The sequence below is a fragment of the Coffea eugenioides genome, chromosome 2 (genome assembly GCF_003713205.1).
Source record: "Coffea eugenioides isolate CCC68of chromosome 2, Ceug_1.0, whole genome shotgun sequence".
Taxonomy (NCBI): domain Eukaryota; kingdom Viridiplantae; phylum Streptophyta; class Magnoliopsida; order Gentianales; family Rubiaceae; genus Coffea; species Coffea eugenioides.
Window position 1 is genome coordinate 24,184,060 of NC_040036.1, and position 120,239 is coordinate 24,304,298.

At 36.0% G+C, this 120,239-nt stretch overlaps 11 protein-coding genes across 19 annotated transcripts in view; 5 read left to right on the forward strand and 6 right to left on the reverse strand.

The window, feature by feature from the left end:
* LOC113753987 (protein EI24 homolog) overlaps window positions 1-3,797 on the reverse strand; it is a 7,658-nt gene extending 3,861 nt beyond the window's left edge. For 2 of the 5 annotated variants that reach the window (XR_003465118.1, XR_003465117.1), the window contains exons 1-4: window positions 3,394-3,796; window positions 3,237-3,302; window positions 1,178-1,328; window positions 866-918 (exon numbers count right to left, since the gene is read on the reverse strand). Coding sequence is in view for 2 of the 5 variants with exons in the window: in XM_027298288.1 (XP_027154089.1) it covers window positions 866-918; window positions 1,178-1,328; window positions 3,237-3,302; window positions 3,394-3,515 (392 nt within the window). In the remaining 3 variants the exon portion in view is untranslated. Of the gene's footprint in view, window positions 1-865; window positions 919-1,177; window positions 1,329-3,236; window positions 3,303-3,393 lie in introns of all 5 variants that reach the window. The other 3 variants (XR_003465120.1, XM_027298288.1, XM_027298303.1) reach the window with 3 other exon arrangements.
* A 960-nt stretch (window positions 3,798-4,757) lies between these two features.
* LOC113762626 (probable magnesium transporter NIPA4) lies at window positions 4,758-11,009 on the reverse strand. Its single transcript, XM_027306159.1, has 9 exons — window positions 10,387-11,009; window positions 9,080-9,136; window positions 6,993-7,083; window positions 6,755-6,915; window positions 6,501-6,628; window positions 6,268-6,405; window positions 5,704-5,796; window positions 5,448-5,553; window positions 4,758-5,287 (listed from the first exon to the last, which is right to left on the reverse strand). Exons 1-9 carry the CDS (start codon window positions 10,574-10,576, stop codon window positions 5,184-5,186), a joined length of 1,068 nt encoding a protein of 355 aa, XP_027161960.1. The 5' UTR covers window positions 10,577-11,009; the 3' UTR covers window positions 4,758-5,183.
* Window positions 11,010-22,722: 11,713 nt separating this feature from the next.
* Window positions 22,723-27,794, forward strand: LOC113760909 (ATP phosphoribosyltransferase 2, chloroplastic). Its single transcript, XM_027303660.1, has 11 exons — window positions 22,723-23,102; window positions 23,196-23,255; window positions 23,468-23,581; window positions 24,484-24,549; window positions 24,650-24,757; window positions 24,849-24,932; window positions 25,700-25,801; window positions 25,924-26,037; window positions 26,117-26,197; window positions 26,335-26,451; window positions 27,317-27,794. The coding sequence occupies exons 1-11, from the start codon at window positions 22,881-22,883 to the stop codon at window positions 27,410-27,412; spliced, it is 1,164 nt and encodes a 387-aa protein (XP_027159461.1). The 5' UTR covers window positions 22,723-22,880; the 3' UTR covers window positions 27,413-27,794.
* Window positions 27,795-29,000: 1,206 nt separating this feature from the next.
* On the reverse strand, window positions 29,001-32,913 carry LOC113761335 (nifU-like protein 2, chloroplastic). The gene is made up of 4 exons (XM_027304284.1): window positions 32,570-32,913; window positions 32,365-32,476; window positions 31,422-31,732; window positions 29,001-29,515 (listed from the first exon to the last, which is right to left on the reverse strand). Exons 1-4 carry the CDS (start codon window positions 32,696-32,698, stop codon window positions 29,324-29,326), a joined length of 744 nt encoding a protein of 247 aa, XP_027160085.1. The 5' UTR covers window positions 32,699-32,913; the 3' UTR covers window positions 29,001-29,323.
* Window positions 32,914-34,305: 1,392 nt separating this feature from the next.
* On the reverse strand, window positions 34,306-35,657 carry LOC113761334 (WEB family protein At3g51220). Its single transcript, XM_027304283.1, has one exon. It carries the CDS (start codon window positions 35,306-35,308, stop codon window positions 34,547-34,549), a length of 762 nt encoding a protein of 253 aa, XP_027160084.1. The 5' UTR covers window positions 35,309-35,657; the 3' UTR covers window positions 34,306-34,546.
* A 2,887-nt stretch (window positions 35,658-38,544) lies between these two features.
* Window positions 38,545-74,461, forward strand: LOC113760989 (DExH-box ATP-dependent RNA helicase DExH7, chloroplastic). Its single transcript, XM_027303772.1, has 34 exons — window positions 38,545-38,867; window positions 39,271-39,376; window positions 39,504-39,694; window positions 40,173-40,226; window positions 40,832-40,985; window positions 41,069-41,484; window positions 41,761-41,979; window positions 42,263-42,374; window positions 42,564-42,752; window positions 43,095-43,174; window positions 49,340-49,462; window positions 49,690-49,776; window positions 55,157-55,257; window positions 55,714-55,771; window positions 55,927-55,992; window positions 56,786-56,868; window positions 56,983-57,166; window positions 58,339-58,485; window positions 58,579-58,680; window positions 58,861-59,013; window positions 60,191-60,295; window positions 61,678-61,818; window positions 61,930-62,019; window positions 62,150-62,206; window positions 63,651-63,734; window positions 64,862-64,960; window positions 65,040-65,180; window positions 66,060-66,130; window positions 66,476-66,545; window positions 67,266-67,358; window positions 68,509-68,724; window positions 69,143-69,235; window positions 70,160-70,282; window positions 73,972-74,461. The coding sequence occupies exons 1-34, from the start codon at window positions 38,562-38,564 to the stop codon at window positions 74,047-74,049; spliced, it is 4,392 nt and encodes a 1,463-aa protein (XP_027159573.1). The 5' UTR covers window positions 38,545-38,561; the 3' UTR covers window positions 74,050-74,461.
* Window positions 74,462-75,364: 903 nt separating this feature from the next.
* On the forward strand, window positions 75,365-79,064 carry LOC113763525 (uncharacterized protein At5g49945). Its single transcript, XM_027307358.1, has 3 exons — window positions 75,365-76,732; window positions 78,141-78,344; window positions 78,425-79,064. The coding sequence occupies exons 1-3, from the start codon at window positions 75,590-75,592 to the stop codon at window positions 78,650-78,652; spliced, it is 1,575 nt and encodes a 524-aa protein (XP_027163159.1). The 5' UTR covers window positions 75,365-75,589; the 3' UTR covers window positions 78,653-79,064.
* A 310-nt stretch (window positions 79,065-79,374) lies between these two features.
* Window positions 79,375-87,978, reverse strand: LOC113763524 (phospholipase ABHD3). The gene is made up of 14 exons (XM_027307357.1): window positions 87,605-87,978; window positions 87,385-87,474; window positions 87,008-87,069; window positions 85,909-86,009; window positions 85,415-85,504; window positions 84,341-84,463; window positions 84,103-84,180; window positions 83,384-83,469; window positions 83,063-83,111; window positions 82,386-82,442; window positions 82,185-82,315; window positions 81,397-81,480; window positions 80,922-80,991; window positions 79,375-80,218 (listed from the first exon to the last, which is right to left on the reverse strand). Exons 1-14 carry the CDS (start codon window positions 87,862-87,864, stop codon window positions 79,700-79,702), a joined length of 1,800 nt encoding a protein of 599 aa, XP_027163158.1. The 5' UTR covers window positions 87,865-87,978; the 3' UTR covers window positions 79,375-79,699.
* A 1,235-nt stretch (window positions 87,979-89,213) lies between these two features.
* LOC113760689 (protein WHAT'S THIS FACTOR 9, mitochondrial) lies at window positions 89,214-92,795 on the forward strand. 3 transcript variants are annotated; one of them, XM_027303367.1, is made up of 3 exons: window positions 89,214-90,670; window positions 91,046-91,132; window positions 92,165-92,795. In XM_027303367.1, exon 1 carries the CDS (start codon window positions 89,315-89,317, stop codon window positions 90,539-90,541), a length of 1,227 nt encoding a protein of 408 aa, XP_027159168.1. In that variant the 5' UTR covers window positions 89,214-89,314; the 3' UTR covers window positions 90,542-90,670; window positions 91,046-91,132; window positions 92,165-92,795. The 3 variants fall into 3 exon arrangements, with proteins under 3 accessions (XP_027159168.1, XP_027159167.1, XP_027159169.1); XM_027303366.1 differs by having other exon boundaries at window positions 92,168-92,795; XM_027303368.1 differs by lacking the exon at window positions 92,165-92,795 and adding an exon at window positions 91,270-91,777.
* A 9,696-nt stretch (window positions 92,796-102,491) lies between these two features.
* LOC113761545 lies at window positions 102,492-104,739 on the forward strand. The gene is made up of 3 exons (XM_027304589.1): window positions 102,492-102,914; window positions 103,811-104,145; window positions 104,320-104,739. Exons 1-3 carry the CDS (start codon window positions 102,631-102,633, stop codon window positions 104,412-104,414), a joined length of 714 nt encoding a protein of 237 aa, XP_027160390.1. The 5' UTR covers window positions 102,492-102,630; the 3' UTR covers window positions 104,415-104,739.
* A 3,183-nt stretch (window positions 104,740-107,922) lies between these two features.
* Window positions 107,923-118,324, reverse strand: LOC113762569 (ion channel DMI1). Of its 3 annotated transcripts, none has more exons than XM_027306073.1 (12): window positions 117,425-118,321; window positions 117,184-117,252; window positions 116,449-117,078; window positions 115,774-115,956; window positions 115,635-115,694; window positions 115,342-115,545; window positions 114,210-114,458; window positions 113,088-113,186; window positions 111,653-111,847; window positions 111,348-111,440; window positions 110,622-110,888; window positions 107,923-109,054 (listed from the first exon to the last, which is right to left on the reverse strand). In XM_027306073.1, exons 1-12 carry the CDS (start codon window positions 118,115-118,117, stop codon window positions 108,836-108,838), a joined length of 2,961 nt encoding a protein of 986 aa, XP_027161874.1. In that variant the 5' UTR covers window positions 118,118-118,321; the 3' UTR covers window positions 107,923-108,835. The 3 variants fall into 3 exon arrangements, with proteins under 3 accessions (XP_027161874.1, XP_027161873.1, XP_027161875.1); XM_027306072.1 differs by having other exon boundaries at window positions 113,082-113,186; XM_027306074.1 differs by lacking the exon at window positions 107,923-109,054 and having other exon boundaries at window positions 110,754-110,888; window positions 111,348-111,424; window positions 113,082-113,186; window positions 117,425-118,324.
* Window positions 118,325-120,239: the final 1,915 nt, after the last annotated feature.

Sequence of the window (120,239 nt, forward strand, 5' to 3'; positions counted from 1 at the left end):
TCTCTAATACGATACAAAATAAACATTACAAGAATAACTTTGTCTATGCAATACATGATAAGTTTGAGAAACACCCAAGGAATATGCAGTACAAAAAATGGATATAAGAGTCACACATATTACTGTCCACCTATAAAGACTAAATACTCGCATATAATGATTAAGCCAAGAACTTAGATAACTAAAAGAGATATACAAGATCTTGGTTTGGCATTACAAGGTTACGAAAGTAAATTAATTTGTTCCATGTTGCTTTCAACAGAAAATCTGATCCAAACTTTCGAAATTGCATAAAGCCTGTCTAAAAGATTTGTTCTTTCACATCGGTTTCAAATTTCTGAGGCCAACAAGAGAACAGAAAATGATTAAATTCCTTTAAACAAATCCAACTAACTACATCAATAGTTGGTCGTCACATTATGATAACATCACTTGGTAGTATTTACAAATTATATACCACAGAATTAATCACACTCTTGAGAACTGGATCATTAACGAACTTACTTTTGCTTCAGCTTAATCTCTAAAAATTGAGATTTGGATACATGAGCTAATCCTCAGGATCAAAAGAGCCCTCAGAAAATTTAAAAGCTTTCTGGAAATGTAACAGACTTTGAGAACCTAATCCTTATCCATGATTTAAACAATAAAAAGGTGCACCTACTGATATTTTTAATGACAGAAATAGACATTGTTTCACTCTTCTGAACCGTATTTTGTCCCTCAAGGCCCATAGTACAAGTAGCTCATCCAAAAAAACTACCTTTTGAAATAGGAAAAAGGTGCTATATCCATGATTTCATATTCAGGAATTAAAAGTGGAAGGAGATAATCCTGAAAGAGTCGTCAGAGAATAAGGCAATACCATAGGGTGCTAAGAATATAACTTAGTATATACAGGGGGTAGAACCAGAATACCTGCAAAGAATCATCATATCGAGTTATTCATTTATAAAATATCAACTGATAAAACTCGTCCAAAACTATAGTACAGATATTATCTGGATTTTCATTTTCCAGCAAAAAGAGCAAATAAAATTTTGAAAATTTTATTGAAACACTTGCAAGCAATGTTATAACATTATATTATAACCATATATAGAATTTGAAGCTAATATCAAGGTACACAAGTTGAAAATTCGCCAAAGTATTGAAGTTCAACAATAGGGTTACTTACATAGAAGAACTGTACAAGTCCTAGGCGTAAGAAGGAATAAAATCTCAAAGTACCCCCAAATGGGCATGATTCTAGAGAATGTTTGTCTGGGCACTGATTGGGTAGTATCCATTGCAGCACTGGGATTATCACTGCTTTTAGTGTTAATATACTGCACATCAAGAATGCTTGCTCAATGTCATTCAAACAGAGTATTAAAGTACAGCTGACAGACCAAATAAAGGGAGAGCACAAAACTCTACCACTAGATCATTACACATAAAGTAGAAATGAAAATTGAGTATCAACTGAAAAGTACAATCCGAAACATAGTTTCAAAATCAAGTTACAACAGTGTAAAATGGAAAAAGTATGTGCATTTCATAGAGCTAGTAACCCGCATTTGTTCTGCAAGGCAATATTTACTCTAGCTTAAGTAAGACAAAACTGATTGTAAATCTCTAGCACAGTTCTGGTATGCCTTAAAGCAATTGTGCACTTTTTCTCTTTGCTCTTCAGTCATAACACTTAAAAGAAGTATCTAAGTGGATAATTCAGATTCTTGAGCTGTTAATCCAGAGCCACAATTATGTACTTGTTAGTAAGACATCAGACTTCGTTTTCCTGCTAACTCATTGCTTATTCCTCTTCGGTACCAAGAAATTAAGAGTTATTATAGCCCTTTCCTCCTCCTATATCATATTATGCTAAATGATTTAGTGGAACAGGTAACTTTGTAAACAAATAATGCGAGGTTCACTTGTCCTCTCAGGAGCTTACTGTTCGCTCATGGGGAGATGGCAGGGTTTGGGCATTGTGGGTCCATGTCAGTTAGATTGCAAATACAATGATACCTCAAGGAAGGTAGAAAACAACAGGCTGACTAAATCGGTAAACATAGGAGGCACTGAGTATGATCTCCCACAGCCTGCAATGCTCCTCTGATTTCAAAATAGGAGTATTTGCATCCATTAATTTTGAGAAACTCTTAAAATATGGAGTGAACAAAGTTGTTTTGTTGATGCCGTGCCTTATGTCAGTGGCGGATCTACTTGAAGGTCAATGGGGACATGTGGGCCCATCGATGCCCCCCATTGACCAGAGGGAAATTTCATTTCTAACCATTGGATTTTAAAAATATTTTATTTTTGCCCTACTACTTTATGAATGTGCCCCCACTGGCCACAGGAAAAATGTACATTTGAACATTGGGTTGTCAAAAAAAAATTGTTTTCACCTTTATATTTGGTACAAATTCAACATAAAAATGTGTCCATGAGTGATTAGGTAATAATTTTTAATAAAAAATCACATACCAGACATAATTCATCACTTGATTATGATTACATGTCCAAACTCAATACTATAATGTGTTTAATATAGTGTCGACCTTTTATGTACACCAAAAATTCGTACGATAGCTAGTTGTAGAACATTAGTTAGTTCCTCATGTCCTCTGGTCTTCTTATTGGTTATATAGGCTCTTACATGATACTATTGAGACTGTGTATATTATTATTGCCGAATAATAATTGCAAAATTTTAAAAAAATTATATTAATTGTGCCCCCACAGAAAATTTTTTCTGGCTCCGCCACCGGCAGTGGCATATGTGCAACCATTTAATGTGTCAAAAAAATAACAAAATTCAACCTCAATATCATTACTAAACTTCAACTCCAAAAAAGGATAGATTAACCTTCCAATTTTTCACCAAAAAATCAAAATTGCAGTTTGTTCTATCCACCTTGAAATTCACAAGAGGCTTAGTCATTACTGGTAACACATCTTTGATTCAATGTTTAGAACATTACACCATCCTCAGACTACATATAAAAAACGCCTTTTTCAACAAAGAGAAGCTCTCTCTCTCTCTCTTAATTTAGAAAAAAAAACGCCATTATTGTCAATCCTTCCAAATACACCACAAGACATTTCCTCTAAGCATACAGTAGCTAGAAGAAAAAAAAAGTTCCAAAAAATCCTCAAAAAAAAAAGCTCTTTCAACTAATTGGGGACAATGACAATCATCAATTAATAAATGAAAAGTGACAGAGCAAGAGAGATATGGATGGGAGTACCTTCCTAGAAAGATGAAGCCATTTAAGAGAAAACACTGGCCAGTACGGATCGTAAGCTCCCTCGACCTGCAATTCAACAGCAAAAATATTCATGAGAGGAGCAGCAATTGGAAGAACGGAAGCAGATGAAATATTTGATCAGCAAAGGAGAGAAGACCTAAGACAGTAGATTACGACACGGTGAAGACAGCAGGCTTCTCGGAGACCTTCCAGCCATAGCAGCGACGCCTGCTTCGATTTTGCTCTGAGAGTGGCCATCGGAGGGCCGAGGCTTTCCATGTCGGAAATTTGCCCAGAAATTAAATCAGAGGCTAATGATTGGGTCGTTTGAAGTGGGGGTGCGTTGTATACTACTTTTGCTCCCACGATTACGAACAAGGCAATAAACTCCTCAGCTCAGCTACGACTACAGTAAAGACACAGAAGGCCAATGCGGTCGCTAAACTGCTTGGAGTAGTTCTGGCTTCCAAGAAACCAACGCCAAGTGGGAAATATGCTTGTACTGTATTCTGTGCTTCTTTTTAGCCCTTTGTGACACGGAAGAAAAGGAAATAAAAATACCAATGATGTAAGCTTGACAGGGAAAATTGAATTTAGGCCAAAGCAAGGTAGATTCTAATAATATGCCACCAGCCCTATGGCACGGTGGTCACTGCCAGGCATTTTAAGTGTTGGGAGGTCGAGGAATTCAACCCTTGTCCCTCACTAAATTATCATTATATGTATATGTGGTTGTTTTCGATGGAGTTTCTAGTCCGATCGGCTTTATCTTTTTATAGATTAAGATAGATTAAATTACAGAAATGTTACCGTTGCAATCAAAAAAAAAAAGATAGATGCTAATAATACAATCTTGACACTAAATTAATAAACATGTGCATCAAGACATCAATACGGAAATTTATAAACATATTTATCACTTGTTAAAAATTTATATGTCAAAAATTTAATCCCAACTGCTCAAATTCAAGATTATCCATGTCCCACCATAAACTAGTGATCGTAGAGAATTTAGATTAACGAAAATTATAATTTGGACCATAGCAATACAACGTAACTCACAACTCTAAACAATTGTTCTTTTGCTTCAGAATAAAAGACTACTTGCCTTTCTTGAAAAATAAAGCATACACATTAAACAAATACAACAACTATACACATGTTAAATCGCTGTGTTTTTTGAAGGGGGTATATGTAACTATAAAAGTTTAAGAGAGCTACATAAATTTAGCACAAACTTTGTGAATTTATGCTTCCTTTTCTCCTTTTCCTCTATATTTTTTTGATGTAGGTGAAGCTGCACCATCATCTGCTTTGCGACCATCTTTTGTGTACATTTAGGACCATTTATCCTATGAATTCGATAGATTGGAGAAACTGTTTTCCTTTGCCTCTAAAATACAATACATGCTAGTCCACTCATGCATTTATTTAATTTCTGTTCCAATTGTCTGGCCAAAAAATACATACATGAGGCTACTAATGCAGTACATATTTTTTCAATAATTGGCATATTCTCTCTTAAAGTAAGATATTCGAGTCCACGTCCTTGAGATGCAAACTGAGAGGAACCATTTTGATTTGTATGGACAATCTACTCAAATATTACATTACCGTCCAGTCTTCCAAGTGAGTGCCACAGTTCTAAGAGGCAAGTATCTATTCGGCCTTCTTTTCTTTCTTTCTATCTTCCCTTTTCTTTTTGGTGTTGTTTTGTGGAAAAAAGGAAAAAAGAGCCAACAACAGTAAAGTATGAGTGAAGGAGAGGGAGAGATACAACAGGTGGGGGGGCAAAAACTCTTCCTTTCCTCCCGATTGTATACAAAAGATCGCATTTGGAGGCTCTGACAAAATACAATTTCACATTGGTGTGGTCTCTTCTCCGAAGAAGCAGGACTCTGAAGAATGACGGCTGAATATTATAAAAGGAAAAATCCCAAAAAATAATTATGTTCTGAGTGAATCCTGCCGCCTCAGAGGGATGCCTTCTTGGCCAAAACCATCCTCCTCATCAGTGTGCTTGGAAAGCCGCAACGATGAAGGTGTAGAACCTAAACAATGCATGAACAAATGCAACATCACATATAATTATCATTGCTACATGGATTCACCCCCAAAGAGATGAAACTAGTAGTAGACACATGGATTCAAAAGTTCTTGAAAATCATCAGTTCGATAAAAAGATTCAGCAAAAGAGAGCATGGAGCATACTGTCCGCCATGTCTTTTGTTTTATGAAGAAGAAAGGTCCCAGAAAGAATTGTAACAAATCCACACATCTCTGTCACTATTTGAGTTGGATTCTGCCTATCCCAATCCTGTTAACAAAACGAAATTAACAACATATCCGAAAAGGGTGCTGTTTCAGAAATTACATATTAAAGCTGATCCTCGTAATATAGCATAATGGGTAACCAATCCCAATCAAGCAGAAAGGCGATGCTGTTCTGAAAAGGTAAGAGGATTACCTTGAACATGATCACGCTAGCCAATATAGTAAAGGATGTAAACATAACGTAATAGATAGGCGAAACAACAGCCGTGTTGAATGTGTCAAGTGCCTGCATTCAACATTATGCATACATAAATTAGTAGAAGAGGAAAAGAACAGAATAAGGAAGCTCTTTGGTATGAAAAAAAAAATTGATTTTTTCTTTAAAGCTGCTGCTCTCTCTCTCTTTCTCTCAGTGAATTTGTGCAAGGGCAGACCAAACCTGGCACCTGGGAAGTAATCATCTGATTCTCAAAATTTTATCGCCTTCCCATAGGAAAGCAATATGTTTCACAATTGAAGTTTCAACAAGAAGACCTAGCTTTTGATCCATAGGGGCAGTGATTTTGTGATATATGTGGGGAAGAATCATTGTTTAAAATCCCCCCGGTGCTTCTTATCTTGAAACAAAGATGCTTCTTATCTAGAAAGAAACACTCACCAATTGATATCTTTTAACCAATTGATATCTTAACTATTATTTCATGGAATTCAAAAGATCAAAGGAAGATAGCACAGTCAAAGAACGAAAAGCTATTACCTTATTCAAATAGTTCATTTGGGTAATGACACAAACCATCACCACCAAAGTAAAGAACCACGTCTGTGGATATACAAGTTGATTCATTCCTGATAGCGTTAGCTTCAGAGCAATTCCGAGTGCTTTGACACTCATGACCTGTCACAGAGTATCTCCTTAATTGATTTATTCTGTGTGAAGATCATGAAAGGATTATTTTTTTCCCTCTCAGAAAAGAATAAAAGTATGCATACCGATAAAGATCCAACTAGCGAACACACTCCGATATAAAACAGTATGTGAGTCTGTCCATATTCAGGGATATAATGAAATATAAGGATCAGGACAGCTATTATAACCACAGCTGCATAGAAGAGAAAGGCTGCAAGAAAAATTTGCACTGACTTAGAAGGACATGAAGAAAAAGAAGCAAGCGAAAGAAATGACCACCAAACTTTCACCATTGCTCAAGAGACCAATCAAAAGGTCGGTGATATTAGAATTTCACCTGGTTCAGTAGCTAGCTGCCATACTTCTGCAACAGATTCAATTGCACGTTCCTGAGGAGCATGGAGTACAATTGTTGTGGAACCCACAACGCACAAGGCACAACCAAGAATTCCAAAAGTATGTAGCTTCTCTCGTAAAATTATGTGCGCAAGCACAGCACTGCAAGACAACTATTTAGTCAGTAAATGAAGCAGTGAAAATTACATCAAACCAACCAATGCGAGTTCATATCATACCTGATAATAATACTAAGTGCACCAAGGGGAGTCACTAAAATAGCAGGTGCAAATGCATAAGCTGCAAAATTAGCAATCTCTCCTACAATCACTGTTGCGACAGAGACAACCCATCAGATATATAATTGCATTTTCAGCTGTATCAGCCAACAAACAGTTCATGTAACTAATTTGCAGCAAAGTAAAAAGTTTAATAGAGAATCTTTCATCACTTCATGATGAAATAAAGAAACGGACAAATGGAATAACAGGAGAAAGAAAAGACAACGAGTAATCAAAAAAACACAAGTTCCAACAAGCAAGCTAATAAAAGATCTTCTTCACAAAGTTTACTTGCTTTATAGAAAAAGGCATGCCAACCATCACAAAGAAATCAAGATGAAAGAAAAGGAGCTTCATATTTTACAAAGCAAAAGTTGGAGACTATGCTCTGAAAATAATGTATATTAGAGCACTCCATCCTCTACACCAGACAGATAGACAATAATAAGATGAAAAGTGGAGTGCATCTCAAACTCCGGGATACAAGTCATAGGCCTCCAAGTTCTTTACTCTTGCAGGTAAACAAATTAATTTTTGACTCTTCTTTCCACCAGATTGGGAAAAAGAACAAAGATCGGATTCAAGGTTGATATATTTTCCCTCCCCACAGAACTACATGTGGATAAGTTGTTTTAGCCTATAATACAAGAACACTTTAGAAGCATTTGCTTACAAATAACAATTCTCTTCAGAGAAAGAGAAGTTCATCAATATATAGGCTAAGTGAAGATCTAGAGAAATGCAATCCTCAAAAAATGTTAAAACCTTCCTACAGTTTCTATTCCATTGACATCCTTTAGATTTCTTACATGAAGTCAGTCATCATGTTTGAAAACAGGTTTCAGTATAAATCCAACTCAAAGTGTTAATTCATACTTGTTCCAAAATCACATAGGTCCCATCAATAAAGAATGCAAACAGAATAATCAAGAAAAATCTTCATGAAATCATGCAGAATTAAAATGTTGATTCAGTTTCCAGAGTATTAACATGAAGCTCAGAAGTCGAATAACGGGACTTGAACTCTTTAGGCTATTACTTTCAGACCCTGTCTGAAATTTGAACTCGTACTTGTCTATGCTCTTAATTTCAACTACAAAGTTGCAAATTAGATTCTAAAGGATCGCACCTTCAATCAACGACTTCTAACTCGTACAAATCCTGGTTTTCAGTAGAAAGCTTAAGAATCTTATTAAACCATCATAGCTGAACACCTGTGGCCTAAGGAAACAATAATACAGCCATAATCCACCTTACTGCACCTAAAATCAAGTAGCCTGATGTGTCTCTAATCCACATCATTACATGACCCACTTTAGATCAATTTTAGCCAACAATTCTAGATGCATCATAGTACGAAATGTTAATGGTTTAATATTTCAAAAGATTAAGTTTACCAGATACAAATTCTTTAATTAACAGTCTTTAGACAATAAATCTGATCACAGAGCATCTTAAATATTATGGTCTGTCTCAAAATAGCGGTTCAATGTTTCCTTCCAATGTGCCATGATAGTTGTATACAGTATACAAAATGATTTACTAGATGCATGCGTGAGTAAGGGATACGCGTTATTTTTGTCTTATGTCCGTCTTGCAACATGCAGCCTTTCAAGTGCTGTTTGTGCACTGAAGCAACAGTTAATCCCAGCATTTTATTACATCAGATCAAAGCCAAGGAGCTATTCTTCAACACAACTCTAGTTTTCTCTCACCATTAATCTGCATAGATTGTCCATGCTGTCAATTTCCACTATACTTCTGCAACAGGATGTCAAAATGGTTAGACCAATTAATCGGTTAAACAAATTTTGGTTATCCACAAACTCCAACTCTGGACAGAGCCATTCAAAACCATTCACCTATCGTCTCAAGGAAAACAAAGTAGCATATGAACCATGAGTAAGTTCATTCGTTTTTCTAATTGGTAACTCTGCATGCATTTAGACGAATTTCCTTCTAAAAGGTAAAGAAGCAGACAAATAAGATCTCATGACCCAAGCTTAACATCATACATGGCAAAGGAATATGAATAGACAACTCACTTGTTATCATGCCCACCCACCAAAGTGGTTCATATAGGTACGAATATCCTCCAACTCCTGAAATGGAAAAAAGAAAGAGCATTATAAACTGAAATGGTGAACAAGAACGCAAGGTAGAAAAGAAGTTCAAGCACAATGCATTCAGTAAATTAGTGGACCCTTTTAGTCCCAGTAAGTAATCACAATATTAGCAGTCCCACAACACAAGAGGTGCAATCTCCTTGACAAATGCTATTTATCAACTGACTTTCCGACATGATAGTGTAGTCTCAAGGGGCTTCTGCAATTCAATAGGAGCATATTTTCCAGACTGTGGCCCTGTTTGATAACCCAATTCAGCATTTTAACTTAATGGGTTCAGATCTTAACATATTCAGACGCATTTGATAACCAAAAATAAAACATCTTAATAAATAAGTGGTACTGAATTCTCTAGGCCAAACTTACTCCAAACAATAAGTGATAAGTAAATAGCTTAATGCCAAAAAAAAATAGCTTAATGCAAAATATGTTCAAATATTAAGATTTTAATACTTAATAATTTAGTAACTTAATATATTCAAACTTCAGATTTCAGATTTCAATTTTATCAAAAGTTCGCAAGATATTGTATGAAAGAAAAACGTCAGTGTTATAACCTTATAAGCATAAGGTACTTGCAGAGTCTTTCAAGTGAACAACATGATCCTCAAACTCACTCTCCAACATCCTACGCTGTGGAGACAATGGCTAATAGCATTTTTAGAGCTGACGACGACCATGTGGAAGATAAGCTTCAAGCTAAATTTTGGAACCATCTCTTTTTCACCCTGTTATTTTGTGTGCTTTGCATTTTTGAGTTTCTCAAACAAGTCACCACTTCTACCCTAGTTTAGGTAGCTATGTCGGCAGGAAGCACAAAATGCTGGCCTGGTGCGAAAAAGTGAAATGTCACCAAGTTTTAAATTAATTGCGCCATTGATCTAGTTCCAACACCAATGATGTAACCAAACATAAGCATACATAATGAATCAAGTCAAAATACAACGTATTCCAGTCTTCCTCCGCACCACAAATGTGAACGCAGTCCATAAAGACCTGAAGTACACTACATCTGCTTATAAAAACCTCAAAGATCTCAACTTCCAAAACTCAAAACCATCCCAAATACAAAATTACTAGTAGTTCATTCCGACAAATAAACATCGACTTCCGCAAGAGCATAACCACCCATAGGAAGTATACATCCAACTAAATGCATCAATTTGAAGTCAACCGAAGAAATAAGAAGCGCAACAAAATAATGAGCAAAAATGAGATAAAATTACCAGCCCTGATGCCGGAAGCCCCAGCTTTCTTTAAACCCTTTTTCTTAACGATGAAGCTAGCACCAATAAAGAGACTGGAAGACAATGCAAGAACTAGCCCTTTAATATTATCGGAGGACATGCCCTTGTACGAGTCTGTCAAGCTGCGCGAAGCCGCATCAGCAGCAGCAGACACCCCTTCTGCTGCCATTTCGTCCAAACAACCAAATAAACCCTAGCCCTTATCACAATCTCATTTCTAAAATCAATTCCACAGCAACAACTCCAAAGCCAAATTTGAACTTTTTCTGGTGGGTACCTGGGTATTTAAGTGGATCTTAACTTAAATTAGGAAAAATTGAAAAATTTCACAAATTCAGGGGAATTGTACGAGTTTGATTAGGGGGGTGGGGGGTTTGAAGATCTGAATTGAGAAGAGTAGCGGGTTGGGCTTGTAGGAAGGAGAGTGTACAGCTAAGACGGGTGTTATCTTTGCTGGGATTTGCTCAGATCGGAAGGCAAAGCACATGAAGTACTGAAGAGGGTTAGAATTTGTTGAGTAATTAGTTTTACCAGTACTAGGACTCCTCTCCGACTTCGTGTTGATGAAGACTACCCGCTAGCTTGCAGCTACTACCCGCTCCCTCAATCTCCACCGTTATTCTGCTTCGGTAAAACCCACTTTTTGCCGCTCTCTTTTTCACCTTTTCCTTTCGGATGTATTTTCTGATTTTCCGCATCACAGATTAATACTAGTAAGTAGTACTAATTGTTATAAATGGTGATTAACTCTTTTTCTTTTTCTAATTTTTCATGATTATGGGTATTAGAAGAACTAAATATAAATCTATATTAAATCAATTTCCCATTGCCAAGTTGATGTCATTTTCTTACGAAGAGAAGATAGAGAAGGACGAGATTTGAAAAAAAAAATGGCAAAATGCAGTCGTGGAAAATTATAAATTAGAATAGAACTTTTATTTCATGACCATATCATGTTGATTATTGAATTGGATTATGTTGAAAGCTTTAAATTGATAGATTTCAAAGATTTAAGAATGATATTATAGTTGATCTATTATAATTAAACAAAAGGGAATTTATTATTTTTTATCCGTAAGTAAATCCTAATTATAAACTTAAAAGAAACTTATTTACATACAACTATACTATGGAGAACTGGATTAAGCAATAAGACGAAAGGAATTGTAAATAGAAAATTATGAATTCAGTACATCCCACTTACTAAAAAAATACAAAAGAGGGAGAAACATTGGACTTGACTATTGACACTATACAATGAAAGGGAATTCCTACATTTTTGGTATAATACAATTTTAAAAATATTGTGACTCAATCAACAGAGTGTACAAGACATATCTGTCACAAATTCAAGGAGGCTAGTATATGAATTAGAATAATTACTAATGTCAATTGCGCCACACAATAAATGTGGTAGCACAATAATTATATATACATTAATACGATACATATAAACATTGGAATGATAATGTACAAAGAACATATAAAATTTTTGGCTCTGTTTGGATTTTTCATTTTTTGGAAAACAAGTTTTTCATAGATAATATTACAGTAATACACAAAAAAAAAACTCAAAAAATGCCATATCCATACAATATATTAAAAATAACTCCAAATACACCAAAAATTAAAAAAATAAAGTCTACAGTATTTTCTTCTTTCATCTATCACCACTACTACCACCACCCTCACCCACCATCTTCCTCCTCATTCCTCTCCCTCCCTCTTCCTTCTCCTTCTCTATCTTCCTCTTCTCTTCCCTTCCCCTTCCTTTCTCTTTTCCTGCCACATCTCACCTCCTCCCTCTAGCCTTAACCAGATCGAGACCTTTGGTTGTGACCAAAGGCCACGATCTAATCTCAATGAGGCAAGATCAGGGAGGGGAAGGAAGGGGAGGGGCGAGGTGTGGCGAGAAATGGGATGGAAGGGGAAGGGTGGGAGGGGAGCGAGGGAGGAAGAGGAAGAGGGATGGGGAGAAGAGAGCATGAGCGAGAGAGGGGATGGTGGGGGTGGTAGGTGGAGTATTAATTTTTAAAAATTATCTTAAAAATTTTTAAACTTTAAAAACACCTTAAATATATCCTAAAAACACCACTAAAATCATTTACAGTAAAATATTTCAAAAATAGCTAATCCAAACGGAGCATTTGTCATTATGCATTCGAATTTAAACGCCGACAATTGTATGCTATTTGTATTGGATACACACCATTTCTATGCCCTCTCGTTAATCGGTTTTGAAGACGTGCCTTTTAGACTACAAAGAATAAGAAATCTCGTTCATTTTGTTAATCTTTGTGCCTTTCGTTTTTCGAGAATATATATGGGAAATAAGCATTAGTTGGTCAAATTCCTTATCATCCAAATGAATTAGCTCGTCAACTTCTTATTATTCAAATGATAGAGGTTGTAAATCATTTTTTCTTTTTCTTTTTTTTAGGCTTGGCCAATTGTAGTTTGAGAACAAGTAAGGCATGGAAATGAAAAATGCAACAAGTCAAGAGCTACGCGAACAAATATGATAAATGATAGTAAAATTTATATATTTTTTTACGTATATTATTGTTCATTGAGGATGCGTTTGATAAAACTGAAATTTGAAAACTAAAATTTGAATCCATTAAGTTATTGAATTGTTAAGTATTAAATTAAATACATTTAATTGTATATAACATTCAATAATAAGTGAATAACTTATCACTTATTTTTAAGAGTAAGTTTTGTTTAAAAATTTCAGAGGCTTCGTTTTTTGTTATCAACCGTGTCTAAATATATTAAGATATGAATCCATTAAATTTAAGTGCTAAATTGCATTATCAAATAGGATATGAGTTAACCCATCATTCATTTTGTGCTGTCTATGGGTGAGTGTGATAAAATTGAAATTTGAAAACTTAAATCTAAAATTTGAAGCTTGAATCTATTAATTTATTAAATTGTTAAGTACTAAATCTAATATATTTGAGTATATATCACGTTAAATAATAAATGAATAATTTATCACTTATTTTTTGAAGCAATTTTTGTTTAGAAATTTCAGTGCCATTTATTTAATTCAGATGTTCAATTTTTTGTTACCAAACTCGTATAAACATATTAAGATTTGAATTTATTAAATTTAAGTGTTGACATGGGTTATCAAATATAGTCCAAGTTTAAAGTGATATTTTGCTTAAAAAGAAAAAAATAATAATAGTTAGAAGATAAAAGATCAAAGCTCAAGAATGCGCCACAATTTGGTGTTTTGAAGGTTTCCAAAAGTGTGGAAATTAAACTATAGTGACATGGGTAGCTAGCTATTCACACAACATATATTTGTGGATTAATCTTTACTACACTGATAGAATATATACTATCAGTATTAAATGAGTGATAACTATGTAAAATTTGAATTTAAAATTCAAAATTTTCACATATATCATGAATGAAATAGTAATGCTGACAGGTTATACACTATCAGCGTTATACAAAAATTGAATTTGAAAATTCAACTTTTGCACATATATCACGAATCCAATGGTCTATATCTATATGTATTGCAGAAGAGATTTTTAGCAGAGACCCTCTCAATGGCTTCCAAAATTCTCATTCTTTTTCCTAGATTTTTGTATTTATTTTAATACGTAAAAAGTAGTTGGTTATAACCAACCTTATCACCAATCAAATTTAAAATTTAAAACATTCCCACTATCTATTTCATAAACCATTTATAGTTTGTTATTTATACTTTAAATTCTTTTTACTCCTTAATTAAAGACAAATGCTCATTCGTATTCTATTTTAATACAATGTTACATTTTTATAATTAAGAAATATTTGCCATCACACTAACCCTATAACCACCCCTACAAATGAGTTTTGTAAATTACAATCATGTTTCAAAAAAATCACAAATGTATAACTAAATGTAAAGTTGAGAGGATAAAGTGTAGCTAAATATAAATTTAAGGGGTTTACTATATTTAACCCTAAAAAAATTTCAAAAACAAAACAAGTAGTGGGTTATAGATTTTTGTCTAGATTTTTGTATTTATTTTAATACTTAAAAAGTAGTGAGTTATAACCAACCCTATCACCAGTCAAATTTAAAATTTTCTCATAATCTACTTCATAAACCGTTTTTGGTTTGTTATTTATACTTTAAATCCTTTTTACTCATTCATTAAAGACAAATGCTCATTCACATGCTATTTTAATACAATTTTAATTCGCAAGCATACAATTTGATCAAGAAACAGCAGAACCAATTAAGACCAGATTTTGACAAAAAAAAATTAGGCCTGGATGCCACTGGCACGTTGCTGTAACTTGCGATGCCAATTAGGACTATTTAGCTTTTTTTTTTTTTTTGCAAGAAGTTAGGACACTGTAAAGTTTATTTAGGCAAACTTTGCCTCATCGGTGATTTGAGTATCAAATTATTGAATATATTACAAATCATATAATATCAGTCTGCTATAAAAATTAATATTTTATTAGCTTGTGGTATTTGCGTACGAAATTTCAGAGATAAATCAAATGCTTTTACTTATACTCTATATAATTTGAATAGTTTTTTAGCGAATATAACCATACTATGCAGTACAATCACTTTGTACAATTGGAGCTAGCAAATTGTATATTAATTACAATTTAGATTTTACTCGATACCTGCGCATTTGGTGAATTCCATCAGTAACACTACATCAAACTTTTAATGTTGTTTCATACTCTTATCAACATGTATTTCAAAAAATTGTAGATTTGAAAATGATACATGTACTCGAAAGTTAGTTACGTGATTGAGGTCAAGCAATTTTACAACATCACAAGCATTGTTGATAGCAAATTCGAAAAGAATATGGATATCCGAATATACAATCATGCATACGGTAAACTTACTCTATTTAATTTAATTACTGCACAAATTTTTTTAATTTATAATAATAACCTATACCTTATTTCATTCTTATAGGTTAAATATTTTCGAATACTTGCTTACATTCAGAGCATTAACATAGAAACCATGTTCTATGAGCCATGCAAAAATTGTGGACAACTATGTGAAGGTCATTTTCAAAAATAACATGTATGCATTGTAACGATGTGGTCGACACTGTTGTTAGGTAATTAATTTCATGTACCTTTAATTTCAACAAATTTTTCTGTATTATATATAACATTTTATTTGTCAAACATGTATAATGTTAACATACAAATCAAAGATTCCAGTGGTAACACGTATCTTAATCTCCAGGACAGACATGCACGATTCGTATTTGGTTGTGATGTTTCTTATCTCAAAGAATTACAAGGAATGTAGAATTTCTTGATATATGTTTATTTTTTATAATGCTATTTATAAACTATGTAAAAAAAATACTAATTTTGAATTTCGCACGTACTTAATTCTCAGGACAATGGTGATAGGTTGTTCAACCAACGAATCAATTCATGCAAAGATCGTGCATTTTCATTTGTAGTACGCATTCCACAAAATATAATATAATTAATTAAATCACCAATTTTTGACTTTCGTACTAAAAGTTGATTGGTGTGAAAAGTCTTCGCACCTTCATGCAAAATTATCAAATCGAATGCATAATATTTGTAAGTATTTTATTTTAACAACATTTAATTACATTCATTTTTATTCATATATCATTCATTTTCTAATATAAATTTCTATTATTTTTTCAGGATCTATCTTCTGAAAAAGGTAATTTTTGAATAATATACACATTCTATCATATTTCAAACTATTGTTAGACAGATATTATATTTTAATTGTGTTGTTACAATTTTTTAATCTTTTTTAATTCACCCTTTTATTTACATTTTTTTCAATAATGTCAACACCGTGCGTAGCACGGGTATTCACACTAGTTCTTAGCGTATTCAGGAGTTAAAAAACCAGAAAAGCCAGCATACAAAGCAGCCAAATCTTTTCACTGCACGGGACCTAGAAAATTTCAAATGGAAAACTCAAAGTATAATGACCTTCCAAGTTCCACCATAAATAGCAAATAATGAATCAAAAACTAGGAAATGAAATCTTTCACTTTTTAAATAGTGTTACAAGATCATTGAAATTTTGTTATAATATACCCCAGATACCTATAAATTTCTATCATAAGAATACCACATCCGAAAAAAAAAACATCCGAAAAACAACTTTACTTTTATATCTTAGAAAGACTACCATATCCTGTTTCTTTTTTTTTTTTTTTCAATACAGAGAGTATTCCAATTTTGTCAGACTAATCTCCCAATGCCTGTGCACCTCGCCCCCAAAGATACACAAGCGGTAGAGAGGTGACTCGAATACACAATCTCGGGACCTAATTAGGTTATCCCAAAATCATCCGAGCCAACCCCAAGGGACTTTTAATTACACAGGGGTATCCCAAATTTGTCAAACTAATCTCCCTACGCCTGTGCACCCCGTCCCCCAATGATACACAAGCGGTAGAGAGGTAACTCGAATACACGATTTCGGGATCTAACTAGACTACTCCGAAACCATATGAGTCAACCCAAGGCGCATATCCTATTTCTTTACTTACCATAAGAAATTGTGAACTGGGCACAAGTGCATGGGCTTGATTCACCAGTTGATTTACCCTTCCATGTCTCAATTCCATTACTATTGCAAAAGAGAATATATTCGTTAATCAAATACAACAAAGTTTTCTAGTTTATAAAAAATATTTTTTTTCATTTTCGTTGCTAATTTGCCTGGCGACACTTCTCATCCTCAACCCAACACAATTGTTTTTCTTGGCATTTGTTTTAATCACCACCTTAGTTTTACCTTTTCAACCACTAAATTTGCCCCCTTTCGATGTTGTTCCAAAACCTCTTTTGTTCCTCATTCGACCCATTCCCATCTCTTTTATCATATTTATCTTTTGAAACACCCACACCCATAGTTGATCTCAGACCTTTCTCTAGACAAGTCCAAGTGAGATCCTAAACACAAGTTTTTTCCTTATCTTCCCAATGTCATCCTGCCCCCAGTGGGTGCTCCATGAACTTTTAAATTCAAACATTTCTATTTCATCCTATATATGCAAATCTATTAACAAAACAATGTCATCCTACCCCCAGTGGTGCCCCATGAATTTTTAAATTCAAACATTTCTATTCCATCATCTACATGCAAATCTGTCAACAAGACTGCATGTGTGCCTCTTTTCTCATCTTTATCTTTTGAAACACCCATACCCATAGTTGATCTCAAACCTTTCTCTTATCTTCACTGTTGAATGGGTAATCCCAATCCAGACAAATTCCCACAGCTACCGCATATAGAAATACTCGATTGACAGTAAATGTAGTATCTTTTTTAGCATCAGCTACCTCTTGTTCAAGTACCAACTTTTTGCACAATTAACAACTTGTTGTTTGGGTAGTGGCAAATGATCTTCGTCTGCATGCAATGCCTTGTATTGTGAGGATATTGCCTCTGGAGCCACGTAAGCCCAATATATGTCTTGACACAGCGTAAAAACGAATTATGCAAATTAATATTCTCTTCGAGTACAGAAAAATAAGAAAAATAAGAAAATCATGAATTTACATATATTACCATGAGGACCTTGATCAGCTACGGGTAGAACAACCCTTGGCACCTTCAACCATGAATGGCTAGCCTGTTAATAAGGAAGTAGGATGAATGACTTAAAAAAAAATCCATTACAGGGGCAGACAGGCAGTCAAGAGTAAAAATGGAGGAAAATAAAAAAAAGGTGTCATTTAGCTATGTATCACATTTAATTTCTAATTTGAGTCAAAAACTGTGTATGACTTCTTTTTTTTTTTTTTTTTTTAAGAGATGCTTTGGTTACAATGAACCAACAAATGAGGTAGATATTGTAATGCTTTAACGTAATAAGCATCAACCTTTCTGTTATGCAATAACCATATATATAACTTGCTCTATTTTAGAAATGTCCAGGAAAGGAAAGAAAAATTAGAAGACAAAGTATTAATTTTTTGCTAAAAATCCAAGTTTTAGAGTAAAGATACAATTTTAATCGACATTATGAGAACGGAAATGCGATTTTTGCAAGTGAAACAAAGCAAAAATTTGCTTTCTTTACCCTTGACGTCAAGAAGACTAAAGCAAAGGCACTCGGATACCTGATCAACCTTGGAGGAAACTGCTAAGAACGAGACGAGGAAGCAAATACTACTGTGGGTAAGATGGTGCGAGTGAGGAAAATGATGTTGTCTAAGAGAAAGGGACGGAGAGGGTTTTAGACTAACCTAGAGACAAAATGTTCAGAGATGCTTGTTTTTTCCCTCCGGTACTAGAAGGATGTTTATTATTATTATTATTATTATTATTATTATTGCAGAAAAGATTTTTAACAGAGACCCTCTCAATGGCTTCCAAACTTCTCATTCTTTTTACTAGATTATTGTATTTATTTTAATACGTAAAAAGTAGTGGGTTATAACCAACCTTATCACCAATCAAATTTAAAATTTAAAACATTCCCACTATCTACTTCATAAATTATTTGTAGTTTGTTATTTATACTTTAAATTCTTTTTACTCTTTAATTAAAGACAAATGCTCATTCGTATGCTATTTTAATACAATGTTACATTTTTATAATTAAGAAATATTTATCATCACACTAACTCTATAACCACCCCTACAAATGAGTTTTGCAAATTACAATCATGTTTCAAAAAAATCACAAATGTATAACTAAATGTAAAGTTGAGAGGATAAAGTGCAGTTAAATGTAAAGTTAAGAGGTTTACTATATTTAACCCTAAAAAAATCTCAAGAACGAAACAAGTAGTGAGTTATAGATTTTTGTATTTATTTTAATACTTAAAAAGTAGTGAGTTATAACCAACCCTATCAGCAGTCAAATTTAAAATTTTCCCATAATCTATTTCATAAATCGTTTTTAGTTTGTTATTTATACTTTAAATCCTTTTTACTCTTTCATTAAAGACAAATGTTCATTCACATGCTATTTTAATACAATTTTAATTCGGAAGCATACAATATGATCAAGAAACAGCAGAACCAATTAGGATCAGATTTTGACAAAAAAAAAAAATTTAGGCCTGGATGCCACTGGCACGTTGCTGTAACTTGCGATGCCAATTAGGACTATTTAGCATTTTTTTTTTTACAAGAAGTTAGGACATTGTAAAGCTTATTTAGGCAAACTTTGCCTCATCGGTGATTTGAGTATCAAATTATTGAATATACTACAAATCCTATAATATCAGTCTGCTATAAAAATTAATATTTTACTAGCATGTGGTATTTGCGTACGAAATTTCAGAGATAAATCAAATGCTTTTACTTATACTCTATATAATTTGAATAGTTTTTTAGCGAATATAACCATACTATACAGGACCATCACTTTGTACAATTGGAACTAGCAAATTGTATATCAATTACAATTTAGATTTTGCTCGATACCTGCGCATTTGGTGAGTTTCATCAGTAACACTACATCAAACTTTTAATGTTGTTTCATACTCTTATCAACATGTATTTCAAAAAATTGTAGATTTGAAAATGATACATGTACTCGAAAGTTAGTTACGTGATTGAGATCAAGCAATTTTACAACATCACAAGCATTGTTGATAGCAAATTCGAAGAGAATATGGATATCCGAATATACAATCATGCATACGGTAAACTTACTCTATTTAATTTAATTACTGCACAAATTTTTTAAATTTATAATAATACGTATTTGGTTGTGATGTTTCTTATCTTCCAGTGGTAACACGTATCTTAATCTCCAGGACAGACATGCACGATTCGTATTTGGTTGTGATGTTTCTTATCTCAAAGAATTACAAGGAAGGTAGAATTTCTTGATATATGTTTATTTTTTATAATGCTATTTATAAACTATGTAAAAAAAATACTAATTTTGAATTTCGCACATACTTAATTCTCAGGACAATGGTGATAGGTTGTTCAACCAACGAATCAATTCATGCAAAGATCGTGCATTTTCATTTGTAGTATGCATTTCACAAAATATAATATAATTAATTAAATCACCAATTTTTGGCTTTCGTACTAAAAGTTGATTGGTGTGAAGAGTCTTCGCACCTTCATGCAAAATTATCAAATCGAATGCATAATATTTGTAAGTATTTTATTTTAACAACATTTAATTACATTCATTTTTATTCATATATCATTCATTTTCTAATATAAATTTCTATTATTTTTTCAGGATCTATCTTCTGAAAAAGGTAATTTTTGAATAATATACACATTTTATCATATTTTAAACTATTGTTAGACAGATATTATATTTTAATTGTGTTGTTACAATTTTTTAATCTTTTTTAATTCACCCTTTTATTTTCATTTTTTTCAATAATGTCAACACCGTGCGTAGCACGGGTATTCACACTAGTAATAATGTATACACTATGAGTGTATATAAAAATAACTCTATATTTATATATCAAATGTTACACTTTAGTCTCAAGAGTTTCATTTTCGGTCTATTTTTAAACTAAATGATTTGTTTGGATTACTTGTTTTGCTAAGAGTCTGTTCTGCTGGCTTGTTTCTGTTCTGTTTTTTTTTAAAAAAAAAAAATCATTCAAAACACCACATGTAGTATTGATTAAAAAAAAAAACACCACATGTAGTATAAAACACTCATAAACTTTAAAAATATGCAAAATAAAACACTCATAAACTTTAAAAATATCCATAATAGGGCATTGGTGCTGGAGGTTATTAGATGATGGATGGTGGAGGATATTTTAAACAAATACCAACATTTTATCTAAAACATTTACAATAAGTTACAATAAAATTTTAACAAATACCTAAAAAATTACACAATTTAGATGGACCCAAAAATTTTCCAATATACATCTACACTAAAGTACTAAACCCTTTCCAAAATATAAAAAAATACACAAGAAAATACCAACAACACCTTCTTATCTTCTTGTCCTTTTTTCGGCCCTTTGTTAATTATCTCATTTCTCTTTCTTCCCTCTTATCCCATTCTCCCCACTCTTTTCCACCTCAATCTCCTTCTAGCCTCAATGCCTTAATCCAGATTAAGGCTGGATCCTAGAGAGGAATTGAGATGAAAGGATGGGAAGGGGGAAAGAAAAAGAAATGAGAGGAAGAGGAACATATTTGGTCTAGATTAGGAAAAGAGGGAAGGAGATTTTGGGTAGAAGAAGGAAGGAAATGGAAAGAAAGAAAATAAATAGAAAGAAAAGGAGAGAGGAGGAGGCAGCTAAAAAGAATGAACCAAGAGAGAGAGAGGTAGACAACAATGGGTGGAGAATGGAGGGGGGAAGCTAGTTACCGAAAAGAAAAGGAAATGAGAGAGAGCATGATGGTGAGCAAAAGGCATAAAAATAATTCTTTATTATTTTTAAAATATAATCTAAAAACACATTAAAAAACTCTTAAAACACTTTAACTAAAGTTCAATTAAAACAGCATTTATAGTTTGAATTTAATAAAAATGCCCAAAAGCACCTATATGTAAACAAACTGAAAAAACTGCACATAGGCAAAAGTTACTATTGAGTAGATTTAAATTTTAACTTTTTTGGCTTGGTGAAAAATCTAATACATAGGCAAATGAGAAAGAATCAAAAACTTAAATCACGTGAAATAATGAAATGAAAACAATCCCAAAATAGGATTAACTTCTTGTGACGTAGTAGTAAGAGCAGAGCACCATTTATAGCACATGCCTCCCTTTTTTTGTGGGAAAATTTCGTTGTTTCCTCATGGATTATTTCAAGTAAAAATTAGACCTGGCGTAGGATGAGTTGTATGGTTCAGAGAATGAGAGGAAGTGTAACGAGAAGTATTAGAGTTCAATCCTTCATACTTACACAAAAAAAAAAAGTAAAATTTATATACACTATTATGATTGGATACATGACACATGAATAAAATTTAGATTTTAATTTTCAATTCAGATAACTTGTTATGTATCTAATGGTAACGATATATATATTGTTAGTGTATAAAATATTAATTAAAAAAAGAGTAAAAATTGGGTCAATGCAAAGGATTAAAATGCCTCGTGTCAATATGTAATGGACTAGTTGTGCGATTTTCTCTGATCAAAACATCGCTCGAAGGCACATTCCTGGATTACCGATTACAGAAAACGCGACGGCTTATGAACCAAACTAACACGTTTTATCCGAACAAAACCCAACAGCAACCTGTAAAACGTGCCCCATATGTGTCCAAATTTCTTTACAGAAGAATCTAAAATTTTATTCACCGAATCTACCCCATACCCTGAGGCCCATGTATCCGCTCACTGCCACTTCTAACTCATCCCCGCGGCGGTGATTAGTTTCTTCCCTAGAATCCCTACCAAAGCCGCCTGTCTCCTCCTCCTGTCGCGTCCCTCATTTCTTTTCTATTGCAATATATTTTTTTTGCTGGTGAGAGATAGAGGAAAGCAAATTCGAAAATTTTCAAAACTATGTCAGCTATCCAATCACTATCTCCGCAGTTTCTTTATTCTTCAGCTTCTGTTACTGTTAAATTTTCAGTAAAATTTACCGTCTCGCGTTGTTCATTGGCGCCTTCACCAGTTACTGTGGCAAATGAAAATGCCGAGAAAAGGCCGCAGGAAAGAAATGAAATTCGCCTCGGCGTGCCGAGTAAAGGTCGTATGGCCGCCGACACTCTCGATCTTCTCAAGGTAATTCATGCTAGCACTATTTTTTTTTAATTGTTCGCGGTTTATTCTTCCATTCTCATATGTAATAATCCGTGTTTTCATTTGATATTTAAGGATTGTCAATTGTCGGTGAAGCAAGTAAATCCACGGCAGTATGTCGCGGAAATTCCTCAGGTATGTAGCAGTATGGCTTTTAAAAATTGTCATTAGTCTATTTTTCACACTTAATTATTCCGTAAGCTTGCGTTTAATTCTACCGGTTGGTAATTAATGCTTAATGTGTTGTGTTGTGAAAGCCTTACAACACTCCTATGTAATGATAAAACGAGAAATATTTTTTTTGCCTTTGTTTAACTGATATTGACCTTTCTTAATCTCTCTTACAGATCCCGAACTTAGAAGTTTGGTTTCAGCGGCCAAAAGATGTTGTAAGAAAATTAGTGTCTGGAGACCTTGACCTTGGTATGGTTGGTCTTGATACAGTTCATGAATATGGTCAGGTAAGCGTCTGAAGCCCATAATGCTGATTTTCTATTGAATCAAGAAGCAGTTTTTTTTTTTTTTACTGCACGCTAGGATTCACCAAAAGATTGTAACAGAAGCTAATGGCACATTGCCTTATCATGGATATGTTAGTCATTGCCCGCCTGCATGAGTGTTTTTACGCCGCATTCTATTGCTCTAATCTCATCATATTCAAGTTACAGTTAGTGATTGCTTCTAAAATATTGATGTTGGCCATAGTCTCTCCAGATTGCAAACTCCTTTTGCCTTGTCAGTTAGCTTCTGATGTTTCAGTCTCTCTATGAAATTCTAACTCTGTTGGAAGCTTTTGGAAGCATAGGGGATCTTTAGCATGTCATTCTGTTTGCATAAGCTTCTGCTAAGTATCCTCTTGGATTCTTCTCAGTCCTTCGTGTTGCTTTCAAAGTCAATGCAAAGAAGGCAATGTGTGTAATATTAAGGATCGATGTTTTACAGATTAAATAGCTAGTTGATTTGTCCTTTAGATCAAATAAATTGGATATTTAACGTAAAAGAGTAGTGACTATCACATGTGGAGCTTGGTGTAGCTTCTATGTTCATAAATTTAGCTATACTAGAAGAAATTTACTTCAATTTTGGGCTTATGTTCTCTGCAAGCTAAATGCTTTATAGTTGCTTGGCTTGTTTGTGAACTAGATAATTGAAGTAGGATGTATGACATTTACTGTGAAAGTTAATTTTCTCCAGTTAGCGAACCTTGTAAGGAAACTGATAGGAATGTAAAATTGGTTAAATTCTTGTTTAAGTTTGTCTATGTACTTGAAGTTCTAAAGTTTTTACTGCAATTTATGTTTACCATTTTAGCTCTTGCCCCTATCCAATCATAAGGATGTGACTGATTGATTTCTTTTATTAGGGGGATGAAGATCTCATCATCATTCACGATGCTCTAGATTTTGGAGATTGCCGTCTATCCCTAGCTGTAGGTCGTCAGTTTTACAATCTTAATATTATTGAGAAAAACATTGTTCTTCCATTATTCCACTGATACAGGTAATTCCATACACTTTTTTTTTGGTCAGATACCCAAGTATGGGATTTTTGAAAATGTGAATTCCATAAAGGATCTTGCACAAATGCCACAATGGACACCTGAGAGACCCTTGAGAGTTGCCACTGGCTTCACCTATGTATGTTTTGAAGATTTGCATCTATTGTTTAATTTTTTTCCCGTTACTTGATTGTGTCTTACTATTCACTTGGACATGATGCTTTATTCAGATGGGTCCTAAATTTATGAAAGAGGTTGGATTAAAGTATGTAACCTTTTCAACAGCTGATGGAGCCCTAGAAGCAGCTCCTGCAGTAAGTCTACTTTTGCATATGTTATGTTCATTTAGTCATGGTTAAATGCATTAGTGCAAAATGAACTATAGCTTCCATTACTTCTTCTTGTCTGTTTGTTGTGGGCCTCAAATCTGCAAAAGAACTAAAGAAAAATGGAAAATTTGAGGGTGACAGAAAAGATGAAAGGAAGTAGAAAGGAGAGGTTAGGGTCTGATGAGAAATCAGTTGCTGAAATATTACGGCTAGCTTCTTATCAACTGTACCAGCAAGGCATAAAATGTTGGATTCTTCCTTAAGAAACATGAAGTTACTAATCATTTTGATATCCATCAGCAAGTATTCAAGAATTATGAGTTGTTGAGTCTTGCTGGAATTTTTCTTATGAAGCATAACCTAAATTATTGTGTTCTGAATTTTGAGCTCTCACTGAAATTGTCTAGAAATTCTATTTTTTTAGCAGTATTACATAACTGCTCAATTGCATTGGACATCTGTCCTATTTAAATGAGCTAGTGTGCTGCTAACCTCTATTTTTCTCTTGTTTGACTTTCCTTTTTCAAGTCATGAATTCAAATGTATAATTTGGAGAAAATTTCTCTCTCTGTTTCACTTGGAACTTTAAAGCATGTGCTCTGGCAAATTATTACCTGAACAAGTTGTTTTGTGCTCTAAACATTGTTTTGGATCTTTGTATCTTAGAAGATTATGACGCTATGATGTTTCTCTACATTTTGGTTGCTGTTGCTTCATCATGTTTCTTTGCTTACTTTTTCTTTCAAACTTAGATGGGGATCGCTGATGCTATAGTGGATCTTGTAAGCAGTGGAACTACTTTGAGAGAAAACAATTTGAAAGAAATTGAAGGCGGAGTTATTTTGGAAAGTCAGGTGATCACTCTTTTCTTAGTATATACGTTGAAAGGTTCACAGCTTGATAAGACTGTGAAATATATGGAGAGGAGCTTCTAACTAATGCATTCTCACTATTTGACTTTAATTTACTGCTTTAGGCTGTTCTCGTTGCTAGCAGAAAGTCATTGGTCCAGAGAAAAGGCGTGCTTGATGTAACTCATGAAATGCTTGAAAGATTTGAGGCACACTTGAGGGCTAGCGGTCAGTTCACGGTATGCTTAATTTCCCTCTTAAATTGTTTATGCGACTGTTTGTTGTCATGTCTATGTTCTCATATTGTTCACCATGCAGGTAACTGCCAATATGAGGGGAAGTAGTGCAGAGGAAGTAGCTGATCGAGTACTAAGCCAACCATCATTATCTGGTTTGCAGGTGAAACAAATCGATCCTGCGTAAAGACAAAAGAAATACAAAGAAAATATTGAACATAAACTTGGGAACTATGACCATCGTATTCTCTTGTTTGCAAGAGGTTTATTAACATTCTTTGAGTTTTTGTTTATCATCAGGGACCCACTGTAAGTCCAGTTTTCAGCAAAGGCGGGGGGGTACTGCCTGATTATTATGCTATGGTTATATGTGTACCAAAGAGAGCACTATACAAGTCCGTTCAACAGCTGAGGGCGGTGAGATTAGTAAACTCTTTATAGCTTATATAGTGGCGATTTGAATACCAATCTCTCCCATCTTTCACCACCAACCTCCACCTTTTTCTTCTGACAATAATAACAACAGATTAATGGGGGTGAGAATTGTGGGATTTGTTGAAGTGGATTGCCCTAGTTGGTAATTTATTTTATGTTTGCCTACGTTTTGTACACTTTCATCACTTGTAATTTTTGAAACTGCTAAATTTCTAATGGCTTTGTAATTGGCTGGACTGCCATCATGGTCCATCTGTTGTTATCTTGCTTATTCTGTTCTTGATCTTCTAATCAGTTCAAGAAGTGTTGAAAAGATTGCTTTTTAGGCTTGAACTATCTCAAACAAAAGTTTTCTTGTATTAAATGCATGATTCAGTTTTTGTTGGAACCAGTAACATGGAAAATAGATAAAGCAAATCAAATCCTAACCAATACTGAGTGGAAATTTTGTAAGGCATCAAGAGTTAAGACGATTTGAAAATTGTGGAGGTTCTTTTTCTTGCACTGTAAGAATGTGCTTTGAAAGAACCTTGATTCAAGTGACTTTATTTGCTCTTGTTCCTTCCTACCTTCGTTTACATGCACCCCACGGACCTTTTAAGTTTGAGCGAGTCTTGGATGCTAAATTATCATCCAACGCATCCTGCCTGCCCATCTTGTCCTATTGGTAGTCTTTTGCTCTATTGGTGGTCTTTTGCTTTTCCAAGGTCTTTTATTAAGCTATGTCTGTACCCTATTTTTTTCTCGTCCAGCCACGTTGATTTTCTTTTGTAGTTCTTTAAATTCATTCCATGTTTGTGATGAGCTATATCAACGTTGCTTATGTTCTATGCTTTGTCTGGTGCAGATTGGAGGCAGTGGTGTCTTGGTTTCTCCCCTGACCTATATCTTTGATGAGGAGACTCCCAGATGGCGCGAGCTTCTTTCAAAATTGGGGCTTTAGTCACTTTATTTCACGTTTGATGTTCAACAATCTCCGGCATATCTGGAGGTCAATGCAAGTCTCGAGCTTACCAGCAAACTTGGAGATATGAAGCTCTGATGGTGTGTGTTCAAGTTTTGTTTGCAAAAATTTTCTTCATAATTTCTGTATCGGTTTTCTGTAATCTGTGATGGCAGTATATTCTTTGTTGGTGCGGATGAGCTCGGCTAGGTTAGCCTAGAAGTGTAGTTGTTACACTGGCACAATTGGCTTGACTTTTTTGCTGAATTGCTAGGGTGTTTGCAGATAAATTACATCACTTCTTGGTATGAGAAAAATTATGTGTGTTTGGATAGGATATTATTTAAAATATTATGGTATAATTCTTGTAGCATTTTTATAATGTGTTGTGTGCTGAGATTAAAAAAAAAGTAATTAAAAATATAAAAGAAAAAAGTAGTTGGAAAAGCATGTTTATGATGCAAGTAAAATAATATTTACGGTAGTGGTAGCACTTTTAATTGTTTCTGGTTGTTTTATGGTAATTTCCTTTCTCCCAATATCCTATTTGTAAATAAGTGGTTAGTTTGAGTGGTTGACACCAATCAAAACTATAGATGTCATATTGTCTATGTCTCTTGACCTTTTTTAAACAGAAGTCTAGAAATTCGATTTTTATAAATCTAATCCCAGAAGAAATCTCAAAAGCCGGCAACTCTTGAGGTCCTCCTGAGATGCCATATTGTCTGTGCCATAGACATTTAGGACTTTTAGGACTTTTACTGCATGAGGCGGAACAGACAACTTCTTACCGACAAAAAAAAAAAAAAAAAAAAAAAAACTTAGTGAAAATGCGCAACAACTTTTGTAACAAATGGCGGAAGGCATTTGATGAAGTTTCACATAATATCAAAATCACAATTAATATGACTTGGACGAAAATTTGCATTATAACTAACTTCCAAAAGCAACAAGCAGTTGGTAGAAAATAATATTTACATCTACCTTCAAAAATAGATTTCTGGTAACATAAAAACAAATTTGCAAAGTGCATTTTGTTTTAGTTTACTTGAAAGAATAACAATCAGGTTAGGTTCTTTTGTCTAAAGGGCAATTTAAAATTTATTCCGACGAGGTTATAATTTTCAATATGTAAACCATCCATTATATTTTCTAAAAAGAAGAAGAAGGAAGAGAAAAAACGAAAGAGTTACAAACAAAATATTTTTCTGTTGATTTCCAATTAAATTTGTTTACGTTAAAGTGCAATTATTTTACTCAGAAGGTTCATTTAAAGAAAATTTTTCTCGAAAAGAAAAGATTTATGCACGAAAACATGGAAAATATTTATGCAACTCCTATTGACGATGCAAATAGATTAGCCGTCCTTCTTCATGTTTTTCCTTTTATATTATATTATTATTGGAACGCACTATCTAGTCTACGTCGTCGTTTCTACGATTTTGCAAACTCCTCGGGTTTATCATAAAAGCATAGAAATGTATAAGATACGATACGCACCCTTAACACACGTACAGTTTTTACCGTAAAGCAAAAAGCTAAATACGTAGATACACCAGGAGGAGATAATCGAAATGGAACCTCCTAGTAAACGAACTCAAGTTTGTAATACAACACGTAAAATGATCACAAATCTCCTCAAATAAATTTCTGTATATTCAATTACTTGAAACTGTTGCTAAAAGTAAACATTGCGATCTAATAAGGTCGGGGCTGTACAGAACGTAGTAGTTTCCCAGGGCGGCGCAAATGTCAAAGCATCCGTATAGATCATGCTAGTCTTTTTAATACTTATAATAATTCAACATTTCATACTTTGGCTGTCCAACAACATTCGACTCTGGGAGCACAAAAAGCGTTCAAGTTTTGATGAATAAACCTCTCATGTAGCTGTATAATAAACGTAAACATCTACTGCAATAGCTGTACGGCTGCAATGGCTGGGATTTTTTCTCGTAGTTTCTGAGTCACTGCAACACGAACAGTCATCACACCTGCCGCAGGACCAGTTATCCGGACCTTCGCTATCGGCTCCTCAATTCTGACTAGTTCCAAACTTCCACCAGCAGCACCAACAAGGTAGGGTCTTATTTCTTCGAGGACCTACAAAAATACCGACTTGATTAATTACACACTCGAAAATGAATACAAAAACAAAAATGTAATGCAAACATTTTTGAGGTTAAAATTCAATCCCCCCCCCCCCCATAAGAAAGATATAGCATGCAGACATGTGCAAACACAAGTGAGTATGTACAAAAAAGGGAGCATGTGTAGCGTGACAGAATCATTATATAATTACCGGAAATGTAATTATCCATGGTAACTTATCAAGGAAATGATGAGAAGACTCCTCAGGGTAGTCTTTGTGTTATTTACAAGAAGATCCTAACGCTGTAAGCAGCCAGATGACAGGCTTGCTTAAAAGCAAAGCAGTGTGCAGACTCAGACGAAATTGCTGCAGAGGAATTGAAAACGTGACTTTCTACCAGGAGATTAGAGTGCAAGGAGAATCCATTGGAATTTGTAAAATATTCGCCTGATGCCCATTTTATGAAGCTTTTAGCGTTTCTTTAAAAGAACACTGATATCTAACTGAAGCTAGGATTAAAGAGTCCGAGAGCAATAATAGATGTTTAATATTTTTAAATCTAAAGGGGAAAGAATAGGAGAAATCTCGATCTTAATTATGCAGTCAAACTGATTCTGAGTACCCAGATAATTCAAATTACCAAAAAAAAAAAAAAAACTCAAAAAGATTCCTGATCTCTCTGCAAATTTTATCCAAATTAATTTCCAATTTGATTTACAACTGAAAGTCTGAGATGCTACATTGGGATTCTAGCTCGTCGATATCAAGTCCTGAAAATTTTGCATGAAGACATTATAAACAACTCCAATAGAGCTACAATCTATTATTATGCAGAAGTTTATACAGAACACTCAGAGAGAGCTAATTTATTTTGTTATTGTCATTGTTGACTTGTGTGATGCAATTTATACAGAGGTTCGACTGAAAAATTGAAATTCAGAGAAAAATGTATAACTGTTAAACCACAGCAAAATCTTTTACTTCCCTTTTGGCACTCTAAAACACTTGGTAGCTTCTATAGTTGGTGACTAAGGTGGAAACCAGAAAGACTTCGATTAATGTAAAAGTCCCTAAATCAATTTAAAACTCAACTGTAAGAAATTAGCAATTAGCAGAGTTATGCACATGACTTTGTAGCTACGCATCATTATCAATGGCAACACTTTCACACTTGCTGATTGAAAAACAATACATCTATAGGATATATTACTTCAAAATCTTTGTTGAATAAAATACCTTATCTCTCAGGGCTTTCAGCCAAGTTGGGACACCAAATCATTGTAGAGCACTTCAAAACTTTCTTTTTTCTTTCGCCCCCCCCCCCCCCTTTAATTACCATCTATTTCTGACATACCAATCCTACAGATCCACTTTTCAGAAAGATGTTCGCCATCATTCTCTAATTTGCTCGAGTTCAACTAAGGCCCATGCATGCTCAATCTTAATGCAGTCAGCATCTCACCATTTTATATTTGATTAAGTGGAAGTATGTAAACCATAATCACGCATCCGAAAAAAGGATCCCTTAAGTGAATCATGAAATAATCAATAGCCATAATATCCCTTCATTTGCTGTTCAGGTTGCTAACAGTGCAAATGTAGACAAAATTGGTTGCCAATAATAGTTAAATTTGCTCATCACAAGAGATCCCATCTTTGCAGTTAGTGTGGACCAAAACTCACAGACAATCTGAGACAATAGAAGAACCCCTTATGAGGAAAGCACCTAACATTTTGAGCATATCTGCATAGATACTATCTATATGTAGCAATGAAAACATGAACCATTTCTATGCTATTGTGCTTTGAAAAAATTAAGAAAGCCAGTTTCCAACAGTTGCTTAAATAAATGGACAAGATAGAAAATGAGTAGGTTTTTCCCAGCCTTTCAGTAAAAAGTTGAAAATAATGGTTTACCTTTTCTACATTTTCTTCGTTCAACTCAAGGCCTGTTTCCTCATCTGGTATTGATTCAACAGCAACAACTTCAGGGATCTTTTCCATTAGTCGACGTTCAATGCCCATTTTCATTGTCATTACAGAGCTTGGACAAGAACCGCATGCTCCCTGTAGCTTGAGCTTGACAACATTGCCATCAATCTCATGTAATGCCACATTACCCCCATCTGCAATTAGGTAGGGACGGATTTCATCCAACACGCTCTCAACATTTTCAGCGGTGAGGGGCAATTCAATAGCTGAATCCGGAGTAGCAACAGCTTTTACAACTGAAAAATTTTAAACATCATTAATCATTTACAATCCAATAAAGAACAAGGAAAACTTCACAAGGATAAAAAGACACCATAAACCCGATCCAGTGTAGCAAATACAGCTCATTTTCCACGAGGTAAAAGGTCTTGGCACACTATCAGCAATGGTAAGAGTAAGCACAGAATATTGAAAGCCATGTGTATTGCTAATAAACAAAAGCTTCGGTGAGAATGAATGGTAGCCTTCAGCAAAACTTTGTTGAGTTATCGTGAGCCTGGAAAAACAGAGACTTGCATTTAATCCTACATAAATTCCTAAAATAAGTTCGGTTCTGATCAATCCTGTGACTATTACTTATGAGTAAGTAAAAACAAAGACCAGTGCCAAATTTCAAACACTCGATACAAATAATCATGGCAGATGTATTAAATACTGAGCAGACTAATTTCCCATAGGAAAATCATGTGAAATGGGCAATAGTAATATGAGAGTAAAAGAGATAAAAGAAAAAAGGATTGTCTTTGACAGATTAAAATAAGCATACGTCAATCACTTTTGTTAGAAACTAAAATAGCCAACACAAAACAAAAAAGCTCAGAACTTCAACGATAACAGAAATCAATTAGAAGTAAAAATACAAGGTTACCTGGTTTTCGGGAATCATGGGGCGAATTAATCTGAACAGAACGCCACGTGCTGCCCCCCAACTGATTCTGCCTTCTTGACGACCATAGCCCACCGTTCAAGAAACTAGAAACCTGCAATGTTTCCAGCTGATAAAAATTACTCACAAAAAGAAAAAAGCGAACCCGCTATGAAAACTTCAAAATCGTTTAGAACCCAGCTGAGACCTTGATATGAGGAGGTGGAGGATAGGAAGATGAGCAGGAGGAGGGTTCTAGGGTTCGCTGCTGGTGTTGTTGTTGGCAAGTATAGCATGAATATGTCGGGGAATTCAACACCGCGCAACTCGCTTGCATCTTTTCTCTTCTTCGATTCCTTCCTCGATAGAGCCCAGAGCAAACCCAGCTAGTTAGCTACAAAAATTGGATCTTTTCTCAAAACGAAGGGACGATTCTTTCTTTTCTTGGCAATAATTTTGTTTGGCACTAGCTCCTTCAGTCTTGACAAATGGACTGGCAACCTGGATCCTTGAGAAATTTGTGGGGGTTATAAAACGCAAAATACCCTTGCGTCTTTTTGATTAAAAACTCGGGTCAAATTAGAGCTTGTTACTCTATTTAACCACAAGTTTTTTAGTTTTTTTTCTTTTTTATTTTCCTACTTATAAAGATGAAACAAATAATTCTAAACTAGTAACTCTTGAAATTTAATCTCAACAATATGTTCATTAAGCATATTAAAGAATTTTTTTTTATAAAAGGCGTAAACAACATGGAATAAAATAAATAAATATTTGCATGGTTATTTACACAATCTCTAAATGTATCTATATTAAATTTTTTGTATACATCTTTAATATTTTGGGGGTGTATTTAATAAGGTTAATACACACCTGCATTCCGAGGAAATAATTGAATTTGTCGTATAGCATATTTTTTCACTCTTTTTTCTAGTGAATCATAAAAAATATTTTTTCGATTACCTCTGTATTTTAAGTATATTGTATCATAAAATAATTACTCTTAAAATAATTTTGTATACAAACATACTCCCCCCCTTTCGGAGCGCGTAAAAAAAAATCAAACCTACCAAATAGAGATTTGATACTAGATTGTGTTTTTTCGTAACCAATTTTTTACGTTTTTTGAGAATATTTTTTTTAAATATATTAAATCATAATAATATATTTTTTAACAAAATAGTAATCCAAATGGCTGCTAAAACCGTTACTCCTTTTTATTGCTTATCATTCTCTTGCTCTTATGTTTCAAATATTTTGTGCATTTTTGTTGGTGAAGGTGAATATAATTATCTACCAATTGCAGCCGCCGGCCAGCCGCCAGCGTGGTGGTTGGTACTCTAGCGTTGGAATATCCGTGTAGAATTTTCCCTTTTCCCCTTTACAAGTTTGGACGGTGACAATATGGACGTTTGGCGTTTTTAGCAGCATAAAAAATCTGAGAATATTGGTGTCCACGCACGTAGCTTCCAATTTTAAGGCTCTGTTTGCTTCTCATTGGGAACAAATTACGATTTTCTTTGTCTACCAGATAAAAGGATGATATATGAAGCTTGCTCGATTGTCAAGACAAATTGTACCATATTCTCATGAAACTACAATAATGTATTTACAAGACTAAATCATCGTATTATTGACAACAGTGATTTTGAACTTTTCAAGTAGGGAGCAAAACGCCAGCAGCCCAAAGACATCTTTAAGTTTTGGTGGAGGTGGATCCTTGCCTCCCACCGGCCACTATTTGTGGCTTTCCTCTCCCCTGTTTCTAGATTATATTAGAATAGATTATACAAATAATTACCGTTGCTGACAAAAAAAGAAAAAGAAAGAGTAGGGGAGCAAAACAAAGCATTGCATGCCGATGATAAAACGGGACAAAAAGTTTAAGACAATGATTTAAAGCAATCATTGAAGTTAATTAAAAGACAAAGAACCTAACAAATGATGCCACACATTTACAGAATACAACAGTTTTCTCACAATAATAATCCATAAGAATGAACAAGTATGCTTTCTTTTTTTTTTCCATGATGCAAATGAAACATCCTTTCCATTCCCTTTTTCTGTTTTCCCCTGCATTTTCATCATGAATAATGCATATGTTTTGAAGATCCTCTAATTTCACCAGACTTATAACATGCACTTTTTAAGTTATTGCATAAAACTTCATGTGGTATGTTTCCTATCAGTTCAGATTCACATGAGAAGATGCACACAGAGGATTAATCATTGAAGTAGAAGATCCCTTTTTCCTTGAGAACAAATCTCCCACCAGAGGAATGATGGGCTTCTTTTTAATCGTCTTTTTCTCCTTGTACCTTCCTCCAAACAAACCTTCCTTTTCTGCAGCAGTATCCAACATTTGTGCCAAAGTTGGTGAAGTCTCCAGCCTCACAAGCAAATCCTTTCTCCTCTCCTCGTCTGTAACTGTAAGGCCATCTCGTTGATCGTCATCTCGTTTTCGATCAGGAATCGCTGATCTTGAAGCCATCGTGGCCTTTGCAGCAGCAGCTGCCTCAGCTTGAGCTAGTCTAGACATGTTCTTGTGAAGCTCAGCATTGAGAGAAGCTAGCGCTACTTCAGTCTCTGATTCTTTTTCTTTCAGCACTTTCAGCTCCATCTTTGTCTCCTCGAGCTCAGCTTCGAGCTTCTTGAGAAACTCTGCAAGATTTGGATCGTTGCTGTCAACTGATTTCCATGACTCGAGTTCTTGAGACTTTTTGGGGCTCGGTGAGGGTGTGTAGAAGCATGGTGTTTCTTGTTTTGGAAATGAGAATGCCTTCGGAGCATATATTTCTCCAGCCAGGAATCTTTCCCCAAAGATGGCTACAGCTTCTTTGACAGAACGAAAAGGGCGCGAAGTGTCAACTTTGGATCCGTAATCTGAGGCTGCTGGTGGCGAAATAGGTTTCTCATCATGATCATGAAGACTAGTTTGGATTTCCATTTTTTTTTTTTGGTGTGTAGTCAAAATGGGAATTGATGAAGGGGTTGAAACGTGGAGAATGAGATGAGACAATATTTGATGATAGGTTTGGTTTGAGATTCCTTAGCTTTTACTCCAAAAGTTCAGAAAGATGGAAGAAAGAGGGTGAGACTGAAATTGGCTAGCTAGCTGGTAAGGATTGAGATACTGTGATTTGAAGGTTAAGCCATATGAGATTTTGGAAGTTGGAGAAGGAAGCAGACAACTCAACTGCCAAGCAAAGAAGCCTAGGCAATTTGTCGTGCGTTTTCGTTGCCATCAAGTGAAATTCTTGAATTAGCTCAATCTGGATTCTGGACTTCTGGTTAACATGAAGTGTCATTTGTCCATCAATATGATAACCCTTTTTTAACTTTCCCCTTAATGTTTGTCTAATTCCTTTAACATTGGAAGACGTCACACTTTATCATCATCCTCGTAAAGTTTAATAAACATATAATAAATAATGCAAAAAAGGTTTCTTTTCTTTTGAGGACATGAAAACTACTGTCTCATTCGCTTTTAACAGTAAGTGTCTTCTCTGTTGATTCATGTTTGTTGGATTGAAAAAAAGGATGATGAGAGGGACCATATGAAGTAAGGCGTAGCTTTGAAACTTGTACATTTTTATGTAGCGCTCTCCATCCATTTTCCCTAGTGCCAGAAAACATCAAAAACAAAACGGAAATACATGCAACTCCTCATCGTTGGATTATTTTTTTTTTGGTGAGACGAACTGGACTCAATCTCAGAATAGAAAGGAATTTGCTTCCGTATTAAGATCAGAATTAGTGGTAAAATTGCCGTTGTTAAGGTGGGCAGGAACAATTTTTTGCGCATAATTGGTTCGGCCGTTTAGATGTAAATCCATATGCGGATACTGAAGGTAACAATGTGCACATTTAATTGGCCAAATGTGTGACTAAACACAAAATATGTCACGTCAATTATTTGTGTACATATATACGATTAATTTCGAAATTGAGATACAAAAGAGGTCGTCCCTCCAAGGTAGGTTGGGGCCTGAAGTGGGACCAGGCCCTTTTTTGAACAAAAAAAAAAAAAAGATACAAAAGAGGTCGAAAAAGCATGAGATAGTTTTACGAGAAATAACCAAGAAATAAAATAAAAAGAAATAAAATAAAAAGGTGACTGTCTTTTACTTTGCTTTTATCCTATAGACTAGGGGAAAGGCCGCGCAACGTGCGGGAATTTAGTGCCTATAATTAAAGATGGTTAATAATTATTATTTGGCATTTTCTAGTATAACGATTGAAGTATGACAATTTTTATTATGTGATATTAAATAAAAAAAATCATAAGTTACATATTGAGTTAAAAAATATAATATACAATAAAATATAATTATAAGATATGATCAACTACTTTGCATCTAACCTAGTATAATAAAAGATATATTTATATCTGCTCATGCACTTTAGGGATATTAAAATTTGTTATTTAGTTTGAATTTGATCTTGATATGAGGGTAATCCACCACATTATCTTGTCATATAAGTGAGATTTGAACAATTAGCATACTTGAAGAAATCATTGCTAGTGGAATTTCGGTTCTTGCAAGCCAAATTTTTGAATTTATATTAATTCCAAGGATATATCATCACGAGGCCTTCAAATGAGCAAGCAATTAATTATAAGTTATTGTATGATTAAGGACATATAGCAAAGCATCTTCTTCTTGATAAGGGTTACAATCACGAAATATCAGTTTTGTGTTAGTTGCAAAAACAACTAACATGCTAATTTAGAGGAATAATTACCTCAAAAAAGTACCAAAGCATCTTAATCCACTCAATTCAAGAAAAACAATTAAAAGTAATGAGGTACATACTTAAGAGTTGTAGCCAAATAGTTTTAAGTAGATAGTTAAACATATTAGCAAATCATATGAAATGAAAAATTGTCTAAATGGAATAGTCAATAAAGTAGCAAACGATTTGAAAATTACCCTAACCAATAGTTAAAACAACAAAAGAAGTAGATGCAATCTATAAATGGGAAAATTTATGATGATAAACTTATTTTAAACCATAAATAACAATTAACAAATGTGGTCTCTTCCTTATCAAGCTTATCTAACATGGAAAATTGAATTAAAATGCTAAAAAATTATTACACATACAACTTGCAATATTACATATTTTTTACAACCAAAAAGTAGATTGGTTAAAGAAAACATACCTATTGAGAAAGGTGTTGCAAAATGGGGAAGAGGAGTAGCTAATGTAGCAACATCTAAATTCAATATGCTGCATAATTGTAGTGGAACAAAACCTATAAGTAAATTAAATGAATTTGAATAGATGGGGGTTACTATGGTAACGGCCAAGATACCAGACTTCTCTACTAATTGACATTAATTGTGTCTTAATATCTATATATCATAACTTTGCAAATAACTGGGAAAGGCTTTAAGAAATTAAAAGACTTAGATGTTAATACAATTAAATGATTAGAAGGGCTTTTATGTAATTTCACTAAAACACAAGCTGAATTCAGTTGTACCCAATGTTTAATCGGATATCAAACACTGTCACATATCAAACTTACCCCTAGCTTTAAATGTTTAAAAGGACATTCAAGTAATTACAACAAAACTAAATTAGTTATAATGACCCATATTCAATACTCTAATTGCACTTCAAATACTCTCACATTTTCAAAAAAGCCCCACCCTTGCGGTTGAAATTCAAGCCCTAAACTCATTCTTATATAGTATAAGGATTCATGTCACGTCACGCGTGTTGTGTAGATTCTATAGAATAGTATTCTTTTTATTTTTAACTTTTGATTAAGTGTAATTTTCAAGTAATCCATCGAAACCTTCAATCCATTGGACCAGTTATTGTAGTTTTCACCACAATCCGTTACGAGTCTTTTAGCATTTGCAGATTGGTTTGATCCTGAACAGCCCATATACTACGGTCTGCTCCAACTTCACGCCATTCTTCCATCTTCATTTATTCTCTAGTCTATAGACTATATACTACGGCCCAAAAAACAGTGAGTCATTCTTGTTTGGGCTTTGTCAACCCAATCTCCCAGTCCAGTAAAAATCCGATTGTTACCTCCGGCCACCGTCGTCAGCTTTCCGTCCTTCCATCTCCTTTTTTCTTTCGTTTCATCTTTCTCACGCACCAAAAAAGACGCTCAAAACTCTCACACACTGCACATGTGAAGACGCACAGACATTATTAGTTAAACTTGTGCATTAATGGCTCCAAAGAAGAAACAGCAAAAGCAGAAGACGACGTCGTCATCGTCCTCTAAGTCAGGTTCGAAAGGAAAAGCTTCAACGTCGGCGTCGGTTACTAAACTTCAGATATCCGCGGAAAACGAGAACCGGCTCCGGCGACTCTTGCTCAACTCCGGTCAGTCTGCGCCACCTCCGGCTTCCACTGCCACTGACGATGCTTTTACTAAGGAGCAGAAGGCCAAAAAGCTTCGTTCTGTTTATGAGAAGCTCTCCTGCGAAGGCTTCACTGATGAACAAATTGAACGCGCTCTCTCCGCTCTCAAGGTTAGATAAGGAATTCGAAATTGTCTTACTCAAGAAATTAAAACATAAAGGAATCATTGATTGGAAAAAAAGGTATAGAGTATACACGTACGAACATTTGATTTTCTTCAGTAATAATTTCTGGAATTTAAAGTTAAATGGTTTTATGGTTACCTTACCTGCATATTGCTTTACTTATGGTTGCAACCATGATTTGTCACCTTTAAGTCAGCTACATATCTGGTTTTTTAAGTAATTTAACTGGCTGTATTGATTAGAAAAACTGTGCTTGACATGGACTATGGAGGGTGCTGCTGGTTTGATTGTGTTTCTACTTTCTGTGTTGTCTGTAGATTGTAAATGTCCTTAGCTTGTTTTTCTAATTCGAAATAATTATGTTCTTTGTTTTCCTTGTTATGAGAAGGAAACTGCGACCACCGAGAGTGCCTTAGATTGGTTATGCTTAAATTTGCCTGGTATTGAGCTCCCGCTGAAGTTTGCTAGTGGTACCTCTGAACACACAAATGGAGGTACAACATACTTTGATTCCGATTATAACTTATTGAAGTTATGCGAGGGATAGGCAGAAGCATTTTTTATGAAATTAGCTTTGGTCTGCTAAACCCTGTGACTACTAATGATGTACGCTGCCTTCAGGCTCTGTTGGTGTTGTGTCAATTGCAAGGGAAGATTGGGTACCTACAATGGATTCTTCTCCAGACGAAAGCAAGGATGAATTGCTGAATTTTTCTGTTAAAGTTAAGGGGCAGCGGGATGATGAAACTTTAGAATCCTCTCAGTTATCTCAAGCGGACTGGGTACGCAAATATATGGAACAACAGGAAGAGGTAAATTTGAAATTTGTAGATTCTACTAAATAGTCTTCCTTCCTTTGTCTTTCTCTTTGTATTGTATCATATTGGCTGGCTACTATAGTCAAAATTTTGGTTCTTAATTTCATCATGCAAATAGATTTAGTTTTCTTTTTAGCTGCCTGCCCAGGGATCTGAAAATAGTTTCTTCAAGAATTGTTAGGTAACATATTAACTGGTTGTCTTTGATTACACACTTATTGTCATTTTAGGTTTGCCCGACAACAAGAAAAACTTAGGTATTCTTTGCCATATCATCTGTAAGAAATGATATGGTTCAATTTAGGAAAAACTTTGTATTTGCTTCATGTCAAGGTCGATGTTGAGTTTCACTCATGCTGTTTCTGATGTGGTCTGCTTGCATTTTATATGCTTTGCTTTCACTGTATGTGGCATAGAAATTTTGCCGAATGTTTCTGTTATTTGAATAAGCTTTTCTTGTTGTAATGTGCAGGATGAGTCTGAAACATGGGAATCAGATCTGATTGAGTATGATGCTGAGAGAAAGGTACTCTCACTTTATGCTGTAAAGATTATTAAATTCAGTACACACACATATAATATATAACCAGCTCGTATTATCACTCTTTCTTATACAATATATGGAGCATCATTATGGGCTACCACATGCAATTTTTTTGTATCATTGTTAGACACACACTATCAGCAAAATGAGCCTTGAATAACAACCTCATGATGTAAAGTAATCTTGACATGCTACATTTCTATTACATATCCTGCAGCTCTTTGCAATCTTATTCATTTTTTTGGGTTGTACAAGGGGGTGCAGAGGGGAACTACCAAGGATGGGTGTTGAACTCTTGACCTTGGCAGGAGGAGGGACCTTTTAGGCCCCTCCTTGGCCAAGCCCCACCTTTTGTACAAATAGGACTATGACTCTTCCAGATTTCCAAATTCCTGTATTATTAGTGATAGTTTTTTCATAAAAATTATTTGTATTCTTGCATATGTATTTGGAGATAAATTTTATTGAACATCTTCAGTAATTTCCTACCAAATTCTTTTTCTGATCTCAGAAGAATTAGAAAATGTGAAGTATTTTTGGTTACGACATCCTTTCTAATTGATTTTGTCTGAATTTTGCCTTAATAGGTCCTAGAAACAAAGTTTGATGTTGGTACTATTTTGAGAGACTATCACAGTGCAATGTCAGAAGCAGTTGGTGCCAAAGAGAGAGGGGACAAGGAAACCCAGAAGAAAGCTGGGCAGATGATTCGCAAGATTGTGCAGCAGGCATCTGCCTTAGGTGACTTTTATAATAGCAACCTCTTGTTTCCTTTCTCCTCTATGTGGTGTTTTTTTCTGCGTGTAATGTAGATTATTGATCAGGATTATCAGCTGATGTCTTGGCCTCTGATTATGAGCGTTCTTCCACTGCTTCCTTGAAGGATTCATGTTCTGTTTCCACGCCTGACGAGAACATTAATGCTGAAGATGCTACTTCATACATCATGGAACGTGGTACAGAATTAGCTCAGTCGGAACTGGAGGTTGACCAAAACTTGGTAAACGGCAACAGCTCGATTGAGTTCTTCAGTGAAGGAAACCTTTCAAGTTGCCCTGTAAAAGATGAAGATGCTTTAGAAGGGGAATCGGAAGATGTAGAGCTTGGTAATTTCTTGTTTGAAGATGCCCCAGCTGGTGACGTTTTTCCAGATGAGGTAGTGGATCTACAAAAGAAAGAAAGACTAAGGGAATTATACAGTGAGAAAACTTTTGAGAAACTAGAAGGCATTTGGAAGAAGGTAATTTGCAATGTTAGATTATTCTTAAGTTGAACATCAAAATTTCTTGCTGATTTTTCTAGCAACAGCTGTAAATATTTTTTCGGAACTGATGACTAATTTGGCACTCTGAATTTTCTTCTTTGTATTTGGCTCTGTCTGCTTTGATGTTTTTCATCTCGCCCTCTTGTTATTTATTAAGACCTCTGATATCCTTGTCTTATTCTTCAAAAGTTTGTGCTTTCTTAGATATTATATATTATAGTTATTTATATTGTGTCATCTGAATAAATGCAGGGAGATCCAAAAAAGATTCCCAAGGCTTTTCTTCACCAACTTTGTCAGCGAGAAGGGTGGGAGGCACCAAGATATAGTAAAATGCTTGACAGCGGAAATAATCCCAGTTACACTGTTAGCGTATTGCGTAAAGCTAGCGGGAGGGGTAAAAGCAGAAAAGCTGGAGGACTAATTTCTGTTGAGCTTCCATCTCAAGATTTGTTTTCTAGTGATGCTGAGGTGCAGTCTTGGCCCCATTTTTCCATCCGTCTCTTCTTTTTCTTTCGCTGACAATCCCGGTTCCTTTGCATACTATGTTTATATATGTAAAATAAGTTCATTGCATCTAGATGTTTTGGTAGATGGTGCTTTCTTATTTTCTAGTACCAATTGCTTTCATTGGCTATATGTCTTACTTGTTTAGTATGTTCTGTTCCTGGGATATGTTACCAAAAAGTTCATTGCATCTAGATGTTTTGTTTTCAATCTAGATCTGCTGATTTGATTGTACTTTGTGACACAGGATGCACAGAACAGAGTAGCGGCATATGCACTCAATCTCCTATTTCCTGACCTTCCTGTTCACCTGCCAATTGTGGAGCCATATGCTTCACTTATTATACACTGGAAGGAAGGTAAACTTTAATATCTGGTTCACCTCGCATGTAAGTTAAGGTATTTCAGAAATTGCTAGCACAGATTTGGCTCTTATGCACTCTCTGGCATAAGGTTGGAAATTCTGATCTTCTTAACCTCTCTTAAATCTCTTTAATCTTATGATCGTTTTAATGAGGACTAACAACCATTTGCCTCTAATCTCATAGGGCACTTGTCAAAAGACATTGAAGCTAGCATTAAAAATCGCAGAGCTGGATTCGTGGACTCATTGCTAAATGCTGCTGGGCCTGATCATAAAGATACTGCAGATATCACCAGTAGTTCTCTGGATAATGAGTTTGAAATGCCTGATGCAAAAGAGACTACAAATGCTTCTGTAAAGTTGAAAGGTCGAGGTAGGTTATGATACTTAATGGTTTCCTGGATTAGTGGAGTTCTATAGTCATTTTTGGATGTGTGAGGTGGACTTTGAAGCATTATCCTATGTCAATTCACTGTGATTCATCTGTTAGTAGTCCTACTTTTCAATATTGCATCAAAAGTAGATTTTAGCTTTTGTTTACAGAAAGTTGAATATTGTCATCCAAATACATAAACAGTTGAGCCACATGGATGGAATTGCAAGACCTTATAGGTCTTAAGCACAGTAAAGTTTCATTTCTTTGTTGAAAATTGCCAGAGAAAGTACAATTTAAATTCTGTCTTTCTCTTAATTTCTTTTCTTTATTATTTTGCAGCTGCAAAATATAAAAAGGAAGCAGAGAGCTCTTTTCTAAAGACTGAACAAGAAAAAAGAAAGAAACTGCAGAAGTACCAGGTTTGTTCTTTCCTCTGTCACCACTCTGACATAATAGGGACAGTAGGACCTTACCAATTTAATTTCCTTGATGATTCCTGCAATCCCTTGGTTTGGATGTTCACTATTTGTTTGAATATCCAGTGAAATTTGCTTAAGAATTTGAGTTGCGTAATTGCAGTTACATTAGTATTTTCAAGATTCTTGGGAAGGTTGTATATATTTTTATAGAACCTTGAAATTCATTCATTTTTTTTGGAATCCAATGAATAATTTCGCTACTTTCTTTATAGAAATGTAAATTAGAGGTGCATAATCTTGTTACTTTTATCTGAAGCAGAAGGTACATGGAAATCACAATTTTAGAATAGTCTGTAGATAGAGGTTAAACTGAATTTTTTAATTTATTTGAGAAGTAGGAAAATAAATTCTGTTGTATTCTATTCTTCTGGTACGCTTATACATCATAATTGGTTGAATTGTTCAGAAGTTATAGTATTAATATGGAATCCTGTTCATTTCATTTGTAATTCTTTCTAGTAGATCATTTAATTAATTACCATCTAAGACGTGTGTTGAAGATATGTGATCTGATATTATGGAAAGATTTGATAATATAAATATTAGGAAAGATTTGATTATAGTATCATATATTAATTAGGTATCATATGATTATAGTATCATATATTAATTAGGTAATAGTATGATTATAGTATCCACTTGTGTATATATATATTTGTATATTGTGTAGTCCAAAGTGAAATAGAAGAAAAGTATTTTTTTCTCTCCATTTTTCTTAGTTTACATGGTATCAGAGCCCGTCTAGGGTTCTGGGAAAAATACCACCTTTGCTTCTTGTCAATTCCAGCCTTAATTGCTGGTTCCTTTGTTATTCTCTCCAGCCTTCATTGCTGTTCCTGTTACTATACATTTTTTTTCCCCCCCCTCCTATTCAATCATGGCGGATGCTACATCCTCAACGCGGCAATTGTCTTCAACTATGGAAGAAGAACAAAGTACACGGAACACAACAGAGCTTCAAAACATCCAGGCAGCATATAGACTAAATGGAAAAAATTATTTGAAGTGGTCTCAATTGGTTCGAACATTCCTGAAAGGAAAAGGAAAGTTGAGTCATCTATTGGAAATAGCACCGGATAGTGAAACGGCGGGGTTTGAAGCATGGGAACAAGAGGATTCAATGATCATGTCTTGGTTATGGAATTCCATGATTCCTGAAATCAGCGATACATGTATGTTTCTTCCTACAGCAAAGGCAATTTGGGATGCCCTTCATCAGACATATTCCAAGGTTAATGATGCAGCTCTTATCTATGACATCAAGACAAAGACAACTGGAGCAAAACAAGGGACAAAAACAGTGACGGAGTATGCCAATTTTCTGCAAAACCAGTGGCAGGAACTGGATTATTACAGGGCACTTGATTTGAACTGTAGCAAATGTGCAGTGTTTATCAAGAAGTTCATAGAAAGGGATCGAGTTTATGATTTTTTGGCTGGCCTAAACTCTGAATTCGATCTTGTACGAATTCAAATTCTGGGCAGGCCAGAGTTTCCTTCTTTAACAGAAGCAATATCCCAAGTACGTGGAGAAGAAAGTCGCAGGGGTATTATGTTAGAGCTACCTTCAATAGAAAATTCAGCCCTTTTAAGTTCCAAATCTCAGCGGTTGGTACTGAACAAGGTTGCTGCGGACAAGACCAATCAAACAAGTGGGCAAAAGAATCGCGAGGAGTTGTGGTGCACATACTGCAAGAAACCACGACACACCATAGATCAATGCTGGAAACTACATGGGAAACCACCCACTCGTGAATGGGGACAAAAAGGTGGCCAGCAAAGGCAGGCTCATATGTCGGTTCAAGATCCAACTCAAGTGATTGGAGGGTTTAGTATGGAGGAAATTGAGAAGCTTAAAAGTATGTTAGAGACAGTTGACAAACCAGCAACTAACAATTCTCAATCAAGGAATCCGGGTATGTGTTCATTAACACTTTCAGGTAAGGCTCTAGTCTCTTTTGCATTTAGTGTTTTAGGCAATGAGCTTAGGAATGTCTGGATTCTTGACTCTGGTGCTACGGACCATATGACTCATATTTCAAATAAATTCAAAACCTATAATCCCTGTCCTAGCAATAGAAAGATTGTTGTTGCAGATGGTACTACAACCACTGTGGCAGGTATCGGAGATGTCCAAGTTACTCCAAATTTGATTCTTAAAAATGTTCTTCATGTTCCTCGATTATCTACAAATTTGGTTTCTGTAAAAAAACTTGCCAAGGATCTAGCTGGCTCTGTTATATTTGATGAATCCTGTTGTGACTTTCAGGACCGGGGCTCGGGAAAGAGGATTGGACTAGCTAAGGAGCATGATGGACTCTATTACTTGGATACATCAAGTCAACCAGAATTTAGTAAATCTGCCCTGTCCACATTGTCTTCACCCTCCAATAAAGATGTCATCTGGTTACATCATAGACGTCTAGGTCATGTGTCTTTTTCTGCATTAAAAATAATGTTTCCTTCCTTGTTCAAGGGATTTGATGTTCAGTCTTTTCATTGTGATATTTGCGAGTATGCTAAACATACTCGTGTCCCATTTCCTATCAGTAATAAACGATCGTCTTCTCCTTTCTTTTTAATCCATAGTGATATTTGGGGGCCATCAACTATTCCAAACATCTCAGGGTCTAAGTGGTTTGTCACATTTATCGATGACTGCACAAGAGTCTCTTGGATCTATTTACTCAAAAATAAGTCTGATTTGAGTTATATTTTCCCTGTTTTTCATGCAATGATTCAAAATCAATTTGGCACCAAGGTAAAACACTTTCGTTCAGATAATGCTCGTGATTATTTCAATCAAACCTTGAGTCAGTTTTTTCAAAAAGAAGGAATCATACATGAATCCTCCTGTATTGCCACTCCACAACAAAATGGAGTGGCAGAACGGAAAAACCGACATCTTCTTGAGTGCACTAGAGCCTTACTATTTGAACAAAGTGTGCCAAAAGCATATTGGGGAGAAGCTGTACTCACATCAGCTTATGTCATAAATAGAATTCCTTCCAAGGTCTTGGGGTTTCAAAGTCCACTAGAGAACCTATCCAAATTTTACCCCGATATTCGATCTTCCTTTAATCTCACTCGAGTTTTTGGATGTACTTCCTTTGTTCATGTCCATAGTCATAACCGTGGGAAGTTAGATCCTCGTGCTCTTAAGTGTGTCTTCGTGGGGTACTCATCTACTCAAAAGGGTTACAAATGTTATCATCCACCTACTAGAAAACTCTATGTCTCGGCAGATGTTACATTTGTTGAAAATAAGCCCTATTTCATCACTCCTTATCTTCAGGGGGAGTTAGATACACTTGAAGATAAGGAGTTAAAATTTCCCTCCTTAGAGTTGACCACATCTGAGTCATCCAAATCTGAATTCCAAGAGTCAATTCTTCAATCTGATGTGGTAGAAGAAAAAAAGGAAGACCGTAAAATCTATGACTGGTTCCGGTTTGACCAAGTGTATACAAGGAAAGGAGATCCCATCGTGGTTACAAGGCAAGAACAATCCTCTAAACCAAGCTCCGGGAATGAGGTAACAATGAGTGAATCAAATCTGAATTCTACACCACCGACCGACCATTCTTCCAGCTCTAAATCACCTTGTCCTGAGCCTCTTAGCCCTGACCAGGACCTACATCTACCTATTGCTGTAAGGAAAAAACCCCGAGAATGCACCAAAAGACCCCTATATCCATTGTCTCACTTTGTGTCTTTTGAGAAGTTTTCCCCGAGCCATCAAAGCTTCCTTTCCACCTTAAATACAGTCTCTATTCCTAGCTCATTGTCTGAAGCATTATCAAAGAAAGAATGGAGACTTGCTATGGAAGTAGAAATGGATGCATTAGAGAAGAATGGGACCTGGGAATTAGTTGATTTACCAAAGAACAAGAAAGTAGTGGGCTGTAAATGGGTGTATGCAGTAAAGTTTAAAGCAGATGGGTCCCTAGAACGCTACAAGGCAAGGTTAGTCGCGAAAGGATACACACAGACATATGGAGTAGATTATCGGGAAACATTTGCTCCAGTAGCAAAGATGAATACAGTGAGAATTCTGCTATCCTTGGCTGTTAATTTTGATTGGGAATTACAGCAATACGATGTGAAGAATGCTTTTCTTCATGGAGAGTTAGAAGAGGAGATTTATATGAGCATTCCACCGGGATTCAGTGGGGTTGACAAGAACAAGGTTTGTCGGTTAAAAAAGGCATTATATGGGCTGAAACAATCCCCACGTGCTTGGTTTGGACGATTTGCCAAGGTAATGATAGCTAATGGTTACAAGCAAAGTCAAGGAGATCATACCCTGTTCATCAAGCATTCAGCCTTGGGGGGAGTTACTGTTTTGATTGTATACGTAGATGACATCATAGTGACAGGAAACGATGAAGTAGAGAAGAAAACTTTGAAGTGGTGCCTAGCCAAGGAATTTGAAATAAAGGATTTAGGAAAATTGAAGTATTTTCTGGGAATTGAAGTGGCTCGATCAAGGCAGGGAATTTTTATTTCTGAACAGAAGTATGTTATGGACCTGCTCAAGGAAACAGGCATGACAGCAAGCAAACCAGTTGGAACTCCCATTGAGCAGAATCACAAATTAAGTGAGGCTCATGGAGATACAGCTGTGGACAGAGAGATGTACCAAAGACTTGTTGGGAAACTCATTTATCTCGCACATACTAGGCCAGATATAGCTTACTCAGTCAGTGTTATTAGTCAGTTTATGCATGATCCTAGAGCAGTTCATCTACAAGCAGTTTATTGAGTGCTTCATTACTTAAAGGCACATCCAGGGAAGGGAATTTTATTCAAAAAGGGTCCTGAAATTGATCTGGCAGTTTACACAGATGCAGACTTTGCAGGGTCTCCAGTTGACAGGCGATCAACTTCAGGATATTGTACATTTCTTGGAGGAAACTTAATATCCTGGAGAAGCAAGAAACAAAGTGTGGTAGCAAGGTCAAGTGCTGAAGCAGAGTTCAGGGCTATGGCAGCAGGGGTGTGTGAATTATTGTGGGTTAAAATTATCCTAGAAGACTTGAGGATTCAATGGAGCAAACCGATGAAGCTATATTGTGATAACAAATCTGCTATAAGTATAGCTCACAACCCAGTGCAACATGATCGGACGAAGCACATAGAGATAGACAGGCACTTTATTAAAGAGAAGCTAGAAAGTGGACTGATTTGTACTCCATATGTTCCGACAGGACTTCAACTTGCAGATGTAATGACAAAGGGACTGTGTAGCAACATGTTTCATGAAAGTGTTGTCAAGCTGGGAATGGAAGATCTATATTCACCAGCTTGAGGGGGAGTGTTGAAGATATGTGATCTGATATTATGGAAAGATTTGATAATATAAATATTAGGAAAGATTTGATTATAGTATCATATATTAATTAGGTATCATATGATTATAGTATCATATATTAATTAGGTAATAGTATGATTATAGTATCCACTTGTGTATATATATATTTGTATATTGTGTAGTCCAAAGTGAAATAGAAGAAAAGTATTTTTTTCTCTCCATTTTTCTTAGTTTACAACGTGTCTTGATCAAGTTCAAAAAATTTAGTTTGTCTTCTAATTATTTTGACTGAGAATTGTAAATTTGTTCCATATGGTGAATTATTGATTGAGTATGGTTTATCTTTTTAGCTTTGCTCTTTTGGATGTTTGCTGTCAGGCATATATTTGGGTTGAATGACTATTTCTAAATAGGCCGTGAGTGCTTCCTTTTTCTGGGCATTCATTTTATTTCCTGCCTATCAGATACGGAAGCCTTTATTTGTTTATGATAGATATGGAAGTCTGCACATGAATTTTACCTGGGAAACAATTCTTTAGGTCTTTTTTTGGTTCAATGGATATTCATGTTCTTCATGGTAATTTTCTGTTTGTGTATATGGACTTAGATTACAGAGCCACAAAATTATGGGTAAAATGTTGACCTTGGGTTCATATTTAAGTTCTTCTTAACCTTGTTATTGCTGGAGTATGTAGTCATTGCAATTTCTTTTGATTGAGGTTTCTAATGATTCCCAACATGCTCCTTTGCATAGATTTTCTTTGATCTACATATCGTATGCTTCTAACCAGGGAATGTTGGAGTCTAGAGCTGCCCTCCCTATTTCTCAGTTAAAAGAAGATATCTTACAGTTGCTAGAAGATAATAATGTTTTGGTTGTTTGTGGCGAAACTGGATCTGGGAAAACTACTCAGGTGAATTTTTGATACATTTGTTAGTTTACACAAATATATGTTTTGTATATGTTTTTCACATCAAATGAAATTTCTTTCTTTCCTTGTTTTTTATTTTCCTTTTATCTACAGATTCATGAATACTTTCAAAGGTTTCTTGTGATATTTTATGGGTTTTCCCCTTATCTTGGCAAGTTATTTGTTTTGGTTTTGGTTTAAGTTTGAATCCTATTTAATGGTTTACATAGGTGCCACAACTTATACTGGATCACATGATCGAAGCAGGACAGGGCGGGGACTGCAACATTATATGCACACAACCAAGGAGGATTGCTGTTAGTACATTACTTTGACTGCTCTTCTACACATAAACAATCTTTCCATTGTGTAGCATTTGGGGGGAGGTTTGTGGTTTTCACTTCTGTTGATAGATGTCATCATTTTGTGATTTTGGCTGGTCTCAGTTCTTCGTTTGTATGAACACAAGTCTTTATAGCTGAATAGGTATTGTGCAAGTTATACAATCTAGCTAACATGGGATGAAATATAAATGCTCATTAGTGTCAAGAGAATATAAGTATTCTTGTAGATAATAAATTAGTAAGGGTATTCTTGTAAATAGTTTGTTAGGTTTGTACTCCTATAAATACTAGTTGGTCACTCATAATACGGTGACTAGATGTTTTCCTCCCAAAATACCAGTTGACATGGTATCAGAGCAAAAGTCCTAGGGTTAGGGTTAAACATCTAGCAAAAGTCTTGACGCGATACTGTTCATCGCGCACTGTTCACGCGGTACTGTTCACGCGGTACTGTTCATCGCAATACTGTTCACCCGGTCCTATTCACGCGCACTGTTCACGGCGCACTGTTTATAGCGAATTTTGATTGCTGTTTTGTTTGAAGTGCTATTCGCTATGGTTGAAAGTTTTGCTAATGGGGTTACCACTGATCAAGTTAAATCAAGTTCTTCAGCACATAGGTCCCAGAAAACTGTTACTATATCCGAGGAAGATTATGTTAAATTCTTACAGTACCAAGCTACAAGTCACGCATCTCTTCCCTCTGCTTCTTTAGCACAAAAAGGTAATGACTCATGGATTATTGACTCCGGGGCTACTGATCATATGTCAGGTACCTCTAAAATTTTTTCTAATTTTCAAGAGTCTACTCCCTTTCCTCATGTTACTTTAGCTGATGGATCTACCACTAAAGTTAAAGGACTAGGCACTGTAGAAATTAATCCATCACTTCCGCTGTCTTCTGTTCTTTACGTACCCAATTTACCATTTAATCTAATGTCTGTTAGTAAGCTCACTAAATTTCTACAGTGTACAGTTACTTTTTCTCCTGATTCCGTTGTCATTCAGGATTTGAAGACAAAGAGGACGATTGGTGGAGGGCATGAGCATAATGGTTTTTACTTTCTCAACTTTAATGGTCCGATAGCATGTCCTGCTACTGTTTCTCCTCTTGAAATTCACTGTCGTTTAGGTCATCCGTCTTTACAAAATTTGAAAAAGTTGGTTCCTACTTTGAATCAATTATCTTCGTTAGAATGTGAGTCTTGTCAGTTAGGAAAGCATCATCGTGTTTCTTTTGCTCCTAAAGTCAATAAACGGGTTTCTGAACCCTTTTTGTTAGTTCATTCTGATGTTTGGGGTCCTAGTCGAGTCACTTCAAAGTTAGGTTTTAAATATTTTGTAGTCTTTGTTGATGATTTTTCCAGAGTTACATGGTTTTATTTAATGAAAGATCGTTCAGAATTATATTCCATTTTTTGTGCATTTGTTACAGAAATAAAGAATCAATTTGGTGTGCCTGTGCGTATACTTCGCAGTGATAATGCGAAAGAATATTTTTCCACTCCTTTTAATACCTTTATGACTAAGTCTGGTATTATTCATCAGTCCTCTTGTCCTCACACTCCACAACAGAATGGAGTTGCTGAAAGGAAAATTGGACATTTAATCGAAATTGCTCGAACACTGTTGTTGCACATGAATGTGCCCAAACAATTTTGGAGTGATGCAGTTCTAACTGCATGTTATTTAATTAATCGCATGCCATCTAATATTCTTGAAGGTCAATTACCTCACTCCATTCTTTTTCCTCATGAACCTGTGTTTAAATTGCCTCCTCGTATTTTTGGATGTGTCTGCTTTGTTCATCAGCTTGCTCCCGGGGTGGATAAATTAGATTCTCGTGCTATTAAGTGTATTTTCTTAGGATATGCACGAGCGCAAAAAGGGTATAGATGTTACAGTCCAGTTTTAAATCGATTTTTTACTTGTGCTGATGTTACTTTCTTTGAATCCACTCCGTATTTTATCAAACAAAGTATGTCTTGTGAGTTAGACCAGTGTCCCTCTTTTTCCTCTCCTGTTTTACCAGTCCCTTCCCCTTTATTACCTGAGTTATCTAGTCCACCAGATTCCATAGCTCGATTATCTCGTCCTCATCTTCAAGTTTACTCTCGTCGTTCCATGGTTGAAAAAGTTCCTGATATGCCACGCACTTCACCAATTAATTCTCAATCTTCCAATCCAGGTATGACGCCCTCCTCTGAGTTAGATCTTCCCATTGCTTTACGCAAAGGTAAGAGACATTGTACTTCCCATCCTATTTCTAATTTTGTTTCTTATTCTCGTCTCTCTATGTCATATTCTTCTTTTGTTGCTTCCCTTGATTCTATCTCCATTCCTAAGTCTATTACCTATGCTCTTAATCATCCTGGTTGGAGATTAGCTATGCAAGAAGAGATGTCTGCTTTGGAACAAAATGGTACTTGGGATCTTGTCCCTCGTCCTTCAGGTAAGCCTGTTGTTGGTTGTAAATGGGTGTACACTATAAAAGTGCAGCCTAATGGTTCTATTGATAGATTGAAGGCTCGGCTGGTAGCTAGAGGATTTACTCAGGTGTATGGAGTAGATTACTTAGAAACTTTTTCTCCTGTTGCAAAGATTACCTCTGTTCGTCTTCTTATCTCTTTGGCAGCCACTTATAATTGGCCATTGCATCAGTTGGATGTGAAAAATGCATTTCTGCATGGAGATTTGAAAGAAGAGGTATATATGGAACAACCTCCTGGATTTGTTGTTCAGGGGGAGAATCCGCGGTTGGTTTGTCGTTTGAAAAAATCCTTATATGGATTGAAACAGTCTCCGAGGGCTTGGTTTGGCCGGTTTAGTAGTGTTGTCATGGAGTTCGGTCTGACAAGATGTGGAGTAGATCACTCTGTATTTTATCGGCATTCTAATGCTGGTAAAATTTTATTAGTTGTTTATGTGGATGACATTGTGATTACAGGTGATGATGTTGTGGGGATTCAGAAACTTAAATCCAATCTGCAGGCAAACTTTCAGACAAAGGATTTAGGTCATCTACAGTATTTTCTGGGTATTGAGGTAGTTCGGTCTAAATATGGGATTTATTTATGTCAAAGAAAATATGTACTCGATATGTTGAGTGAAGTTGGGATGTTAGGTTGCCGACCTGTGGATACTCCTATGGATCCCAATGTGAAATTAGCAGGAGATCAAGGTGCATTACTTGATGATCCTAAGCAATATCGAAGACTTGTGGGTAAATTAAATTATCTCACTGTAACGAGACCTGACATTTCGTTTGCAGTTAGTGTTGTGAGTCAATTTCTTGATACCCCTCGTACTAGTCATTGGGATGCTGTTATACGGATTCTCAGATATCTTAAGAGTGCTCCTGGAAAAGGGTTGCTGTATCAAAATCATGGACACACTGATATTGAAGGATATAGTGATGCAGATTGGGCTGGTTCTGCCTCAGATCGAAGATCGACTACAGGATATTGTGTGTTTGTTGGTGGTAATTTAGTGTCGTGGAAGAGTAAGAAGCAAACAGTTGTATCCAGATCAAGTGCAGAATCTGAATACCGCGCTATGGCTCACACTGTGTGTGAGTTGGTTTGGTTGAAGAGCATATTACTGGAACTTGGGTTTGAGCATAAACAGCCTATGAATTTAGTGTGTGATAATCAGGCGGCTGTTCATATTGCGTCTAATCCAGTGTTTCATGAAAGGACAAAACATATTGAAGTTGATTGTCATTTCATTCGAGAGAAATTGCTTGACGGGGTCATCAAGACATCTCATGTACCGTCTGTAGATCAATTGGCTGATGTGTTTACCAAGAGTTTAGGGGGTTCTAGGGTGAAATACATTTGTAACAAGTTGGGTGCTTATGATATATATGCTCCAACTTGAGGGGGAGTGTCAAGAGAATATAAGTATTCTTGTAGATAATAAATTAGTAAGGGTATTCTTGTAAATAGTTTGTTAGGTTTGTACTCCTATAAATACTAGTTGGTCACTCATAATACGGTGACTAGATGTTTTCCTCCCAAAATACCAGTTGACAATTAGGAATAATCAACTATAAAAGCTGTTTTGAGAGTTCAAATGCATTTGCTACATTCTTTTGCAGGCTTGGAGTTTAAAAGTGTTTTTATTTTCCAATGTTTCAAAAACTGAATGAGTAGTCTAGAAAGTATTTCAACACAAGAATGAACTTGGACATGTTAATTTTTTTGTTAGGAAGTTTCCCAATCTGTCTAATATTTGGGTTGGATTGAATTCTTTCGATTTTTCTGAAACATGGGTAGCTGCTTTTGTTCCGTCATCTTTTCTATATAAACTGTAATTCTTGATGCATGTAAAAGCCTCAGCCAGCAATTCATAGAAAGCTTGCTATGATGCTAGAATCAGTGAGGAAGGATGACAAAGAGCAAAGGAAGCTGAATATTAACGAGGGGTTGCTGTACTAGTTGCCTCAGGAAGATGTAAAAGGCTGTGTTGATATTGGTTTCTTTTTGATATAAATAAAAGAAAATTTCCAACTCTATTGTTGCATGTTGCCATGTTTGAAAAGCAAGAAAGTTATTTTTGAAAATTTTCACGAGAAAATGGGGTGAGTGTCTTTTTTTGTTGTTTGACAAGAAAAAATTAGTATGCGCTCAAAGCTTTTGAGGAATCCTGCAAGTTTGCAGGATAGTAGATGAGGAAAGTTTTGACTGCATGGAAATTAGTCCAAGCTTGCACAGGTTTAGGGGAAAAGGAAATTTTCTTGGCTGGACTTGTGCTATCTTTTTCAAAGACTGCCTAGAGTTTTATCTATTGACACATCACACGAGGTATCTATCATGAATACTTCGGGATGTGAGAGTGAGAGAGAGAGAGAGAGAGATGCAAAAATGAATTACCAGTCACATATGCATTGCATATTGCTAAAGATAACATTTTGAAACTAGCATCTAGCAACTCTAATGGGCCATGGCTAGATTTGGGGTGCTATGTACACAATTGGCACTGTCAGTCTGGACTGCTCTGTAAATGGAATGAATGAACTGGGGCAGTGGATAAATGCAATGACAATGGCCTCTTAAACTGTTACCATTCACAAAGTAGAGAATAATTAGTGTTGGAAAAAGATAGAGAGTTTGACTCTTACAGAAATTCCATGTGATCATGAGGTCATGCCAATGGTGCCATGTAAGCCATTTTTGATATATTATTGCTTCAGAAAATGTTAATACATGTTGCTTCTCCTAGACGCCTCAAGTCTGTAAATGTGTGTCTGCAGATGTGCTATATTGAACCGTGCTAATGCATGGATTGCTTGTCATAAGATGCTAAATTACAACCTGGTGCATATAGCTGATGACATTATTTTGGTGTTTAGGCTGTTTCTGTTGCTGAAAGAGTTGCAGATGAGCGTTGTGAACCTTCTCCTGGTTCAAAGGATTCTTTAGTTGGTTATCATGTTCGTCTGGATAGTGCAAGGTGACCATGTTTATCTTCCTCCTAATCTTTGTTCAATAAGGGTGCTGAAAAATTATTTTCTTGTAACATGTTTTTGGTTAGGCTCTGAAGAAGTTAAAATTTCCTTTCATTTGTTGTTTGTGTTTATTCTTTTCTATATTCTTCATTTCATAACTTTACCTATCTCAGAGCTTATCGTTACAGTTTTGCTTCTGGTTCTTCTTGTCACAGTTTCAATTATTTGGTTGCTATCATGTTACGACTACCGTGTCTAGTATATCAGTTTGCTTTGTCCATATTCCTGATTTGATATTTCTTGCATGCAGTGTGGTCCATGTTTAGATACTTCAGATATGGATTTGGGACTTAATTACCAATGTCATTCATCTGTTGATATAGCGTAGCTTTAGTTTTTCATAAGTTTCCACTTCTTAGTACTGAGCTCGTTGGTTTTTCATCCATTCTTTGCTGTTCTAGGAATGCAAAGACAAAGCTTCTTTTCTGTACCACTGGGATTCTTCTGAGGATGGTGTTGGTAGGTGAAATTTTTTTTTTGTACCTAGAAAAAAAATTATGTTTTTCTTTTTTCCCCCAGTGTGCATGTGTATAGGAAGAGCCTTTCAGATGGAGATGAAGGCAAAGCTCTCTACAATGGCTTCTTTAAACTTTTTAACGGAAATCCAATTTCAGGGTAACAAAAATTTGGCTGGTGTTAGTCATGTCATTGTTGATGAAGTGCATGAACGTTCTCTCTTGGTAAGCTACTTATATTTAAGATTGAGCATATCTTTGGATTGCCTAGAGTGATAGATATTTGTGTAGTAGTATGTTGATGTGAATCTTTAAACAGATCATCACTTGTTTCATAATTTCCTTCATCAATATGTGATGCTTTCTGGTGTTTTGTAGTAGTTCAAATGAGTTCATTTGTCAGTGGATAGACCAATATTGGGATTTTATATTGAGAATTTTTGCCCAAGGAAAATTTCTTTTACTGTAAAGGTATCTCCAATGATGTGGGATTTAAATTTATCTTATTTATCTAAATTTATTTTTTCTGGCTTCATTCATTTTTTTTTGTCTCAGAATATAGCTTCTTATCATCAGTACTGCATACTTATTTCAGAAAAACACAGGGGTTTGTGTGTGTATGCGTGCATAGACAGGTGTATATATCTATGGAAGTTTCCTAGGTTACTGCTGCCTCCATTAGCATGTAATCCTTTATCAAAAAGTTTTCTCTAGCTGTCTTTGATTTTCTTACAAAATTTTCAACAGGATAAGTTTTTATTGCATATGCCTGGTGCTTATGCCCTGACAGGATATTTGATTGATTAGTCGAAAGTCTTTTTGAATATGTTAAGATCTGGTTATCTTTGTCTGTAGCATTTTCGTTGGCAGTGAAATGTCTTGTCTGATCTGTATTAATCAATTACAGTTCCCTAGAAAACTTAGAACCATTGATGAAAATGTCTTGTCTGATCTGTGCTAAGATGGAACATTTGGGGCTCTATTTTACAAGCTTGACGAGTCACTTTTTGTTTAACAGGGTGATTTCCTACTCATTGTTTTGAAGAATCTGATTGAGAAGCAATCTGCTCACAGCACAACGAAGTTGAAAGTTATTCTTATGTATGGTTGCATCTATGCAATTTACTTATGTTACGCTGTTTAATTGCTTTTTGCTATGTTCCTATTTGCTAAACTGATTTAACACTTACCTTGTTTATTTTCATTTGTGGTTAGGTCTGCAACAGTTGATTCACATCTCTTTTCACATTATTTTGGTGATTGCCCTGTAATTACTGCAAAAGGCCGGACACATCCTGTGTCAACTTATTTTCTTGAGGATATTTATGAACGGATTGACTATCGTCTCGCTTCAGATTCTCCTGCGTACATAAATGCTGAAACATTCTCAAAAGAGAAGGTACAGTATTAATTAAAAGCTTTCTAGCTTTTAGAACTTCCTTTTAATTGCTTTACAGAAACTTGCCAACTGCTAAGCTGTCTTAAAGAACTCCCAAATCTCAATTTATTTGCTGGTTGCTGTTGGATTGTTTGCATCATAGGCAAACTGAGCAAAACTTGATCGCATTTTGCTTGAAATGAATTTGTTCCTATCTGAATTTTTGACAGAATTTATTATGCTAACTCAGTTAGTTGCTAAACTGCCAGAAAAGAATCAGCTGAAACCCACATCAGAGTGATTACTTAAAGGCCGTATGACACTTTCAGTGAGTTAGGCTGTCATTCAAAAAATAATGAGCAATCATTTGGAAAAAAAGAATAGTTTACTACTCCAAAATACTTATCTTCCACAGATTTTTCATATAAACCTTTCAACAGTTTAAGCACAGTTGTAAACAACAATAAAAGCAGTCATTCTTTCTCAATTTCCAGTCCCAACTTTTCACTTGTTAGAGCCATTTTGTCACTGTATGAATCTCACCTCCTGTTTAGGTTATGCTGTGTAGTTTTAGTAATTATCCTTCTTGTAGGTAGTTTTATGTTCTAGTGGTTCTCCTTGTCGTTATTTCGACTTAGCCATTGTCAACTTTGCGTTATGTTCTTTGCGCTTTAGATTTCATTGGATCATTTATCATGTTTATTTTAATTCAGGACAGGCATTTGGTTGACTGAGTTGTTTGTGATGAATGGAAAACTGTTGCCACTGGTGGGCTAAAGGCTGTGCATCTCTCGAAGAAATCATTTATTTGTAGCGTCATTGTTTGGCTTCCAGAACTGTTAGGAATTATATTGCAACGAAGTATCATGGAATTCTTTCAAAATCTGGAATGAGTTTTTGCTGATTGAAATGGCACTTTGTTTTCCCTCTCAGATGTTCATGTCTGCAGTATTTGCTGATGTGTTATTGTCATTTTAATTGGGTTTCAATTTTTGTTCTTAAAGTTGTTCTCAAGTCACAGGTTTTAGTCACTGTTGTTCACTGTATGCTGTTTTGCGATTTTGATATTGCTAGGTGGTTGATGCTTAGAATGTTGGACTTCTTCTTCCCCTCCCTATGTATATTGAATTTGCATATGGTCTTTGGAGTCTGTTGCATCATAAGCGCTTTCACAACTTAATTCTTTGTTTCAGAGGGCTGCTGTTGGTCATCACAGAGGCAAGAGAAATCTTGTTTTATCTGCATGGGGTGATGAAACTTTGTTGTCTGAAGACTTGATCAACCCATATTATGTTCCCATTCATTATCAATCACATAGCGAGCAAACTCAACAGAATTTGGTACCTTTCCTCTGATCTTTATCCCAGTGTTGATAGCCTGCTGTTCAGATTTATTAATCTGGCCACATGTTGACAATTTTGGTATGTTTTTAGAGAAAATTGAATGAAGACATAATTGATTATGATCTCCTTGAGGACCTGGTCTGCTACATAGATGAAACTCACCCAGAGGGTGCTATACTTGTCTTTCTGCCGGTAATAGCTTCTCTCAGAGTTTATTGGCTTCTTTGCTAAGCTTAATAAATATCTGAAGCTATACACATTCTTGGATCTTTTAACTAAGGGTTTTACTTCACCATAGAGTGAATCACATCCTGCTTCTTATATATACTTCGCCACTTGCATAAGTTCTTAACATTTGGTGATGTATGCCAGGGAGTTGCTGAAATTGAGATGTTGCTTGATAAACTATCTGCTTCTTACCGTTTTGGTGGACCATCTTCAGAATGGTTACTTCCTTTACATTCATCTATAGCATCTGAGGATCAGAGAAAGGTCTTTTTAAGGCCTCCTGATAACATCCGCAAGGTAAACCCTGCAACTCTTATTTCTTGTCATCATGTATTTGACAGGACTGGCTTTGTTTTTTAGTTCTATACTTTGCATATGCTCTTATTGAACTAAACTTGTATTTCCATCTCTTCCATTATATGCTGTTATCATTCTAACATGCTTTGCTTAATCTTTTCTTTTAAGTGTCTCAGGAAATGATGCTTGCATTAGAATATAACATATGATTAGGTTAGTAATACTGTTGTCATGTTTCTGGAGTGCATTAGCTTTTTTGTGTTGTTTACCCTTAAGTGCTAGCTTCCTTTTTTTACTATAAGATGGACAAAAATCAGCAGATTTATCCACCTCCTGATTGGCATCTATATTCTCTGCCATGCGAATATGACCATGGAAAACAACTCTGTATTTTCTTCAACCTTTTTGCTCCCCAAGGTCTGGTTCTTATTTCTGGATGACGGATTTTTAATGAGAACATTTTAGCCTTAGGTTCAAATTGTTGTATATGCTAAGTGTTATAATGGGGATTCTACTATGATTGCTTGTGAACTTGACCTGACCTTTTCTGTGCATGTTCGGACGTATGCTCATAATGATTGTTAAAGAAGAAGAACATTAACTTCTACTAATGATTTGCCATGCAACTCTAGCTAATGAAGCATATACAGGGCGAAAAACATTATTGAGTTCTAATTAGCATGTCAGATTAACTTCTACTAGTTTGATGCTGAAATAACAAACTTTCATTCTTTGTCAAGGAGTAGCCCAATGGCTGAAAGTTTAAGGGAATTTAAACTTGAAAGTCTATTCCTTGATATTTAATTCAATCTATTGAATTTCTTCTTAAATTTAACATCTTTTAGTCCTCCAAATTTATGTCTACAAAATATTATGGACCATGTGAAAGTAGATGTGGTCATGGACTGCAGTACTGTAGGACTTATAAATGATTCATCATGGTGAATTATGTATGCTTTCTTTATTGACTCTATCAGAATCAAATAATCTTCTTCTGAAGGGAACAATTGGTTGAAGAGACCTTGGTGCTCTTTTTTTTCGAGCAAACAGAAAATAAGTCTTCTAACTTGTCTGCTTAACCTTTGCTATTAAGGTTGTGTGGTAAAGATGAAGGTGCTCTACTTTGTTTATCAATTATCTTGATAAGTTTATATTTCCTATCCTTTACATGTTCCAGGTCATAATTGCCACAAACATTGCAGAGACTAGTATAACAATTGATGATGTTGTGTACGTGGTAGATGCTGGAAAGCATAAGGAGAACCGTTATGATCCACAGAAGGTCTCTATTTCTCTAAAGAACTTCCTTTGCTAAGATTGTAATGTTATGATTAAGTAAGGATGTTGCTTGTATTATACTTTTGTTATTTTGTCTATGTAGATGTTAAAGATAGCATATTAGTATACTTCCTTCGTTTGTTTAATTGTAAAAAGGAATTCATATCCTATGCAGCAACCTTCCAGATCTGACAGGATAAATTCAACTCTGTTCTGACTAAAGAGTCTTGCCGTGACAAATTTTTCATGCTGCTAGTTTTTAACTTCGACTAGGAGAAATTGTAGAGCATGTGTCTATGTTGTATAGAGTTTTGAAGGAAACAACTAAAATATCACAAGGGCATATTTTTTAGCTACAAAAGAAACTTGAAGAACATCAACTGTTGTGATGTAGAATTATGTGCAGGAATGTATCATTAAGTTGTTCATTAATTTGTATTGATCTTTAGCATATCATGTCTGAATCCGAGTTACTTCTTCTCATTCAATCCAAGTTGCTCCGCCTTAATGTATCAATCGTGTAGTTAATTTATTAACAAGAACGGGGAAATAATTACTGTATTACTTGTTTGTTTCTTAAGCAAAAAAATTTGCTGACTCAAGTCTCTGGTTGGAGATTTCTGTTCTTAATTTATTGAGACTGGATTGAACATTTTTATTATTTTTTAAAATTTTGCTGCTTCTGATTTTACATTCAGCAATGGAAGGTTTAAAAGCATTTTCTTTATTTGAAAAGTAGTTGGAACGGAATAGCTGAATAGAGAATGGAAAGAATAAAGTTTGAACTATAGTACTTAAAGATGTGTGGTTCTTTAATATCAATTTCAATTTTTTTCACATTTTCTCATACGCTAATTTGTATCTTTTTTGTGGAGAATGCTACAACTTACTGAGTTATATTACTAAATTAGACAACAGATGGGTATCTGGAACTTGATACCATATGGAAGAAAAGCTTGTGCTGTCCTTGTGCCTGTCAGCATCTTGACATTGCGAAATTAGAGCACATATAGTACTAAATGACATAATTGTCAGTTTCACTAATGATGCAACTTGACACTGGTTTCTTTCTATGACATTTGTCACTGCTTAGCTAATAAAACAGCTTCTTTTTGCTATTAGCATTGCTAAATGTAAGCTCTGTAGTAGGTTTGCTGTTTGACTCTGATAATGACTTTCTGGTATCAGGATGAAATCTAGTGGGGAAGACTTGTTGTATTTTAGCTCTAATGATGTGAGAGAAGAGGGAAAAGTGAATGTTAGGATGTCTAAAATATCCATGTGGTTACCTAAACTGTCATCAAATTTTATTTTCTGAGGTTAGTCATAAAGTAATGTTCTTTCTTCTGATCCTTTCATTCCTTTTCCTTTACAATTTACCATTAGAAACTATCAAGCATGGTTGAGGATTGGATATCTCAAGCAAATGCAAGGCAGCGGCAAGGAAGAGCTGGTCGTGTAAAACCAGGAATCTGCTTTTGTTTGTATACACGCCACAGATATAAAAATCTGATGCGCCCATATCAGGTACTGAATTATTCTTCTACTGTAATTGGGCCATGGCATGTTGGCCAAGGTTTACACTTGTTTCAATGGATATGTAACTGTTTCTTCTCATGCACTCCTATTTTTGCGAAGATACCAGAGATGCTGCGCATGCCATTGGTCGAATTATGTCTGCAGATCAAGTTACTTTCGCTTGGTAGCATAAAGCCATTTTTATTAAAGGTTTTGGTGAAATTGTTTATAGCAGTATATGATTTTGTTCTGCGGTTCATTGTGTGAATTCAGAATCATATTTCCTTTTTATGCACTATATTTAGTCATGATTTCCTTCACAATTATGTTGCTGTGTCAGGCTTTAGAACCACCAAGTGAAGAGGCTATCAGATCAGCAATTTCTTTGTTATATGAGGTATTACGTTTTTCCTTTTACTGGACTGATAGTGTGGTAAAGCTGAGCTAGGTGAGGTTGAATCGTCTGAAGTTTTCTCATTTGGTTCAAAAGGCTTAGGCTCAAAATGAATCTGAGAATTTTCAACCTCCAAAAATATGAAGGCCAATACCTGTAAATCTGAAGTATATTACTAAAGTGCTTATCTTTTTAAGCCATGCTTATACTACCACCTTCCTTGTCTCACTTTTTCTCTGCAGCTCATGTTTTGTTGTGGATTGATCATGTTTTTGCTCTTTGTGTCCAATTCACAGTATAATTATTCAGAAGGAGAAGTATTAAATGCATATATTTTGGATGGATGTAAGAGTTTATAGGAGATAGGGCTAGAAAAGTGCCGGTGCACACAATGATTACAGTAGTTACTCGGTGATGATAGTGGGATTTTGTGAGATGGTCTATACATAATCATAATAGATGAATGAACTTTGCTAGAAAGCATGATTCATCGGGCCAATCCTTGAAGTTGTAAAAATTCTTTATTGTAGTTTGGTTGCATAAAAATTTTCAAATGAATATTTTATCATGTTTCTTGTGGTGTCGTTCAGAGCAACATTTTGAACCTCAGAGGAGGAGGTAACCATGAGTCAAACTTCTAGATACTGCACTATGCAGCAGGCTTGTACATGTTAATCCCTGTGATCTCTTCCTTCATTATTAGCATTTTCTTTTTGTGTTTTTGATGCTATATTCTGCATTTCTGCTAGTGACAAGTAGCTCAAAACTTTACCCTGTGATATCAAGAGTATTAGGGGACAGGAGTTCTATTCCGCCTATCATACATAGAGAACCATATAATATGTCCATTTTTTTAACTGCTAGAAGAGTTTGCTAGAGGGATATGATATGCAGTTAGTTATGTACACACACATATGATTGACAGCTAGTAGGCAATGACTATTGACCTCATATGTAGACACACATATGTAGTAGGAAATGACTATTGATCAGGTCAGACTGCAAAGCAGCAACTGACCTCATCACTAGCATCAATGCACAGGATGGGTACATAGCAACCATTCTGGAAGACATTGACGACCTTGCAAAAGGTTTTGAGCTTGGCACATTCCTTTTTGTACCTAGATCAGCTAATGTAGGAAGTCATACGCTAGCACATTTTGCAACAAAGCTAGTTGATGACATAACATGGGAAAATAACTTCCCAGTTTGGCTAACAGAAGCTGCAGAAAATGATAGGAGGGCTGAGGCCCTTTTTTGTAATTAACTCTTGTACTTTCAAGTGTTAATATATATATATATATATATATGTATGTATATATATGCCAATATTGATGTTTGTTGAAAAAAAGTAGGAAATGACTGTTGGTTTGCAAGATACTTATTTACATTTTTGCTTTGAAGTTTGACATCGTTTGCTATGCTTCATACTGAATTTCACATTTAGGTGGGTGCCATTCAAGGAAATGAAGAGTTGACACCTCTTGGGTATCATTTGGCAAAGCTGCCAGTGGATGTTTTAATTGGAAAGGTGTGTATAAATTAGCATTTCATTTGCCTCGTCTGGGAATTTTTGCACTTGGATTTTAGGCATTCAATATACTGTTGTTATTGAATTGAGTCTTCTGCTGATGATGCATAACATAGACTATAATTGATATATCTGTTTATTGGTGGTATCTTGGGAACATTCTTCAATACATTACCATAATCTCTACTTTTAGTTGAAAATTTCTTAAAAGCTCTGTCCATGAGCAATATGATATGGTGGCATCAGTACAGAAGCAGTTTTAGGGAGAACCTGTGTAAGCGTGACTAGCTTGGCTTCTGATACAAGTTATCTCATCTGCGTGTGCTCCCTGGCCCTTGGAGTATTGGATCTTGAAAATTGCATGTCAGTCTCGCAATATCTCTTCCACTAGTGCAGTTATGGCTGTTCTGTGGATGAAGGGGTCACTTTTTTGGCGGTTTGGAGCAACGGAAAATTTGGTGTTATGTTAAAACTTCTTCATGCAGTAGATAAGATAAAAAAAATTCTGTGGCCCATCATGATGCTCTTTTAACTGCCTGTACCCTTAGAAGATCTTTTCAAGCATGTAAATAGTTTTACATGAAGCTAGCCTAGTTCTTCGTATATCTTATATATGACACTTGTAGTCTCTGTTCCTTGATTATGTATAGAACACTGACTAGAAACATGTTTCAATCCAGGGTCATTGTTGGTGCCCTTTTGTTTCGCATTTACCTTTTGGTAGTGAACTACAACTGAAGTTAGACATCTGTATTCTGGGCTTTCTTGCGTTCTGCTTCTTCTAAGTAATACATATGCCCCAATTTTCTCGTGTGACACTTGATCTATACCTCAATTGAGAACAAACTACCAGAGTCTCCATAAATATTTTATCTACCATCCTTATTCCATCAGGAATGATCTCAATTTAAATTTTTCTAACCAGAGTCAAAATTCTGATTCGAGTTGTGGTTTCCTGACTCATGCATGCACTTCTTTATGTGGCTTGTGAAGAAATACCTGGCTATCTTTTTGTATTTTATGCTGTGTAAGCTTCCTTGTTTGGATCTTTGTTCTGCATGGAAATAAATGATGCAGTTCTTGATTTGTTTCAATGGTTGCTGAAACCGTGTTGATTGAATTTGCAGATGCTAATATATGGTGGAATATTTGGATGCTTGTCACCAATCCTGTCTATTTCAGCATTTTTGAGTTACAAATCACCATTCATATACCCAAAGGATGAGGTTCTTTCGTAAAACCTACTTTATTGTTGTATTGAGGCTTTATGGAGAATGATATTACATCGTCATATGCTTTATGCAGAAACAGAATGTTGACAGAGCAAAATTAGCGTTGTTGACCAATAAGATTGGTGGTGAAAATGATTCAAATGATGGGAATGGCCAGTCTGACCACCTATTGGTGATGGTTGCATATAGGAAATGGGAGAAGATTCTACATGAGGTTAGTAGTTAGTTTCACCGTTGCCTGAAATTGATACGGTAAATCATGTATTCTTTGGGTGGCAACCACGGACACATGTTTTGTCATATTTTAGTTACTAAGATTATAACTTACTGTTGGAGTCAATTACTCCTAGTGAAAGTCTGGCAGGTTAATTACACTGTAAAATTATTCATTGATGTCAAAAGGGAATTTACAGTGTTTTTTACTACGTAATTCTATTCATGTTGTTGAAACCAGTGTAATGTGTGAATTTGTTTATGGCATAATCCCCAGTCTCCTTCTGCAGCATGTTCTACAAGTAGTATTTCGGAGTGTTAATATAAGATGGATATTTCCACCACTTTCTGCGTAGTTATCCATGGATCTATTGAATAGGAAGTAGAAGTTTGCTAGACATGCTGACCTTCTAATGGAGAAGCATGAGGCGCTGCACCTCAAAGAGAGTGCTGAAGTTGGCTCAAAGGACAGATGGCTTCATTTTGCCTAGTATTCGATATATGTATACGTTGATATTCTTTGTTTAGTGGATTAAAGGGGTTTCACTAAAAAATATACGATTTGGCTGCTAACATTTATTCTTTCTATTGGGAGCTCATTTAAAGCTTCAAGCTAGTGAGAGGAGTGTGATTTATATGTGAATCATGACATACTTGAATGGCCTCTCATGTGTTGGTGGGTCAAGCATGTTTACTTTTAGCTGTGGGTGGGAAAGATTGAAGTTGGGCCTCTATTTCTTTTTGGGTTTAACTGTTAATGTGTCTTATAAACAAAATCCAGAAATTAAACTTATATAAGTAAGATGCCATTTGGCTTTTTAGTTATTTTTCTTTGGGTAACTCTCATGATGGTACTAATGCAGCTCAAAAATTCTTGCAGAATGGAGTCAAGGCTGCACAACAATTTTGCACCTCTTACTTTTTGAGCAGCTCTGTAATGTACATGATAAGGTTGGATTTCTTCTGATTTATAGCATTGTGTTCACAGGGCTGTGAACTGCATGCACACATTTTCTGTATTTGTGGAGATTAAACGCATGGATGCCAAATACATGATACCTTAGAGGCTTCCATAAATTTGTTTATCTTTTGTGTATGAATGGATGGGACAATATGTCATCTGGTTTTATTCAACATAACTCTGGGATTTGTAACTTGACAGATTGATTCTGAGAAGTACAGTGCATCGATTTTTACTATATATCCTGATTGTTCTCAAAAAATTTCAATACTGCATCTTCCTTTCCCTGCCTTCTATTCTTTTTTTACAAATAATTTTTTTGTATAATGTGCCAGAGACATGAGAATACAGTTTGCAACATTACTGGCAGACATTGGACTGATTAGCATCCCAACGAGCTACCAGGTATTGCTTCATTCTTGCAGAGAAGTTATTAGTTGAAATTTATTCCTCGTTTGGATCTTTTTTTTTTTTAACTGCTATCAAATTAGTGCTGCTCTTACTTTTATATTGTTCAAATTCAATCATAAAAGTTTACATCTTCAAAGACTTCCAATGCATTTTACTTCCTGATTGATGGACGCTAGAACTGTCAACAGCTAAAATATCAGTTGTCTTAAGAGTTAATGGTGAAACATGTAATCTCCAGCTCTGACAAGCCGTTTGTGCAAGTCTAACATTCAAAACTGTTGATATTTCTTATTAAAAACCATTGCTCAAGTATAATATAAGTGTACTTGAAAGGTGCTTGTGTTGAGCCGTGAGGCTATAGATTGTCAAATAGCTTGGACAAACTAATGTTCTGTGAATGCTATGACTGGTACTTTTACAATAATGTTTTAAGAGTCACTAATTTCAAAATTTTGTCAAAAGCCTACCTAAACTAGATTACCTTTAAAAATGGGTAAGCTTCCACTAGATGCAGTTCTCTGCCAAGTGCCAGGACTTCTCTTTAAATTCTTTGATTTTACTGTCTCTTCATTTACCGATAAGTCATCCTTAGATCTTGTTCTGGACCTTGGATTGATAGTCACGTGTTTGTTCTTGTCTTTTGAGGTTGTGTATGCTCTTGGAATTATATATTTGAGTGTTGAAAACTAACGACTGGTTATGACTTTGAATCAGATTACAAGGAGAAAGCAAGACAAGCTTGACAGCTGGCTTTCAGATGCATCACGAATGTTCAATATGTACTCAAACCATTCTGCAATAGTTAAGGTAATAGCTTCATGCAATCCCTAGACATATTTGTTAAAGATGACTTCTTCTACAGTCTTGCTTCTTCTTGAGTCTTCTGAATTACTTCAAGCAATTTGTGATGGTTATATCATATGTTTATGTGCTTTCTTTCTTTTGCTCCATTTTGCACTACACATTAGTTGATATATCTGATCTTAGGGAAATTTGGTGGAGGAATTGTGATTTGAGGCATACCAACTGCGAAGCTTTTGATGAATTTACTTGTCAAATTTTCTAACTAATAAGTAAAAGTTTTCATCCATTGCACTTTGTGTAACTGTGCTGTCTCACTGCAGAACATGTCAGATAGGTGAAGTTTGAATCTGTGACTTTAGATTTAGAAGGATTTTGAATAAATGAATTTGAAATCCTTGTTAGTCAAAATACATGGTTTGGTCCATCGTATGGAAATACGGGATTTGCAATGAGGGATTTGAAATACACTGTATAATGACTGAGAGTTTGGAATTTTCTTGTTTTAACATCTTAAATCCCTCCCCAACTGGTGGGATGGAATTGAAATCCAAGTCTTTGTTTTGCTAACCAAACAACCAAGGGTGTTCGGTTCAGGATTGCAAATCCAAATGTGCCTAATCCATCAGAGACCCATAAGGAACTTTAAATTATGATGATGTGACTTGTGCGACTTTTGTTGATGAGATTTTTGAAGCTTTCTAAGAAGGGAGAGAGAGAGAGAGAGAGAGAGAGAGAGAGAGATTGAGATTGTCATGACACTTGGATGGGCCTTGATATTTGGGAGGAAACTAAGTGGCTTGTTAAGAGATAACAAAGTCATCTTTCGTAGGTAAGGACCTTAAAATATTCCACGGCTACAGTACACTGCTTTGAAGTAGTCGCTACAGTACACTGCTACAGTGCTTCGTGAAGTATACTAGAGTGTTAGGCTTGAACTACTGATGAGTATGGAACATTTTGACCTGCTATTATGTGACAAAATTCTAATAGTTAAAGTTGGTTTCACTAAAACAGTTGATCAATCGCTTTGTTGCAGTTTAGTATATGAAGAGGTTGAACACATGCTACTGATTTAAATGCATTCTTCTGTTACACCCATCTGGATTTGATTGCATTTGAGCTTTGCTAGATATTTATCCTTTTTTGGATGTAGGCAATTGTATGTGCAGGGCTGTATCCCAATGTGGCCACAAGTGAAGAGGGCATTGTTGGATCAGCTCTTGGCACCCTTAAACGAAATGCAGGTTCTCCATCTAAGGGTCAACCTGTTGTGTGGTATGATGGGAGAAGAGAAGTTCACATACACCGGTCCTCTGTCAACAGTGGTTTAAAGACCTTTCAATACCCATTTCTTGTCTTTCTTGAAAAGGTTTGGTTTCTTGTCAAACTCCAAAATTTCTGTGATCTCAATTGTTTAAATCTTTGTTCTACAGCACGTCATTTTTATATGAAAGTATTTGGTAATTTGAAATTGTGAATCTTGCTTTAGGGAGGAATGCCCTGACTATTGTATTTAAGCAAAACTAGAAAGGCTTTGATAGTGAATTGAATTGGTTTTACTAGCTCAAGGATTTTGTAGTGGATTTGTAATCCATTAGCTACATCCGACAGATGTTTTGCCTGTACTTTTTGCGGAGTATTTCAGTTTTCGCATTGCTTGTTCTGATTTTTCCATTTGGACTATAATGTACAGTAGTTATGTGCCAACATCTCTTATTGGGTATCATTTTCTCTTCGTTCTCAATGCGGTAGGTGTACAATGTTATTCTCACATATTGGCTCTTCAGGTTGAAACAAATAAGGTATACCTGCGTGACACTACAATTATCTCTCCCTACTCTATTTTGCTGTTTGGTGGCTCAATTAACGTGCAGCATCAGGTACTTTCTACCTTCCCTTGGTGGAATTGCTGTAGTTTTGCAGAAGTGCTGTGTAACGCCTGTAACTGAATTTTGTGTTGACTTGGTCATCAGTCTTGTTGAGATGAAAATGCAGACACTATGGCAGTTCATTATCTTCACAAAATGCTTCTTCTGCAGTATTTGTCAATATATAGCGTTGCACAACCATAAGGTTTATGGGTATTAATGAATTCATACCATAGATTCCCTTTTCCTCGTGTAATCAAACTGCTTGTGGGAGAAGCTAGAGCAGAAAGAAAAGCTTTATGGTTTTGTTTGTCCTTTAATAGCAGTAACAGTGACAAACAAGGAGGGGCATGAAATGGTGAAGGGAAAAAGAGATAGCATCTACTAAATCTTTTCAATTTTTTACTTCTTTTCATAAGTTTCCGTAGTGTTTTATTCTGAAAGTTTGACTTCTTGAAAAGTATAAGGTTTTTGATTGAAAAATTATCAGATGAAAGATAGGTGATGGATTTGGCCTAAGGTGAAACTTTAGATCTAGTTTGTCAACTCTTTTGTCTGTAACATGGCTCTTTCTGTTGTAAAACGTAATAGATCATTAAAAGAATATGAGCAGGATGATGTAATCCATCATAAAGATCAAAGAAAAGATAGAGGTCTGAGAAAAAGAGAAATGTTTTCAGGCTGACTGACAATGCATTCCCAACTGACATGGACGTAAACATATAGTGCTTTTGAGCAGAATGACATAATACTGGAAAAGCATTATCATGTGCATTTTTTCTTTTTCTTCATAGTAAAGAAAAAGGCTTTCAAAAGTAGGAATTAGTTGTTCAGGCTGATTAAGGAACGCTTTTCTAATGCATATGGTGGCATTGGATTACCACTCCGTTCATTAATCCTCTAATCGAACAATGCTTACTGGTGATGTTACTGCAGACTGGACTGGTCTTTGTGGATGATTGGTTAAAAATGGCAGCACCAGCACAGACTGGTGTGCTCTTTAAACAACTTCGCTTGACTCTGCATTCTATCCTCAAGGGACTGATAAGCAAGCCTCAGGTACCTTTATGGTTTTGTTTTCCCACATGGTATTATTGCGTGACCAATAGTCTAGCTTCAACCACCAACATGATTCTGTTGCTTGCCAGAATCACAAGTTAACTAACAACTCTCCTTCTTCTTCTTCTTCTTCTTTTCTTTGTATGAAATTTATGTTTGAGGTGCATTTATTTTTATTGTTTTCCTACGCAATGCACAGGTGATATGACAAGACATTAATGTTTTAAATCCTTTCTTAATTTCTTAGTTGGACTGAAAACTATGCAAAACATTAGCAGTTTATTGGGTAAGCAACTGCTAGATAGAGGTGGCAAACTGGATATTTTGGATCATAATTGGTTTCATATTTTTGGTTCATAGATTATATGATCCTATCCACTTAAATCCATATAATAAATGGTGGTGTGTGGATTGGATCTAAATGGATGATGGATATCCAATTATCCATTTAAAAGCCATTTAACTAATCCGCACTGTATATCATAACCACATGTACATGGATTACTTAGAAATGTATGTTTTGGCCTGCAACAGAAAAAGGCCTCGGATACATTGAGAACTTCATTTTTGTCCTTTTGTATACTAACTTTTCTTTTTAATCAAATGGACTGCTCCTAATGAGTCCCTTAATTCTGATTTGGATTCAAATTCACCATATAGCAAAACAAATGTAAATATTTGCAAAAAATCTGAAGATCACACTTCTCAGACTTCAATATCCCCAAAGAACCTTTGATAGTACAATATGCATTTTACAAATTTATCAAAACTTGGAAGATGGCCTTTCCAAAGTGCATGTCACACAATTGAACACAGAATAGTACTTAAAAAGTCGAATTTCCTTTATGAAAGCAATTACTCTTTTATATCAACTCTGTATCTTTTTTCAGGATTTGACATACTTTGGTAAGAAATCAGGCAAATAAGTGAATAACATCACTTCAAAAATTTTTTTATAGGGTAAAATAGAAAATAACTCCTTGTGATTTTGTAAATACACACATTGACCCCTTATGGTTTAGAACCTTACATTTTAACTGCTTTTTTTTGGAATTACATTTTAACCCCTTATGTTTTAGACTAATGTGATCTGTTAGAGTTAACAGTCAAATGGTGTTAGTCATACTTTTTATTACGGAACAGTGATTAAATTACTCAATTAACTTTAGAATAGAGGTTAAAATGAATTTACAGAGAAACTTTGAGGTCGAAATGAAATTTCTGTTATTGTTTTCTCCTTCCCCAGCTAAGCAACAAGAGTGGTGGTAGATCTATTCCTCTCCATGGCCCTATGAATTCCAGCCACTGTTCACAAAATCCATTGAAGCCTCCCCACCATCTCCGTCCACTTTGAATGCAGATTATTACTATGACAATAATTTATCCAAACCCGTTAAAGCCTATCCAAACAACAAAAATCATTTTTACTTTTTTCATCAATTTCAACAGAGACGGCCAAGCACTTCCTCGTTCAGCCCAAACCTGCATTTTGATTTTTAAAACCCGCCAAGAAAATTCAACAAAGGTGGTTGTGGTCTCGGTGAATCTATGACAGCTGTGTGTTTTTCTTTTCTTTGAGCTGTCGTTGCGCTTGAGCGGCCTAGACTATTGAGAGAAAGAAAACTGAGTTTTGGATTTTTTTAAAGACTAATTAGTTACAGGAATTAACTTTTGGGATCAATTTTGTTTGATGAGAATGAGGGTGGCTGATGAATGATAGTGATGGGTCTGATGACTACCAAGCTTCTTCTTCTTTGGGAGAAGATAAACATGGGACCTGCCTGCTGGGGAGGGAACGGAAAGAGATAGACAAGTTAGATTATATTTTTCTTCCTTTTTCCTGATAATTGGATAAATATGGATAAAATGGTTTATCCATTTAAATCCACCAATTTAATTGGTTTTAAATGGTTATCCATTTGAAGTCATTAGATTTATTTTAGTCATCCAAATCCATATAATAGTGGTTTACACGGATGGATAAGTGGATTTCAATCCAGTTTGCCGCCTCTACTGCTAGATTTATTTGGCTTATAGGTATTGGATCCCACGTGCTGCTTCTTATAGTCTGTATTTGGTATGGAACAGTTTCCAGAATTGATAAGGAAATTAATGTCGATCATTAGAAGGAAGAACTTGTTCATGACTTACTGCAGTGCTGCCCCTCCCTCTTTCTTTCTGGTTTGTTGCTGTTGAATTTGATAATTTAGCCAAGTCGTAATTTTTTGAAAAAAGTATAAGACACTTTCATCTAATGCTGTCCCAATTGAGTCCATTGATGTTAAGTCAATCTTAGTCCTTCCAATATACCCTACATAGTTTTATTTGTATACGAACCCATCATTTTATCTGACTTTAGCTAAATGAAGGCATAATAGGTATAGCTTAAGATCTATTCATGGGGTAAGGTTGGGGCAAGAGACGGTTGGAGAGTGTGGTTTAGAAATGAGGGACGACAGGAAAGAGAGGTATAGAGACAGTGCGAGACAGAACCAAAGGGGGAATGCAAGAGAGATTGAATTTTGCCAGTACTACACCCTTGCCTCATAGTTTTCTTCGTTTACCATGGATAATGCAGTTTGTTTTGGACCTTTGAACATATATGGAGTTAAATGCTTTCACTTGGACTCAACATGGAAATGATTTTATATCCACCATCTGGGTAGCTGGAGACGGGACAAAGATGTGCAAGGGGTTTAGAGAAGCAATGGAAGGACCTCCCATGTTGAGTTCATTGTTGTTAACTTAATATTAATCTTCTAATTTATCCTATAAAAGGTTTAATTGTATGCAAACCCATCATTTTCCTGATCTCGCCCAAATGATGGCATAGTAGGTAAAGCTTAAGATCTATTGGGTGGGGTTGGGTTGGGGCAGGAGACAACTGGGAGAGTAGGGTTCAGGACAGGCAAGAGGTATGGAGACAGGGTGAGACAGAACCGAGGAGGTAGTGCCAGAAAAATTGAACTTTTCCAGTATTACACCGTGCCTCGTGATTTTCTTCATTCAGGATGGATAATGGGCTGAATGTATAAATTGTTTTGATATCCGCCAGCTGGGCTAGCTTGAGACTGGAAGGAGACGTGCAATGGAAGGTGGGGGATGTTGAAGGTCTGGAAATAAGTAGGGTAACATCTTACATGTCAGCTTTTCATTATTTTTTCTTCTTGGCTGCTATTTTAGATGTGGTTCATTCTTAGTTAATAACCATAAAGAAAGAAAACACAAATTTGGGAGATCATGGATCATAAAAGTTACATATGAGGGGGAGGTTTGGAGAGCTAGAAGGGTTGTTCTATTGAAGAGGTCGCAGATGTCTTTGTTTACAAAAAATGTGGTCATATTACTTGTTTAGAGAACATAATGATTTTCTTGATTCTGAGATTGGCTAATAATTGAATGGAGTACTTGGGCTGATCCAATTAAAGTTCTTCAACGTATGTGGTTGGATTGATCTCAGGTTAGGATTGCTAAACCCAAAATATTAGGACTTCTCTCTCTTTGGATTTATTCTTGCTTTTCCCCCGGCTTTCATACCAAACATTTGTTACACGTACTTAACAGGTGCTGATATAATAATGTTGCCTGAGTCATATATGCTTGTTACCCTTTCTGTCTCTTGTTGATATATTATATTTCACTCCTTGCACTTTGATGTAATGAATGAATTTCCTTTACCGGCTTTTCAGGCTGTATCAGTCACAAGTAATGAAGTTCTTAGGTCTATAATCAATTTGTTTCTGGAAGAAGACAAAGCCGTGAAGTAACTCGTTCAATCTTGGGCTGAGGCATGTTCAATGCTCTGCCTGTCCCTTGAAAAAGAAGTAGCGCCGCGCCCTGAACCATTTAGATTGCTGCTTATGATTACCGTCTATGGTCACCGTGCCATGTAACAAGCTTGTCGACATCTGAGATTTGGAGAAAATGGTTACTTCATGCTTACCCTAATTATTCGGCAAGGGAGAAGCTCCATGTAAATAGTCGTTCAAGGTGCTCAGATTCGTCCAATCACATGCTTCAAGTGTAACTTTTGTTCCATCTTGATGGCACTGTAAAGATCTCATGTCAAGCCCCTAGAAGAACATCTAGGGTTGACTAAGTTACATATGATCTATATTCAAAATGTAGAGATGTTCAAGTGCGATACCGTAATGTGATGCCTGCCGTTTTGTCTTCTCATTTTCCTCGTCCTGCTATTCTTTAGTGAAATGTGGCCCCCGGCCCCGCCCCGGGGCGGCGGCTTTACTTGCGTGCTGTCCGCAATCAATAATGAAGTTTTTCGGTTAACCATTGCCTGATGTTTGAGCCTAAAAGAAAAATGAACAAACTAGAAGTAGCAGCGGTATACTTTGTGGAACTTCTCTCAGTTGAAAAGCTACTAGAATTCCACTATATCTGATCCTAATCGTGTTCCTTTTAGCATGGTTGCTACAGAAGCATTTAACCGTGATCTCATTCCTGACAGTTCCATGGTTCAAAGTCTTGGCCGAGTCATTACTGTCTCGAGTCTCTCCGATCCGACTTTTTGATTCGACACAGGGACGATACGATTCCGAGATACTCGACTTGCCGAGGTGTCATCGTGAAGGATTGAAACGGTCGAATAACATCGAATCATTCCGAATCAATTCGAATTTTTATTATTTTTACTAATTTTTTAATTATTTTTGTTTATCATATTTTTTATAATTTTTAGAATATTAAATATTTCAAAAATTCGCGTCTCGCCGAGATCGCGACTGATGTGTCGAGATTGATGTGGAACGGTCCAGACCGACTTTGAACCATGGACAGTTCTTGCGTGTGTCCATTTGAATTTGTCAAGATAGAACACTTGATTAATTTCCTTTGTCATTCCTTTACAAAATTTGATTTTGTTGAACCCAATTCACAAAATTAACGATGAATTAAGCTACTCGAGAACAAGAATTAGTTAAACTAACATTATTGTAACCAATTTAAGCTCTTTATATATGTATGTGTGTGTGTATGTAATTTCTATTCAATTTAGTTGTCTTATTTTTTCTTTTCTTGACAAAACAGACCAAACAGATGCAGGCAAATACAAAGTACCGTTTCCACCGTTGGCTGTGAAAAGTCACGGTCGCCTAACAGAAAAGGGAAAAATAGCAATCCATCTTCTCTCTGTCTTCTGATTTCTGGGGGGAGTGGGATCTCTCTTCTGAGTTTCTCTATTCCTATCTCTCTCCGCTGTATACATATATAGAATTGGAATAGAATCAAAATCCCAGAGAATAATAAAATTGGTGAGGGTGGGAAGTGGAACCCAACTCAACTGGAAACTGAATGGTGATGGCGAAGAAGCCCCAGAGCCACTCCCACTCGCTGATGATGATTTCTTCCCCACTCTCCCTTTTCTTCCCAAGAGGCGGAGACAGCCGTCTTTACTTCATCGCCCTCCTCTCTCTCCTCTCTCTTCTCCTCCACCGTCTGTCTATCTCAGCCGCCGCCTCCGCCTCCTCTTCCTCTCAACCCCACTTCGAAGGCTTCGACGCCGATGAGGATGACGACGAGCAGCTCTCGCTCGCTACCGACCTCCCTCTTCGCTCCCCTCCTCCTCCCACCACCCTCTCTTCTCCCTCTGACCCCACTGAATCCCACCATGGACCTCCCTCTCCGGATCCCAAACCCAAGTCCTCCGACGACTCTTCTCCCAGCTCGGATTTGAAACAGCCTGCTCCTCAAACCACCACCTCGTTTGAGTATTACTGGGATGAAGATGAATTCGAAGGGTTCCCCCAACATTTCCCTTCTGAAATACCTGATGAATCTAAGGACTCAGCCTCCGCCGCTGCCGGCTCCGATCACAAACCGGATTCCGGTTCACCCGAATCCGAACCCAACGCCACTGTCACTCCTTCGAGATCAATCAAGTCATTTACGGTTGAAATTGTATGTGGGTCGTTTTTAATTGTGTTTATTGTTAACTACTTTACTGGGAAAAAGGAGAATGAGAATATAGCTCTATCTTGGGTGATGAAATTTGCGTCCAAGGATTCTATTTTCGATAAGAATTTTAGCTTGTTAGGCATTGGGGAGGCCGATGATTCGCCTTTGCTGCTTAAAGAAGGGCAGAGTGTGTTTAAATTTTACGCGAGCGGCAGGAGATTTTGCCAGGGAATGTTGGCGACGTTGGAGTTGAAGAGCAGGCATGATTTGATATCGAGGTTGTATAACATGGTGGTGCCTTGTAAAGATGAAATCACTTTTGAGGTGTATATGAATGATGATGCCATGGATCAAGTGGTGTTTGCTGTAGCGAGGAAGAAGCTGGCAAAAACAATGCAAAAGGAGGATAGGGATTTGCAGAGGTTTGCGGGTTTGGTGGCACCTCCTAGCGGGAGGAAGTGGCTGGTTGAGGAGTTGGCTGTTGTATCGGAGTCTAAGGAGGTTGCTGGGGATTTGATCACCGAGGCCGCCCTTGATCAGGTACTGTTTTTGGTTAAAAAATACCCATGCAGGCAGGTGTTCATTGGTTCCAGAAACTTTCTTTGAATGTTATATGGCTTCATTTTTACCTTTTTTCTGCATATACATTTGCATCTTGCATTGTTAGCTATTTAGCCTAGTTGGGTCCTCCTTGGTGCTGAATATAAATCTCCACCAGGTTGGTAGTGAATGTTTTGCTGGTCTTCTTATTGAGTTCTGAGTATTCTAGGAAGATTGTGCAGGTCTTCCCTTTGTCATTTTGAGCTCCGTTGTATAGTGTATTGTTGAGTAGTTGATATGGTTGTCAAGATATTGACAATGTGAAGGGGCAAAGCAATCATATGTTTGTGGTCTTTGCATGAAGTTGTGCAAAATTGCAAATTAAAAGTTGTGCAAAATTGCAAATTAATGATGGTTATGTATTCTGTTACAGATCCAAGGTCTGAAGGAATTCTTTGTGTTTTATCTGGCTTGGGTGAGGTTAGGGAGCTATATTTCCTTATCACAGTGATGCGGAAACTCGACAAAGTTATGAAATGCTCTAGTTAATTTGGATGTTAGATGCTGTGGAGGAAGTGGGAGGCGTAGATAGATAGGTGTCAACTTTAAAAGCTGTATAGAAGTCCTAAGACATTGAAAGTGAACCTTAACTCTGGAGGCTGGTGGTTCATTTCTACCCTCCTTGTTAACTTTCCCAGCAACAAACTTCCCCCCCTCCCCCCACCCCACCCCAAACCAAAAAAAAATGTAGTGTAGATCTTCATGCAGTTGAGATATTTCAGCATTGAGCTTTTTCATCAGAATGAAATTTTCATTGGTTACTTCAGACTTTGAAAGAAACTATTGAAGATAGTGGCAGAGAATTCAATAGTAGAAATAGCTCTCAGATGATTGTGTTTTTGGCTTTTTGGTCCTTTATCAACTATTTGTACTATGAGTTGAGAAATATAGGATTAAAAATTTAGCAGTGTTATTAGTCTAAGTTGGATAGGTAACAATGATCCAGAAAAAGCTGATTACTTCAGGTGGAATGGTTGAGATTGTGTTTTGAGCATGTAATTCTTCATGCATTTCTAGTGGCATAGAGATTTCAATCATATAAGTGTATTGTCTGTTTTTCCTTTTCATACGTGCTTTGTGTGGATTGTGTGAACATTGAACAATGATGGTTTACACTTTTAGATACACCGCTCATTTAAGCCCCCTTCACACCCCCCACCCCCCCAAAAAAAAAACCCTGGCCAAAAATATTATATAAAGAATGAGAAAGTGGTTCTTCTTATTCCTTCCTCTTTCCCTTAATTGTTCAACCAATAATAAAGGGCTCTGATGGTAAGTTATGGAACGAATTTCTATTAGTTGCTTCTCTGGAAAGTTATGTAAAATGAGTTCATTTGACTTCTTAAAGGTATTTGGTGAAAAAGCTTTTGACAAGTTTGGGAAGGGTTTCATCTCACTGCATTTCTCCGACCAACATTTGGGTTCACACAAGAAGATGCTGGTGTTCAAGTTTGCTTTGCCTGATGCCAAAAAGATGGCTGACATGTCCCGATTGGTGGCTCTTGTGCCTTATTACATCGACTTAATTGGCCGGTACAAACTAAGCTCACATGTAAGTTACCGGTAGCATTAGTCTGGTGCATTTAACTTCAAGGATTTTCACTTGTGCTAACTGTGAGGTGTTTATTTTAGGCTCGCTCAAAAACTGAAGCAGCCAGGTTAAAGGTGGCTCAAGAGATATACAAGGAACTTCAGAATACCCGACAAGAAGCCTTGCAGAAAAAGAAAGCTGATCAGAGGAAGAAGATGGAGGAGGCTGAAGCCAAGCTTAGTGCTGAGGCTCTTCGCAAGAAAGAGGCGAAAGAGCGGGCTCGTCAGATGAAAAAGGCCATGCCAAAAATGAAGATGACCAGGGCTTAGCCGTATGTTTGTAAGTTGCATCTGTTGGCCAGGACGTCTGGAAATCTTTGGGTCCTGTCAACGTTCTTTGTTTCGGATTATGTTAGTTGCATTGACTCCTATTTCCAAGGGGAGGACAATAGTAGATTGAATGATACTACTCCACGGTTCTGTACTTCGGTTTAGATAGTGCGCAAAACTACCACACCTTTGTGGCCTTTACCGTAGCGTTGGTTTTGATAAAGAAATTGATTAATTGCTTCAAGGGACAAGACAATTTTGCAATTAATCTGAAGATCAGTTCCATTGAGACGGTTTTTTGGTGGTTACCGGTTAGGGAGTTGGCATGTTTTTATATGTATAATAGCCAATAGGTTGTGTAATAGGTTTATACAATGGTAATAAGAAGCTTCATGACAATCCTCCTCGATTAGTCGTAAGCCTGGTTTACTGGACGGGATTCAGAAATGAAATGGTATCGTAGGAGCCTTGATAATCCATTTAGAAGATTAATAACAATAGATAGTGGTTTATTTGTAAAAATTTTTTTATTACATCATAAACATGTTTTCCAACAATATTTTGATCTTCTTAATCATTTTCTTAATGTCGCATCTATTACATCAAAAGAAAAAAAGTACTGTCATTGCTGGTTGTTTGGAATTTATTAATAAGTACAAAAAAAAAAAAAACACCTATTCATCCATCATCACATCATTACCCCCGGCATCCACAGAGTCAGATTTTTCTTCAAGGCTTCAAGCAGATACAGGCGACTTAACATCAACGGAAGTTTACATTGTATTGTGTGCATGTATTACAGACACGATTCTTGTCAGTCCAAGATTATCAACTTATGAACCGACATCAATTCAAAGATGATGTGAAGCTCAAGCTTCCCAACAGATTTTGAACTCCTTTTTTTATCATCTTCTTAATGATATATTCCCCTCACCAAAACTATCCAAACTCTGAATATCATATCCCTGGCAACATGAGAAATGATATACAGAGCCAGAAAACAAATACTTAGAATAAGATCCAGAATAATTAATCCGCGATATAACTTCATTTCCCAAGTGAAGTTCGTGAAAACACAGTGCGGAACTTCTTCTTGAAGAACAGGAGAAGAGCAGAACCCACAACTGGCCAGGTGGTTATAATTGCTATGTATGCCAACAACCACATTGATTTCCTACTGTGACGTGATAGCTTATCTACACACCTTTTAACTGGAGCAATTATGTCACTAGCATTTCGTCCTGAAGCTAAAGCATGACCAGCTGCCACATTTGGCGTTTCTCCATTTTTTCCAGTATCAGATAATTTATCCTCAGCCTTGTCATGTTGGATACAATTATCATTTTCAAGAGACCTTACTTGAGTTGTTTGCCCATTTCCAATTGCAGCTACAGCAGAAACTGCATCCTCAGCCTTGTCATGTGAAGCCATATTATCATTGTTTAGATGCCCCATATCAGCTAACTGCCCATTGCCAATTGCAGTTACCATTCCATCTTCCACAACATTTACATATGGCGCCTGATCAATTGAAATTTCTTCAGGACTGGGGGATGCCACTTGCATCTGCATTACGTGACATGGTCAAACGATAAAATTTTCAGTACAAGTGCATTTACATAGAATACAATTCACTACATTTTCTAGCAATTTTTGCAGATCGAACACTGACCTGGCCCAAATAATTTTTGCACTGCAGAAAATTGTGTAGACTCATTGAAGAGAATAGTTGGGAATTAACTTAAATGACATTGTGTTTGGATTTGAAATAATTACTGTAGCACTTTTTGTGATGCGATGTATGTGAGATAAAAAGGTGGTTGGAAATTGTGTTTATGATGTAAGCAAAACAAAATTTGAAATTTTTTTTGGCAAATCTGGCTAACCAAACGTAAGAGTTTACAATATGATGTGTCGAGTAATGAAGAAATTAATAGGTGCAGATCAATTTTTCAGTGGAACCCATATGTTCTCCCAACTTTATTGTGCCATTTCCTTTTAAGATCACTTTATTCATTTTGCCAATGCCAAAACTTATATTTCAGGTATCTTATGCAAGTTACAGTGCCACCTTGTCTCCTTAATAGGTACTCAAAGTACATTATTTTGCAAACCGCACATTTGAAATCTCAGTCTGAAGTCATATTACGCAATTTAGTGTTCCTTTACTCAAGGAAACAGCTGAATTTAGAAGGCATGATGACCATCCTGGGTGACATGCAAACTTATAAATGAACAAGGAGAATGAAAATTAGTGAGTTCTATGCACCTCTTTACTTGTGTGAATCAATGGGTTGGAGTTCAGAATAGAGAAGAATTCATCAACAGCCCTTACCCACCTGCAAGGAGGAAACTTCACTTTCAACAGTATGACCAGAAATTGTCAACCAAATCCAAAGAAACTACTAATGTACGCACATTTTTGTTTTCCAGGAAATGCACACAACACAGGTCTTCTAAACAACAGTGTCTTGGTTAAGAAAGGCCTCTTTTCATCCATAGGCATGTATGTGGTCACATTTACGCTTAAAGGCACATATGACAAAGACCGTCAAGGTGTATAACTCAATTGGAGAATTGCCTTATCTGTAACCCAATAATTGCATTCATTCATCACTAATTTTCTTTCAGAAATCTAAAATGTAGCCACTGGACAAGTATCTTTTCATCTCACCATTATGATTGAATAGATATTATTGGTTAAGAGTCAATAGACAGACAGTAAAGAAACGATGAGAACTAACCAGACACTTTTTGCAGTTATCCCTTCAAAATATGCTAGGTGTCCTCCGTGCTGTGTGGTAGCCAAAATGATGTTTTTATTTGCCCTACAAGAGAAAAATGCTGTTTGTTTTAGCAGATTAAACAGGTACTACATAAAGCAAATAAAGGAGACTAATAGAATATTTAATTGGGATGGGAAGTAGAGAAGAACAAGGAGATAGGTAACCTTACTTTCAAGAAGTGGATATTTCGAAAAGTCAAAGCTCTATGTTTAAGTTTGAGGACGTCAAACAGAATTTATACACACAGTTTACATTACAGAGTTTGATTCCTTAATGTTTAAGGTCTTCTATCAGCCGACTGCAGAAACAAAGAACCCCCAACTAAAAACCAACTTCATTCTGGCACAATAGTTACACAAATGCTGAACACTTCTAGGTCAGAGGTCCACAAAGAACTTTCTTTGAAGCTGGAGCCTTTATTGGCTGCTTTAACAGATCATTGTACTATTTTCCAGCTTAGCATCCTTTTGCTTGTTTGATTACCAAATCAAAGTGAAGTATTAATAGTAGAAAAGACATCTATGATATGAATCTGCCATCTCCTTTACACTCTCTTCAGTGCAAGACATTTCATAGTCCATCAAAATGGTGATTATTTCAAGGTTATAGATTCCATTTTCTGCTCAGTCTCTTGACACCATCTTTTATGTTTGGTCGCACTTATAATGACAAGATGGCTGGAAATAAAGTGCACTTCAAAGGTTGTTTAGGCAAATCAAAAGACGCAAAATGATATATATACGCACCGACACTCATCCCATGGAATTGCTTCCCTTGTACACACTGGATCATCTATAGCACTGATGCATAGAAGAGGGACCATAACATTACCAACATAACCAGCACTGCTGCAACGCCTGTAGTATGTGTCCACAGTCTGGAAGAAAAAAGCAAGCATAGTCAGGAGGAAACAACAAAAAATACAATAATAAGCCAAAAGGTTTTACCTCATACTTTCCAACAAGACGAGTAGCATAATTGTCAAAGTCCCGGACAGAACGTGACTGCAAGAAAGAAAACCAAAAATCATATTGACAACACTAGCAAACTCCAGTTATTGAACTCCATTCAACTATAGACAGATGAAAACACATGAAACAGAACTGCATTAAACTCAGAATTTCAACTGCGTTTTGTTTTAAGATGTTTTATGACTAGGGGAGCACAGCAATAGACATTTTGTCATTTCCTATAGGCTTCTAGTATGCTATTGCTTAGTATTGCCACCTTGTTGGAACCAAGCTATTTGTAGTCCTACTAGATGCAGGACACTTGTGCTCTTTCTCCTCGTTGTGTATCTAAGCTAGAAAGGAAAACAGAAGCAATTGAAAATGAAAAGAAGTCCACTGGTCATCAGGTTTCTTTTCTCTTTATTGATTTGCTTGCAAGAAATATTTATACCAAACTATGGTTCAGTGACATTGGTATCAACAAACATAGTCTAGAAGATGCTTCCCTAAACCTCCGCATATCAAAACAAAAGAAAAAAAAAGAAAAGGGAAAACAGAAGGAAGAGGAAAATGGAAAAAATTGGCAATGCAAGGTCAATATGGTTTCCTCATATTCAAGCAGGGTTGCCTTCAGAGAAGGCAAAGCCAAAAGTAATAAAGATATCGTAATTGACCTTTGTAATGCCTTCCCAATCTGCAAGACGAGAGAGAACACTCTGGTGTCTACCAAAACAAAAGAATTAGTGTGGTAAAATAAAAGCATAAAATTTTCATAGCTTAACACGAGTTAGAACAAATATGTAGAAACAGAAAGTTTTTATGCTTGTTTGGGAGACAAGTCTTGAATGTAGAATATTGTAGTATTTTACAATAAAAAAAAGTTGGGAGGACATTGTTAATAATGGATTGCCCAGAGAAATGGGTAAAAGAATTCACAGGAAAAGATCAATTTGGATAAGATCTAAGATAGAATCGCCAAGTGATGGGAGACATACAATTGGGCAAAACCTTTTAAGCCAAATGTTAAGGCTTTGTCATAGAACCTCTGCACAAGCCTGCGGCTAATAAATCTGTCACATATCTGCAGCAAATGAGAAGCAGTGATCGAGTTAGAGAAGAATTTATTGGAGAAAATGAAAAGAGCTGATCCAGTTGGAGAAGAATTTATAAGAATGGATTGATGCATCAAAGAAGCATAGTAGCACAAGCCACTACACTCGAATCTTGTTCTTAGTGACAACCAAACTAAAAGAATCCAGTATCACAAACATGATATAAAAGAAAAGACTTTTGAGATAAACAACTTTATCAAAAGAAAGAAAACTGAATGTCACAAATTTACTTTTTTCCATATCCTTTTATTCTCGTTAACAAATATCACTTGGAGGCCGAAGAATCATATGCATAGCCATTCATGTAATATAATCATTGCATAAACTCAGAAACGGAGCACATCATGATATAGAGATTTCATTCACTTCTGGAGAAAATGAAAAGGGCAATTAAAATACACTTTTTGGAAGTAGTCATAGCCCAGTGGTATGCTTGAGCACACAGAAAAAATAATGTTACTTAAATCTGTCAAGTAGCACATAAATGTCGACTAATTGCATTAAAGCTGGAAAGAATAAAGCAGAGCACCAATCTTGACCAAAAGTCAAAAACAACAATTGGTATCAAAAATAGTGGTGAAACGCATGGTCCTTTAACTAACCAGAAGGTCCCAAGGAGAACAGATAGCTGCAGCCCCAATGATGGGAGTTTTAAGCCCTTCTTCACCAAGATACTTTACCTGAAAATATATGAACCTCATGACAAAAAAGCAATAGAAGGAGTTCAAGGGATGACCCTAACACAAAGTTCTGCTACAGAACACTATCGCATTATATTGAACACTTCTTTGGCATCAGATTCCTTGTCTAGAACAACTAAGACAGAAGTTGAGATTATACCAGTATATTAGCCCCAATGCTAGTTCCAACAGTGAAAAGAGGAGCTTCAGGGTGTTGACAGTGAATATGTTCGATGACTTTGCGAATATCTTGTGTCCATCCAGCATTATAGAAGCAATCAGACTGCCATATCAATACATGGGGGATTCATCAATAAAAGCTCAAGAAAATGAAATGAGAAAAATACTTCGTTCTGACACATTTGGAAGCTCAAGCAACATCCCAGTAGAAAAACAAAATGGTTATGCATGCTAACATATATGTCCATGCTGCTCTTCTACTTTTTTCAAGGCCTTGACAATGATTGCTTAGATCAGCTACTTGTAGCCTGCTTTTCAACTAAAAAGGGTCTTCTAAGATGCTCTCAATTTTTCTTGACTTCTGCTTTTAGCTTATATTAAGTTAATCAAAAGCTGATTATGAAATGTTGGCATTGAGTTGCTTTTGGAAAAGAAACTTTTGGGTTTACAAAATGTTTTAAATGGAGAAATGATTTATCTGTTAAAAAGTTTTCTATAATAATTACTTCTCTATAGTTTGAATTAAAAAGCTGAAGCATTGAACAGGCCCTTAGGATCAAAGGAAGAGATTCTGATAATGTTCAAGGAGAATGGCAATGAGTTAAAAGGTAATAGAGTTCAAAGTTTCTACTCATAAATGGCACTCTACCTCTACTCTTATAATTTCTAAAGTTCATAAACAAAGACATTATTTCTCTACATGACGTCGCTTGAGCACAACTATGCATTTATGCATAAGGGAGAAAAATTAAGTCCAGGTCGCAGAAAAAACAAGTAAATTTAATGAATACTCTGACTCTATACAGTTGATCTTTGACCTAAATTAATCCTAAAATTTGTCCCTATCTTAGATATAATGTGTGAAAAAAAAGCAAATATCCTCCACTTGAGGATACAAAAGGCTTTCATTTTTTTTAACCATCATAATGATAAAAGTTCAAAATCCAGCTCTTTTACACACTAGCATCTTGAGAAAGGAAGTCAAATATCCAACAGAGTTCAGTATCTCAATTAAAAGGAATTAAGCGCATGGGTCAATGTAACAAGCACTTACAGTTAATGAAACTCCCCCAAGCCCCCGATGATTGCTCACAACTACATTCCATCCGCATTTTGCCATCTTGAAAGTCAAGTGCCTCACATACTGTTGAATAGATATGTTAAGGCAGAAGCGAGTTTAGAAAGAGACAAAACAAGCAAGCAATTTGCAAAACAGGTTGTTAATGTCAACTAGCCCATAAACTGAGGTTCAGTCAGCAATTATGTAATGCCACAAGAGTGTTGTTCTTTTCATCTACATTTACCAAATGGCAAATAACAATAAGATCAGCACTGCCAGATTATTAGAACCTCCTTGTCAGATCCCAAAGCTAAGATATGCCAAATCTCTAAGGATGAGCCGATAAAGTTACATGGCTCTACTTTTAAATGATGTAAAATCAGGAGAAACAACTCTTACACAAGGAAAAACAAGGAAAAGCCGTAAGAAATGTGAGAAAATGATGACAGCAGGCAAATAGTCCAGAAGGAAGAGCCAAGCAAGCTTACAGCAGCATCGGAGTCACTAGTCAAGCCAGGTATGACTATCATGATAGGAATTTTTCCATCAGGGATAATTGCACCATTTTCTTGAACACCTGGTTTCATTACTTCAGCCAGAATAGAAAAAGTTAAGGAACCTTTGTCTCTCAATCAATAATACAATCAGCGCCAAAAGAGCTGCTAATTTAAGACAAGGAAGGAAACTACATCTTTTCAAAAAGAAAAAAAAAAAAGATAATTTCACTAAAATACTAGGAGATCCAGCTAGCAAGGTTATCAGAAGTCCGCATTTTAAACAAAGGAATTCATGCGAACCAGCCACAAAATTTCAAATGCCAACATAACTAACAAGAACTGTTGATATATGTTAGCACCTTAATTTACTTGGCAGCATTTGGTAATGGTTCTTAGGTGTTGTCTGAAGGAGGTTTATAACCTACCTCTAGCTCATGTTTTTGAAAATATTAAAAACTAGAACTTTCCAATCTTTCAAATCTCAAAAGCAATTAAAGTTAACTACTGATCTTCCAGAAAAGTTACACTTCAACATAAACAGTTCAAAGAATTTTAATGAATTTGGCTTTCTACTTCCTGGGTTAATACCCCAAAAGAACATCCAGCCCTGCTTCCAATGGCCCAAAAATTTGCAACGAATCCTAGTTGTTAGCTACACTGTGGTTTTGTTTCCTTCTTCTTTGCTTATTTGGAAATACCAAACAACAAGAAAACACAGTAAGGCCATAGAGTTCAGAAGAAGCTAAGAACTAAGTATCTCAATGTGATTTTTTTTTCCTTTTATTGTTTTTAGATTTGTGATCAGTGAGCCTCAAAAATAGTTGTTAATTAAGATATACGAAAGTAATTTTCTGGATTACCTCCAACGTGAGTCCTTCAGATTTACTAGAAAACACAGCTCAATTTTGCCAGTAATTTCTAGAAAATCAACTCATGGCTAATACAAACTTTTTACCCATTTAGAACATAATATCATTAAGCTCTCTAGAATGAGGTTTGGATGGTGAATATGAATGAATGGGTAGCAAGGAGAATGACACCATTTCAAGTGAAAGGCAGTCCAAGAACGATGCAGGAAGGAGGTGTTTACCATCAGTATGCATCAACCAGTCCAAAGCTATCGTCCCACCATCAGCCAACTTAAACAGCTCTCTGGATACAGGGAGATGCATTATTCACCAGGAAAATAAGTAAAACAACTACTATTTCATAGGTAACGCAGACAAATGATTAGGCTTTAATTGCATGCAAATGCATCGATTGCAACCGTCCCATTAAAGCATAATAAACCATTTAAAGAAGGAAATAAAAGTAACAGAGAAATGAAAAAGAAAATAAAGATGAAACCGCTGCTAAACAAACATATAAAACTTGTATCTTTATCGAGGAAACATGCCAAGTCAAACTGTTAACACTAGTACTTATTTCATAAAGAAGAGAAATTCAATGAAAAGAAAAAAGAATCACCTTGTGTAGTTATAAGCAGGAGGCCTTCCAAAGAAGGTTAAGAAAGCAGTCTGCAGGTGAGGACTGCAAAGCCAAGGTGTCGACAAATATCTGCCAAACTCCCCAAAAGAAAAAAGGAGGGAAAATGGACACCAAAAAGTGGGGGAAATTAAGAACAAACAAATCCACCCCATTTAAGAAGAACAACTAAAAAAGTGATGAAAATGTAACAGCCGAATACCTGGAATGGAGAATTTTACATTTGGAAGCGACGAAGTGGTAGACGGGAGAAGAAGAATGGAAGGTCAAGGACACGGGTTGCCCAGCGAATCCAGTGAGTAAATCCCGGAAAAAATGGATTTCAAGAAAATGGCAGAAACAGAGGAGAAAAATGAAGAAAGCTCCGAAGAAATAGTGGGAGATCGGAATGCTGAAGGCAGCTTTAAGCAGCAGCTCGTACGACGGAACCGATTCAAAGGAGCTGGAAAAGCAATCCATCATGGCGATCTTCTTCTTCTTCTTCTTGGAAAGGCCAAAACAAAAAAGGGAAATTGAGCGTTGAGATGTTCAAAAAGCTCTAATGTGTTGGCCACAGTCCCATCGTGGAACCGAACGGTGGCCGGTGTAACAATAGTCATATTTATGGGAAGGAAAATGTTTTATGCGTGCGTGTGGGCTGCAAATTCCTCTTCGGAGTTTCAGTTTCCGCATTGTTGTGTTGGTGGTCCCTACTCCCAATAAGACTATAAGAGTAGTTTTTTTGGTAAGAAGAAGTTAGAAGTTGGTGCGTGTATTATTAGGAAGGAATATTAGTACAAATCTTGTTTGGATTGATTATCTTTTGAAAAATAAATTTTTCATATACAATATTATAATAATATATAAATAAAAATAATTTTAAAAATATCAAAAATATAAAAAAAAATAATTTTAAAAATATAAAAAATAACCTCATTTACAATAAAAGTTTTGCCCCTACGTTATTATAGTAAAATATTTCAAAAGCACCCAAAAAAACAGTCAATCTAAACGGAGCTAGTAGATGACTTTAGCAATATTGATAGAAATATTAGTTACCCCAAAAAAAATATATTGATAGAAATATTAGGGGCCGCTTGGTTTGAGGGGTTTGGCATGTGGAATGACAATAATTCCAATATTTAGTGCTTGGTACACTGTAATGACAATTAAAATATTGGAATCATGCCCAATTCATGATTCCTGACTAAATTGGGAGGAATCACTCAAAACCTTCAACTCATTTCCAACGGTGAATAAATTCAGAGACCACTTGGATTGCAACCTCCTGCAAGAAGGCTGGTGGCCATAGGTGGATTGCAGTTGTGCTTGCAAACGCATTTCAAAGGATGGGATGGAATTCACCATTTCATTTTGGAATTGTTTAATTAAAGTTCCATTTGCCAATTTCAGAACAACGAAAAATAAAAAGACACCATGTGCCAAATCTTCTATTTCAGACATGGATTTTTGATTGATAATTGCAAAACGAAGCACAAAAGAAGAAGTTTTGATTGGTCTGGTAAAGTTAGCGGTGGGGAGGCATCGAGCCAAGAAGACAAAAAGTCCAAAGGAGAAAAAAAAGAAGCAAAAATAAATTTTAAGACCCAGCCCACACCAAGCATTGCCTGTGGGAATGATAGCACCAATTCAAACCCATACTGATTTTCTATCCATTATTCCATTTCCCTTTCCGATTTCTAAACATGAACCAAGCGGCCCCTTAGTACACTTTAGTAAATAAATTCCTTTTTTTTCCCGCTTCAATCCAAATGAACTGAGGCACCAATATGTCACTGCCAAGTGGTATTTTAAATCTATCACGCCTTCAGGTGCGTAACCTCAGAAGGCGTAGGCTGAATAGTCGATACCAGTAGCGTTTTCATTCTTCCGATGTTAGCGATCAGCCTAACGGAGCCCCCCTCTGCAAATCATGGCCGTCCTCCCCCTCCTCCTCTGTATCGGCCGCCGCCACCAGTGCCTCCACCACCAAATTCGCACTTTTATAAATGCCAAAGTGAAATGGGTACGCGACCCCTACCTCGACAAAGCCGTTGAGAATGAGAAAAATCTTAAACCCTTGCTCTCACTCAAAAATCTAATCATGTCTCAACCCTCCGAAACCTTACCCCTCTCCTCCATCTCCCCGCTAAAACCCCACCTCAATCTCCCCACCACCGCCTCCAAATTCGCCCGAAATTACCCCTTAATTTTCAAAATATTCAATCCCCCGACCAAGAGGCCCATGACCGCGTCCCATCCTCATGTTAAGCTCACCTCTAAAGCCATCTCTCTTCACAACGATGAAACCCTAATCTTGAACCTCTCGCATTATAAGAAAGATGTTGCAGAAAGGCTTGCGAAGCTTTTGATGCTCACAAGAGCTAAAAGACTCCCTTTTTATGTGATTGACAAGTTTCAGTTTGATTTGGGATTGCCCCATGATTACAAATTAAGCTTCTTGCCCGATTTTCCTGATTATTTTAGTATTTGTGAGATGGGTTTTAAGGATTTTAATGGGTACGAGGCGTTTGGGTTGGAACTGGTGAGGTGGAGGGACGATTTGGCGGCGTCATTGGTGGAAAAGTTGGCTAGAAATGAGGGTATAATGGGAAGTGAGTTACAGTTTTCGATGAATTTTCCTAGGGGTTTTGATTTGGAGAAGAGGGTGAAGGACTGGGTTGAGGAATGGCAGAATTTGCCCTACATTTCGCCTTATGAGGATGCTTTTCAGTTGGCTCCAAATAGTGATCAGGCAGAGAAATGGGCGGTAGGGGTGATTCATGAGTTGCTTTCTTTAATGGTGTCAAAGAAGATGGAGAGGGACAATGTGTATCTGCTGGGGGATTATTTAGGGTTCGGCTTAAGGTTTAAGAGGGCTTTAGTACGTTATCCAGGGATCTTTTATGTGTCCAACAAGATTAGTACACAAACTGTGGTTTTAAGGGAGGCATATAGGAAGAATTTCTTGATTGAAAAGCATCCATTGATGAAAATGAGGTACAAGTACATCAAACTCATGAATACTGTGATGAGAAGAGGTAGACCGATGCCAGATAGTGTTATGCAGCGCAGGAAGCGATCAGCCAATGCTGCTAAAGGAGGTAAAAGAAAAGAAAAGGGGGATAAATGGACAGAACAAATGTCAAAGATTGCATGACCCCCGTTGTCAACCACGTTACTGGAACAGGAAAGATTGAAGACCAAATGGCAGCATTGGTGTTGCTGTGCAGAGTTGCAAGTCAATGATTGCTGAGAGCAACATCAGTGATTAGGACAATGACAACAGGTAATGGTAATAACAGCATGTACTTCCAAGGATAGGACTGCAGTCATGTATGGGCTTATGCACTGATTATACTTTACAAGTATATGGATGGTTACCAACAAAAAAGTACATGCTTGAGCTTTATTGGTACTAAAATTTATATGGCTGCTTATAGGGCATGATGTTTCTATTGCAAATAGTTCAATTTAAGAGAAGTTGTGCAATCATGCTTGATCATCTCTGCAATCCAATTAGAACCGGTTCCGTATACACTGATGTCGAATCAGGGATTGTGGTTTTTAAGTCCTATGAAGTTTAGAAATTTAACACTTTGCTTTCTGTAGAGTTTTTCATTTTGTAAATCTCATACTTTAGAGCCATACATCTAATTTGCAGTACTACGGCACTAGTAGACTCCTCCAGAACTGAGAACATGTAAAAGGAGGAAGCAGGCGTATGGAGCTTCTGCATCAGCTAAACAAGGTTGACATTTCCTTGTATACTTTTCTGCAGATAATTAGGATCCTTGTTTTGTTTTATGATTGCTTCTCTTTGATTTCTAATGTATCCTTAGCATGTCCTGCTTGCCCTATGGTACTAAGGCCTTTTTTCATAACTAGGCACAGAGTTCATCAACTTTGATTTGATTGGCCATCTACAGTCATTTAACTCTGAGAGAGAGAGAGAGTGAGAGAGAGACAAAGACTGAAGAGCAAAGAGTGGGAAGAAGCGTTCTTATAAGTTGTGGGGGAAGCAATATCACCTTTTTAGTAATGTGATGGTTTTTATGAGTAATTCTTATGTAATGGTAGAAAAGATAACAAGTGGCAAGCCATTGTATTAGGTGCAGTATAAGTCACTCAGATTTCCTATGCTATCAACACTTCAATGACGGGAACATCTCCTGGAAGAAGACTTGGGCTATGAGACGAGTGATTTTGGAGGATAAGCAATGATCGACCGGGGATTTCATTTTCTCCATCTTACTGTTTTGCGGATGTTTAATTTGTACTTTACTTTGATCTTCATGGTGTCAAATATGTTTCCTATGTACATGATTATTCGTATGTTTGTGACATAGATGTTATATACATGTAGAATGGATCACTTACAACTGTTGTCTACTGATATTTGTGTTTGTGTGTCTCAGAGAGAGAGAGAGAGAAAGAGAGAGAGATAATATACATATATTGGGTTTCTTTGCACTCAAAAAAAAAAAAGGTTTCTTTGCATTTGCATGTATGGATGTGCGTTTATGCGTCTACATGCACAGAGATGCACGAAAGCAGGAGGAAGGAGAAAAGGGTTTGATTTCTTGCACTACCTGCAGTGGGCTTATTGTGGTTTGGCTATATAGGAATATGGTACAGGAGAATGGCAATTTCTTAAAATTCAACACTTATGCTGTATAAATGTGGTAGAGGGCCTTGGAGTCATTTTATGATTTGTATCCGGACAACATATTTTTTATTACACTGCAAAGGATCATTTTATAGCAATACTTTTTGTTCGCAGCAGTAATTTCTCAGGTAAAAGAGCCAAGTTACTGTTTCCTTGAGGCTTGAGGAGAGTTGAGAATCAATGAAAGAAGGTGGAACATGGGTATATCCTACATGAAGCAATCTGAGAATGGAGCAGTTCTTTATAAACCATAGGATGCTGTTCAGATTGAAGACCGAGGAACTTAAATGATGAGGTCTCTCCAAATATGTGTTCAAGCAACGGAAAAAATTTAGACAAGAAGCGATTTGTGGGTATTAAAATGGTCAGATGCATATGCAAAAACAGTACGATAGAGGCCATTCACTTAGGACGACAAAAGCAGTACATTGGTAATATATGAAAAGAAACCCTTCTACTGGTGACAGTATGTGGATTCGTAGACTCTTTTAATAAGTTTAGAAAGGAACGATTCTAGCCTACTAAGGGCAACCATTTCCATTGGATGCCTTGATATGTAGGTGTTCCCCTCTATACTTTTCTAAGTACTTGCTCGATTAGCATGAGCAATGGCTAAAAAGTATTCAGCAGCTCTAGAAATATTTAACTTCTAAGAGCACCATATGTAAGGTTTTTTCTAATTGTAACGTGCCTCGATTTCCATGACCTTTTCTAAAAATTGATGTGGAGCCCTTGAACTTTTAAATTCTTAATTTGAGTCCTTGATCTGTGAATGTTGAATCATTTCATACTTGATGTTTGTTTAGCATTAGTGTAGACATCAAAATTTTACTATTTTTCTTCATTTTTATTCCTATTTTTGTTCATTTTAATTAAATTCTATTTATTTTAATTTATTTTGTTTCATTTCTATTTCTTGATAAAAATCGCTTTTTTTTAGAAAAATCGGAAGAAGAAAAGGAAAGGAAAAAGCTAAAAAGAAAAGAAAAAATCAAATACAGCTGAAGTACAGCGCGTCTTCTTCTCCAGCTGAAGTACAGAAGCAAGCTACAGTACAGAAATTGCAGCATCCATTTTGATCCATTTTCACTAGTTTTTTTTTTTTTCCCTTTTTTCCTCCATTCGATCATGCCAGTACCAGGCCACTTGGCATTGATTCAAAACATCAAGAAATTTAGGATTAAAAGCCATCTAATGGATTAAAATGGCCACAAAAAATGCAGCTCCAATCTCCTTCCTTAGTTCTAGGTTTTGGGGGGATTTTGTAGCTATAAAAGGCTATAAAACGCAGCCATGATGAGGGATTGAGAGGGGCGGCGAAAAAAAAAGAAAAACAGAGAAAAAGGATGGAAAAGAGAAAAAAAGAGAGAAAAGAGAAAAACATAAATTTATGGAAAATAAGGTGACCAGGTTGAGCCGTCAGCCCGCTTCATCACTAAATTCCGATCTTTTTGTGAGTTCTTGAAGCAGATTCTCTGTTTCTAAGCTTTCTTGGGAGGGATCTAAACAACTTTTATTCAGAAACTGTTTGGAAAAAACGTCTTCAAATCAGTTGAATCGGGGTTCCAAGTTTCAGGTTCACCGTCGCTGAAATTCCTATGGCAAAAGCCTGAGTTTCGTTTCCAAAACCAGCGCGATTTCTTGGGGGCATTTCACGTCCATTTCACTTCACCAGGGTTCTAAGGTAACCATAGTTTCTCCTCTTGTTGCTTTAACACGATCTTTCATGAAAATTCAAGCCTGTTAGACATGAATCTGGAGTTATTTTGCTGCTGAGCTTTGCTTCATATTTCAACCGTGCTCATTTTTAGATTATTTGCTTGGTCATGGCTCTTTTCTGTTTGAGTTTAGCTTTGGGATTGTGAAATAAAGTTCATAAGATTTCGTTTGTTTGGATTTTGGCTCGTGCGGTTTCTGGGTAATGAAGAACCCAGAGTTGCAGAAGAAGAAGAAGAAAGCTTCTTTCGTACCAGGCTGCATGTTCTTTTTAAAAATTACAGTTTCACCTCCCAACTTTCACCTAATTCTACTATGGCTCAAAAACTGCTGCAATAAATCAATTTTTCCCCATTTTAAATTATAATTCTTTTTTACATATTTTAGGTAGATTTTTGGACAAATTAATTCTGGATTTTGGGATGAAATAAGACCTTAACAATTTTTAGTTGGCTTATTAATTTGTTGGGTTTTGGTAAATAGAGGAGAATTGGATTTGGTTATTTTGTTTGGGTTTTTAGAAGTGGGTTATAGTTATTTCTGATTGGGTTTGTCTTGCGTTGGAGACCAAAGCCCATGCATTTTTGGGTTGGAGTTGAGTGATAAAAGATGGGCTGGCCTGCTTGTTTTCTTTCATCTTTTGGTTGGGCTAAGTGGCTTCTGGCTTAAGAAAATAAAAGAATGACCCAATGACCTGTTAGCTTAAGAAAATCTGACGCCATAAATTGCACTTTAGTCCCTATACTTTTGTATAATTTTAATTTGGCCTTATCACTTTGGTTTTCTTTCAATTAGGTGCAATTTGATCCCTAAACTTTATTTTTCTTTGATTTTGACCCCTTTTTAATAATTGTAATTTGACCTCAAAAACTTTCTTAATTTTTATAATTAGGTCCCTAATAGTTTTGGTTTCTTAAATATAAGTTGCTTTTCTTCTTTAATTGCTAATTATGCTCCATTAAATGCTTTAATTGGTAGATTTCATGATTATTTCCAGTTTTTTATAATTAAATTGGTGTCTTGACCATTTTGTTGATTTTGGAGTATAAATAGGGTAAATTTCACCCATTTAACTACAACTTCAAGGGAGTTAACTTCTTTTATTATTTTAAATTCTTTTATATGCTCCAATGTATTTTTTATGTGTTATTGCATGTTTTGAGTGCTTTTTCTTTAATTATTCATTTTTATTCATGTTAAGTTTCATTTATGTTATGTAATTTTGATGATTATTTGTGAGACATTTAAATACCAAATTGCAATAGATAGGTGTTCAAGACATGTATTTAACTAACTTATGTAATAGATAGGTTTAATTTTTGCTAAAAATATATTTAGTTAGGAAAATGTAATAGTTAGGTTATTATTTTTAGATTTCCCCCCTTAGATTGTAATTAAGGTTCTGAATGTAATAGTTAGGCTTTTATTTGCATTTATTTGCTTGTGTGTTTGCATGCTTTTGTGTTTATGTGTTTATTCGCTTTCATTAGGGTTTTACATCTAGAAATTATGCTTATGTGTTATGTGTTTTATAGATTAGATTAAGAAAATTTTCGACTAAATCACACGACTAGTTTTGGCTAGGTTGAAAGGGTGCCTTAGATCAAATCTTTGTCTTCCCTTTCTTCAACCGTGACTCCCGAACTCTTTTCTTTTATTTTTCAAAGATTTGGAGTCGTCTAAAAAGGGTTTTATTTATTTTTATTGTTAAAAAAATATTTTTGGATGATTTGGTACACCTTAACTCAATACCAAGTGGCGACTCTTATTTTTCCTAAAAACTCTTTTTAGACTATTATTTTGGATCAAAACTATCGCACTTCTCAAGTCCTATTTTAGACCCTCTTTTTCTTTTATTTTTCAAAGACTCATTTTTCAATTCACTCAAAATTAATCAAAAATTCATTTTTTATAACTCATAATTTTTATTTCAAAAAAGGGGCGCGACAATTAGATAAATCATTCTACCAAAAGAGCGAATGCACTTTGATTTATGTCTGTCGTAGAAATATTCAATGTACCGGATAACCATTGCAAGAAGTATGATACATCCACAAAGTGATTAAAGAATTTGAACACTTAAGCATTTAAGGAACACTGCTGCTGTTTCAGTGATAAAAGCTGCTTTGCTATTTTGTTGTTAACAGAAGGTTTGGACTTTGCAGTAGTGGGCTTCCGAATGATTTTATTTCGATTAAGCAAGGACTTCAGTTAATCTTCTGCACCTACTAGGCTTGTATGTATATATATATATATATTGCCCCTTGAAATTGCTGAGTCTATTAGCGAAACAAGGCAGTAGTTTGCTCTCAAACCAAAGCGTCACATTTTGTAATTGAAGGCAGGCTGGCGACCATATCAATCTGACTGATTAAGTTTGAGGACTTCATACTGTGATATTTGGTAGGACAGAAATGGTTGCTTCTTCAAGAGGAAGCAGAAGAACGTTTTCCTCCTTAAACTCGTGGGTTAAGTGTCAATCATGGTTCGCCAACTCGGCCGAGTCCGAGACGACTCGGCCGAGTCGTAACCGGAACGGTCCCTACCGTTCCGATACCGATACCCGAAACGCGGATATCACCATATCCGTGATGACTCGCTCTGACTCAACCGATATTGACCGATTCGAATCCGTGATGCATGATATCGGCCGATATACCCGAGTCAACTCGGAGTCGACTCCGATATTTTTTTAAATTATGTCTTTTTTAGTATTTTCTAATTTTAATAATTTTTCAAAATTTTTGGAAACTTTAATGTGTTATAATGTTCGTATCACCCGATATTCAACCGATATGTCGCGACGGATGTGGAACAATCGAGACCGCGACGCGACCGCGACCCGCGATGGCGAACCATGGTGTCAATCATTCTTAATGTGAAACTGCAATTTGCCTGATAAATTGTCGGTGCAGATATTATCCGTCTAAAACAGTAGTGCATCTGTGCCCGACAACAGCTTTTTCTAGGCCTGAAGTCTCTGTTATAAGTATAATGAGCGGTGCTGGAAAAGCGTGTGCGTGGAGGCTTTAGGACCACACTCATGTCCAAAGTCGCATGTTTTTCTTATGCAGTGGAAACGAATATCTGGATGCATCGCATGGATTGGGGACTAAAGCAGAGAAACGTGAAATTCGTTTTGCTGAATTTTGACCAATGCTGCTAAAGAATAGTCTGGACAACAAAGTGGGCTTCGATCGCAATACGCGGATGGGATGGGACTGTAAAATTTTAGGTGCCTTTGGAACCTATTATTGTTAGTATGTTGCATACACTAACTTAACTACTGCTGTATTGTATTGTATTGATGCCGGTTGTTTAGCAGTAGTTGGAAGCACTTTAGTTTTCAAGAATTTTGGTGGGTGTTTTGTGGTGGTGGGGGGGGCGCCATTTGTACTGGATGTTACGGCAATGAGGAAGTCACTATCCTAATCCTGGGTGTCAGTTGTATTGTCATTTGAATAGTATTATAAAAAGGTGATAGGTAAGCTGTCTGAAATGCTGAACTGGATATCTTAGCTAAATCTGACTCGGCTTCTCCCTCCAGGAACAGGAATTGATGTTTGACAAGCTGGTGTGTGGTTGGTTTGAAGTCGTGCGTGTTGATGGCAGTAGTAGTATACGTTGATAAGCTGGCCTGCGTTTTTCGTTCTACCAATTGCTGTCTGCGTATTACTTAAATGTATAGTACAATGATAGTTGTGCACATTTATACATGGGGTGGATGGATGGATGGCTAGGGGGAAGCACGGGCTGAGCGCGAAGTTTTAACCTATGTAGTAAAATATTTATTCAAATAAATTTTATAAAAAAAAATATAAGTAGAATTAGAACTGCATGGTAATTGATTTAATTGAATCGGTTGAAGTGCACGAAATTACAAGTAAATTGGCCAAATCAACAAACATATAAAGGAAAACAAATTTATAAGTAAAAAAAAAACAGGATTGTAGTAGATGATCATACCGTACCACAACAACAGTAGCAAAAGTATCATTACTTTTGTTACTATACTATTATAACATAATTATAGCCATATCCAATCAACAATTAAACGACAATTGTGTCTGATTACTGACCACTACTATTTCTTAACAAGTAATCATTCCAATTAATTGATCCTATCGTTCCAGCGATGCTCATTGGATTCTAAGGCTGCATCACGAACATGTTGATTAATTTGTACTGATGTTGAAAAAGGGGAAGAAAAAGGGGTAGATGGTATGCTTGTTTGATTAATTATTGTTGGTGGTAGACACCGAGTATGATGCGCAAAATTGAAAATTCTCCAAAACCGAAACCCACAAGAAACAAATTGGTAAAAAAAAAAAAAAAAACCCCCCAAATATGAAGAAAGAGGGGTCCTGACTCCTGAGTTGTTGCAGGGTCTTGATCACTCCCTTGAGTGCACGGCTGTGTTATTTCTCTATGCTGTCAAGTCAAGGGAGCCTTCAACCACCCCTCCTTTCTCAGTTTCATTGATTTTTCTTCTTCTCTTTATTTGCTTCTCTAATGAGGCTTAGCTTAGCTTTTAATAAACCTATGCTCTTAGGCATTGCAACGCTTTGAAGATGTCAGAGGAAAACTGGAGAATATGAAGATGTCAGAGCTACTATGATTCTTTGATGTTTTTGGCCGACAGAATCAAAACAATGTTCTGCAACCCCAACCTCCGCACTGATTGGATTTGTTAGCTGCTGGTTCATATTAATGCCATTTTTCTTTCTTAATATAGGAATACAAAGATGACCATTCTATAATAGAAATATTCAATTAACTTAGAGTCGCATTTATGTATGTATCATGTACGTAAAGTACTGTGAAATAATAATAATTTAAGTGATGATCAGTGAGTGGGACATACAACAAACTTGGTTATTGATATAAATTAAGCCAGGAGCGGCAGACCGCTAAAGGAAATCGACGAAGAGTCGCATTTGACTCTTTCGTAAGTATTATCTTTCCGTACACTTATCTTTTGATGATTCAAACTCTGTCTTATCCTATCAATTACACGGGAAGATTCAAACTCTGTCTCCTATCAATTACGTCGTGAAATATTTTACTATCTCAATTGCGTCTTATTGTCATATTCCTCTATATTATTGGGGAAACGAGCTACTCTATATCATATTCAAATAATAAAACGTCATAACTCGACTCAAATAGAATGCGTAAAATCTTAACTTAGACTAAAGCGCTGCTAAATGATAATATAGAAATTTCTGCTTTTGAACCTTCATTTAATATGCCACCACAAGTGTATACATCAACCGATTGATCTTTTTCCTTAAAGCCATTTGCATTTGCATGCCTATGTAGAAAGAGAATTTATCCAAGAGCTCATACTCTTTTGAACAGTACGTTTCAAACGTTTGGTACGTTTATCAGATATGTATTCATTAACTACTGTACCTAATGAGTGCCAAAATTTTGAAAAGTCTGATTCATGAAAATTGGCAAATTTCATTCATTTGTCTCACACTCTCATGTTTAATGCGAAGTTTGATATCTTTAGCTTTCGTTACAGAGACTAGTCACATTTTGTAAAGGAGTCAGTTGTCTTTGAACTTTCATTAGATACAGTTGTTCCAAAATGAAAATCTCCAAGGATCTTGATTACGAAAAGAATATGAAACGTGAACGCCGACAAGATTGTATGCATTTTTTTTTTCCCTTTTGGTTTGAATGGAGCCTGGAAATTATAGTAATTCACATGGGCAAAGAATGGCCTCGTGGCTTTTTATTTATTGTTGCGTACGGGTAATAATCGAAATAGAGTAGTATTATAAACTCTGTTGACTTTTCCAAGCAAATGAAATGATTGAAGGGATTCGGTCAAGTATCAATCTTTGATTAATTTCCCACAGTTAAGGCCTTGTTTGGATTGCCGTTTTTCGTCGGAAAATTACGTCGTTTTCCGTGATCACATTTCCCTATTATCTTTTTTCCTCACATACATCAAATCGCTACAGTATTTTTTCCATGAAAAATCATGAAAAATGCAATCCAAACACAAAGTCTTCCATCTGCAATTTGGAAGACGTTCTAGCTTTGAATGATTCCAAGGGAGCCCTTTTTTCCTTCTTTTTTTTTTTTGGGGGAACCTTTATTGGGTGAAGGAGTGGGAAGTTGAACTTTTGAAGGTGCAATTAAAGCACAATATGAAGATTTCCAATTCCGCCGTTCATGGAGTTTGTCATGATACAACTGTGTATTACATGCAAAACACATATAGAAAGATGGAATGTCTGACTGTTAATCGTTTATTACAACTGGGACATCTATCTGTATCTACAATATATATATATATATGTATATGTATATGTGGAAAGATGGAATGTCGACTGTTAATTGTTTATGCCAATTCGGACATCTATCTGTATCTAGTCATCTTTCTTTGGTTTTGAAATGTTTTACCAACCACCTCCTGTCTCATTTGAGGGTTCAAAAGTTACATTTAGCTGCATACAATACACCGGCCGACCTTCTCTTGGCTTTCTCCCTCTATAGAATGTCAACAAAGACGATAGTTTAAAAGAAAAAAACTACTTACTAATTAGCAATATGCTTAACTACGGATAATGATCATTAGGCAAGGTGACAAATTTTGAGTTTATTGATTCGGAAAACAACAATCATCAAGAAAGAGGTCCACCACATAATCATTACTCATTGCTATTACTTGTATAAAAAGTAGACTTTTGGTATTTTAGAGCGTAAGCGTAAGCATTCTTGTGCTTTTAGTTTTTGTTATTCCAATTATGTCCTTACTTACTATTTGATGATTGAAGTTTCATATTATACTCTTTTTAATTTATTATGATGATTAAAATTCATTATATCTATTGATTTAGAAGAAAACAATAATTGATGGGAAGACAAAATATTAAGCACTAGAAACTACGCAGGATCTGTTCTATTTATCCAAAATACCCTTCTCCCTAATAATTAGATTTATTGTATTTTAATAATAGCAATGATTGTAGTGGTTAGGGAAAAAGCGGTAACTTTAATTGAATTTGAATTATAAAGACAATAAACAAAATATAACACTCTAAACTAATGTGTTTCTTTGCATTCTATTTTAATTTTTTATTTCCATTAAAAACTTTTTATCAATCACAACCTAATTAAATTTTCAAATTTTTAAAAATATTACTACTATTGATACCAAAACAACGTGTTCTTAAGACGATAGAATTATCGTTGTTTGTACTTTATATTAGATTCAATCCAAAAAATAAAAAATAAAAACTCAAGTATATATCTCTACTAATGAGGTTTCAATTCTCAAAAAATGAATAGTTAGATGGACAAAATTTAGATGTGGTTAATCATCTGTATTCCATTGTTAACAGAAATAATACACAAAATAATACAAAGAGTTCAATTTCAAAGGCTATACATATCTTCATTTTTTAGAAAACGGTGCATATAAGTTCATGTTTGAGGAATTTCATTAAGCTACTAATAGATTCAACTTACGTAACATGAAAAATAATAATGGTAGAGCATGCAACCGATATTTATGCAAACAATTATTTTTATTTTATTTTATTTTACTTTTACTCTTCTACCCCTTCCCATGCCCTTTCTATCCCTAGTTGTTAAACACGGTATTTGAAGAGAACTCTAAGAGCCCTACCTTGACCACTGAGCGAAGCAAACAATAAACTTTTGCTTAGTGTGTAAATTTAGGTCATCCAACTCTAAAAGAAAAATAAAAAAATTGTTCATATATTTAAGTAAAAATCAAACAATTTTAGTGGTATTATCATAATTTGTTTGCCATGGGAAAAAAAGAAGTAATTAGAAGTATCAATATTATGCATACTATTCAAAATATTGATACTTTTGTCAAATCATTTCATATTTGGTCAAATCTTTAATTTTTTTAAAATGTTAATATTTCATCTTCTTTAATCAAGTATTCTTAAAACTATTATTTTAAATTGAAAGAGGCTGAAGGTATCCTCATTTATTAAAAATTCTCTAGAGATTTTATACAAATTCGTCGATATAACATGTTGTGAACTTTTTTTTTTTTGCTTTTAAAATAATGGTTTTAAGAATAATTAATTAAAGAAGATAAAAAATTAAATAAAAATAGAAAAGATGCAAACATTAAATTTGTAAAAATATTTTTTACAAATAAAATTTAATGTATAAGAAATTTTATATTTTATGATATTATGTTTATTACTGACTTTCGCTATTGATTGTGCGGTTAATTCCTCTCCTTCCCCCAACCAACCAAAACCAACAATTTGACCCCTTAACCTTATACGATGCAAATTGATATAAGCCATATGCATAAAATGACAAAGTAGCCGGAAACCAACAAAAATCACACGGTCCAAAGGTAATCTTAGAACTGCAAAATTGATGAGCAAAAAAAAAAAAAAAGAGACATCTGCGTAAGAAAATCTGAGACTCAGGGCTCAGACGTGCTGATAATTGATAAGAGCACTGGTGGAAATTAGGCCGGTGGTGCAAATTTTTCTCTCCGAAAAGTCTTAAGCAGTACGGTTCCATGCAGCGTCTTTCAGCGGATAAGATCGTCATAAATTATGAAGATGTTGTACGCATCACATGGGTTTGTGACGTAGGATTGAGATGGAATTTGCCCACAGCCGCCCCACCCCCCACCCACCTCTGTCCCTCTTCGATCGTTCTCTCCAACTCTTAGCTAATTCTAATTCTGCACTATAAGTACTGCAAGACTTGCACCAAAATAATGCCATCCCAGACTTGCGTGATTGCATCTTGTCCATGCAAATTACTTCATATTCATATAAAGAGAACAGTCTTATCATTAATTAAGCCGCAGATATCCAATAAGTGAAGGTAACTAGCTAGCTATGGAGACAGGAATAATGGAGGAGATGTTGTTGAGTCGTTCATCTTCATCATCATCAATACATTCTTTTCCATCATCATCATCATCATATTCTGCTTCTTCTTCTTCTTCTGCTGCTGCTGCAGCTGAGGAAGCAAACCAGGCCGCACAACAACTGCCCTTGTTGTCGTTGAACCATGTCTCATTTGTTTGCAAATCTGTCAGCAGATCGGTGAGGTTCTATGAGGAAGTACTAGGATTTGTGCTCATTAAAAGGCCTTCTTCTTTCGACTTTGAAGGAGCTTGGTATGTTCCACCATTTCATCTCTTACATGTCATCTTTGCTTAATCTTTTTATTCAGTCCAATAAAGTTGTTCCTCGATCAGTTCCTTATTTTTAATTATTTGAGTCAAAACCAAGCCAAACAAATGAATAGGGTTAATGTATGAGAGATGAATGGCTACTAATCAATTGCATGATGTTGCCCAAAGAGAAGTGGAATCTATATGAAAACTAATTCCACACGATGGATGAGAACTTGGTTAATGCTGATAGACCCCTCCGTGCAATATTAGGGGCCCATGTCGAAGTAATTAGAAGGCAGTAGTGACATTAAGAGCTATCAATAATTGAGGGCCCTAGAAAACTTTTGACTTTGTAAGCTTCACAGCTCACACACATTTATTTCCTGTGCAAAACAGCTTTGCTCATTGTTTGGTCTCTTATCATGCTACTTCTTTAAGAACTCAAGGAAGAAGTGAGAAATCAAGAATTGATCCACCACCTAACCTCCTCCCAGGTCCTAATTCTTGACCTTAAAGTTGCAGTACTAAAATGTGAAATTCAACAGTAAAAAAAAAAATTATCCTATCCTGTTTCAAATGGAAGAGAATCCAATTAGTACTGTTACATGAAGGGTTAGAAAGAAGATTTTTGGATCTCATATGATATATATATATATATATATATATATATATATATATATGGAAGTCAAACACAGCTTAGATAATTTTTAAAGAGAACTGTGCAATTATCTATGGTTGGAATGCGTACATTTATACAGCAGATAATTTACCTTGTATTCGTTAATTGATGCTACAATTAGTTTCATCTTATTTATTCAGCCGTTGACTAAAGTAGTACTATATTGCTTGAATTTTGGAATGTTAACTAATTAAGGTTGATGAACTGAAACCTGCAGGTTATTCAACCACGGAATTGGAATCCACTTGCTTGAAGTAACGGATGTCCCAAGCAAGAAAGGCAAGATTAATCCAAAAGACAATCACATTTCTTTCCAGTGCACCAATATGGAGGTCATAATGCAAAAGTTGGAGGACATGAACATAGAATATGTCACAGCAGTGGTTAAGGAAGGTGGTATAACAGTGGATCAGCTCTTCTTCCATGATCCTGATGGCTACATGATTGAAATTTGCAATTGCCAAAATCTCCCGGTCCTTCCACTTTCTTCCTGCCCACTTAAGAAGCTACCAAGACCAACCAGCAACAACCAATTAAAGTCATCCTTCTACGGTATGACTGCACCCAAAAATTTTTGTCCGTGCCAAAAAACAATAATGATCTTTCCTTTAGGTTACTTTAACGAAAAATAAAATAAAACAAAGAACTAATCCAGTTAAAATTTTAAGCTAAGAATTGGGTGGAAAAGTTCACTAACCATGCACTATTTTTTTTTTCTTTATGCAGGAAAGTCAACCCCAAGCGTACAATACTGTTGTGGAGAAGTAGAAGCTATAATGATGGAGAACTTAGCCGTGGACATGATGAATATTTCCTTCTGAGATTGGGAGCCTCTTTGATTTCCTCAAGAAAAACAAAAATATTAAATTTTACACGATTGCAGCTTTTTATGAAATAATTGTAGTCTATATCTAAAAGATGTATGCAAGAGTACGTAAGAGCAATTATTAATACGAGGATCATAGTTCAAGGCTGGCTCTTTTCAGTCCTTAAGAAAGGTCCTTTGTTTACGAGTATGACTCTGTGTGATTTGTTCTCCACTTTACCTTGTAAGTTTTTTGGCGTGTAAGTTTGTTCTCCACTTTTACCTTTGTTTATTTATGAGCTTGTTTGGGCAGTGAATTATTTGTCATGAGAGTTTTTTTATTTGTATAATCAACACGTCTTTCAGTTATCTTTTTATCTCATAGCATCACATATCTGTATCATCAACGTTTTTGCGCAAAATTTGCGATTGTCAAAAAGTACCCCAGTACGTACTTTGTTGTACATGTTTTTTCTCCAAAACATCAACTTCAAAAGAAAAAGAAAGTATTAATGGCAACGTCAAATTAATATGAGCAATGGTGATTTTCCATCAAGGCAAAGAAAATATCGCTTGATCGTTGATGCGTGCTTATCTTCTCATGGAGAAGGAAATGTGAGAGTCGGCGGTTACCAAGGCACAAATCATTAATGTTCACCCAACTCTGTTCTTCGAATTTATGGTGACAACCACATAAAGGAAACGGGTACGAGTTTTCGGTATGAGTCCTTGAGCCCTCAAGGCATTGAATAAACTCTGTATCTCCATTATTGGATCCTTTTCTTCGTAAGTTTTTCATTGGAGATATTTGCCACAATCACATATTTGCAGAAAACGATATTATCCGAACTCAATTATTCACAGCTTTCGAGTTTGATGATGAATAATTTCCAACAAGACCACTAAAAACACCTTTCGTGTTCATACAAGTTTTTCATTTTTTTTCCTAATGTGTACTTAATTCAACTACAGATACGTTGTCACTATCTGCCCAATGAGTACTTTTTCATTACCACGTTCTGAAAAATTTTTCATTTCCATGTTCTGAAAAAAATACCCTTTTTCTTTAAATTATACGTGAAAAGTCTCGAAATCGAAATGTTGTAAAAAAAATACCCACGAGTTACTTAGTAAACAGAAAGCAAGAGGAGATAAATAAGTATGCATTGCAAAATCCACCTGGCAAATATTGATTATGAACGGTGAAAGTGGATGGAACAAGCTGCAACTTTCTTCTCTCAAATTTCTTTAATTAAAAGCAAGAAAGATGATGGATTTTTTTTAAACTAATAAACAAGGCTGACACTCACATTTAAGTAGACTCAATTTTCAAAAACTCAATAGTCCAAATTGCGTCACGCCATCGTATCAAATGATACAACACAATCTGAACCATTGAATTCTTGAAAATCGAGTCTCCCCAAGTTTTGGACGATAAACAAATATAAGCACATCACTTGACCATCATATAGAAAACAATTGATAAGTGCACATGCATTTCACCACAAAAAAAAAAAAAACCTTGCCTCGTTAACGCACGGTAGGTATGCTCCTGCGTTACATTACATGTCTGGGTAGATTTTTTAATGAATACGGTGGTTAGATACGTCGGTTATATTTAAGGGCTCACACTTAAATAGCGCATGTTATGCCATATTATGCCATACAGTTTCACAAAGTGGTGTGTCGCAATTTAAACCATTGGGTTTCGAGGTTCAGATCTACCCAAGTTTTTGCCATTTTTTAGGTCAAGTAGACAAGGAAAAAAAGGTCCCACGGTCCCGTTGCCAGCTCATTACATCCATTCTTACAGCTATTGTCGGTTCAATTAATCATCTATGAACTTTTAGACCCCAAAAAAAAAAAACTGCTGTTGCTGAGAACTGCAGTAAAAGAATCAAGGCACAGACCGAACACAACCTGGGAATATACAAACAGTATGATGAAGCTTTACTTCACTCATAGTTTCTGTGGATTTAAAAGGAAAAGAAGGAAGGGAAAAAAGTGCAAGAGAAACCTAAAACATCTGGCCAACTTTAAGGTAGGACGAGGGATGTAATCGAATCGAATCGAATTCGAGTATATTGATACTCGAGCTAGACTCGACATGCAAGAAAAATGCTCAAGCTCGAGTTCGAGTGAGTAGTATTATTGGAACTCGAGCGCTCGAGTTCGAGCTCGATGATTGCTCACAGAATTTGAGCTCGACTCGCATTGACTCGAATTAATACGAGCCTTATCAAGATTGAATCAGAAAATTTCATTTTCTTGACAATTTTTGAGTAAAAAAAATATTATTGCCTTTTAAAAATTTTCATACGACCTGAAAAATTTTGTAAATTAAACCACTCTTTTGAGCATAAGGGTAATTTCATAATAATAAAATATTAAAAAATTAAAATTAAAAAGCTCGATAAGGCTCGACAAACCTTCGAACATTGCATTTGGATACTCGAACTTGACATGCTCGATTTATCGAACTACTCGAACTCGGTCAACCCAAGTGCGAGTCAAGTTTTTTACCGAGCTGCTCACGAGCAGCTCGATTCGATCAGTTCGGTTCGATTACAGCCCTAAGCAGGACCCAGGAGTAGGCTCAACTAGTGGGGAGTGGAGGCCAGTCTGATTGGGATTTATGCAACAGTTGTTGTATATATTTAAATTTGTGATGTACAACTGAATTAAGATTACAATTAGTGCTGTTAATCGAACCGAGTATTTAACTGTCGAGCTCGATTCGAACTGAACTCGAGCCAAGCTCGAGCTTGTTCAACTAAGCCGACAAGCTTTGAAATGTGTTCGAACTCGACTCGCCAAATGAGACATATGACTCGAGTTCAAGCTCGAGTTCGATTCGTTTATCACAAACGAGTCGAGCTTGCACGAGTTCGAACTCGAGCTCATGCAAATTAACCACAAGAAAACCTATAATTTTCAATTTTTATTCTTTTCAATTGTGAAATGACATACATATCCTTCCTTATCGAGGCCAATTGAGTTACTCAGATAACGAACGAGTTGATCTTACTCGACTCGTTAATTAAACAAGCATATCTCGAATTCAAACTCGACTCGTTTATCACAATTAACAAACCGAGTTCGACCCTTATCGAGTCGAGTTCAATCGAGCTTTTGAGCTATTCATTCCATTTAACAGCTCTAATTACAGTCCTAGATAGGACCCAAGAGTAGGCTCAACCAGTGGGGACTAGAGGCCAGTCCGATTGGGATTTATGCAACTGTTGATGTATATATTTAAATATAAGCTAAATATTTTATTCATTTACATCAATTTTTTCACAAGTACAATAATATAATGTAATTGTATACCAAATAATATAGAAAGTACAACCGAATCAAATTGCATGGAACCCCAACTGCACTGGCTCCTTTCTCACTTTTCTCTGAGGTATTATGCCAAATCTCAACTTTCACAGTTGAAGGTGAAAGCGAGTCCTTCAGAATACTCAAGTGATATATTCAAAAAAGAAAAAAAAATCAGAAAGTTGTACAAAACAGGTACAAGTCTTAAGAAAGAAACTGCCTTACTTAGGCTAAGCTCAGTCCATGAAGGGGAAATTCTATTACTAGCCAGAATGGATGTAGGTAAAATATAAGCAGAACTAGACAACGAGGTCGAGGAGCACTACCTTTTAACGGGAAAAAATGAAGTAGAGATGCTCGTATACCGAGCTTCAACAAAATTTCATCGAATCAGGAATTACAGGAACATGTACAAAATCAAACTGTGTTACACCCTAGGCGGTGCCATCCCACAGCAATTGTTGGTCACAACAGGCCAACTCTTGCTTGCTATGACTTCTCTCACTTCAATATTCTTCCCGTCAGATGAGTGGCCTTCTGTATTCAGGAAGGATTAGAAGAATGTGACCCCCATCAGAGATCATTCCCACTACCGAGCAGTAAAAAGGCAGCTCAGGAGAACCCAAAACTAAAAGGTCATGGAGTTCCTTCTACCTATTTTAGGCAGAATGACGCAACCATGAGGATGATTAAGGTTTGTGCTAAAATTTTCGCTTTCATTTCTGCATATTTTACTTCAAAGTATCACTATTACTCTCGTGACTCGAAGAAAAGGCGTTGATTACACAGCCATCATCTATTCCATGGAAAGCAGCCGAGGCCCACATTCCAGTTAGTGGCATATTTCTACATATAGACCTATAAACTAATACTGCCATGTCCCAAATGCCTTGCTTTCTTCCATCTCTTTTTTCTTCTTCTTGCAATTATCAAGCCACTGTCCCCAGTTCGCTAAATATGAAAGATGGGCCATTACCTTCAAAAGTTCATACTTTTATATTTGTTCAATGCCATAATCAGCAGAAACCCAGGGAAACAACTTAAGTCGCCTCATCCCAAGCCATTATTTAGCTAATATATAGTTATGCAGAGAAGCACGATTTGCCGGTTTCCTCAATCACCCTTGGAAATGACAATAAAAACATCATCGAGGGACCACTTACGTGGCTTTGACTTGTCCACCGGGTTAATTACCGCACACTCAGCTGTTGCAAGGCGAAAACCAATCACAATTTCCCATCTTTGGCGACCCCTTATCATTATATCATAGAAGCAGAGTTCTTCCTGGTCATAAAGATAGAACTCTGCTGGCTTGATGCACATTTCGTTGCCCTATAGATACACCGGAAGTCAGTGTTGGTTTCCTAAACCCAACCAGATAATGAAATAGTTCACTATTGCCATATGAATTTTGACATCACAATGACAGAGTAATCAACAGAATTATGCAAGAGACTTAGGTAGCCCAAATTTCTGAACATACACTTCTATTATCTTTTAGAGTAAGTTTTTTAACACTAGCAGATTTAGATCATTACCACATAACATGAATATAAATTTGCAATTCAAATTATGCGCATGTGGCATACATCCATAACTGCTAGTGTAAAAAAATCAATACACTGTCAATGCATAAGAAGTCAATTCTATCTTTTAACTACTCAAATAATTATTCATGCAAGCAAGGTTCAAACGACGAGGAGAAGGAAGTAGGTTCCACCCAAAAAGTTGGTAGAGTTCATGAAATAAATGGGATTATTCTTCTATACACTAATAGTTTATACGCTGTCAAGATTGGATGCATGCCACATGTCAAAAACTTAGATTTCAAATTCAAATTAAGACAAGTTGTCATGCATCTAGGCTTGATAATGTATACACTATCAGTGTATATAAGATTAATCCAATAGATAATGGGTAGGAAACCTCTCTATATGCATTTTGGTAGGATAAATCTAGAAACTTTTAATATGAAGTAATTAGCTTGGAATAGTGGAGAGATAGGATTGGGAGGGATGGGGAGGGAAGTGGATGCGCACATACCATTAAGAACATTTGTTGATGGCTAGCTACCCAATAAAGCTTTTTATTAGCAACCAATGCCCTTTCCTGCTTCTTCCTCCCCTCTGATAAAAACTAGTAGCTATTTGGTACTTATTATCACATTTAATTGCATATGCAGCAGAAATTTTAATTCTCAATCAAGGCAAGCACTCATCATTAGTGAAACCAACCACATCCCAAATCAAAACTTAGATCTTAACCTTACAATAATTAGCTTAGAGTATTTCATGTATGGTTAGTGACACTTTCATGAACTAAGATTCATTTTAAAGATAATATGTTGAGTCTACATCATTTAGCCAAACCAAAAAGAACAATCAATGCACTTTCCATGGCTTAAATGCTTGCTCATCTCAGAGTAACATATTTCAGATAATTGCATTCATTTACTCAGTTGGATATAATCTCTACATCCCCTTTTACAGTAATTTCAATGTATGCATGCTGATACTTGCATCTACTAAGATGAATTTTGAGGAGCGTATTTGAGTCTAAAATATTTAGCCAAACTAAAAGGACCGGTCAATGCACTTTCCATGGCTTTTAGGTGCTTGTCCATTTCAGAGGAAGAAGTCCTAGATGAACTAAAGCCATCAGATTTCTAGTTCTACAGACCTCTTCTCAATGACTCAGCTTCGTAAATATAGGATCATTTGAAATGATTTGACTGGACCCATCTTTTTTTTCTTTTTTCTTTTTTTAAATCTTTAGCTCATCTTTTCCAGCTAACCCACAAAATGAGAACAAGGAACGTGTTGAATACATATCATAACAAAATTGAGGCACAAAATGATAGTAATAGACCATGAAGTGCAAAACAAATCATGAAACATACCTCTTCAGCAAATAGCTCTTCAAGCACACGGTTGATCTGTTTGTCTTCTGCTACCATGGCTAGTGCCATGCTCACCAGCTCATTTGACAATACATAATCACTAATTCTGGAGACTGAAACCAAGTTCCTAGTCCTAGAATCCAGTATCTCACTAATAATTATTGATTTATCTGAAGCTTGCTGCATTTCACGAATCCAGGAGCTTTGAGAGAACCCAGAGTTCCTTAGAGGAAGGGATCTTGTATCTTTATAAGGAAGCCGCTTTGACTGCATTATGTAACACCAGCTTCTCATTAACATCATTCATGAATTCAAAGTATTCATTAGTTAACCAAGAACATTCACATGTTAGTGTTATGGGTGTTTACTTGAATGCAAATATTATGCCTGTATATATAGATATCCATTGCGTGTATGAATAGTATGTTTGTGTACATGAATAGACATACATATTACATGTCATGCAACAGAAGTTCTTCAGTGAAGTAAACAGAAAAACAATTTTTTTGACACAATTAATCTTTCCGCTCAATTACCCACACAGAGCAATGTGATAGAAGTAAATCCATTTACCATATAGGAAAACAATGGTAAAGTAACGTAGGTACAGGAGATTCGATTTTTTATCTCTTAACAGGTATCTACCTGAGCCACTCTGCCACTCAAAAAGAATAGAAAAAAGAAACGGAAAGGGAAAACACACATACAAGAGGTAACAGATGTTACCTGAATATCCCGAATAAGGAGGAGGGTGGCAAGAGATCGTGAATCTGAGTGAACAATAGAGTCTTCGACGGATTCGTCTGCAAGAATCAATATCTGTTCTCTTAGAGTTAGTATGCAGCCACGCGTATGAAATGCTGAAATAGAAAAGTCAAAGATTCTTGCATGTTCCAATAATGAAGGTCCTACAAATTATCATGGTAACACTAAAGACATTTTTAGGAGAACCAAATGCTGACATTTAAGTGTCAATCAGACAAGAAGATGCTACAAAAGCAGCAGGTCTGAGCGTACACGATGGAACTTACAGAATCAAATGTTTCCAAAGGAAGATTTTCTAAATGACGTCTAACGACAGCATTGCCTTCATGATGGACAAGTTTTAGGTTCTCTAACCCTGAAATATTAAGACCACCATCTGTTAACTTCTTCTCTCTATCTTTTTCAGGCACCTCGTTAAACATCCATAACTCTGAACCTGGAGCAAGGAATGCCTCAAGTACCTAACAAAAGGCAGAAGCAAATAAAATCAATCCATAGTAGGATAAAAACCATCAGCACCAATATCACATACTTCCTCATCAATGAAACATGTCCAGAAACTGAACCTAGCTATTCAAATGAAACCATTAGAAGACCCCAACAGCCTTTTTGCACAGCTTGTTTTCTTCATCTCCCCTTTAATTCACTTACTCAGAATACTTAGTTTTCCCTACCAAAGAATTTTCTTATAAGTGCTGGGTGTTTTCAACTTCAGAAATCTAAAATAATATATCTGAAATGGTCCTATTTAAGTGAATTTAGCATCCGTTTCAGCTTTTGCCATAGGAATGCATGCAGCAAATCTTACAAGACCTTACTGCTTCACACTCCCACCATTTAGGTTCCTGTCTCCCTGATGGTGCAGTTCTACCAAAAAGCCAACTTCCAGAGGTCTCTTCCCTCTCTTTTTTGTTTTACAATAAAATAGGGAAAAAGGCAAGTCGTTGAGCATGAAAGCCTCTCCTACTTTTCTGAGCCATTGCTCAAGTAGTTCCACCATTGGGGACTTACAATGGTCTCAACTTATAGGAGGCTTTCATTCAAAACCATGTGGTGAACAGGGTCAAATCTGTGGGTTAAATTCAAAAGAAAGGAACAGATACAATTACAGTTTAGATAGATAACTGCAAAAATCACAAGCCTTTCCCTAACAAAAAAATATACAAAAGGGAATAGGAACTTTTCATTGGAATACATCTCTGAAAGGTCCATAATTTCTTGAATTACAGGTTAACATCTTCGTGTCCTACCAACCCTCTGTAGGATTGTGTGGCTTATATAACGCAAGTAAAATAATTGGTGAGAGTGAGACACATCCTTGTTACTTGCAGATTCCAATAGAACAGTCACCAAAGAATAACAAATAAAATCTCCAAGTTATTTTTTTTTATTGGCTATCAGGTCTACATCCAAGTAGATTGAAAGGTTTGATTTAACAATCCACGACATCTATGTCACACCCTTTGTTACATGATCCAGTTATTATCTTATGAATTTCTTTTTTAAATAGTGAAAAACAGCAAAGAAACCCCATTTACTCTCACAACACTTATATGTTTTTGTTTTTAATACATACAAGCCTTCACATCTTCAAGCAAATAACGAAAGCATGAAAGATGTAAACGAAGAAAACAGAAGTTTACAGACAAAAGGATAACTTGGTTAAGAAACCTACACAAGCTGAAAGATTCATACAATTACCATAATCATATCATCTATGTCACGCCGCCAGCCACAAAAAAGTATTTTCTCCGGATATTTTGGAGGTTCAATCATTCTAGGACAAAGGCCCTGACTTACCTGTAACAAAATTTCCAGTAAACAATAGGATTAAACTAACTGTCAGAAAAAGACTAAAGGGAAGAATACAAATCACTTGCAGCTCAACACATCATGAAACAAAAGAAATTCACTATCTAAGCACAGTACTTAAAGGAAGAATGATGCATATTCGAAACCAAACAACAATTTCCAAGTTCACAGCTAATTATGCATTGCTCCCGGCTACTATATGAAGAATAATTAAAGAAAATTCAACCACTCTCTCACTTCCAACAGAAAGAGACAGAGAGGTTAGCAGATTTCAATCTGCAAAAGCAATTACTCTTTGGTTTTATTTTTTGTCCTTTTTTTGGGGGGGGGGGAAGAGGAGGGTATATGACTTGAAAACCATCATAGAGAAACAAACTCCATCTACAACTTTTTTACAGGAAATTAGAATACTGAAAACCATGCTACAGAATAAATATTTCATCAAGCAAGCACCAGAAGTAAGCTCCGAGCAAGACAAGAGAACTGAGTAGTCTATCAAGTGAACAACAAGTTTTTCAATGCAAACATCCCATATGCACCAGCAGAAGACCAGAATTTGAATGGTATGTGTAACATTCTTCAAAAGCCAATCAAGTTTAACAATCGTCATGATGAGAAGTATCAACACACAAGGTCAATGGCATACATTTATAGGCTAGAAAGACTCTGTTCTTTCCTAGTAAGGTTTCTTAATCAGGGTCCTTTCTGGTTATCCTTATTCGCCTCCACTCCTTACAAGGCTTCCATATGTCACATTTTCAAGGCCTATATACTTCAGAAATCAAGTATTTGGAGGAGCAATTGATTTTCTTTCTCATTTCAGCATATTCTGGAAAAAGATGTGCATCACAAGACACTTTTCGAACCAAAAAAAAAAAAAAAAGAAAACGAGAAAAAGACACAACCAAACAAACATGAGGTGTATTAGAAGTCAAATAACAATGCACTAAGGGAAAGAAAGAAGTAGCATGCATAGGTGTCACCAATTGCAACATAGAGAAGAATTATGACCTCTGGTAAGGGACCTGGGGCATAGGTGTCATCATCCTCGGCTATGACAAGAATCTCATCACCTTCTTTTAGAACATATTTATCTTCAGGATTAATGATTATCTTGCCACCCTCTGCAGCAACCTTGACTCCACAAGGAATTGCATCAGGAAATGATACCAACACATCTTCGAAATGTAAACCATCCAGTTGAGGCCACCTTTTGATATAAAATTCTGCATTTTCAAACCCCAAAATGTCTTCCCATATCTGCCATACTTGAACAGCATTAAAAATATTGAAGAAAATACATCAATGCATAACTAACTTGCGTCCATTTCTCAGATGATTGCAGCTTCCATCAAAGAGAAGATCACAAGTTCGAAACAGAATTTCAAACAAACTACATGAACATTTTCTCTTCCCATGAAGAATTGCAGTCTATGCACTCTATCTTACTCTATTCAAAAAGCAACTAAAAGGGCAAGTGAGGGAATATTCAGTGAATACGGAAATCTGAATCACTCTTGCAAAACAATAAGGGTGCCTTTGGATCAGTAGATATGGATTTAAGAAAGGAATTGACATGGAGAGATTTCAGATGAGGAAAATTCAAGATTCACATTAACTAAGAATAAATTGTTTAGATAGCAATTATCATTATTTACAATTGACAACAGTAATGCAGAAATGATTAAAAATTTTAGGGGGTTAATACCAAAGTTTCTGTTTCACAATGATGCACCATGGTCAACAGCAGCCTAAACTTTGCCCCATACAAGTTCAAAATTGGATACTTTAGGAAACTAGCGAGAGGTATTAAAGGAGGGATTTTAAATAACCTCTACTTTAGGTGCAATTCAAAATACCCTCATTTTAACACCTAAATACTAATTTGATTGCAAATCTAAATCTGTCTTATATTTTTTAAAAAAATTGTGGTTTTGGATGTAGGATTTAAATCCAAATCCATCCAAAAGGACTCTAACTTCATTTTCAGTTTTGTAATCAGCTCTACAAGAAATTTGATTTAGTTAAGGCATGGAAGATGACAGAATTGCAAGAAAGCTTGAAAGCTACTCCTAGAAGTATGTGGGTTGGTTTAGCTTCTGTTATGTCCTGAACAGTATAATCGGATTAGACTTAGCTTTACCTGTGCAAGGCCAGGTTGGAGAGCACACTGTATCATCAACCGACCAATCACATCATGTGCTACAACTGTTTCAATCAGTTCTCCTCCAACAAGCTTTACTAGAGGTTCGTTATCAAGATCACTCATTTCCACGACAACGTGACCTCTCAATCCCTCTTTTACTCCTGCAAGGCTAAGCACAACCCTCAAGGCACGTGCATCACTCTGATAACAAATTTGAAAATTTAAGCAGTTAGTTTTTGTAACTTCTCAACTGTATTATGAAATTTTTGTCATTCCAATGCTAGAAGAACCTGATCTGCATTCTCATTAGATGCCAAGACAATGATTGCACGTGCCTTTGAGACTGAAACCTGCAAGCACGAAAATTTTAGCCTGATTGCACGTGCTAAGAGAGATGGAACTTAATAAACTGTATATATACAAATAAACCTTTTTCAAGTCAGCAAGTATAAGAGGACTGCCACTTCTACATATAACTGATGTACCCATGAAGTCAAATTCAAGCTTTGCTATGTCCATCTCCATTTCCTCCTTGTCTCTTTCTGCAAGTACAACAACAACAACACCACCTATGCTCTTATTTGCTATTGCTAATTGCTTCAGAAGGGAACCCTGCATTACATAACCAGCTCTTAGTCCTGTTAATGGTTACAGGTAGTGTACCTCACTAATCTCAAGGTCAGAAACCATAAGAAAGAAATAAGGGCATCAATGCATGAAAAGCTTCTTGTTTCTCCTTCCTTTTCTTCATAATTAAATTGCAACCACTCATGGTGATTGTTCAGTTATTTTGCAAGAGGATGACCTTTCCCTGGAATTTTCCATGCATAATAAAGACTTAGAATCTACATGTATCCTCCCTCCCCCCAACCCCCACCCCCACCCCCCAAAAACAAAATAAAACCCAAAAAGAAAATTTCCTTGTTCCTGGATGCTACATGGTGGAATCCATATTAGAATACTAGACATCTAAAGAATCTTGCACATGAAAGCAAGTAGGTATCAGACGTCTCACAAAGATTTCCAGAATAATAGTCCAGTCTCAGAGGAAAAGACAAATATGAATAATCTAGACTTCCAACTTGCAGGTACCCAGAGAGTTACCAGTTTGTCACTCCATCCAAGAATAAGTATATGGTTGCTTTCAATAACCTCACTCTTGCCTTTACGCAATGAATCCACTTTTTCTGAAATAGCATCTGAAACAAGCCCTAGCATCATGGCAAATATAAGCATGCCTCCTGAACTAATAGAAACTGAAACAATCCGTGGCCCAGAACCAACCATATCAGCATGATTTCCCGAGTCTGCCACGAAGCTCCAAGAGAGCCAAAGAGCTTCAGTAAAGCTGCCATCACTGACAGCATATATTGCCAAGCCTCCAAATCCAATGAGAAATAGTGTGGCAAAAAGAAGTGCAAGTAGCTTTGCATAAGGATAGACAGAGAAACAAACATCCACCATATAAGCAATTCTCTTCTTCAGTGGAACCTCCTCATTGCTATCTCTTGTCCCCTTTGAAGGGTTCTTTATTGGTGGAGTGCAATCAAGATATTTGTACACTAAAAATGGCGTGATAAGTGTGCACGCAACCATATAAAGGGCAAGCTTTCTACTGTCAGTGTTACCAAAAAACGAAAATGAAAATACATTTCCTAACTCCACAAGGTTAATGCTGTGACTGCCAACAGCACTTCCAGTGCTACATAGTCTACGAAGATCACCAATTTCTTCCTGCAATGAAATCATCAGCCTAGTTATCAGAATATTAATAGCAACAGAGCACTAGGAAGCAGGGGTTGACAGTGAATGCAGCCAATTTCATATGAGGATACGAACCTGAAGAATACCCACTTTATTTTGCAAGTAGATTGCATAAGGTGTAGGCAATGTACAAATCAATTTAAGCTGCATTAAGGAAATAATTCAATCAGTAAAACTACAGACGATACACAAAAAATGTGGAAGCCGCATTTGTCTTCATTTTTTTCAAAAAAAAGTTGTTTCCGTCACCCCGAACAGATTTCACACCGACTGTAAAGCTTCTTAATAAATAGACAAAAGCTGTAGATAAACTAACCAAATTAAGAACCCAAGAACTTGTATGTCCGGGAGGTTTCCGAGGACTGTAAGAACTGGAACTAGCCGTCGTACTAGATGACAACGAAGACGAAGTAACCGGTACTTGAACTGACAAGGAATTCAGATCCTTTTCACCTTTCAGCTTGGCCATGGATTTGGGCTTGGAAGGATCCGACTTGAGTTTCGCCGGCCGAGGAGCAGGAGGAAGGGCAGCAATACTGCGGACGGAGTCCAGTCTATTACCAACATCCACATTCAAATTAGACGGCATACGAGCCGAAAATTGCCCCGTCACCTGCCGCTCAGTGCTATTACTATTGTGTGCAGCAGATTTTGCGGCAACTCGGCTTCGAGTAGCGTAAGGACCGAGAAATGAAGGGTACACATAGTCCCGATCCGCAAAATTGAAGGCCTGGTCGGAGACAGAGGAGGAGGAGGAGACAGTGGTGGCGCTAGAAACTTCGGAGGAGGAGGCGGAGGTAGTGCGGTTGTTTGAGGAGGGAGGGGAGGTAGAGACGCGACGGACAGCGGGGAACAGTGGGCCAGGGAAGTGTGGGGTCCGCGTCTCCTCCGAGATTGTTTTCGATCTCTTGAGAACCGGTGGCAGCTCCGGTCTACTGGTGAGATTTGGGGTTGAGCTAGGGCTTGGAGTACTTGAATTCGAACCTCCATTACTCGTCACCGTCGTCATTTTCCGGCAAAAATTGATGATGATGATATATATAAATATATAATTATTTACTCCCACCTGTACTGTATATGTATAGTTTGCTCAGAGAGAGATAGAGAGTTTGTCAGTGAAGAGGAGAAGAAGCCATCGCCATCAGAGGACCGAGCTCAGCTCAGAGAAAGCAGAAGAAAGTGGAGGAAAATGCCGAATGGTAATAGTAGCTGAGTGAGGTAGTTAATTTCTTCAGTTAAATGTCAGCTGAAGGCGTGTTATTGGGATCGGATTGCTGCAGGTACAAGTATTCACGACTTCAGGCAGAGAGTGGATTTGGTCTGCTACCTGAGCCTGGAGCAATCTTTCCGGGCCGTTATTGGGATTTGGACTTCGGACACTTTTCCACTACTTACTAGTTTATACTTTGCGCAATTTTTACCGGAAAAAGGGGGTTCGAATTTAAGATTCCTCTTTTCCAGTTATTTATTGGGTTACCTTTTGGCGGCGTTTGGGGTCCCCTCCCAAGAAAGAGAGGATAATGACAAAAAAAAAAAAATGAAAGTATTTTACGAAAATGAACGTGCAAAGATGACACTACTACTACTATTGAGCAAAGAATTTCTTGCAAAAGTTGTTAAACATGTTAAATAATTCTTTTTTACATTGAAAGCAAAAGCTTGGGGACAATTCAAAAAGTTTGTCTACGCTTTATTCCAGGTTCTGATTTGCTATGAACTAAAGACTTATTAATCAGTCAAATTATATTATTCCATCACGTGTAATCAATCAATCTGAAATCTTTAGAATTTTTTTTTTGTTTCTAATGAAGTTTCAAACTAATAGGAGGATGGAATTTTGCTACCCACAGTCCAAAATCCAATAATAGATGTGCTACAAATATTTCGATTCTGCATGTTAGGATTGAGCACCGGTCAGGGACCCACTTCGTGTACCATTTGATTAACTCAACTTGTACCTTGCAGATCAATAATTTTCTGACCCTTACTCACTCCGCATATCAGCGGTACCCCGTTATAAGGTACTTATTAAGATAGGATCGAATTAACGAATACTCATTTCACCCCATTTATTATTTAATTTTTTTAAAAAATAATTTATACTTGTATTTTACATGTTTATTTAAGATTTAATAAAGATTTTTTTCAAAAAATTGTCTACCAAGAAACAAGCATGCGAAGAGAATACAAGAAAAAGTAAAAAAAAAATTTAAAAGAATTCAAAATCAATAAAAGTTTTAAGTAATTTTTTTAATATATGTTTTACATTACAAGAATTAAACTCTTTTCTATAAAATATAAGATCATGACCTCTATAAATAAATGTTGGTAAATAAACTATAATCTTTCATATTTGTAATACAAATTGTTCAATGAAATTGTTTATGTAGTGCTAAAAATATTATTTTATAGTATGTGTATAAAAATATAAAAATACAAATATATATGTGTGGGGGGAGTCGGGTCTCTGACCCTTCTTTTGATCCGATCAAATAATATGGATCGGATATTCTAATTTTCGAATCAAATTGAATCAGATATGGCGGATTCTCGGATTAGCGAATAATTTTGCCCACCTCTATTGCATACAAGAGGGGAAAAAAGAGAAGAAGCATATTTACATCTATTATTAAAATCTCTTAATCCTTTATATTTTTCTCTATATTGGTTAATTAGTTCTTGCGAACAACATTACGATGAATCTGGAATACAAATACCTAAACTTCGTTTGGACGGAATGATGGAAAGGAGGAGGGAAGCTCCAACATTAAAAATAAAAATGAAAAATAAAACCTCCTTTAAAATGAAAGAAAAAAGAAGGGCTTGGGCCCCTATTCCAACACAGGCATGATCAGAAAACTATCTTAGAGGGGAGAGAGCGGCCACGGCCCATTGCGGTTACCACCCACTCTACTGCCTCAAATTCTCAGGATCAAAGAGTGGGGAGATTGGCCTGGTCCATCCCTTCTCCTGGAGCACAAACAAGACTTAATTGTTTGGATGAAATTTTTTCGTGAAATCACCATGTATAAACTATTTAATGCATAATCACTAATCAAAATTCAAATTTTATGCATGTGTCATGCATTCAATTGTAATAATATATCATATTAAATTTACATTTTAAAAGA

Excerpts from the sequence above, each read along its gene's own strand:
- LOC113762626 (XM_027306159.1), bottom strand. The coding sequence starts at position 10,576 with ATGGCAGCAGAAGGGGTGTCTGCTGCTGCTGATGCGGCTTCGCGCAGC. Across the intron at positions 5,554-5,703 it reads CTAGCGTGATCATGTTCAAG|GATTGGGATAGGCAGAATCC; the intron begins GTAATCCTCTTA and ends TTTTGTTAACAG. Across the intron at positions 5,288-5,447 it reads AACAAAAGACATGGCGGACA|GTTCTACACCTTCATCGTTG; the intron begins GTATGCTCCATG and ends TGCATTGTTTAG.
- LOC113760909 (XM_027303660.1), top strand. The coding sequence starts at position 22,881 with ATGTCAGCTATCCAATCACTATCTCCGCAGTTTCTTTATTCTTCAGCT. Across the intron at positions 24,550-24,649 it reads ATTGCCGTCTATCCCTAGCT|ATACCCAAGTATGGGATTTT; the intron begins GTAGGTCGTCAG and ends TTTTTTGGTCAG. Across the intron at positions 25,802-25,923 it reads GAGTTATTTTGGAAAGTCAG|GCTGTTCTCGTTGCTAGCAG; the intron begins GTGATCACTCTT and ends TTACTGCTTTAG.
- LOC113761335 (XM_027304284.1), bottom strand. The coding sequence starts at position 32,698 with ATGCAAGCGAGTTGCGCGGTGTTGAATTCCCCGACATATTCATGCTAT. Across the intron at positions 32,477-32,569 it reads CTCCACCTCCTCATATCAAG|GTTTCTAGTTTCTTGAACGG; the intron begins GTCTCAGCTGGG and ends GAAACATTGCAG. Across the intron at positions 31,733-32,364 it reads CCATGATTCCCGAAAACCAG|TTGTAAAAGCTGTTGCTACT; the intron begins GTAACCTTGTAT and ends AAAATTTTTCAG.
- LOC113761334 (XM_027304283.1), bottom strand. The coding sequence starts at position 35,308 with ATGGAAATCCAAACTAGTCTTCATGATCATGATGAGAAACCTATTTCG.
- LOC113760989 (XM_027303772.1), top strand. The coding sequence starts at position 38,562 with ATGGCTCCAAAGAAGAAACAGCAAAAGCAGAAGACGACGTCGTCATCG. Across the intron at positions 41,980-42,262 it reads TGTTTTCTAGTGATGCTGAG|GATGCACAGAACAGAGTAGC; the intron begins GTGCAGTCTTGG and ends TTTGTGACACAG. Across the intron at positions 55,993-56,785 it reads TGCATGAACGTTCTCTCTTG|GGTGATTTCCTACTCATTGT; the intron begins GTAAGCTACTTA and ends TTTGTTTAACAG.
- LOC113763525 (XM_027307358.1), top strand. The coding sequence starts at position 75,590 with ATGGTGATGGCGAAGAAGCCCCAGAGCCACTCCCACTCGCTGATGATG. Across the intron at positions 76,733-78,140 it reads CCGAGGCCGCCCTTGATCAG|GTATTTGGTGAAAAAGCTTT; the intron begins GTACTGTTTTTG and ends GACTTCTTAAAG. Across the intron at positions 78,345-78,424 it reads GGTACAAACTAAGCTCACAT|GCTCGCTCAAAAACTGAAGC; the intron begins GTAAGTTACCGG and ends TGTTTATTTTAG.
- LOC113763524 (XM_027307357.1), bottom strand. The coding sequence starts at position 87,864 with ATGATGGATTGCTTTTCCAGCTCCTTTGAATCGGTTCCGTCGTACGAG. Across the intron at positions 83,112-83,383 it reads TTAAAAGGTTTTGCCCAATT|ACACCAGAGTGTTCTCTCTC; the intron begins GTATGTCTCCCA and ends TTGTTTTGGTAG. Across the intron at positions 82,443-83,062 it reads ATTGGGAAGGCATTACAAAG|TCACGTTCTGTCCGGGACTT; the intron begins GTCAATTACGAT and ends TCTTTCTTGCAG.
- LOC113760689 (XM_027303367.1), top strand. The coding sequence starts at position 89,315 with ATGGCCGTCCTCCCCCTCCTCCTCTGTATCGGCCGCCGCCACCAGTGC.
- LOC113761545 (XM_027304589.1), top strand. The coding sequence starts at position 102,631 with ATGGAGACAGGAATAATGGAGGAGATGTTGTTGAGTCGTTCATCTTCA. Across the intron at positions 102,915-103,810 it reads TTCGACTTTGAAGGAGCTTG|GTTATTCAACCACGGAATTG; the intron begins GTATGTTCCACC and ends TGAAACCTGCAG. Across the intron at positions 104,146-104,319 it reads ATTAAAGTCATCCTTCTACG|GAAAGTCAACCCCAAGCGTA; the intron begins GTATGACTGCAC and ends TTCTTTATGCAG.
- LOC113762569 (XM_027306072.1), bottom strand. The coding sequence starts at position 118,117 with ATGACGACGGTGACGAGTAATGGAGGTTCGAATTCAAGTACTCCAAGC. Across the intron at positions 115,957-116,448 it reads TTGGATGGAGTGACAAACTG|GGTTCCCTTCTGAAGCAATT; the intron begins GTAACTCTCTGG and ends TATGTAATGCAG. Across the intron at positions 111,848-113,081 it reads ATGATATGATTATGGTAATT|GTACTTGAGGCATTCCTTGC; the intron begins GTATGAATCTTT and ends GCCTTTTGTTAG.